Source organism: Piliocolobus tephrosceles, chromosome 6, assembly GCF_002776525.5.
Source record: "Piliocolobus tephrosceles isolate RC106 chromosome 6, ASM277652v3, whole genome shotgun sequence".
In the NCBI taxonomy this organism is placed as follows: domain Eukaryota; kingdom Metazoa; phylum Chordata; class Mammalia; order Primates; family Cercopithecidae; genus Piliocolobus; species Piliocolobus tephrosceles.
In genome coordinates, this window is record NC_045439.1 from 149,617,373 (window position 1) to 149,731,999 (window position 114,627).

Below are 114,627 nucleotides of genomic sequence, written 5' to 3' on the forward strand. Positions count from 1 at the left end.
TCATCCAATTGCCTGACTCCACACCTTGCTTTTGCCACTACCCCTGCTGCCTGTCTACAGACAAAAGCAGATGAGAAATAACACCACAAAGGCAAGTACCAGTCATCCCTTAGCACCTGCAGAAGACTGGCTCCAGGACCCCCTCTCCAACACACCTCAGATACCAAAATTCAAGGATGCTCAAGTCCCTGATATAAAATGGCATGGTATTTGCATATAACCTACATACATCCTCCAGGATACTTTAAATCATCTGTAGATTACTTATAATGCTTAATATAATTTAAATATAAATCATTATTATACTGTATTGTTTTATTTGCGTTATTTTTATTGATGTATTTTTTATTTTTATTTTTTCAAAATATTTTCCATTCCCAATTGGTTGAATCTATGAATGTGGAACTCATAGATGTGGAGGTGTGACTACAGCCTGGTGTCATTAAATAGAAACAGAAAGGAGACCCAAAGACCATCTGGTTTCCAAGTATGATCCAAAGACCACCTGCATCAGAATCACCTGTAGAGCTTGTTAAAAATGCAGATTCCTGTTGCCCACTTCTAAAGATTCTTAATTAGTTGGCAATTCTTATGCATTTCATAGTTTGTAGGTCATTAAATTTTAGTCCAAATATCAAAAAGAAGGGAGCATGCCGCTCATCCTCTGTAGGCCTCACTTAAAAACTAGTCAGGGTAGAGCCAGACTGGGCTCCAGATATTCCACTGTGCAGGCCCTCCCCACCATGCTCTGCTGCCTGTCAGGCACAGTTAAGGTGGAGAAATGAAACCAGCTTGATAAAAGTGTTTTGCTCTTCACCATCTGTCTCCCATTTTCAAACCATCTGTTCCTTCTCATGAATTATTTTGGCTATTAAGGCACTAGAGGGTGATGATTAAAGCTGAATTCTGGACCCAGAATACCAGGATTTACATTCTAACGTTGTCACTTTCTAGCCTTGAAACCCTGGGTAAGTTACGTATCTTTTCTGTGCCTGAGTTTTATAGTCGATAATAATTCTGGTGGGGCTCAGGATATACCACCCCAAAATATGATGGTAGGAGACCAGAATATGCCATTCCAAAATATGCCTCTTTGGCATATTGATGATTTTGAGCTGGCTATTTTGAGAAACTGCAGACAAAGAAGTAGCTCTGAAAAGTTACCATTTTGTAAGAGAAATTTACATTTATAAAGGAAATCTCCATTTGTAAGTGTGTCTCCCTCTGCTAAATCACTAAAGATTGTTAACCAGTGGAGAAGGCATGGACTTAAATCTGTTTAACAAACCACACCCTTTTAGGGTCCTTTCCCTGGCCAACTTGTCTTAACCAGGCTTTCCCCCACAAGAAACACACACACCCTTCTTTCAGCGAATGATTGTATTTACACCTTAAATGCTTTCTTTGAGGTCTACTCTAGAGATTTACCTATTTCTCTAGGTTTTCTCCCATGTATACATGAGGTACACATGTTCATAAACTTCTGTTTGTTTTTTTCTTGTTAATCTGTCTTTTGTTAAAGGGAGTCTTGGTTAAGAAGAGTAGGGAGAAAATTATTTTTTCTCTCCTACATATCTACTATTATTATTGTAAGAATTATACTCATTAAAGGAAGAGTGACGGTTTAACACAGCTTCTGAGAATTCAAATAATAGTGCATGTACTGGGTCTTAAACAGAGCCTGGTGTGTGATAAGTGCTCAGTAACTATCACCCTTATTATTATTGGCTTCTCTCCTATGATTTCCTTAAGATAGGAAGACAGGGCTGGGCATGGTGGCTCATGCCTGTAATCCCAGCACTTTGGGAGGCTGAGGCAAGTGGATCACCTGAGATCAGGAGTTAGAGACCAGCCTGGCCAACATGGTGAAACCCCGTCTCTACTGAAAATGCAAAAATTAGCTTGGCGTGGTGGCCACCTGTAATCCCAGCTCAGGAGGCTGAGGCAGGAGAATCACTTGAACTCAGGAGGCGGAGGTTGCAGTGAGCCGAGATCATGCCATTGCACTGCAGCCTGGGCAACAAGAGTGAAAAATCTGTCAGAAAAAAAAAAGAGAGAGAGAGAAAAGAAAAAGACAGGAAGAGAATTTAAAAATTAATTGGGCAATCTTGGGTATAATACTGAGGGGCAGTTGCCCTGTTACAATATTAAGTCAACTGGCCCATTGCTCCCTCCCTTGGCCATTATCAGTCAAGTTCACTGCCCTTGAAGTTCTGCCCAGGTGCAGGTTTGGTGAGGACTGAGCTTGGCTGGCACAAAACTGTATGAGGCAAGGGCAAGAAAGGGAACTCAACCATATCTCTGTAACTATGCAGTATGTCATTCTAAAGTATTTTTCCCTTGGTTAGCTTTCAGTACAACTAAATGTGCATTTTAATACTTCTTCCACCTATAAATATCAGAAAGGCATCTACTAAAATAGGGCATAGGCCCCTCAGGGAAGGAAAAGCTAGAACATCTTTCCTCCCATCCCCATTTGATCTTGTTCTTATATACCCCACCTCAAGCTTTCCTCCCAGACCTCCAAGTTGGTGACTTTCTTGGAGCGGAACTAAATCCTGAGATCAATTCAGCACAACTTGCTGTGGCAAAGAAGAACTAGATTTCTTAAGCACTTAGTATAAATATCATCTTTTTGAAAGAAGATGACATTAAGAAGTGAACTACCAAACCAAAGCCTGTTATTTAAATAAAGAGCAAGTGTTACTTGTCATGAAACTGAGTGTGTTGAAGTGTGCCCTAGAAATGAAAATCACTTTAGATAATCACTCTTCTTGCTTTTAAGAGAACTCATGAGACTCACCACGCACACCGAGTTGGAAAGTCATAAAAGTGACTGAAGCATGGCATGTTTCAGTGCACCTTGCAGCACAGCTATTACACTGCCCAGGGGTAACACAGTTTGGTGAGCATATGAGTTTCTGAGATGCTGCCTATTTATTAAACAAGTATTCATTCTATGATGCCCTGGGCACTAGAGGCCACAGGGGATGTATAAGATTTTGCTTTGGGCAGGGCACCATGGCTGATGCCTGTGATCCTAGCACGCTGGGAGACTGAGGAGGGAAGACTGCTTGAGCTCAGGAGTTTGAGATCAGCCTGGGCAATATAGTGAGACCCTGTCTCTACCAAAAATTTAAAACTTACACAGGTGTGGTGGTGTGCTCCTGTAGTCTCCGTTACTCTTGAGGCTGAGGTGGGAGGATCACCTGAGCCTAGAAGTCAAGCCTGCAGCGAGCCATGATTGCACTACTGAACTCCAGCCTGGGTGACAGACAGAGACCCGACCTCAAAGAAACAAAAAAACAAAAAAAAGAGAAAAAACTCTACTTTTTCTGGCCACTTGCTATCTGTTTAACTCTTGGAGTAAATACTGTAAATCTCTTTGAGGTTCAATCTTTCATCTGGAATATAGGGAGCAAAATAATTACATTAGTTAGGATGCTTTTGTGGGGACTGTAAGTTATAGAAAAAGCATGACTCAAGAGCTTTAACACAATCGTAGGACATCCCATCTTACATAACAGAAAGTGCTCAAGTACGAGCACAAGTATGTCAGGCAATTGGGGCCTGCCCCTGTTCTCCAGGCTCTGCCCCCCTCCCTCCGTGTTGGCTTCCTTTACAACTATGGCAATTCCAGGCAAATGTAGAAACACTGCAAGGTCCAGGGGAAGGAAGAAGGATGTCTTCCTGCATGCCTCATTTGTATCAATGAGGAAACCTTCCCTGCTTCCCAACTCATACCAGCCCAAGCTTCTCCTCCTACTTCATTAGCTGAAACTATGTCACATGACCACCTCTGAACCAATCACTGGTAAGAGGTTACATGATTGGCTTAGACTATTCAGTACTTTCCCCTGGGCTGAGGACAGAATCACCTTGCCTGTGGACTGGGGGATAGGGAAGAAGAGAGGCAACTAAACAAGAGCAGGACTCTGCCAACAGGGATGGAACAGTAGCTGACTAGTGTGTAGGCACCCAGTGGTGTCTCTTACACTGCCCACCAAACTCTTGTGATGAATGGATGAGACCATGAGTGAAAATGGCCTACCACAGTGTCTGACTGTGAAGATAATAACAGCAGCTGACATTTTGGAGGATGTATAATGTGCTAGGCATTTTAGGTGAGTTATCTAGTTTAATTAGTACTTTGTGGGGTAGGAACCATTATCATGCTCATCTTATAGATGAGGACAGTGAAGCACAGATGGGTTAAGCAACTTGACCAAGGCAGAGTCTACATTCAAACTCAGACCATCTGATTTCAAAGTCCGACTCTCAGGTACTCATTCTGTCACATTTACTACACTGATGTTAGTCAAATGCATCACCTCATCCCTTCCATGATCTCGAGAAGTGTATAAGTTTTAGGTTCAATGGGATTAACACACAAGGAAAACGAGAACAGTACGAGATAGCAGCTAGTGACACTCTCAATGGCGTCACAGAGGAGAGAAACGATCAATGCACTGAGCATAGGGAAAGACAACAGGGGGGACGTCAGGAAGGCCATGGACAGGGCTTGGGCTTGGGGCAGGTATGAGTTTGGGAAGGCAATGGAGGGTACCCCAGACTGGTGTGGCAGGTTGTAGTTTCCAGGAATAAAAAGCTACTTTTATATGATCTGGGCAAAGGGAAACAGTTTTGGTATCCACTCGTTGGAGAAGGGACAAAGCATTGCAGGGGTCCAGCCACATTCAGTTTTAGGAGAGAGACTGTGAAGGCTGCTTCACTCATGAAACCGTGAGTTCTCATGCTGCATTGCAGTGGACTTCATGAGTCATAAAACTTTGTGCAAGGGAAGCCCAATTCCATCAGTAAACTCTCAATGATCCTAATAGCCTTATACCTACTGCCTGTTAGTTCAATCTGTAGTGTTATGAACTCCAAAAAGAAGTTTAATCTTGTGGCTCAAGCCTGTAATCCCAGCACTTTGGGAGGCCAAGACGGGCGAATCACGAGGTCAGGAGATCGAGACCATCCTGGCTAACACGGTGAAACCCCGTCTCTACTAAAAAATACAAAAAACTAGCCGGGCGACGTGGCGGGCGCCTGTAGTCCCAGCTACTCGGGAGGCTGAGGCAGGAGAATGGCGTGAACCCGGGAGGCAGAGCTTGCAGTGAGCCGAGATCCAGCCACTGCACTCCAGCCCGGGCAACAGAGCGAGACTCCGTCTCAAACAAAAAAAAAAAAAAAAAAAAAGAAGTTTAATCTTGGTTGGCAAGGTCTAGAATCGCCGTCTCACTCCCGAATCATGACAAGATCTCCTTCTGCAGATTTGGAGTGGATGAAGTTTGGTGCCACAATTCAAACTCAAGGTACCAAGGCACGTATCCTCATTTCTCACATCTCCTCAGCTCCCTAAAGATTATATTCCCAGGCCCGTAGTATGGGTGCCCAAGTCTTCCAAATGACTCCAGAGATGTGGACCTAAACTTTACATTCTTGTGAAAAGTGTCCTGGGTTTCCCAAAGACAACATTAGACTATTGGACACTAGATGGTATTTCCTGAGGAATATGACTTGAGGAAGGAAGATGGCTTCTCTTTACATCTTACACCATTTCCTGTAGCACCAACTTTCATACCAAGAAAGGACCTCCAAGGACATGCTCTGGGCATGGTTTGGGGTCATATTTTTTTCCTACATTGATGTGTCTGAATCAAACTGATGTCCCTATCCTATTTAGAGACTTGTCTGTTGACAGGTTTTGGTTCTTGTTCAGCATCATTTACTTAAAGTTACTTTCCAGATTTCTTTGCTTTCTAACATTTAGGCATTAGGTACCTTTCTAGGTTAGTAAAAGAGAACTAAGTTGGGAAAGGATGTTCTTCGGAGTCAGAGATGGAGTCCAAATCACAGCATTGTCACTCACTGCTGGGTGCCTGTGGACCCAGGACTGAATTTCTCAGGCAAAGTTCTTGTGTGCAAGACAGCACAAGGCTCCCGTCTTAACAGGGTTTTAAAAAAATAAGTATAAGGAAGGCATCTAGATCATTGTCTGGTACATAATTTATGTTTTAAGTATTAGTTTCTCACTCCTCCACCCCCCATCTTTTTCTCTTTAGAGAAAACAGGGAAATATTCAAAACTGTAAAGGCAAAAGAACATTTTATAGTTGTCATGATGCCTGATGATGCCACTAAGCTGCTGTGTGACCTGGGGTGAGTCCTTTACCTTGTCTTGGTTCCATTTTCTCATCTACAAAAAGAAGAGCTTTCATATTCTCAAAACTACCCATATATTTTAAATTATATTTTTTAATTATATAATGTCTACATTCCCCAAGCTCTGAATCGTAAAAATTCCCCAAATTCATCTGCCATGTCCAGGCTCCTGGGTCATCTCCCACCACTGGGTGTGGTCCAGTTTCTTCCCTTTCAAGTTTACCCACTGGAGCCCTCCTGCTTTGATGTGTTGTCAAATGGCTGCTATCTAAGATTAACAGGTACTTACTGACCACTTAGGAAGGGGCAGTGGCCCAGTGATAGGGATCTCCAAAGAACCCAGTTGCCAGACCCGTCTAGACAGCCACCAGTTCAATAAAAGTGACTGATAGCAAACACAGGTGGAAAAGAAAGTAAGGTCACCTTGCTCTGTGATTTGCAAACTATGTGCCTCTGAGACCTGGATGTCCCTTAGAGCCCCTGGCAGCAGAAAGGGAGCGAAGGCAGAAGCAAATGGGCCCAGCTCCATTCCACCAGAGTGTGTTCACCTCTGATCCATTTATTTCTTGGGTTTCTGCGGAAGTTTCTGCTGGAAGAGTCTACTGAATAAAAGGGGGAAAACGTCTTGAAAGCTACCACTTTTATCTTACCCTTTCATTTTACATATAAGGAAACTGTCCTTTACACTTCAAAAGCCTCAGAATAATTCCTGTCCTCTTTAGATCTAACAATTCCACTTTCAGGTAAGTTAGTCCTAAGAAAATAATTATGGATTTGTGAATGTTTCAAGAATGTTCATCACACAATGCTTTACAAGAGAGAAGAAATAATGGAATCACCAGCAAGAAAGAGGAGTGGTTGAATAAATCTTCTATCCCCAAACGTGGAAAACTGGGAGGTCTCATATATTACAGATGAAAATTACTTATATGGAAAAAATGTTCACAATATATTGCTAAGTGGAACACAGGCACACAGACACATGCAGGTGTATTCGTTTTGCCTCTAACATCTCCATCTGTGCCACAGAAGAACCTTCTGGGAGTCTCTAAAGGGACTTCATTGTGCTGATAATGGTCCACCACTGCCCTATAGCATCACCCATTCTTTCTCTCCTGCACGACTTCTACACGGCCACAGCAGGACATCCACGCTACACTGCCACCTCTGGATGCCCCAGTGCTTCCATTCCTGGTACATCAGAATTCTGCTGGGTTCTTGACAAAAACAGATAACTCTGAGCCACATTTTTTCTTGATCTTAAAACAGCCATGCTCATACCCAGAGCTACACAGTCTTTCTTAAATGGCTCCATCCCTTTCTGGCCATCAACCCCTATCCAGCAGGTGGCAAGTCCAGTTTGTCACCAAGAATTGGAATAGACACCACAGAACCTTTCATTCTGCTTTCTGCTTCCACTTTCTCTGCCTTCTGTAACAGTAGATGGTTCATTTCCTGAGGCATGTGGCAAGTCAATATGCTGAGACACTAGGTCGCAGCAGATAAAGAGATTTAATCTTAGGGTCACCAAACAAGGATGCTGACAAAAAGAGTTGAACCCTCTGTAAAATATTTGAGGAGATTTATTCTGAGCCAAATAGGGATGATTAATGGCCAGTGATACAGCCCTCAGGAGATCCTGAGCACATGTGCCCAAGGTAGTCAGACTACAACTTGGCTTTATACATTTTAGGCAGACATAAGACATCAATCAATACATGTAAGATGTATGTGGGTTTGGCCCAGAAAGGCAGGACAACCGGAAGTGGGGGGCAGTTTCCAGGTCAGAGGTGGATTCAAAGATTTTCTAATTGGCAGTTGGTTGAAAGAGTTAAGTTATTGTCTAAATACATAGAATCAATAGAAGGGAATGTCCGGGTTAAGATAAGGGGTTGTGGAGACTACGGTTCCCATTATTCAGAGGAAGCCTCCAGGTAGCAGGCTGCAGAGATAATGTATCTTATCAGACTTAAAGTCTGCTCTATTCATCATTCCAAAAAGGAGGAGGGTAGAATGAGACATGTCTGGCTCCCCCTTCCCATCATGGCCTGAACTGGTTTTTCCGGTTAACTTCAGAACTCCCTTGGCTGAGTGGAGGGGTCCATCCAGATGGTTGGGAGGCTTTGAATTTCATTTTTGGTTTACAAGGAGATGAAAAGAAATCTCAAGTCCATCTCCCTGAGGAATACAGGGTTAGGGTTTTGGAGTGGGCCAAAGTGTGGAGATCATTGATTAGATAAAGAGTGCAGGGTGAAGTCATAGGATGGGAAGATGAAGAAGCTGTATTCTCATGCTGATCTCCTTCCTCTTTGGGGTCTTCAAACTGGTTGCTGGAATTTGGGGGTCTGAAAAACATCTTCCTTCATATCTTATAGCATATACACCTGCGTGCATGCACACACTCACAAACACATAAAAACACATGCTCTTAAACAGACCCACACATGAGAACACCACACCTAAATCGTAATGGTCCTCAGATTGCACTCAAAACGTTGTGGTCCAGTCAGTCACCCCAAGCCTCACAACCTTATGACATCTAGTTCAACTTCTCAAGTTTGGCTCAATTGATATAAAGAAGCCCAATGCCAGGTGTTTTTTGTTTTTGGTTTTAAAGTCTGACTTACAGAATATCTTTAAGGATACAGAATTTTGAATTGTTATTCTTATTTCTCTACTTCACAGGACATACATTAATTGAAGATTTCTTTAGAATGCTGCCCATCTACTGTGCTAAACTTATCTGTAATTAGTACCCAGCCTCAGCATTTTAAAAGCTATGTGAATCTTCAAAGGTAGTCTTCTTAGCAGGTTAACAATTTGCTCCTACAATCATATGCTTAGGCTTAATAAACCCTTTCTTCATACAGATATTTAAAAAACAGAAGCTTCATCTCATACCTCTGGAATTACTAATCTCTAAAAGTAGTGAGTGTGGATTAGTGACATTTTACTGTGTTACTTATCTAACTGATAGTTGATAATTTTGACTGAGCATAGAGCTCAGTCAAAATTAAGCAAAGATGGACCCTGATCCCTTTCCAGGCCCTACCCTTTTTGGAACTAGTTTAGGGGTGTCCTGGCTGAGGCAGCTTCAGAGAACAAGTAGGGGGAGAGGCAGTAGACCTCTGAGATTAGTTAGCCCCTCCAGCAATTCACTATATGTATTTGTGATCAACATTCTTATGATTTTGTTTTCTTGGCAAAGCAAGCTATGAAATTCAGAAGATAATTGACATTTACATTCATAGTAAAAATATAGGTATATTTTCCGTTTATATTTCCAAGTCCCAGATTAAAAAATGAAGGTGAGATAGTCAATGCCAACACTGAAATTCTTAGGGATCAGGCTGGCATTTGCCTCCCTAAACCACAAGACCGGGTGCAGCACAGAACAAGCGTTGACTTCCAGGATATGGAAAATGTTAGTAACCTTTTTTTTTTTTTTTTTTTTTTTTTTTTGAGACAGAGTTTCATTCTTGTTGCCCAAATGGTGTGATCTCAGCTCACTACAACCTCTGCCTCCCAGGTTCAAGCCATTCTCCTGCCTCAGTCTCCTGAGTAGATGGGATTACAGGTGCGTGCCACCACGCCCGGCTAATGTTTTGTATTTCTAGTAGAAACAGGGTTTCACCATGTTAGCCAGGCTGGTCTTGAACTCCTGACCTCAGGTAATCCACCCGCCTCGGCCTCCCAAAGTGCTGGGAATACAGGTGTGAGCCACTGCGCCCAGCCGGTAACCATTTTTTTTTTAAAGTACATGGCCTTTTCCCCTTTTTAATGAAACAAAATAACTCAGCACAGAGGGATCATGCAAACATCAAATTATAAAATGTGGATCAGTTATGGGAAGGCCGATCAGACTTTTCACATAACACCTGCTAGGAACCAGGAAACAGAAACAGGATGAGGAAGGACAAAGACAAATGCTTTACCACCTGTGATGTAATCTTTTCAAGAAAAACTAGATACTCTTTTGGTCAGAAGAAGGCCAAGCTAGAGTTTGAAGACCTGATGCAACTCTCAATTTGTTAATGACTCACCCTGTAGCACTTATCTCGTCCCTTGGGAAGGACTCTTGTGAGTAATGAAGAATGAACAGGAAGGGAAAATCCTCTGTGAATTAAGAGCAATTAGCCACCTGTCTACTAGAGTAATAGGAAAAATGTAGGAAGATTTGAGATTTCTTACCTCTTGTCCCCGAAAGCCTGGAACTGCCTTGTTCCAGACAGTCCCAGTTATAAAGGCTCATGCTAGCATGTTTCCAAGGGTCTCTCAGGCCCCTCACCTCCTGCAGGTACCCAGTTCATCTTTACATGTCCTTGGGCTCCTCTGTGGTCTCGGACAGCTGAGCCTTCCCAGCTGCCCCCAGGACGGGATTAACTTCAGTGCCAGAGTTGATAAGACCCTGCCTAGCCTTCAAATCAGCGCTGAGATCCGAGTTAAATCTCCTTAAGAAACAACTAGACCTCGACGGCTTTCAAAAGGAGTAAAAAGAAAGAAAATGAAAGAAGGAACCTGGTAAACTGGCAACCATTTCCCTGAGTTCAATTACCTGTTGGAATGATATGACTGCTTTCTGTTTGATATGTGTCTGTAACTACAGCCATACTCCTCATGAAAGACAAGGTGAGAATAAGTGCAAACAGGGCAGGAAAGGGTTACTTCTTTCTTACTCTTCTGGATGGACTGATGAGTAATGAGCACTGAGTACCTTCAGATGATGGCTGGCCTGCCAATCAAAGTGCAGTACCGCCTGGATTCCAGGCAGCACAGTTTCGCGTGCATTCTCCCTGCAAAATGAGCAACTTTGGTTCAGTGAGGGGTGAAACGCTGAATACAAGGGACTGAAAGGACTTTTGTTTTAGACAATCTTTTGAAACCTTCATTTGCTTTAGCTTTGGTCCTATTCATGTCACTCAACAATGACTTACTGTTCAGAAAGAGCTGCATCTGCCAACAGCATTGGGCCTTGAGACTCTGATTCAAAAGCCATCCCTGATTCTCAGAAACCTATTCTAGATGAAGGATATCTGCTAAACTTTACTAACATTACAGCAAATAAAATATTAAGTGGTTGCCCATCTCAAGAAACTCAACACTCACTGCCTCCAAGTCAGGAGGGCAAAAATACAGCTTTTAGCAGAGGAAAGAATCCTTCACTAAAGGAAGAAGTCAGGGGGGCTGGCGGTTGGGGGTGGGGTGGACAGAATTAAACAGTTTTTCAGGAAGCTGGACCTTTCCTGCTTTAGCAGAGCTAGAAACTAGGTAAGTCATCCCGCTTGCCTGCATTTCCTTATATTTCCTCTCTAGCCCGGTCTGTTTTATAGGCATCCTTGGATAGTTTGCCATATACCCCTCCTTTTGTATATGCCACTGTTTGTAAGGACAGGATTTGGTATGCACTCTTAGGATGGCAGAGATGCCAGGTGTCCACATTAAATGAAGATAAAATGAAAAGTGGTACTCCAATGTTCCGGAAGAGTAAAAGGAAAATTGAGACACTGGTGGAATAACAATGAATATAAGTTCATGTCACTTATGAGTCTTTCAAAGGGGCTGGGGACCAGGGAGAAAAGTGGCGTCAGTGAGCCAGATAACGTGCTAGCATATGATTTCCCCTTTGCTGAGAGCAAGGCAAGTTGAGGCATCCTTCATTTCAGTGCTCAGATCTGTAGCAGAAGCTGCAAGCAGGTTGGGTAGAGCAATGAGGTAGAAAGATACTGAGAACACTGAGTGTCTGGAGTATTCCAGGACAGGATGGTGTAGGGTGGAGCTTGAGGGACTAGGAAAAATAATCCAAAAAAGACAAAAGTCCATATTGGTCTTAATTTTCCCTAATTTAACCAGGTCTGAGCAAATGTCTGAATTTATGTCTGCATTGCAGAAAAATATTCACAGCTGTTGAAAGTAGATTTTGAGACTGGAGCACAGTTCCATTAATAGTTCACGCATAAGAATAAAAGGTATAATGACAAGCTAAGAGTCTTGTTACAAAAACAAATTAATAAATAAAACTTCTGGGTTTGTAGTTAGAAAGACCTAAGAAATAATGATTGAATCACTTGATTTTATAATTCCCCATCTCTTAAAGGGAAGGCCCAAAGCCCTCAGAAAAGGAATCATGGAGAAGAGATTGTAGCAAGAACCACGCTTCTGTCCCAAAACACTCGCATACGTAAACATGCACGCACACACAACGTATGGAACCTGGCACGTGACAACTGATATCTTAGGGGATCATGGCCTCCACCCACATATTTAATAGCACATTGGCAACATTTGTAGTTTCACTTTTCAAATAACTTGAAACTGAAAACTTAGGGTAAGGCTGGAAGTTTTAAGTCAGTGACTTCTCTTTCCCCAACCAATGGCTAAGTCACTTTAGGACAATTCTCACTTGAAGAATTGTGGGCCAAGGAGCAGCTTGTCACTAGACCAAAATTCTGACCCCTGTGACGTCCAGGTTTGTAACTTGTAGTTGACAAGATAGCTAAAAGGTTAGCACTTTCTTAGAGCATCAACAATATAGTTAGAGTTGGTTATTTACCCTCTTTACCTCACCCAGCTCCTCATAATAAGTAATAACCAGCTAGTGGAACTGTTTAGGGTACAAAATCTAGTATGTTATATTGCGGGTAGGCAGTGTAGCAAAGTGGTGATAAGCTTGAGCTCCACCATCACATTGACTTGAAACCTAGCTTCACTTCTCACTGGTGTGTTCTTGAATGAGTTACTTAACCTTTCTAAGCCTTAAATTCCTCATCTATAAAGCAGGAACAAGTAACAATGGTAATTCACCACAAAATTTGTTTGTGAGGATAAAGTGAAATGTATTCTTACATCTTTTTTTATTATTATGCTTTAAGTTCTAGGGTACATGTGCACAACACAACGTGCAGGTTTGTTACGTATGTATGCATGTGCGATGTTGGTGTGCTGCACCTATCAACTCGTCATTTACATTAGGTATATCTCCTAATGATATCCCTCCCCCCTCTCCCCACCCCACAACAGGCCCCAGTGTGTGATGTTCCCCATCCTGTGTCCAAGTGTTCCTATTGTTCAGTTCCCACCTATGAGTGAGAACATGTAGTGTTTGGTTTTCTGTCTTTGCAATAGTTTGCTCAGAATGATGGTTTCCAGCTTCATCCATGTCCCTACAAAGGACATGAGCACATCCTTTTTTATAGCTGCATAGTATTCCATGGTGTATATGTGCTGCATTCTCTTAATCCAGTCTATCATTGATGGGCATTTGGGTATTTGGGTTGGTTCCAAGTCTTTGTTATTGTGAATAGTGCCACAATAAACATACGTGTGCATGAGTCTTTATAGCAGCATGATTTATAATTCTTTGGGTATATACCCAGTAATGGGATGGCTGGGTCAAATGGTATTTCTAGTTCTAGATCCTTGAGGAATCGCCACACTGTCTTCTACAATGGTTGAACTAGCTTACAGTCTCACCAACAGTGTAAAAGTGTTCCTATTTCTCCACATCCCCTTCAGCACCTGTTGTTTCCTAAGTTTTTAATGATCGCCATTCTAACTGGTGTGAGACAGTATCTCATTGTGGTTTTGATTTGCATTTCTCTAATGACCAAGTGATGATGAGCTTTTTTTCATATGTTTGTTGACCACATCAATGTCTTCTTTTGAGAAGTGTCTGTTCATATCCTTTGCCCACTTTTTGATGGGGTTATTTGATTTTTTTCTTGTAAATTTGTTTGAGTTCTTTGTAGATTCCAGATATTAGCCCTTTGTCAGATGGGTAGATTGTAAAAATTTTCTCCCATTCTGTAGGTTGCCTGTTCACTCTGATGGTAGTTTCTTTTGCTATGCAGAAGCTCTTCAGTTTAATTAGATCCCAGGTGTCTATTTTGGCTTTTGTTGCCATTGCTTTTGGTGCTTTAGTCATGAAGTCCTTGCCCTTGCCTATGTCCTGAATGGTAATCCCTAGGTTTTCTTCTAGGGTTTTTATAGTTTGGGGTTTTAAATTTAAGTCTTTAATCCATCTTGAATTAATTTTTGTATGAGGTGTAAGGAAGGGATCCAGTTTCAGCTTTCTACATATGGCTAGCCAGTTTTCCCAGCATCATTTACTAAATAGGGAATCCTTTCCCCATTTTTGTTTTTGTAGGTTTGTCAAAGATCAGATGGTTGTAGATGTGTGGTGTTATTTCTGAGGGCTCTGTTCTGTTCCTTTGGTCTATATCTCTGTTTTGGTACCAGTACCATGCTGTTTTGGTTACTATAGCCTCGTAGTATAGTTTGAAGTCAGGTAGTGTGATGCCTCCAGCTTCGTTCTTTTGGCTTAGGATTGTCTTGGCAATGCGGGCTCTTTTTTGGTTCCATATGAACTTTCAAGTAGTTTTGCCAATTCTGTGAAGAAAGTCATTGGTAGCTTGATGGGGATGGCATTGAATCTACAAATTACCTTGGGCAGTATGGCCATTTTCACAATATTGATTCTTCCTATCCATGAACATGGAATGTTCTTCCATTTGTTTGTGTCCTCTTCTATTTCATTGAGCAGTGGTTTGTAGTTCTCCTTGAAAAGGTCCTTCACATCCTTTGTAAGTTGGAATCCTAGGTACTTTATTGTTTTTGAATCAATTGTGAATGGGAGTTCACTCATGATTTGGCTCTCTGTTTGTCTGTTATTGGTGTATAGGAATGCTTGTGATTTTTGCACATTGATTTTGTATCCTGAGACTTTGCTGAAGTTGCTTATCAGCTTAAGATTTTGGGCTGAGACGATGGGGTTTTCTAAACATACAATCATGCCATCTGCAAACAGGGATAATTTGACTTCTTATTTTTCTAATTGAATACCCTTTATTTCTTTCTCCTGCCTGATTGCCCTGGCCAGAACTTCCAACACTATGCTGAGTAGTGTCTTGTGCCAGTTTTCAAAAGGAATGCTTCCAGTTTTTGCCCATTCAGTATGATATTGACTGTGGGTTTGTCATGAATAGCTCGTATTATTTTGAGATACATCCCATCAATACCTAGTTTATTGAGAGTTTTTAGCATGAAGGGCTGTTAAATTTTGTCGAAGGACTTTTCTGCATCTAATGAGATAATCATGTGGTTTTTGTCTTTGGTTCTGTTTATATGATGGATTACATTTATTAATTTGCATATGTTGAACAAGCCTTGCATCCCATGGATGAAGCCAACTTGATCATGGTGGATAAACTTTTTGATGTGCTGCTGGATTCTGTTTGCTAGTATTTTACTGAGGATTTTCACATCGATGCTCATCAGGGATATTGGTCTGAAATCCTTTTTTGTTGTGTCTCTGCCAGGCTTTGGTATCAGGATGATACTGGCCTCATAAAATGAATTAGGGAAGATTCCCTCTTTTTCTGTTGATTGAGATAGTTTCAGAAGGAATGGTGCCAACTCCTCTTTGTACCTCTGGTAGAATTTGGTTGTGAATCTCTCTGGTCCTGGAATTTTTTTGGTTGGTAGGCTATTAATTATTGCCTCAATTTCAGATCCTGTTATTGGTCTATTCAGGGATTCAACTTCCTCCTGGGTTAGTCTTGGGAGGGTGTATGTGTCCAGGAATTTATCCATTTCTTCTAGATTTTCCAGTTTATTTGTGTAGTGGTATTTATAATATTCTCTGATGGTAGTTTGTATTTCTATGGGATTGGTGGTGATATCCCCTTTATCATTTTTTATTGTGCCTGTTTGATTCTTCTCTCTTTTCTTCTTTATTAGTCTTGCTAGTGGTCTATCAATTTTGTTGATCTTTTCAAAAAACTAGCTCCTGGGTTCATTGATTTTTTTAAGGTTTTCTTATGTCTCTATCTCCTTCAGTTCTGCTCTGATCTTAGTTATTTCTTGCCTTCTGCTAGCTTTTGAATATGTTTGCTCTTGCTTCTCTAGTTCTTGTCATTGTGATGTTAGGGTGTCAATTTTAGATCTCTCCTGCTTTATCTTGTGGGCATTTAGTGCTATAAATTTCCCTCTACACACTGCTTTAAATGTGTCCCTGAGATTCTGGTATGTTGTGTCTTTGTTCTCATTGGTTTCAAAGAACATCTTTATTTCTACCTTCATTTTGTTATGTACCCAGTAGTCATTCAAGAGCAGGTTGTTCAGTTTCCATGTAGTTGAGTGGTTCTGAGTGAGTTTCTTAATCCTGAGTTCTAGTTTGATTCCACTGTGGTCTGAGAGACAGTCTGTTGTAATTTCTGTTCTTTTACATTTGCTGAGGAGTGTTTTACTTCCAACTATGTGGTCAATTTTGGAATGGGTGTGATGTGGTGCTGAGAAGAATGTATATTCTGTTGATTTGGGGTGGAGAGTTCTGTAGATGTCTGTTGGGTCTGCTTGATGCCGAGCTGTGTTCAATTCCTGGCTATCCTTGTTAACTTTCTGTCTCGTTGATCTGTCTAATGTTGACAGTGGGGTGTTAAAATCTCCCATTATTATTGTATGAGAGTCTAAGTCTCTTTGTGGGTCTCTAAGTACTTGCTTTATGAATCTAGGTGCTCCTGTATTGGGTGCATATATATTTAGGATAGTTAGCTCTTCTTGTTGAATTGATCCCTTTACCATTATGTAATGGCCTTCGTGTCTTTTGATCTTTGTTGGTTTAAAGTCTGTTTTATCAGAGACTAGGATTGCAACCCCTGCTTTTTGTTGTTTTTCATTTGCTTGGTAGATCTTCCTCCATTCCTTTATTTTGAGCCTATGTGTGTCTCTGCACACGAGATGGGTCTCCTGAATACAGCACACTGATGGGTCTTGACTCTATCCAATTTGCCAGTCTGTGTCTTTTAATTGGAGCATTTAGCCCATTTATATTTAAAATTAATATTGTTATATGTGAATTTGATCCTGTCATCATGATGTTAGCTGGTTATTTTGCTCATTAGCTGACACATTTTCTTCCTAGCATCGATCATCTTTACAATTTGGCATGTTTTTGCAGTGGCTGGTACCGGTTGTTCCTTTCCATGTTTAGTGCTTCCTTCAGGAGCTCTTGTAAGGCAGGACTGGTAGTGACAAAATCTCTCAGCATTTGCATGTCTGTAAAGGATTTTATTTCTCCTTTGCTTATGAAGCTTAGTTTGGCTGGATATGAAATTCTGGGTTGAAAATGCTTTTCTTTAAGAATGTTGAATATTGGCCCCCACTCTCTTCTGGCTTTTAGAGTTTCCACTGAGAGATCCGCTGTTAGTCTGATGGGCTTCCCTTTGTGGGTAATCTGACCTTTCTCTCTGGCTGCCCTTAACATTTTTTCCTTCATTTCAACCTTGATGAATCTGACAATTATGTGTCTTGGAGTTGCTCTTCTTGAGTAGTGTCTTTGTGGCGTTCTCTGTATTTCCTGAATTTGAATGTTGGCCTGCCTTGCTAGGTTGGGGAAATTCTCCTGGATAATATCCTGAAGAGTGTTTTCCATCTTGCTTCCATTTTCCCTGTCACTTTCAGGTACACCAATCAGATGTAGATTTGGTCGTTTCACACAGTCTTATATTTCTTGGAGGCTTTGTTTGTTTTTTGTTTTTTGTTTTGTTTGTTTGTTTTTTTTTTACTCTTTTTTCTCTAAACTTCTCTTCTTGCTTCATTTCATTCATTTGATCTTCAATCACTGATACCCTTGCTTCCACTTGATCAAATTGGTTACTGAAGCTTGTGCATGCATCACGCAGTTCTCGTGCCATAGTTTTCAGCTCCATCAAGTCATTTAAGGTCTTCTCTATGCTGTTTATTCTAGTTAGCCATTTGTCTGATCTTTTTTCAAGGTTTTTAGCTTCTTTGCAATGAGTTCGAACATCTTCCTTTAGCTCAGAGAATTTTGTTATTACTGATCATCTGAAGCCTTCTCTCAACTCATCAAAGTCATTCTCTGTCCAGCTTTGTTCTGTTGCTGGTGAGGAGCTGCATTCCTTTGGAGGAGAAGAGGTGCTCTGATTTTAGAATTTTCAGTTTTCTGCTCTGGTTTCTCCCCATCTTTGTGGTTTTATCTACCTTTGGTCTTTGATGATGGTGACATACAGATGGGGTTCTGGTGTGGATGTCCTTTCTGTTTGTTAGTTTTCCTTCTAACAGTCAGGACTCTGAGCTGCAGGTCTGTTGGAGTTTGCTGTAGGTCCACTCCAGATCCTGTTTGTCTGGGTATCACCAGTGGAGGCTGCAGAACAGCAAATATTGCAGAATGGCAAATGTTGCTGCCTGATCCTTCCTCTGGAAGCTTTGTCTCAGAGGGGCACCTGGCTGTATGATGTGTCAGTAGGCCCCTATTGGGAGGTGTCGCCCAGTTAGGCTACTTGGGGGTCAGGGACCCACTTGTGGAGGCAGTCTGTTTGTTCTCAGATCTCAGACTCCGTGCTGGAAGAACCACTACTCTCTTCAAAGCTGTCAGACAGGGACGTTTAAGTCTGCAGAAGTTTCTGCTGCCTTTTGTTCAGCTATGCCCTGCCCCCAGAGGTGGAGTCTACAAAGGCAGGCAGGTCTCCTTGAGCTGCAGTGGGCTCCACCTAGTTTGAGCTTCCTGGTAGCTTTGTTGACCTACTCAAGCCTCGGCAATGGCGGACGCCCCTTCCCCAGCCTCACTGCCACCTTGCAGTTCAATCTCAGGCTGCTGTGCTAGCAGTGAGCAAGGCTCCATGGGCCTGGGACCCTCTGAGCCAGGCACAGGATATAATCTCCTGGTGTGCCATTTGCTAAGACCATTGGAAAAGCATGGTATTAGGGTGGGAGTGTCCCGATTTTCCAGGTACTGTCTGTCAAGGTTTCCCTTGGCTAGGAAAGGGAATTCCCCAACCCCTTGCACTTCCTGGGTGAGGCGATGCCCCACCATGCTTCAGCTCACACTCTGTGGGCTGTACCCATTGTCCGACAAGCTCCAACGAGATGAACCCAGTACCTTAGTTGGAAATGCACAAATCACCCATCTTCTGCATCACTCACGCTGGGAGCTATAGACTGGAGCCCTTCCTATTCGGCCATTTTGGAATCTCTGAAATGCATTCTTACATCTTGGCACCATACTTGACATACAGGATGTACTCAATATGTTGGTTCATATAATCATCATAAGAAATTAAATGGAAACAAAATACAGAGGAAAAAGTAAAAAACCTTCTGTTCGATCACAGAATCTAGCCCAGCATAACTTAACATGTAAGTTAGCCCTTTTTTGGTTTGCTTGTTTATGTGTTTTGCCTCCCACCAGTTGTGCCCAATAGTCCTCAATAGCCCAGGGCTTGCCGAGTCCTTTCTGGTTGAGCCTCTGGTTATAACAGCCCCAGGCTCAACTCTGATCCAGAAGCAGGTACTTGCCCACTCCCTGCTATAGGACAGGGACTTCTTAGTCACTAAGGTGACAGCTACCTGGACCATAGGTAATGCTTTTTTGGTTCCTCTAAGCTAGACCCTCTAAACTTGAATGACCGTTTGGAGCCCCCAATTTGTTTGTTTTGTTTTGTTTTTAATAGATTTTATTTTTAGAGCAATTTTATACTTACAGCAAAATTGATTTAGCAGCATCCCTGGTCTCCTAAAAGAAAAAAAATTAGCAGAAATGACAAAGATTTCCCACATACCTCCTTCCTCTACACAAGTACAGCCTCCAACATTATCTGTATTCCTCACCAAACTGGTGCATTTGTTTCAATTGATGAACCTGCGTTAGCATATTTTTATCACCCAGAGTCCACAGATTACATCAGGCTCCACTCTTGGCGTTGTATATTCTACAAGTTTGGGTGAATGTTAATGACATGTAACCATTGTTATCATATCATACAGAGTCGTTTCACAGCCCTAAACATCCTGTTAGAATCCCTAGTTTTAAAGAGGATTGTGTGTTTGCCTCTCCTCACCCAGACAGGCTTTCACTTCCCATCCCATTTCCCACCCTACTGCTCTCCAGGTGGTGATTATTCATATGCCTCCCTTACTGCAAATTCAAAAGGGACATGAAAGGAGTTCCTCCTCTAAATTCACCTTTTCTTCTTATTTTACACTAACATTTTTTCAACAGACAGAAGCCACCAGCTCTGCTGAAACCAAGAAAGAGCATTTTGTCTTTCATGAAAGAGTAAGCTTAACTCCCAGGGCCAACAAATCCAGGAGGCACAGTGCCGAGGGCTCAAATTTAAATTTTCTTTTAAAATCAAAGAAAAAGGAATATGATAATGGATATATAATAATGAATCCAGTCTGGGTTATAGTCATCCTTGTGCCAACACAATCACAAAATATATTGGGTTTTTTTTTTTTTTTTTTTTTGAGATGGGCTCTTGCTCTGTCACCCAGGCTGAAGTGCAGTGGCTTGATTTTCGCTCACTGCAGCCTTGACTTGCCAAGCTCAGATGATTCTCTCATCTTTGTCTCCTGAGTAGCTGGGACCATAGGCATGCACCAAGAATGCCCAGTTAATTTTTTTTTTTTTTAATTTCTTGTAGAGATGGAGTTTTGTCATGTTGCCCAGGCTGATCTTGAACTCCTGGGCTCAAGCAGTCCTTCCACCTCAGCCTCCCAAAGTGCTGGAATTACAGGTATGAACCACTGCCTGGCCAAAATATATTGTTAAATATATTTTTATGGAGGAAGGGGTGCATGCATGTAAAAATGTAGCTCTGCCACTCCTGCTGAGTTTGGAGAGGTCATAATAGAAGGTAGGCCTGAAGCAAACTTGCCCACCTCCCACCTCTACCTTCTACCCTCACCCCCTACTCTACCCATTTACTCCCTCTGACTGGTACAGGGCAAAAGTCACAGCAACTTTGATTTTTGAAAAGGACTTTTTTTAAACAACCACCAACATTGATTATATATAACTTATTTTACACATGCATCATAAATCTAACCCAGATTTCTTCACACCCCCAATCCAAATACAAACTATTGACGTCAAAGCAGCTAACACTACAGTAGGATTGTATCTGCCTGGGCCAAATTAAGATCCAGCATGAGGTAGCCCTCCTCGGGAGGCAAAGCCTTACTTTTAGGGCACTTGAAAATCACACATAAGTGGGCACTGATTACATTTATTACAATATATGGCGATGCTTTTCACTGATTATTTAAGATCAATAAAGCTGAATACATGGCTGACTACCTAGTCAAGAGTTAAATCTCAGCCACACTTGCAAAGCCACAATGCAGACTTCTCCAGCTACACACTTTGTTAAGAGTCAAGTATTTTCCATCTGATGCAAAATGCAGGTAAAAATATACGAAAAAAAGCAGTGTTTTACAGTAAATTTGGGCTCTCCTGAGGCTGTGTACTGAGAAATTATTTTGACCAAAAGTTTGGATCTACTGCAAATTAGACAGATGCAGACCAATCTTGATCCATACTTGCAGCAAATATAAGCTTTCAGCTTTGTTTTTCAATCAATGCATTTCTAATTTTCATCACGCTCTCCTGTGTGTGACTTGATGACTTGTGAAATACAAACTCTGTGTTCACAGAGAACATGGTTATCCTCAGGGTTGAGCTGAGACAACCTTGCTTCCCACTCCTAAAGCCAGAGAGCACAAAAGAGATGAACATAGAAGATAAATTATTTTATCCCATGTTATACTTCCATAAGACGGCTTTCTCCCCATGAGAGTTTCACTCCTTACTCTCATGACAAAGAATCAAGCTGAAAAAAATATGCTTAAGCCCTATGTGGGATGAGGAAGATTGTGCTTTGGCAGAGAGGTAGTGGGAAAACTGAAAACCAAGAAGCAAAATGCTTGTAATCTGTGTGTGAAATTGACTACTTTAGGACACCTTAAATATGGGTAAAGTATGACCCCTTTTGAGGGAGAAAAAATTTTTGCAGCCCTTAAGAATGCATCTGCAGATGATCGCAGTGTGAGAAACACCCACCCACATTGATTTGCAATGATTTTCTCCACTGCTCACATGCAAGTTTATCTATTAATACTCAGGAGTTTTCATTTCAATACTATGCTTATCACAGTAATTTTAAAAATGCATATTAAATTACACAGTTTTGTACCCAGAAAACCACATCCTTTGGCTGGTCCTGGCGATTTGAATCTTTCTATGAACTCTTTTTTTCCAGCTTTTACCCTTGTATCTTCGTAGGTGTTAAATTATTAAGTAGCGTTAATGCAGTAAGATGCTGGGTATACAATAGGAGTTTTAAAAATAGTCGTTGCATTATGAAACTGGTTTTAGCATTTAAATTATTGCTCTTCGGATTGCAATGCCAGGCTTTTGAAAGAGGCCCAGTGTTGAATTTTAATTAACTCAGCCTTCTTTTCAGCAGCCTTCATCTCAAGCACCCAAAGGCAAACTTGGGAGTGGTGTTAATTTAATCACATCCAAAGTGGAGCCAGGGATTTAAGGAACTCACAGGGGACTCTTCAAGGTGTGAACCTCTCAGACTCTGCGAAGGCGAAAAGATTAAGTCAGACTTGAAACTTCACTTATACATTGGCAGGTGGGGAGGAGAGAGAATCAGAGAATAAGTTCCTGAGTGTTGTGGTTCAGCAAAGCGTTCTACTCTTCCTTACCTCTGCATATTCCTCTTCTCTAAAACACCTCCTCCTCTTTTGCCTCTCTTGTGTTCAGCTCACTATTTATCTCACTCTACGTGTTAGCCTGGGCCTCATTTCCTCTGAGAGGTTAGCACTTTATCAGCCAAGATCTGGGGTAGGTGTCCCTTGGATGTCATGGTGTAGCACTTACTAGGTAACTGAAACATTCACTGTTGTAGGCCCACAGCCTGGCACAGAAGAAGCACTCAAAACCCTAATGTGTCTTCAGTGCCTCTGCATGCAAGCTGTAGGTCATGGCATATAATCATCAGCAAAGTTCTATTAGGTAGGTGTTGTTTGTACCCAATTTTACAAACAGGCTTAGAAAAGTTATTGACTTCTTAGAGCCACATTACTAAGAAGCACTGGGGCTGAGAGTTCAACTCAATCTAACTCAAAGGTCACACATTTAACCACCATGCCATTCTGCCACCCAAATATTTGCAAAAAACAACAACAACAACAAAAGATATTGTTTGATGAAGTTGAACAAAGTAGATTCACCAGCAACTTACCTTTGCTGGCCTCACTCTCTGGTCTTTTAAACCTATTTAGGCCAGAATCAGAAAGCAATAAGTTCTATGCCAGAATGAGTCAAAACAGCATTTATTTATTGAATAGGTACATGCAAATAATAAAAAAAAAAAGTTTCAAAAGGAGGGATAATGAAAAGTAAGAGTCCCCTTACTCAGAGCCACTGAGTTCCCTTTTCCAGAAGTAACCATCAAGATCTGTTGTTATCATGGAAGATAGACAGAGACCTGTATTTTGTAAACTGTGATCCCAACCCAGTCATGGATGGATTTAGTGGGTTCTGACCAGCGTATTTTTTAATGTCATCGAAAAACAAAAACAAATGTGAAGGACGAGAATGAAGCACATGTGGTAAGGGTAAATGTTGTTTGTGTAGCTTGTGTTTCAGTTTTACACGTAGCACAGATGTACACCTGACGGTAATGGAGTATAAAATGGCTCCTTACTGTGGAGCAATGTTTGAAGTAGTTTGAAAGCCACAGGCCTGCCAGACCCTTGTGGCTTAAAATTATGGAGGTCACCTGTACCAAGAGCCTTCCATCCTTACTGCTTATTGGCCTGAGTGACCCTTGTAAAGCAGCAGTCAGACTCCATCCCTCCTCTGCTCAAACCCTTCTAAGAACTCTCCTCTTACCAGAAGTAAAAGCCATGAGACAACATGTATTTCAATTTGTTTGTTGTGTTGCATCCTTAAAAAAAAAACACCAAGATGAAATTTGATCATATTTAGAGAGACTATGTACACCAATCTGACTGAAAATGTGGGTTTTGGGATCCAAATAAAAGACTTTGAGGGGCTCTGGAAAGGGCCTTCAAAGAGACAGGCAGCACCCTTCCCAGGAACTGAAAACAAGAATGGATTATTAGATTTAGGGTCTATATCTGTGATGATGTAGCTTCAAATACAATTTGCATGACATTTATAAAATTTCCTTTGAAGAATCATGGGAGTGCCTCAGGGAGACGGAGCACTCTCTGGAGCAGCAGACCTGTGGGACAGACAGACCCCCAGAGAGGTGCACTGTCCATTCCAGAATACACCCAGGACCAAGCACCAAGCAGGAGGCCAACCACCAGCCCCGCCCAAAAGGGCACAGAGGTACAAGGAGCCACTTCTCGTATGGGCAGTTCCTCACAGGCTTGGACCAAGGTGAGCAGCAGTGGGGATTTATCATACTTAATGTATTGCTGAATGGGACAGCCAAAAATAATGAGGCCAACTTTCCCTGTCAGAAGCAGGAGCAGCACTCCGCAGGAGAGTAGAGGATGGTACCATATCCCCTCCCTCCTTTTCCCTTTCCCTGTCTCTTCACTCTCTGGAGCTGTGTGCTCCTAATTGGTTTTGTCCTCACAGTTCCATGTGGAGGTCTCAATTAGTGCATCTCATGGTGGCCCCATGAGATTAGGAGTAGTAGCTCCTGGAAATCAGGGTGTGGAACCATGGCATATTTATTTATTTGTTGACTTGGCTACTGTCTGTCCTCTAGACATGTGAGCTCATGTGAACAAGGACCTTGCCTATCTTGTTCTCTACCAGATTCTCAAGGCATCCAGGAAATATATCTTAAATGGATGAATCCGTGCTAGGCAGTGGACTGGAGGTCATGGTAGCCAATAGGTTCTCCAAGCACAACCAGTTACGAAGCAGATGCAGATAGGTGGGTTTGCATCCCTCTGCACCTGCAGGCAGCCCTGCATATGCCTTCTAGGTTGAGCCACTGGTTCTGATTGTGTGGTGTAGCTCCCTTTGTGTGTGCTTACCTGTTGAAAACAGATGGGGAGCAGAAGGAAGCACACAAGCAAAAGTACTGGGGCTACAAAGGGCACACTGGGCATCAATTTCTATAAGTGACCAAGGTGCACTCAAAAAGATCAGGTGTTTGGGAGGGCATGGCTGGAGAAGTAAGATCTAGTCATGAAGGTACATGATGTTAAAAAGTTTGCACTTTATTCTGTAGGCAATTGGAGACTCCTAGGCAGTTTGGAAACAAAGAAATTATGTGACCATGTACATGAAAGAAGCAACATGAAAGAAGAATCAGAGAAAAGGAGGTTATGTAATTAGGGAGGCCAGTTACAAGGCTATTACACATGTCCAGGTAACAGATGATGGGGGCTTAGACCAGTATGTGGCCTTAAAGATGGAGAGGAAGCCCTGGAGAACAATGAAAGGAGGTGGTGGTTCGAAATGTGGGTCTGAATGTTAGGTGACAAGGGTGGATATTCAGACAGAAGAGTCATATAGGTCTGTTAAGGCCATGGGAGAAAATTAAAACACCTAATTTGAGTAATGGATCATTTAGAAAATCTGAAGAAAGCTAAAAACCCTTCCCCCAGAAAAAACATATACAAACATTTAGATATAGTTTCAGAAGCTTCACATATAGTATAGTCCCCCTCCCCACTTAATCTCCTCATGGACATTAATTAAGAATCCGTGATTGACAGAAGGAAGAATAACAAAGAAAGCATCCAGAGGAAAGACCTCACCCAAAGGGTGAGGAGAGGAAGACAATGCTCCCCAACCAGACACCTATCAAAAAGGTAGGAGAAATAGAAGAGAGGGTAAATGAGGGTACAAGATAAGACATTTGGGTGGCTGGCAAGATGGCCGAATAGGAACAGCTCTGGTCTGCAGCTCCCAGCGAGATCAACACAGAAGGCAGGTGATTTCTGCATTTCCAACTGAGGAACCTGGCTCATCTCATTGGGACTGGTTAGACAGTGGGTGTAGCCCATGGAGGGTGAGCCAAAGCAGGGTGGGGCATCACCTCACCAGGGAAGTGCAAGGGGTCAGGGAATACCTTCCCTAGCCAAGGAAAGCTGTGAAGGACTGTGCCATGAGAAACAGTGCACTCCGGCCCAGATACTATACTTTTCCCAAAATCTTCACAACCCACAGACCGGGAGATTCCCTTGGGTGCCTATGCCACCAGGACCCTGGGTTTCAAGCACAAAACTGGGTAGTCATTTGGGAAGACACAGAGCTAGCTGTAGGAGTTTTTTTTCATACCCCAGTGGTGCCTGGAATGCCAGTGAGACAGAACCATTCACTACCCTGGAAAGGAGGCCGAAGCCAGGGAGGCAGGTGGTCTAGCTCAGCAGATCCCACCCCGACAGAGCCCAGCAAACTAAGATCCACTGGCTTGAAATTCTTGCTGCCAGCACAGCAGTCTGAAGTTGACCTGGGATACTCAAGCTTTGTGGGAACAGGGGCGTCTGCCATTACTGAGACTTGAGTAGGCCGTTTTCCCCTCACAGTGTAAACAAAATCGCTAGGAAGTTGGAACTGGGCGGAGCCCACCACAGCTCCGCATAGCCTCTGTAGCCAGACTGCCTCTCTAGATTCCTCCTCCCTGGGCAGGGCATCTCTGAAAGAAAGACAGCAGCCCCAGTCAGGGGCTTATAGATAAAACTCCCATCTCCCTGGAACAGAGCACCTGGGGGAAGGGGCAGCTGTGGGCGCAGCTTCAGCAGACTTAAATGTTCCTGCCTGCTGGCAGATCTCCCAACACAGTGCTCAAGCTCTGCTAAGGGACAGAATGCCTCCTCAACTGGGTCCCTGACCCCCAATGCCTCCCGACTGGGAGACACCTTCCAGCAGGGGTCAACAGACACCTCATACAGGAGAGCGCTGGCTGGCATCTGGCAGGTGGCCCTCTGGGATAAAGCTTCCAGAGAAAGGAACAGGCAGCAATCTTTGCTGTTCTGCAGCCTCTGCTGGTGATACCCAGGCAAACAGGATCTGGAGTGGACCTCCAGCAAACTCCAGCAGACCTGCAGCAGAGGGGCCTGACTGTTGGAAGGAAAACTAACAAACAGAAAGGAATAGCATCAACATGAACAAAAAGGACGTCCACACCAAAACCCCATCCAGTGGTCACCAGCATCAAAGACCAAAGGCAGATAAAGCCATGAAGATGAGGAAAACCAGCTCAAAAAGGCTGAAAATTCAAAAAACCAGAATGCCTCTTCTCCTCCAAAGGATCACAACTCCTCACCAGCAAGGGAACACAACTGGATGGAGAATGAGTTTGACGAATTGGTAGAAGTAGGTTTCAGAAGGTGGGTAATAACAAACTACTCCAAGCTAAAGGAGCATGTTCTAACCCAATGCAAGGAATTTAAGAACCTTGAAAAAAGGTTAGACAAATTGCTAACTAGAATAACCAGTTTAGAGAAGAACGTAAATGACCTGATGGAGCTGAAAAACAGCATGAGAAGTTCCTGAAGCATACACAAGTATCAATAGCCAACTCAATCAAGCAGGAGAAAGGATATCAGAGATTGAAGATCAACTTAATGGAAAAAGTGTGAAGACAAGGTTAGAGAAAAACGAATGAAAAGGAATGAACAAAGCCTCCAAGAAATGTGGCACTATGTGAAAAGACCAAACCTGAATTTGATTGGTGTACCTGAAAGTGCGGGGAGAATGGAACCAAGCTGGAAAAAACTCTTCAGGATATTATCCAGGAGAACTTCCCTAACCTAGCAAGACAGGCCAACATTCAAATTCAGGAAATATAGAGAACACCCCGAAGATACTCCTCAAGAAGAGCAACCCTAAGACACATAATCGTCAGATTCACCAAGGTTGAAATGAAGGAAAAAATGTTAAGGGCAGCCAGAGAGAAAGGTCAGGTTACCCTCAAAGGGAAGCCCATCAGACTAACAGTGGATCTCTCTGCAGAAACCCTACAAGCCAGAAGAGAGTGGGGGCCAATATTCAACATTCTTAAAGGAAAGCATTTTCAATCCAGAACTTCATATCCAGCCAAACTAAGCTTCACAAGCAAAGGAGAAATAAAATCCATTACAGAGAAGCAAATGCTGAGAGATTTTGTCACCAGCAGGCCTGCCCTACAAGAGCTCCTGAAGGAAGCACTAAACATGGAAAGGAAAAACAAGTACCAGCCACTTCAAAAACATACCAAATTGTAAAGATCATTGACACTATGAAGAAACTGCATCAACTAATGGGCAAAATAACCAGCTAGTATCATAATGGCAGGATCAAATTCACATATAACAATATTAACCTTACATGTAAACGGGCTAAATGCCCCAATTAAAAGACATAGACTGGTAAATTGGATAAAGAGTCAAGACCCATTGATGTGCTATATTTAGGAGACCCAGCTAACATGCAAAGACACACATAGGCTCAAAATAAAGGGATGGAGGAATATTTACCAAGCAAATGGAAAGCAGAAAAAAGCAGGGGTTGCAATCCTAGTCTCTGATGAAACAGATTTACACCAACAAAGATCGAAAAAGACAAAGGGCATTTCATAATGGTAAAGGGATCAATGCAACAAGAAGCTCTATCCTAAACATACATGCACCCAATAGAGGAGCACCCAGATTCATAAAGCAAGTTCTTAGAGACCTACAAAGAGACTTAGACTCCCACACAGTAATAGTAGGAGACTTTAACACCCCACTGCCAATATTAGACTGATCAACGAGACAGAAAATGAACAAGGATATTGAGGACTTGAACTCAGCTCTGGACCAAGCATACCTAATAGACATCTACAGAACTCTCCACCCCAAATCAACAGAGTATACATTCTTCTCAGCACCACATCGCACTTATTCTAAAATTGAGCACATAATTGAAAGTAAAACACTCCTCATCAAATGTGAAAGAACAGAAATCATAACAAACAGTCTTTCACACCACAGTGCAATCAAATTAGAACTCAGGGTTAAGAAAGTCACTCAAAGCTGCACAACTACATGGAAACTGAACAACCTGCTCCTAAATGACTACTGGGTAAATAACAAAATGAAGGCGGAAATAAATAAGTTCTTCAAAACCAATGAGAACAAAGATATAACATACCAAAATGTCTGGGACACAGCTAAAGCAATGTTAAGAGGGAAATTTATAGCACTAAATGCTCACAGGAGAAAGCAGGAAAGATCTAAAATCGACACCCTAACATCACAATTAAAAGAACTAGAAAAGCAAGATTAAACAAATTCAAAAGCTAGGTGAAGACAAGACACAACTAAGATGAGAGCACAACTGAAGGAGACAGAGACAAGAAAAATCCTTCAAAAAAGCAGTGAATCCAGAAGCTGGTTTTTTGAAAAGATCAACAAAATAGACCACTAGCCAGACTAATAAAGAAGAAAAGAGAGAAGAATCAAATAGACACAATAAATGATAAAGGGGATATCATCACTGATACCACAGAAATACAAAGTACCATCAAAGAATACTATAAATACTTCTATGCAAATAAATAGAAGAAATGGATAAATTCTTCTAGTTTATTTGCATAGAAGTATTTATAGTATGGACACATACACCCTCCCAAGACTAAACCAGGAAGAAGTCAAATCCCTGAATAGACCAATAACAAGTTCTGAAATTGAGGCAGTAATTAATAAGCTAGCAACCAAAAAAAGAGCCCAGGATGAGATGGATTCACAGTCAAATTCTATCAGAGGTACAAAGAGGAGCTGGCACATTCCTTCTGAAACTGTTTCAAACAATAGAAAAACAGGGACTCCTCCCTACCTCATTTTATCAGGCCAGCATCATCCTGATACCAAAACTGGCAGAGACACACACACACACACACAAAGAAAATTTCAGGCCAATATCCCTGATGAACATCGATGTGAAAATCCTCAATAAAATCCTGGCAAACAGAATCCAGCAGCACATCAAAAAGTTTATCCACCACAATCAAGTTGGCTTTATCCCCGGGATGCAAGGCTGGTTCAATATATGCAAATCAATAAACGTAATCCATCACATAAACAGAACCAATGACAAAAACCACACAATTATCTCAATAGATGCAGAAAAGGCCTTCAATACAGTTCAACACCCCTTCATGCTAAAAACTCTCAATAAACTAGGTATTGATGGAATGTATCTCAAAATAATAAGAGCTATTCATGACAAACCCACAGTCAATATCATACCGAATGGGCAAAAGCTGGAAGCATTCCCTTTGAAAACCAGCACAGGACAAGGATGCCCTCTCCCACCACTCCTATTCAACGTAGTATTGGAAGCTCTGGCCAGGGCAATCACACAAGAGAAATAAATAAAGTATTCAAACAGGAAGAGGGGAAGTCGAATTGCTCTGTTTGCAGATGACATGATTGTATATTTAGAAAACCCCATCATCTCAGCCCCAAATCTCCTTAAGCTAATAAGCAACTTCAGCAAAGTCTCAGGATATAAAATCAATGTGCAAAAATCACAAGCATTCCTATACACCAATAATAGACAGAGAGCCAAATCATGAGTAAACTCCCATTCACAATTGCTACCAAGAGAATAAAATACCTAGGAATTCATCTTACAAGGGATGTGAAGGACCTCTTCAAGGAGAACTACAAACCACTGCTCAATGAAATAGAAGAGGACACAAACAAATGGAAAAACATTCCATGCTCATGGATAGGAAGAATCAATATTGTGAAAATGGCCATACAGCCCAAAGTAATTTATAGATTCATTGCTGTCCCCATCAAGCTACCACTGACTTTCTTCACAAAATTAGAAACACCTACTATAAATTTCATATGGAAGCAAAACAGAGCCTGTATAGCCAAGACAATCCTAAGCAAAACGAACAAAGCTGGAGACATCATGCTACCTGACTTCAAACTATACTACAAGGCTACAGTAACCAAAACAGCATGGTACTGGTACCAAAACAGATACATAGACCAATGGAACAGAACAGAGCTCTCAGAAATAACACTACACATCTACAACCATCTGATCTTTGACAAACCTGACAAAAACAAACAATGAGGAAAGGATTCGCTATTTAATAAATGGTGTAGGGAAAACTGGCTAGCCATGTGCAGAAAGCTGAAACTGGACCCCTTTCTTATACCTTATACAAAAATCAACTCAAGATGGATTAAAGACTTAAATGTAAGACCTAAAACCATAAAAATGCTAGAAGAAAACCTAGGCAATACCATTCAGGACATAGGCATGGGCAAGGTCTTCATGACTAGAACACCAAAAGCAATGGCAACAAAAGCCAAAATTGACAAATGGGATCCAATTAAACTAAAGAGCTTCTGCACAGCAAAAGAAAATATCATCCGAGTAAACAGACAACCTACAGAATGGGAGAAAATTTTTACAGTCTACCCATCTGACAAAGGGCTAGTATCCAGAATCTACAAAGAACTTAAACAAATTTACAAGAAAAAACAACCCCATCAAAACATGGGCAAAGGATATGAACAGACACTTCTCAAAAGACATTTATGTGGCCAAGAAACATATGAAAAAAAGCTCATCATCACTGGTCATTAGAGTAATGCAAATCAAAACTGCAGTGCGATACCATTTCACACCAGTTACAACAGCGATCATTAAAAGTCAGGAAACAACAGATGCTGGAGAGGATGTGGAGAAATGGGAATGCTTTTACAGTGTTGGTGGGAGTGTAATTAGTTCAACCATTGTGGAAGACAGTGTGGCAATTCCTCAAGGATTTAGAACCAGAAATACCATTTGGCCCAGCAATCCCATTACTGGGTATATACCCAAAGGATTATAACTCATTCTCCTATAAAGGCACATGCACATGTATGTTTACTGCAGCACTGTTCACAATAGCAAAGACTTGGAACGAATCCAAATGCCCATCAATGATAGACTGGATAAAGAAAATGTGGCGCATATATACCACAGAATACTATGAAGCCATAAAAAAGGATGAGTTCATGTCCTCTGCAGGGACATGGATGAAGCTGGAAGCCATTATTCTCAGCCAACTAACACAGGAACTGAAAACCAAACACCACATGTTCTCACTCATAAGTGGGAGTTGAACAATGAGAACAGATGGACAAAGGGAGGGGAACATCACACACTGGGGCCTGTCCGTGTTGCGGGGGCGGTTGGGGGAGGACAGCATTAGGAGAAATACCTAATGTAGATGATGGGTTGATGGGTGCAGCAAACCATCATGGCATGTGTATGCCTAGGTAACAAACCTGCACGTTCTGCACATGTATCCCAGAACTTAAAGTATAATAATTTTAAAAAGCATGAATATTATCCTCATTAGCTACAAGAATGTTATATTAAATGATGTATTTTGTGGAAAAAAAAAAAAAAAGAAGTTTGTTCTTGAGGTCAGAGGTGCCTCATATAACACCAGGGAGACTAATCACGTGGCCGATGATGAAAAGAGACACGGACAAACTTCTTATTTTTTAGATGTTTGGAAAAGACTTATTGCTCAGGTAGGAGTAGCCAGAAAACCTCAAAAAAGAGCTCAAGGGGGCCCAGAAGCAGAATCAGATGGAAATGAAGTGCAGAGTTCTCAGAAAGTTCAAGAGAAAAACACTCGCTGGGCATATGTAGGCCTCTTTCTTTAGAAAACTCAGCAAGACTCATGTATTGAATGAATTAATAACCTCGATTTCAACCATTTGTATATACATGGACTGTAGGTGTGTAGATGTAACTGCCTACGTGTGCATTTAGTATTATGCATATATGTATATTTACATATAAATATAGTGATGCATTTACATAAAGGCATCCATTTGGCATACATACCTATGCATATGCAGTATAAGGCTGGCTTATTCCCCTGCCACACACAAAGATTTTGCTGTCCAAAGACTCAGTGCAATGAATGGCACGGAAGGGGTTCTATTTTCAAGGGTGAAGCAATAGAGAAATACTGACAGCATCGGATAACCTGTGATGGGGATCCCGTGAAAGCCACCGGGGACAGTGCCATCAACCTTATCACTCCTGCCATAGACAGGGGACTTCAAAGAAACACTGAAACCCTTTCTCCAGAAATAATCAGGAAGGATCTTATTTTCTTCTTTGAGGTCAGCACATTCTGCTTTTCAAAATCAAATCCACAGCAGTTTATTAGTAATGTCCCACAGGTACTACTGCCTCAAGCTGGCAGCTGTGGAAGCTGAAGAAGCATAAAACCTGATTCTTGACCTCGGACAATTTAGTTTAGTTGTGGAGGTAAGACAGGGACACGGAATATTACGTGGCAATTGAAAGTGTAAATATTATAGATTTAAGTATTAGTGAAGAGAGTGGTAAAGGGCTCATTCTGGAGTAGAGGGGTCAGTGAAAAGTAATTGTTTACCCAGTAATGAGAAGATCTCTGTGAAAAAAGTCTAAGACTGCACACTTAGGACTGCTGGGAGATAGACAGATAGATTCATATATAAATACGAATCTTTACCATCCTCAGACAACTGCCACCTTGTTTGTTTAGGTTGTAGGGCTTGCATGAGGAAGGGTGTATGATAGATAACACTAAAAATGTTTGAGCCTTAGACCCAGTGAGTGATGAAGGGTGTCATTATTTAATATTCTCCTGACATTCACCTACCCCTTCTGCATCTGCAGATGTGACTGAGGACTTGGTTCTTTATATCACCCAGGGTTCATGAGGATTCTCTGGAGAAATTTCTTGCTGGTCTCACTATCAAGAAAGGGGGATCTTCTCTTGAGCAGTTTTGTTTTTGGTCTTGCATGTGATAGGACCTGGACTTTAGACAAGGCCTCTCTTTAAACTTGACTGCTAGAAATGCAGGAGACAAATTTTGGTCCCACTTTAGCAAGGGTATGGGACTCTATGAGATGCATTTATTTCAAATGATGTTCATTTTTGGCTCCATCTTCTGTGCCTTATTTTTCATTTCACACACTTCTTTTTGTAGGTTATGTGCTCTTGTAAGCTATCTTGAATTCTGTTTTAAGGACAAGGTAGCATATAAATATAAGGAAATATATAAATGAAATAGAGGAAGGCTTTAAGGGCCAGAACACTATGGCCGGGAAGACAACTATGACTGTGGCTAGAGTTATAGTCTGTGGCCGTGATAATGAGTATGTTATTAGGGCAGGGCAGCAGTGATCACAGGGAGTCAGACAGACCTCAGTCCAAGTCAGAGCTCTCTCTGCTGTTTATTAGTTGTATGATCTGAGGCATATTATTCTCTAAACCTTCATTTTCTCATCTTTACAACAGTGATCTCTTTGTATCAGGGAGGGTGGATTAAATGAGGTAATGTATAGAAAGCACTTAGTACAACCGCACTCAATCATTAGCTATTGAGATTATCAGCACTATCACCTGGACAAGCAGCGGGTGGGCCGCCCCTCTTGGCCAGGTCTTCTGCGCGCACTGACGTTGTATGAAAGCTGTCCCCACGTACGCCAGGCGGCCGCGTCTGGGCCCGATACAGATCACGCCTGCGGAGCGCACCTCCACATGGGCAGCCCTCGTCCAGGGCGCAGGGCACATGTCTACGGCCCAGTCCTGCAGACGGCTACCACGAGACCCCAATGCGCAGGTCAAGGCAACTTCACAACTGTCTTTCCGTTCCTTTCCCCTGCCGGACTCCGCGCTCTGATATATACAGGAGAGGCCCGCGAGGGGACAAGGCGTCCGCACTGCAATGCTCCGAGCAGCGGCCGCAGGCAGCGGGGTGGAGGCTGCGGGTCGGCTGCGGGAAAGGGGGTCCCATGGGAGCCGCTAGGCTCAGCCCGTTTCCCAACCTCAGGTGGAGGTCGCCGGGCACAGCTGCCCTGCAAGGCGCGGGTGTGGTAACTGGGAGCCTGCTCCTCTCCCTGAGACTTAACCCTTTGGCCAAGAGAGGTCGACGGCGGGCAGGGTGAGAGAACCGCGCAAGGCGCAGGGCCCGGGCACCCGCGGAGAGGGGGCAGGTTTCGGGGAAGAGCGGCGGGGCGCCGCACGTTTCCTGCAGCCGCCAGCATCAGCGTGTCAGGTGGTTGCCGGGCGGGTGTGAGCGCGCGCGCGAGGCAGAGGGGGCGCGCTCGCACAAACTTTGTGCCTGCGGTGCGCCTCGGTCGGGCTCGAGGGCGGGCGGGCGGGCGGGCGGCCGGGGCTACGAGGCACTGGGGGACAGGGCCGGCAGAAGGCGGCGGTGGCGGCGGCGGGGGCGATGCGCCGCGCCCCGCCGCGCTAGGTGAGCCGGCTTCGGGAGCGCGGGCCGCGGCCATGGGCACCCTGGGCAAGGCGAGAGAGGCTCCGCGGTGAGTAGAGGCGGCCGTGGCCCTCGGGAGCGCCTGTGTCCTTACTTGGGAAAGAGTCCCCTGCTCGCCGCCCCAACACCCCGAGGGAAGTTGAGGGCGAAGGGGGCCGGGGTCGGCCGGAGGGCCGGGACACCAGCGCGATGGGCGGATGTGTCTAGAGCGCACGGCGCGCTGCGCCCGGGGCTTCGGGGAGGGAGCTGGGGCTGAGGGGCGGTAGAGGAGCGGCCGTGAGGCCAGAGCTCTCCCAGCGAGATGTGCTAGGGCCGATGCTCTTCGCGGAGCTGGCGCCCTCCCGCCGACCTCCTCCCCCACATCTCCCCGCCCGGCATCGGGACTCCCACTCGCGGACTTTCCGCGCCGCCCGCACCTGCTGGGGCGCGGGGCTCCGGCTGCGCCACCTGGCGGCCCCACCCGGCCCTGCCCAGAACGGCCGAGGGAGCTTGCAGGGAGCCCGCAGAGGTGGCACCGCTTGGTCGCCCCTGCCCCACGGAAGTTTCCAGATCCGTGGGTCAGCGAAACATATCGCCTTCCGGATGGGAAGCTGCACTCGTCTCCCCCTCACTATGATTCTGTAGAGGGTCTTGGATAACAGAAGTTGAAGAAAGAGGGACAGTGAGTGAAAGGGCTTTTGGCCAGGCAGCTTTGAGTTTGTAGCCAAAGGACCAGAACTGGGCAACAGCATGAACAACGGCCTGGCCTCGGCGTAGGGGCTAGACAAATTGTGCACTTCACAACGCCATTCACATCGACACTGATGGGACTGTGCCTTGCACCACCATACCCAGTAGCGGCAGGAAACTTGCGATGCTGGGCTTCCCGTGCTTATAATCCCAGGAACGGAGGGTTCTTGGCCCTGTATGCACGCCCTGCCTCTCCCCATCCGGGTGTCCCCTGAGGGTCCACCACTGTACTTTGCACTAGATTCAGAAGGAGGAGTTCACTACATTAAATTGAGTATTATAAGGGGGAGAGGACGGGACTGGAAGGAATCCACACTAGAAGTCAAGAGAGTCACCTTCCACTGCAAAGAAAGTTGTGGAAGTTCCAGTTCCCTTACTCCATTTCATCCCTTACTTCATTTCATCCCTTACTTTTCTAGGCTGGATTTCATAAAAAGCTCAGCCTGAAACTGACCTCCACTGAAATACCTATGGCTGGAGAGGATTTCACCTAAACCAGTTCAGAGTTTTGACGGTCTCCTTCAGCAAACCTATGGGACTTTGGTCACTTTTAGGCTCAGAAAACACCTTCAAGTTAATTCGTTTCTCTCGGGGTTTTGTTTTTTTCATTTACAAGAAAACATTTGGCCACTGTTTTTTTAAATATGCCTTTACAGACTCAGAGGCCATTCATTCTATGGATTGTTAAAACACCCTTCGACCTGTCTATAATAAAGCATTTTATAAATCCTTGTCTACCCCCATTTCACCAGAAAAGGCAGAACGATTTGAGGATTTCTCACAAGGCAACCAGTTAAGAGACTGTACAGCAAGAAAGCCAGGTTTCCTAGCTATGATGCAAATAATTCCTGTCTTCTTAGAACTCTTAGGCTGCACTTTGACTTTTAATACTTTCTCTTCTCCCTGTTTTCTCATGCTGTAGCCCACTGAGTCTGTCTGGGCTCCATACCTGCCAGATTGCGTTTGGCACCCTCTCTTCCCTTTTACTACCCTATACTTTACCCTGATCCCTCCTGGTTCTGGTAAAAGCGTCAACCTTCAAGAATCCCCTCATGAAACAAAGTGGCTTCTCTTACTGGTGACACTAGGAAACATTACCAGAATTAGAAAACAGGGCGGGATTAGGAGCCTTGAATGGTCAATGTCACCAACCAAGAAAGAAAATGGAATTTTCCTTGGATCTGTAGCCACCTTCCCTCCACCCCTAGCAGAAAGAACTCTGTCTGTAGATAGAGCCTCTAGCTGTAGTTGCCTCTTCTCCAAGGTCTAGGGAGAAGTATTGTGAAAAGCCTGAGAGAAGGAGACTTCTACAATAAATGACTTTATTTTTTTTTAAATCTTACCCCTACTCGGCCTTTGGTGGAGGTCTTAATGGTGACAAAGGCAGCAGCCAGGACAGAAAGCTGAGTAATCCCAGCAGTGGCTATGTAGCCCAGGTGTAGAGAGTTGTTAGTGCTTCCAGGAAGGGAGAGGAGCCCACCTGGGGCGCAAGGCATGGGCCACAAGGGGCTGGCTTCTAGCCTGTCTCTGCAGTCGTGGCCAGGCACGTTGCTCTTCTGATTCTGAACCTCCACACCTATAGAAGAGGGGTTTGGAAGATGACGGTAAAGAGTCTGTGCAGCTCTAGGGACCTGAGGACAGTTCTGAGGGCCTGCAAAAGAAATATGGACTGAGATTCAGCCTTTACATTATCAGCTATGCTTTTGAAGGATTTTACTTTCTTTTTAAATTGAATTGACCTTTTCAGCCTCTCTGTGATGGTCTAGTACTAATCCTCATGTTGTGAAATGTGCAGAGTTCCAAGCACAGTAAATATTTATTAAATGAATAAAGCCAGAGAGGTGCTGGGTACAAATCTCGGGTTTATTATATATGAGTTTTATAACCTTGGCTATGTCATTTACCCTTTTTTAGATTCAGTTTCAGCATCATGAGATGGGGATAACATCCTTCTGGGCTGTAAGCCTTAAGACAGGGTCAGTCCCCAGCACAGTACCTGCCATAGCATAGGTACTCAATTCATGTCGCCATTATTATTTTGTTTTTAGAGACTGATCCAATTCTGCGGCTATCACAGGGCCTGTTTGAAAATCAATTATGGTCAGAAACCTGAGTCCTGTACCACCGACTTGATCTTTCAGGAATTACTGCCTAGGGTTAGCAGATGCCCAATAACCAGTTGTTGATTCAATTTCACTGGACCTGCACCAGGTCAGAATAGAACTGAGCGGCCACTGCAGACCAGTGCCCTGGAGCTAGTTTGAAACAACCTGAAGGGCCAGGGTGCCCCTGCACAGGTCTGGCTGTGTACTGAGTGGCCCCATAGTTCAGTTACACACCATCTCTTAGCAGGCTGATTTCCCAAAACCCACATGTGCCTAGCATTTTGTTTTGATCTGAGCACTTCCTCAGCCCCTTTGGTTGAGATTATATCATGTCAAAGCAGCTTTCCCAGATGCTCTCCCTCAGACTGCCTCTTTCTCCTCTGAGAACATCATGCTTCTTACTCTTGACACTCATAGAACACTTATTTAACATTTATATGGCTTTTCATTATCTCAGTCTGATTCCTCAGCTGTATTTTTGTATTAAGGAACTTCTAGACTACTGTTATGTAACAACAGCAACTAGTATGTAATGAGTATATAAAGTACCCTCACCTAGACGATCTCACTGTGGTCTTCTCTGGCCAATCACAATGCCTTACTCATAGAATAAGCACTTAGAGATTAATTGATGCCATTATGCATTTATCATAATATGTAGTGAGTAAAGTTGCACTTCTGAGATACGTTTTTTTCCTTTTTCTCTTTGCTGCTTTGGTAGTAAACTACAAAATAACCAAAGCCACAGTAGAGAGAGGAGAATTAACTAAATGCTTAGAAGAGTTACCAGCAACACTCATCACTAGTAAACCAAAAAAGATTACAGATATGGATCTGTGTGTGTATGTGTGTTTTTTAATGGAGAGGACAGTAAACTTCCCAAATCATTTTGCAAAATGACTTGTACCGATGAGGTCACGACCAAAGATAGAGCTGTGTGTGAGTAGATGAAAGTCCATTGGACTCTTAACGCCATTTCTAGATCCAAACTTGCCCTTTTACAGTGAGTTCTGGAACAACGCTCTCACAGCTCTGCTTTCTGTTTTAATCATTAAGGACCCAAGTAAGGATTTGAAAAAATGATGTTTAGTAACAAAAATGACTCATAATGGTTACCTGTATTATCAACCATGAAAAACAAGATCTTAAAACTAAAAGATTTGTAAGAAAAGCAGGACTCACTTAAAATCTAAACACCACCATCATCACCCCTCACTTCCTGCACTTGGGTTCTCAGTCTTTGACTTCTCCCTTAAGGTCCTTAACGATGATTCTGAGGCTGCCTGACCTTGTGTGGTATCTCAGGTATTGCTCAAGATTAATGAAGTTAGCCAGAGATGATCTCGCACTCCCGACCTCAGGTGATCCACCTGCCTCGGCCTCCCACGGTGCTGGGATTACAGACGTGAGCCACCATGCCTGGCCAAAGTTAGCCAAAGATGAGACCAATGTAAACAATTTTTACGATTCAATCAGTGGCTTAGTAGCTGAAAAAATATATATATTGCTGGGAGCTAAGGACTGTCAAGATAGTCTTGCCTCTGGAGCCCATTCCCCTTCAGGAACTGGGAGACAGGAGGACAGAGCAATCCTAATGCCAGCATGAAGAGCCCTAGTTGCAACCCTGAAATCTCACCTTTGCTGGGGAGATGTCTCTTTAACAGCCAACCAGTCGTTTGGTGCATTTGCCAAGTGGGAGGGGTATGGCTTCTGTCAGCCCAACTCCTGAGATTAATTGTCTTATCTCCATTCCCTTCCTCTCCAATCTGCCTTCAGAGCGTGGAGCTGCCAGTTTGTCCCCTCACTGCCTTCTCTTTTCCCCCAGGAAACCTTCCCATGGCTGCAGAACTGCCCCTAAAGCAAGACTAGAGGCGAAGCCAGCCAACAGCCCCTTCCCCTCCCATCCCAGCTTGGCCCAGATCACCCAGTTCCGAATGATGGTGTCTCTGGGACATTTAGCCAAAGGAGCCAGCCTGGACGATCTCATTGACAGCTGCATTCAATCTTTTGGTAAGTTGGCTACCTGCCCACAGGCATAAAAATCACTATCTTACTTTGTTCTTCCTTTAAAAGTGCTTTACAGAACAGCAATCTAGATTGTATTTTGGCTTTAAAAATAGCTTTTGAGCTTTTGAAATGTTGGAGACAGTCTGCAGAGCCTATGGCACATGACTATGTGGGTGTAATAGGTCGTGATGAGAAGTGCAATTTTAAAGTGCGAAAAGTTACTGAGGAGAGTTTGCATTTCCATTTTTCTCAGGATGGAGGTTTTTCTTGTGATGAAAAATATCATAAAAGGATATTGTGCATCTGGTACTTTGAGACTTTTCCGTCCTTGCCTTCTTGGGGCACATAAAGACTGTTACATGCAAACTTTGTTATCAAACAGAAATTGGAATCATTTGGAGGAATAAAGTCTCAGTAATTCCCCCTTGCAATCTGGAGGGCAGATGTGATGGAATAGGAAAGGACTGGGTAAAGCCAGGAGGTTTGTGACGAGAAGACATTGGTTAATAAATGTTGCAGTGCAGGGTCAAGGGACTGGGAAATAAATGTGGACACACATTTCAGATGCTGCACTCTGTCAGCACCTTTGCTCACCGTGAGAGAGACACGTTTGTGCAGCTGTCAAGTATCTGAAAAGATTTTTTTTAAAATGTTATAAGCATGATTTATTTTTGGATTTTTATTTGTGAAACAGTGATTGAAAAGTACTAAATATTTCCTCCCAAAACATGATTAAAATTGATGGATTTCAATGAAATCATTGGATTCAAAGATTTCCAGCTTTGTGTTCCCCCTGTGGGCCCCTTTTTATATCCCTCCATCTCTCGCCGTGAAGCAGAGGAGCCTGTGTGGCACAGCTCAGACATACCAACCCCCGCCAGACTGCCCCAACCCTGGGAGCCTCCTGGGAAGCTAAGGGAGGCTTAATCAGACCCTAGGCAGCTCGAGATCCATGAGATCTCAGAATGACGGACTAGTGGCTGTGTGTGTTAAGTGCTTGCTCAGACCTTATGTATAGAATCGGGGGAAACACTCGACAGGTTAAGGATATTCATTTAGTACAATTTAGTACAGCATTGAACAGTTTCAGCTATTTCAACATTGGTTTAAAGTAATGCTTCTCAAATGTTAGAGTGTCAGAATCACACATGGAGGCTGTTTTTTGTTTTTTTGGTTTTTTGGTTTTTTTTTTTAACACACGTTGCTGGGCCCCACCCCCAGAGTTTCTACTCCAGTAGGTCTGGGGTGGGGCACAAGAATTTGCATTTCTAACAAGTTCCCAGGAGATGCTGATGCATCTGGCCCAAGAACCATACTTTGCGAATCACCGCTTTAAAGTGCTGTTTGTTGTAGACTTTAACTTGGAAAAGAGGAAGGTTTTTTAGTATGACTAGTTTAGCATTACATTTTCATTAGATTTCTCTTTGTTTTATACTTCAATCTTATTTTACACTTTAATCTTTCAGTTAAGATGAATTTTTGTGAGCAGAATGAATGGCTTTCTATTTCAAAATAATCTCCTTAGAAAGTGTGCTGCAAGGAGATACACGAGAGGACGTTGGAGACTGGGGCGGCACGGTTGATGTGGGGCCATTGTTCATCACGTACTCCACTCGCACTTCCTTCCCAACTCGAAGAAACTGCAAAGTTCCTTACACCATTTCAGCAGTCAGATTTACTCGGCTTTAGCAGGCTGCTGTGACTATTTCCTGAATGAGGATTTTTCTTCTTTCTGTTTCACTATCGAAAAAAGAGGGACCAGAAATATGTTTATCATGCCATCTTCCATCCTCATGCCTGTGGTGCAACTGCTGGCTTAGTTCAAGACTGTTTTTCTAATCTTCAGATAATTCATCAACCTGAAAAATACATGACTGATTCTGAAGTCCTTACCCCCAAAATAACCAAGCCTAATTCAGTCCCCTGAACAGACCCTCCAAAGGCAGCGGCAATAGATTATGTTCTGGAATATGTTGAACTGAAAAGAGTGGCTTAAAATCCCAAAGCCGTAAAAGTCCTATTGAGTCTAGTAGTCTTTTGTCCGTTATCAAGTAGCATTGATTAAGCCCTTAGTTGCGTCTGACACTGTGCTAGGCAGTACTCAAGAAGAACTACAGGCCGGGCGCGGTGGCTCAAGCCTGTAATCCCAGCACTTTGGGAGGCTGAGACGGGCGGATCACGAGGTCAGGAGATCGAGACCATCCTGGCTAACACAGTGAAACCCCGTCTCTACTAAAAAATACAAAAAACTCAAAAAACTAGCCGGGCGAGGTGGCGGGCGCCTGCAGTCCCAGCTACTCGGGAGGCTGAGGCAGGAGAATGGTGGGAACCCGGGAGGCGGAGCTTGCAGTGAGCTGAGATCCGGCCACTGCACTCCAGCCTGGGCGACAGAGCGAGACTCCGTCTCAAAAAAAAAAAAAAAAAAAAGAAGAAGAACTACAGCGACCAAACTCCCCCTTCCACCAGAGCTTACAACACCTGAGAAACATACTGTTCAGGAAACACATATATATACACACACACATACAAAGGACAGGGCATATATATATATATATATATATACACACACACACACACATATGTATACAAAGGACAGGGTGATAAATACCAAAGACATGCAGGAAGAATAAGTTTTTGTACCATGTAGAGTTTGAGTAAGTGCACTTCATGGGTGAGGACGTAGGTCAAGGAGAACGGCCACCATTTGTTGAAGTCCCTCACGGGCCATGGGAATGCTGCAGGAAGTTAGTAAGGTAAGATCTCAAGGTTTTGTGTATTATGTACTGCAGAGTTTCTCATCACAGTACATGACAGAGGCAGAAAAGACGCTGTGTCTGGAAGGAACAGAAGCCAGCACCTTTTGTCTGTCTCTCTCCTTGCTCTTTGGTTATCAGTTGACCCGTCTATGGGGCTGGGGCATGGAAACTGCACTGCAGAGGAAATGGAGCCAGGAATCAGCAGCAGACTTTATGACAGAAAAGCCCATAGCAAAATATGTGCATGTGCTTCCGTAGGTCTCTTTAAGAGGTGATCTGACAATAGTATGGAGTGAGGCTAATGCTTCTCCTGAAGCTTATCTTACTGGTTATTGTCTCAGGTTTGTATAGAAAAGTGTTGCTTTAGGTTAAAGCAATCTAGCTAGCTTTTTGTTAATGAGTTTAGATGTCTTCTCATTTTAAACCCATGAAAAACTGTACAGAAGTGTGTGTTGGGGGGGAATTATTATCATCATTTTTTTTTTTTTTTTTTTTGAGACGGAGTCTTGCTCTGCCGCCCAGGCTAGAGTGCAGTGGCCGGATTTCAGCTCACTGCAAGCTCTGCCTCCCGGGTTCACGCCATTCTCCTGCCTCAGCCTCCCGAGTAGCTGGGACTACAGGCACCCGCCTCGTCGCCCGGCTAGTTTTTTTGCATTTTTTAGTAGAGACGGGGTTTCACCGTATTAGCCAGGATGGTCTCGATCTCCTGACCTCGTGATCCACCCGTCTCGGCCTCCCAAAGTGCTGGGATTACAGGCTTGAGCCACCGCGCCCGGCCTATCATCATTATTTTTAATGTTGCTACTCTTTTGCCTCAGACCCTAATTTCAGGCACTCCACCCAGCAACCTGAATGAAAGAGGGAAAGAAACTATTTTAAAGAGAGAGACTGAATAATTGTTAATTTAGTTTCTACTGCCTCTCAACCTCACCTTCTTGCTTTCAGGACGTTTGAATTGGCTACAGCTGTGCTGTCCAATGCACTAGCCACATGTGGCTATTTTCATATACATTTCAATTAATTAAAGTTAAATGTAAGATTTAGTTTCTAAGCCTCACCAACCATAGGTGAAGCGTGCAATAGCCACAAATGGCACCTACTGTTGAACAGAGGAGAGAGCATTCCCATTGTTGCAGAAAGTCGGTTGGATAATGCCGGAGAGGGTAGATGGTTGTCTCAAAGGAAAAAAGAATAGATTTTCTGCAAACTGTGGGATTTGCATTTTGCTAGCATTTCTAGATAAGAGTCTGAATATTGCTTAAAGCATCATGGGCATCCAGAAGTCTCACTGATGGCTATCTCTTTAGCATTATTAACCATTAATTACCACCCACACTGTTCTCAGAAGAAGGACTTATATTGCTTTTAAGGGCAGTGGCCAGTACGTGTAAATTAAGAGCACTTTCGAAGGCCTCTAGCAAGCCTCTCGGTGTCACATACAAGGTTAGAGATCTGTGACTAGAAACTTAGGCCTTGAGTCATAGTTCATTGCTTTAACCATGAAACAACCCACTCCCGCCTTCTATTCTAATCAGAGGTCATGCTTTACATTCTCAGCATGTTATTGCTAGTTAATCCCCTCTTCAGCTGAGCATAATGAGGCGAATCATCACAACCTGGTCACACTTATGTCAAATATATGTGAATCACACCGTCTGTTTCAGAGGTAGAAAAGACCTATGAGATCATCTGGGCTTTTACTTTTTTTCTCTTTGTAAGAGGGCTGCCAGCATTTGGGGCCAAATGGAGGGCTTCAAATGTCGAATTCACAAAGCTCTTTCCTTGTCTCTCTCTCAATGCAAGACAACTTCTGACAGCATCAGAAAGAAAACTGCACACCTGCCTCAGAAAGGACCACACACACACACACACACACACAACTCCACCCTAGCAAGCAGACCTCCTACTCCCAGTGAGATGTGGGAAGAAACTCCATGTTTCATCTTACCTGTTAGTGTGAAGGGAAATGCTTCCTAATATCTTCTATTTATGGACTGTCTTATTTTTTCTTAGAGTTCCATTTGTATTGATTTTCTTTTATACTGAGAACAGCTCTGAAATAGGTCAGATATTACTCTCTCCATTGAACAAACAGGAAAATACACCTTTGAGAATTGAAAGAATTTGCCTTGCACCCCCAGTCTCAAGAGAGGATGTGCTGCCTCTCTTCTCCTTCCCCTACCCCTAGCAGCCACTTGCAACCTGGGTTGGAGCAAGCCTGGATCTCTCTCCTACTACAGGCCTTCCTACACTCAGGGGAGACCTGCATGCCACATAGGACAGGCCTGCACGCAGCGCCCACCCTTCTACAGTCCTGCTGTCTCCCCAGTTAGAAATGAAACTCCATTCAATGTAAGAAACATTGATTGGACCCCATCTCTATACCAGGTGTCTGCCTGATATTCTCTAGTGAGCAAAGTGAATCAGTGAATTCCTGTGTGAATTGTACTAATGCTATCCAAAGACCTTCCAAACTAGAACTACCCCAAAACTAATAGGTGTGTTTTCTCCACCATGGAGCAGTTGGATATTAAAAGCATTTCACAGGCCTCAGCTTATTGAAAGTAAAACATTCCATCTGTTTTTAAAATTGGAGCCACAAAAGGCAAACACACACTCAGGGCCATAGCCCTCTCCGTGACAAAGGAAAGATTAGGTGTTTCTTACCACTCTGCAACTTGGTCTGTGCACCAAAGCAAGGTGCCCAGAGGGCAACAGGGGCATAAGACCAGAAGCCAAGGGCCATGACGTCATTGGGCATGTAGACCTCACAACAGGCAACACCAAGGAACAAAGTCAGTTGTAGTGTCAGGAAGGGGCAGAAGCCTTAGCCCCTGTTGATGACAGGCCCTGTGTGAAGAACACAGTTCTCCCAGAGGCCTCCTCAGTGGAACCCCCCAGTCGCTGGTAGTCGTGGCTACAGGATGTCACGTGTAAAGGATGGTCCTCGGAGGCACTTGCATCCTGAGGCTTCTAGTCATCAGAGCAGCTCCCAGGCTGCTCTTAGCCCTCTAGAATGCATTAGCATTATTATAAGACTGGACACTATTTATTGCAAGGAGGCCTTTGCTGCCTCTTTGATGAGCAGGCATCACCAGTGCGCCACGCTGGTCTGCCCTCTCATGAGCATGAGTTTCAGTGACTGCCCGGCCTGAGAAAGGAGGAGATGGGAAATCCCCTTCACTCACTCATAGCTGTGCTCTCCTGCTTGGCAGTGTTTGTTGCAGGCCACGCTGCAGAGAACAGCGGCAATGCTTATGCGTGAGTTAGACAGTGTCTCAGGAGTTCTGAGCAGTTCATTCAGTAAAGCCATCCAGAGAGGTGAGTTTTACTGCTGAGAGAGCTGGAGACAGACAGACAGTGGACAGACAGTAGTTAAACACTTATCGTGGACTCTGTAGGGTCCTGAGCCTTTACCTGACTTGACCCAATTAATCCTCCCAACCACCCTATGAGGCGGTTGTTATTTTGCTCCTTTAGCTAATAGAGAATTGAAGCTCGGGGAAGTTAAATGACCTGTGGAAAGTGGTTCAGCTCATTAGTGAGAGCTGCTGAGATGTGAACTCTGGTCAGTCTTCCGCCGAGGTTCACGTTCTTTCTGCTGTTCCAGAGATTCTCCAACTTTGGCGTGAGGAATACTCACCAGGGAGTGTGGTGAGCATTCAGATTCCTCACAGTCAGCCCCAGAGATTGCCATTCAGCCAGCAGTCACTGGTTTTGATGGAGGTGACCCATGAACGGATGTCGAGAAATACTGTCGTGTAGCACACTTGCTTCCTGAACATCCCAGATCATTTTCTCAGGTGTCGTAGGAAAACCTGAAGGGCACAAATCTCCAGGGAGGCAATAGAGCATATAGGTTTTTCAGCTATGTGAACTAGAAAAAGCACATGGTGACGCCAGCCTCTTGGAGATCCCTAAAGCAATCCAGCCAGATCTAATGAGATCCCTGCCTAAGAGCAGGTCTGAAACCCTGGGAGCCCTTCTATCAAATTTTCCTGCATTCCTGTCTCTTCTCAACTGCAGTGAGCCCCCTACAACACATCCAGCCTGTCTTTTGGCCATGTAAATAGAATGTGGATGTCGGTTACAACTACAGTTTGATTCTTGCATTCCGAGGCCACGTTCCTAGTGTAGATTTCCACCTTTATTCAACACTCCAGTTTCCGATGGTGCTGGGAGGGTCTACTCTGTAACACATGCCAGTCCCCGTGGGTCAGAGAGCTACAGTAGTGGTTTAGCTGGGGAGGAACCGGGGAGTGCTTTCCCTGAGTACTTACCCCAGAGTGCTACTTTGGCAACAGATTATCTAACGCAGTATGTTGACCTGAAGTTTATGAAGTCTGTGATGAAAACACATTGGGAAACTGTGTGAAAGCAGAAACAGTCTTTTCAGTAATTGACAGAAACAGCTGTGTTGGACCCTGAGACCCCTGGAGAAGGTCATCTACCGTTCGGGCCCCAGCCACAGCCCACCTGCTGATGTTAGAACTTGTCCACTTCTGCCCAGAACAATTACAGCTGCTGGATCTGTGTCTGGTTCTGGACTTACAGTGAGCTTCGGCTACAACCTAGTTGGGGTTGCCCTAGAGTGGCTGGCAGGAAAAGAGTGAGAATGTAAACAGGGCCGGCTTCCTGGGCACGCCACCTCTGAAGGCCCACAGGTTCCCATGCTTGATTTAATGCTGTCACAGTCTTGAAATTTTTAGTAATTTTTGAATAAGGGGCCATAATTTTTAATTGCGCTGGGTCCCACCAACTATGTAGTCAGAGGTCTGTGTAAGAGCCACAAGACCAGAGGGCAAAAATAATTTGCCATGTGTTGAAGACACATAGAATGATGTGGATTTGTGTCTTAATTTCTTTCTTCATAGAAAGATGCAATTGTGAAAAAAAAATTATTTCTATATCTCCTAGCAGTGGTGTGCTGGGCTGGCTCATACCAGCTCACAAGAGTCGATTGTTAAATTTTCAGGAATTTTGCAAGCTAGCTGTTAAACACAACCATGATTGAAAATTAAGTTATATACACTAACAGATTATATTAAAAACGAAGATAAGAAATACTCAAAACTCACCACTTCCTAATTCATGACTACGTTTTACTGTTATCTTTGCTTTTGAGGTTATGTCTGTTGTGTCTACCTGGTACAAATGCTATATAATGGTATGCTAGCATGCATCTTTTCCCAGCTCCGTGTTCAGTGAAGTCATGTTAGTAGCTTGTTAGAAGTCTATTGTGAGTATTTACACCATGGAAATCAACAAACACTACTAATCAGGGCTTCCTTTTCAATCCCTCCCCTGGAGAGCCCATTGTTAAACATTTACAAGCATGCCACTGTCTCCCAGATACAGAGGGTGCTTACATAACCAAATGTTGAGGTGGGAAGGGACCCTAAAAGCTGGGATTTCTATTTTTTATCTCTTAATTAAGAGAAAGTAATAATTCTGCCATTATTTTGCTGCTTTCATCTATGTATCGTATGAAACAACCTCTCCGTGTGTTCTTCAAAGGAAAGGAGTAATGGACCTTAGAGACAAGGAAATCATATATCAGTGCGGTTGAAAAGTTTTCTTAAATAAGTGACAGTGGAACATGAAAACAACATGAGAGATTCTCATTCTGAAGTCAAAGTTAGTTTGTGTTTTTGTTGTTTTAATTCACCTCTAAAATCTCTCTCAGATTAACCAGCCTTCTGACCTGTTTCTGACCAACCCTCAATTTTGTGAACTTTTGTTCTTCGTGTATTATATGCTATCTCTATTTTGATTTCTGATTCCATCTGCTAAATCATTTGCCTTCATTACCCACTGCATGGTAACAGGCACTATTGGTGTATATAACCAAGCTTTTGTTGAGTAGTTTTCATAAGTTTGTTTGCCTACTGTATTTCCAGTTTTATGAACGGTCTGTTCATATCCTTTGCCTACTTACCACTTGCTGCTTAATGCTTTTATTATTAGAGGTGTGCAAAAGCTTTTTATATAAAAAGCTGTTAACTCTTTGAATATCATTTACTATAGGCGTTTTTTCCTGTTCTCATTTTCATTTTTATGTTGGTTTTGATATTGTCACGTATAGAAACTTTGTATTTTTATGTATTTAAATTTGCCCATTTCTATTTATCTTTTTAAAATTCTAAATCTTAAAAAGAATCCCTCTTCCAAAGATTTGATTAATAGTCCATCATCATTTTAATCACAGTTTTGCTTAATTCAGTGTCTAATTCCATATCATACGTTGTTGTGGATGATCAATACAAGCTTGTCAATAAGTTATGGCTGGCAAAAAAGAAGCCTTCAGTTTTGTTTCTCAGATTGTCATTTCCTTAAAACCACAGTGCTTGGACTGGTGACTTTGTAACTCACAGCCTCCGTTTCCCCTCGCTGTGATGCCACTGAAATGATTTCCCAGACTTAAAGCGTCTGGGAGAAGGTGTAATAGCGGTCTCCATCATGATATTAAACTTGAAGAAAGTTCTTCAGGAATTTGCATATTTTAAGAATGTGCTTTTGGGTCTATTTGAAGAGTCAGTATTCTTAGGATGGAGTCTTAGAAACCCCACCAAATTTTTAACTCAGTCTTTAAAAATTATTAATATAGACTGAGTGTTTCTTGTTCTTACATAGACTTTGTGGTAAGATAATACATAAGATCAACCACTAGCATAGACTTTTAAAATATTAGTAATAGCTAACTTTTGAGCATTTGCTATGAATACCACAGTGTTTATGTTAATATTTTACATATGTAATCTCATTTAGTTCCCACTATTTTATAAGTTCTTGTATTTACAAAGATCTAACTCTCCCTCAGCATTTATACTTACTTTATAAATGTTAATAACTTTTAAAATTATTCATGTTCACCATAGAGAACGTAGAAAATACAGACTGACAAAAAGAAGAAAACTACAGTTACCCATTTTACCATCAAGAGCGTGATAGGCACTATCAACATTCTTGGGTGTGCCTTTCTTGATTCTCTTCTATGGATACTTAAATGTATTATAATCACATTGACTTTTTGATAATAAACCCACTATAACTTTTTGCTTTCCATAATTTATATCTTAAACAATTTTGATCTTGAAATATTATTATTATTTATAAAGAGGTATGCTAGCACACAAGGTTGCTCTTCCATTTTAAAATTGATTTTTTAAAAATAATTCTGCTTATTCCCTTCAAATATAGGACATAAAAGTGAAGGTTGCTTGGCAACTGAAATGATAGTAATGAGGAATTAAAAACATTACAAGAAAAGAAGAGGACTCAGTTCTTTTCAATGCTACATGCTAATTGCAGTAACTATGGCTGATTACAATTGTAATAAATGAAGGAAACACAAAACTTCCATTAAAAATTCATGATGTGAACTTTTTTTTATTTTGTAGTATAGTGAAAGTGAGATGGGGTTTGTTGAAGAGAAACTTTACTTTCAGAAACAAGAAAAGATCTTTTGTCTATATTAACTTTTTTCTTTTCTTTCCTTTTCTTTTTTTTTTTTTTTTTTTTTTTTCTTTTGTGACAGAGTCTCACCCAGGTTGGAGTAAGGTGGTGTGATCTTGGCTCACTGCAACCTCTGCCTCCTGGGTTCAAGCAATTCTTGTGCCTCAGCATCCTGAGTAGCTGGGTGTGCACCACCAGAGCCAGCTACTTTTTGTATTTTTAGTAGAGATGGGGTTTCACCACGTTGCCCAGGCTGGTCTTGAACTCCTGAGCTCAAGAGATCCACCTGCCTCGCCCTCTCAAAGTGCTGGGATTACAGGCATGAGCCACTGTGCCCAGCCTATTAACTTTCTAAGGGAATATTACGAAGTTAGCCACTGGGTGAGATACATAGCAGAAACACAGAGATGCCACAATTTGGTACATGTGTCATTCTTCAGCAGCACAGAAGAGATGGTGGGCAGTGGTGTGAAGGAAGCCATGTTGTCTAATTTTTTTTTTCCCCCAAAGAGTGGTCAAGGGCCCTGGAGAGATTGCTAAGGTTCTTACTAGAGCCTTCAAGCAGAAGATGCTGCCTAGGATGGAGATGTACTTAGAAGGACACCAGTGATTCACTGAAATGGGCAAAGGGAGTAGAGACTAGAGGGAGAAGAGGGAAGCAGAGGAGAAGAGGGAAGCAGGGATTGCTGGTTTTGTAACAAAAGAAAGAATGCAGTCACCAGAGAAGTAAGGCAGTTGGGGATGAAGCCATCCAAGAATTTATCAAAGGTATATCCTTGCCAGAAAGTGAGGATTTCTAGTTGGAGGAGCAAATGGAGCTATGTCTGTCTCCTCTTCACTGATCTATCTGAAGCATGGTATAGGACTTGGTTTTGTAGTCTTGTGAACAGCTTCATTTTTAGGGGGAACCCGCAATATTCAGGAAGCCAAGAAGTGTCTCTGTTAATCATCTATGAGTCTATCTTGCTGGCATATAGTTATAGATTGTGGAGCATCCTTAAATCTGATGAGCAATGAATCATTGGTTAATTTTGGATTCACTTATTAAATGCCAAATGCATAGGGGCTTTTTCACACTCCCTGCCCTTCCTCTTTCCCAGTTCACGAGCACCACAATTGGATTCCGTATTTACTTCATCCAAACCTACCTTGGTAGGTTCACCATTTACCTCCAGTCCTGGGGAGTTCAGGCCAGACTGTGAGTTACTGCTATTTCTGAGGGGCTGCCTCCCAGATGAGAGCCATAAGACCCTCGCCTCTGGCCACTGGACTCAGTCTTCGTTTATTGTCAAGGATGAGCACTTGGTCTCAGGAATGGATGCTGGGCTCCACATGACTGTTTGGCCTTGCTTGAATCGCTAAAGGAAAAGCTCCCTACATTGATTATGTCTGTGATCCCTCCACCCTCTCTGTCCCCAGTGCCTAAGAGTCTCATTACCTTGTCAGCAACTACCAGGGTCTACCTGAGATGGTCTAAGCTTCATTTAACTGAGAAAGTGCACCCTCAAAATTTCAAGGAAAAATGATGGAGGAGGACCCTCTGGATTAAAAGAGACTTAAAAGACATTTTAACCAGTCCTAGTATATGAACCTTCTTTCTAACAATCGTGTGTGTGTGTACACATACACACTCGCAGGAGTATAGATGGATCCAGATCTTCTGTATGCCGATGGTTGTTGTAGCTGACTGAGTGCATGGAGGTCCCTTACGTTGTTTTGCTCATTATGGTATATATGCTTATAATTTTCCATAATCTTTTTTTGAAACAGGGTCTTGCTGTGTCACCCAGGCTGGAGTTCAGTGGTGCCATCTTGGCTTATTTCAGTCTCTGCCCTCCCCAGCTCAAGTGATCCTTTCACCTCAGCCTTCTGAGTAACTGGGACTATAAGCATGTGCCACCATGTCTGGCTAATTTGTGTGTGTGTATGTGTGTGTGTATTTTTTTGTAGAGACAGGGTCTCACTATGTTGCTCAGGTTGGCCCCAAACTCCTGGGCTCAAGTGACCTGCTCGCCTCAGCCTTCCAAAGTATTGGGATTACAGGCATGAGCCACCGCACCCGACCTCTAATAATATATTAAAATTAAAAGTGTCCTCAAACCTAGGAAAAATAGATGATTTAGGATTACAAAAAATTCAAACGGATTTTAGGAAATTTCTCTAAATTTTCTTAGGTGGCAAAATAGAGTGACTGTGTCTGTTTTAAAGAAGGGAGAGGAAAATAAAGAATGAAAATGGTTACTTTGGTTACGCATCATGAAAATAATTCACCTATGTCATGTACTTGACACCTTATGACACTGCCCATTCACCAATCAGCGCTGAGATGCTCAATTCCTGGATATCCAAAAAGACAAAAAAAAAAAAAAAAAAAAAAAAAAAAAAAACCCTGGCAACTTGTAATTGTTAATGCTACTGTCAGAGGCAGGAGTTGGAGTTGAGTAAGTAAGAGAATGTGATACTCTCCTCCCCACCCCATCCCACCCACACACACAGTTTTGAGCAGGGAAATGCCATGACTGTGGCACAGCTAATTTCAGCAAGCGGTGAAAAGATGATGGAGGCTATGTCGCATGGCAGTCTTGGAAATCCAAAGCTGAGTCTGCCGTTTACCACATGTGGGTCTTGTTTGCTCATCTTCATTATGGAGAATAATGGTAAAAAATTGTAAAGGCGGTTTTACTTTGGGTGCAAATTTAACAAGGTCGTCTTAGTTTGAGTTTTCCCAGGAGCAGATCCTGAGACAAGGATTTTTAAGTACAAATAGTTTACTTTGGAAGGTGGTCCTAGGAAAAACTGGTAGGGGAGTAGAGAAGGCAGCTCTTGGAGGGTGCATTAACAAGTCACAACTCTGGGAGTCAGAGTAGAAGGCTCTTTTCAGACCAGACTTATTCGAGGGAAAGGAGCTGGAGTATTGACGTACCAAGTCCCATCGGTCATTGGTTGAGGGCTGCTTTTAGAGGGTGTTAAGTTTCCAGCACATTTGGCCTGCCCTGCACACAGGTAGGAGTGTGAAGGGCTTCCAGAAACCTCTCAGGCTGGTGGAAGTTGAGCTGGCATGCATTACAATGGTAAGGTCTGAGAGTATGCATGTGGGAACTTACAGGCTCTGTTACGAAGTCAAAAAGTAAATGTTAGATGGGCAAATATAGGCTACATGAAAATCCAGATAAACAGATTCAAAGCTAGTTTATAGTCATACTCAAAGTGTATACATATAGATATGAGTATTGAAGGACGTCCTTCTGTAGGTGAACCATTTATGAGTGGCTCTGGACATTTTCTTCAGATTTAAACACAAGCTGTGTTTTTGGTTAGACACACTGGGAAATAGTATAATTAAGTAAGTCAGAATTCAGGAATGTGAATAACAGCACAAAGAACTTAGGCAAACAAGACTTCAATAAAAATAAACGTAAAGTCTTGCACTTAAGTTTAAAAATAATGCTTCCTATATGTTCTGGATGGGGGGGAAACTGTATTAATTGTAGTTCTTATGACAAATATCAAGAGATTTTAGTAGATTATAAATTCAGCATGAGTCAGTAGTGTCATGTGTCTTCCCCAAAATATTAACTTTCCAAAAGTTAAAATAATTAGAGATTGCATCAATAGAAATAGCCTTTCCATTTTAAGGGAGTAATACCTCCATTCTATTCTGAGGTCCAGTCCCAATGCTGACACATAGTAACTTTATTCCCTTAACAAGTGTCTTAGGGCCGGGCGCGGTGGCTCAAGCCTGTAATCCTAGCACTTTGGGAGGCCGAGACGGGCGGATCACAAGGTCAGGAGATCGAGACCACCCTGGCTAATACGGTGAAACCCCGTCTCTACTAAAGAATACAAAAAGCCGGGCGCGGTGGCTCAAGCCTGTAATCCCAGCACTTTGGGAGGCCGAGACGGGCGGATCACGAGGTCAGGAGATTGAGACCATCCTGGCTAACACAGTGAAACCCCGTCTCTACTAAAAAATACAAAAAACTAGCCGGGCGACGAGGCGGGCGCCTGTAGTCCCAGCTACTTGGGAGGCGGAGGCAGGAGAATGGCGTAAACCTGGGAGGCGGAGCTTGCAGTGAGCTGAGATCCGGCCACCGCACTCCAGCCTGGGCGACAGAGCCAGACTCTGTCTCAAAAAATAAATAAATAAATAAATAAAATTCCCTTAACAAGTGTCTTAATGTTTCTAAGACTGTTTCTATCAACCTGAAAGTTAGTAGATACTTCCCCTGGATTGTTTTGAAGTAGGTATCTTACTAGAAAGTTAGAATTTATGGCCCCACATGGTGGCTCATGCCTGTAATCCCAGCACTTTGGGAGGCCGAGGTGGGCGGATCACGAGGTCAAGAGATGAAGACCATCCTGGCCAACATGGTGAAACCCCGTCTCTACTAAAAATACAAAACTTAGCTGGGCATGGTGGTGCATGCCTGTAGTCCCAACTGCAACAGAATACTTGGGAGGCTGAGGCAAGAGTATCGCTTGAACCCAGGAGGTGGAGGTTGCAGTGAACCAAGATTGTGCCATTGCACTCCAGCCTGGTGGCAGAGCACAACTCCGTCTCCAAAAAAAAAAAAAGAATGTAAAATGTTATTAAAATTCCATTGCGCAGTAGATACTCAAAAACAGTAGCAATCACTATTAGTATAGACCTGTTAAGTGTTAGCATATGGCTTTTTCAGGTTAATAATGCAGCTTGCCAGAGGATCCAAAATCACATCATGGAGATACAAGATGGTTGGAAGAGCTGTGTCAAAAATTACCAGAATGGTGTCATAATAGACACTAACAGCTATGAGCCTAGAAGATAGTGTTATAATTTAAAATTTTACATGAATTTGAGCTATATTAATGCAGTGTTCAATAAGGAAGACCTGAAAAGTCTCTCGTTTTTCAAAATATTAATCAGGACAATGACAGATATCCAACCAGAACTATATTTGGGAATTTATTAGAAATAATATGGAGTATTTCATATATCTAAAACACAGGAAGAGTACAGGATGCCTGCAGGCCTTAGGAGTGCTTGAAATTAGGGACTGTAATACTTTTAGGAGACTACTGCATATGTCCTGTGTATGTATGTGTCTCTTCTCTGACTTGCTTCTCTCCGCTTGTCAGCTCATCATTTTCTTTCACTGAAGATTTGTTTTCTACATGGCACTAACAGCTGTAAATCATGCATCTCTTGCCATTAGAGATTTAATATTTTTTTTTCCTCAAGTTCAGTGAAAAAAAAAAAAAAACTGCCAGGGAAGAACTTTGATTGGTTTAGATTTGGCCAGGTGGCTACTACTTGAATGAATTAACTGTGGCCACAGGGTTGGGGTCATTTAATAATCCAGCATTTCTGTCTAAAACCACATGACAGAATTTGGGGAAGGAGCATTTCCTAAAGGAAGACTATTGTGCTGGGCATACAAAGCAGTATCTGTCATGACCAAGATCTGACCAAACACTAGGGTGCAGCATGCTATTAGATTCAAGTTTAGTTTCTTTAAGATGGGAATGGAAAGGCTAGAGAGAGTGCAGAGGAGATAAATAGTTAAGAAATTATACAGAAATAACATCTGTGAGGATATAAGATGGCAGAACCTGAAAAGAAGACAAATAAGTGGGTTTTCCCCTTTGTTTTCTTAATAAACATATGTATGTCTCAATAGTAATAACCACGGAAGAGCTAGCATGAGTTATTTACCTTCAGTGGGACATATAAAGGGTAAACAAATTTAAATCTACCAAAGAACTGGGACTTCCCATAAAAAAAATTAAACATCAAAACGAGAACTTTCATTTCTGACCATAGTGGAATACTGGTTATTAGAATTATTTTCCTGCTCTAAACAGCTGTGGAACTGGACAAAATATGTGAAGCAACTATTTTTGGGTCTTGGAAAACAAGACAGACATGTGATTGTGGATAAAATAAAAAGATGTGAGATGAACTCAGAACTCCTGTTGGCTTTCTGCCTGAGAGCACTTTACAAATCATGGTACAGGAAATTGGAGCCCAGTGAGCAGCATCTTGCCTTGCAGAGTATCCTAGTTCGTTTTCTGCTGCTGCAACAGAATACCACACTGAGTAATTCATAAAGAGATTTATTTGACTCACGATTCTGGAGGCTGGGAAGTGTAAAATGAAGGGACCACATCTTGTTATATCATAATGTGGCAGAAGGCATCACATGGAGAGAGAGAGCTTGCGAGACAGAAAAAGGGGGCCAAACTCCCAAGGTAACTAACCTTCTCCCAAGATATGGAGTTAATCCATTCATGAGGGTGAACCCTCATGACCCAGTCACCTCTTAAAGGACTCACCTCCTAATACTGTTACAATGACAATATTAAATTTCAACGAATTTTGGAGGGACATTCAAACCACAGCACAGAGAGAACAGTTTGTGTTCAGAGATTCTTGGATGGCTGGCATTTGTGGAGTAGCATACAAGAGAGAAGGTATTTCCAAAGACTAAACTATGCATGGATAGAATGAGACTCTTTGACCACTAATAGTTACTGGGGGTCTTTGAGTTAAAGGAGGTCTCATAGCAAATAATGCAGTTCCAACCAGCCAAAGTGGAGTGATAAAACACTTTCGGCATTCAGGTGGGACGTGAAAAAGACTGCAGTGTAGGAGTTGGGCTACTTTAGCCCTCGAATATGAGCTAATCTTGACTCACCCTAATGAAGCCTAAATCTGAGCTTCAACAGGATTAATTTAAGGTCCCATGAATTAAATACCACTATAAGGGAACATATTAATAATTCAAATTATCAATATTGCACTCACAATGCCCAGCATGTAACAAAAATTATAAGACAGAAAAAGAAGCAGGAAAATGTGACTCATAACCAGAAGGAAAAAGATCAATAGAAATGAACTCAGAGATGACACAAATGTTGGAATTAGTAGATACAGAATTTAAAGCAGCTATTATAAATAAACATGTTGGAGGATTTAAAGTAAGATGCATAGATGTAAGTAAAGTAAGATGACCTTGGCAGAGAAATTGCATCAATAAAAGGAACCAAGTGGAATTCTAGAACTGAAAAATAAAATATACCAAAAAGAAAAATTAACTGGATGGGCTTAATACTACAATGGATGCGGAAAAAAAAATAAAAAGAAAGAAAGATCAGTAAGGTCAAAGACAGGTCAATATCTCAGAGAGAAAAGGCTGAAACAAAAAAAAAAAAGACTAGAGTTTCAGATGATGTAATCAGAGTTTATATGGAAATGAAAGGACCTGGAATAACCAAAATCTTGAAAAAGAATGAAGTGGAAAATTTACGCTGTTTTCAAGACTTAATATAAAGCTATAGAAATCAAGTCCATGTGATACACATATAAGGACAGACAGACATATCAGTGGTACAGAATAGCACGTTCTGGAAGAAATCTACATATGTGGTCAGTTGATCCTCAACAAAGGCACCAGAGCAGGTTAATGAAGAAAGGAGTGTCCTTTCAACAAATAGTGATGGAACAAATGACAGTCATGAAAAAAATGAACTGTGACCTGTGTCTCACACCATACACAAAAAATGAGACGAATCAGATGACCTAACTACAGATAATGTTAACCTGAATGTAAAGTTAAAACAATAAGGCTTCTAGAAGGAAATTTAGGACAATATTTTTGCAAACTTAGGGTATTTTTTTAGACAGGACACAAAGGACTAACCATAAATAATATATTTAACAAATTGAACTTTATAAAAATCAAAAACTTCTCATCAGATATACCATTAAAGAAATATGGTATTTTTTGGAATTAGTAGATAGAGAATTTAAAGCAGCTATTATAATAAATAAATATGTTGGAGGATTTAAAGTAAGATGAATAGATGTAAGTAAAGTAAGTAAAGTAAGATGACCTTGGCAGAGAAATTGCATCAATAAAAGGAACCAAATGGAATACTAAATACTAAATCTGGCTCACACCAGATTGATTTCTGATCATGCTTTTGAAATTAGAATTAATCAAGCCCCACCAAGGAGTCTGTAATGTAGGCAGGCATCAAATCATCTGTGTTAAGTACTTCCCTTGCATGTTGCCCTGAGAACAGGTGAAAGACTTCACTGCTGATTTCTGAAATTGGAAGGGTCTTCATGAGGTCATATAGTATAGCTTGTAGATCTACTCCAGGGCAAGGATGAACTCAATGGTCTAAAGCAGTCTAATCAAACTTGATCTGATCCCTTGGGAGCTTTTTAAGAATGCAAATTCTGTGCTCCATCCCTGGATCTCTTGATGGAGTAGGTATTAGGTAAGGCCTTGGAATCTATTTTGAGTTCTGTTGGTAGTTTTTTGTTTGTTTTTTTGTTTAGGCCAGTCAAGTGAAGCAGTGAGAGTGGAGAAGAAATAAAGAAACCTGTAACTGGTTGTGATCAATTAGTTGTAAACACCACTGCAGTCAGACCAGTTTTTGTTTTGCTTTTGTTGTTATTTTTTAGTTTAGTGTGTTGTTTGTTTGAGACAGGGCCTTGCCTCTGTGTCACCCAAGCTGGAATGCGGCAACAGTATCAGCTCATTGCAGACTTGAACTCCTGGACTCAAGTGCCCATCTTGGCCTCCCAGAGTGCTGGGATTATAGGTACTTAATGGGTGAGCTGCCACCCCAGGCCCAGCCTTAGTTTTGTTGGTAAGCTACTCAGGAAGTCTTGAAAAGTCTTACCTGCATCTCAGTCGGTCAGAATCTGACCCTTCCTTCAAGGCCCATCTCAAATGCTACCATCTTTATGAGGGTTTAGTCATTTCTTCCAGTCAAATCTGACTTTCCTCTTCCTCTGAACTGCCCCAGTGTTTACCTCCCTCTAGGCTCTGACTGTACCCTGTACTGCAGTATTGCCTGTAGCTTCTTCAGGCTGGGACAGGGTGCTTATTGTATCTGCAATCCCACAGTACCTATCACAGTGCTCTTTGAGCAAAGAACTCTGGTCTTGTGATGAGAAAAGCCAAGCCTAGAATGCCAACTCTGACACTTGATGGTATTATTATCCATGGGTTAGTGATTTATCCAGGGGTGACATTCAAAATATTTATGTATATATATGTATGTATGAATGAATGAATGACAGGGTCTTGCTCTGTCGCCCAGGCTAGAGTGCAGTGGCACAATCATGGCTCACTGCAGCCTCGATCTCCCTGGCTCAAATGATCCTCTTACCTCAGCCTCCCGGGTAGCTGGGACCATAGTCATGAGCCACCATGCTGGCTAATTTCTTTTTATTCTTAGTAGAGGTGAGGTCCTGCTATGTTGTCCAGGCTGGTCTCAAACTCCTGAGCTCAGGCCATCCTCCCGCCCCAGCCTCTCAAAGTGCTGGGATTACAGGCCACCACAGCTCACCTTCAAAATATTTAACCAGCATGGCACATGTCCCATCAGTCAGACACCAGCTGGACAGGCTGGGGAGTAGCCCTGTCTTTATGCCTTTCTCGTCAGTAAAATTGATACAGTCCCTACCCACCTCACAAGGTTGTCATGATGGTCAAATGAGATAATGCATGTGAAAGTACTCTGTAAAGTACAAAGTGTTATGCAAATGTAAGTCAGGGTTGCCTGGTGGTATTTCGAGTGCCCGTGGGTGGGGTTGGTTGCCCAGCCTTCAGCATTGTCTTATGGTCTGCTCTGCTCTGCTCAGAGCAGTCTCCCAGGAGCAAACCAAGGAGAGTTGTTGAGTAATTGAGCAGGACACTGCAAATCTGAGAAATCCTGGAATCAACCTGTTAGGTCCTAAGGAAACTCAGAGTATCAGCTCCTTCAAGGATGGCCCCTTTTTAGGCCTGAAAAATATCAATGTTTCAATATATATATTTTGGGAAAGCTAAATAAAACAAAAACCTAACAAAGCTTTTTGAATTTTAACCTAAGTTTTCCTCACTTAAGGACACCTTGTTCTGTTGCACAATGACCTTGAAATTCAGGATCCTTAAAGATATCTGGGCATCTCAGACTCATCTGATTGTCACCATATGGCAAGGAGCTGCTCCGCCTAGATCTGTAAATGGAGTTAAATGCCAGAGACATTAACATAGATTAAAGGCGGGGCCGGGCGCGGTGGCTCAAGCCTGTAATCCCAGCACTTTGGGAGGCCGAGACGGGCGGATCACGAAGTCAGGAGATCGAGACCATCCTGGCTAACACGGGGTGAAACCCCGTCTCTACTAAAAATACAAAAACTAGCTGGGCGAGGTGGCGGGCGCATGTAGTCCCAGCTACTCCGGAGGCTGAGGCAGGAGAATGGCGTAAACCCGGGAGGCAGAGCTTGCAGTGAGCTGAGATCCGGCCACTGCACTCCAGTCCGGGCAACAGAGCGAGACTCCGCCTCAAAAAAAAAAAAAAAAATAGATTAAAGGCACAGTCTAAATCTTAGTCCCTGCTTTGTCCCTATAGTTTCTTGCCTCCTCTTTTTACCCTTTTACTTCCTTAAAAACTGTCTTAATTTCCTCACCATCGCCTTCCCATATGCCCTTAGGTCTCCAGATCCTGGGGATGCAAATCCTTAGCTACTTCTCTCTTCCAAATGCATTTCACCCTTTCCTCATATTCAGTGCCCAGTTACTGTTTTGTGTTTATCGGTAGTCGCCAGTCAGTGTCAATGTTTGTTCTTATATGCTTTGATTTAAATGAAGGAAATGGCACCAATGTAGTGTGTACAGCAGAGAAGTAGAGACTGTAGGGAACAGATAGAAAATAGACACGACCTTTTAATTACTCTTGAAGGATTCCTATTTAAAAGGCAATGCAGGGATGTGCACGGTGACTCATGCCTGTAATCCCAGAACTTTGGGCGGCCGAGGTGGGAGGATCGCTTGAGCCCAGGAGTTCAAGACCGGCCTGGGCAACATAGCAGGACCTCATCTCTACAAAATGTAATAATAATAAAAAAGAATTAGCCAGGCATGGTGATGTGTGCCTGTAGTCCCAAATACTTAAGAGGCTCAAGTGAGAAGGTTACTTGAGCTCAGGAAGTCAAGTCTGCAGTGAGCCATGATTATACCACTGCACTCCAGCCTAGGCAACAGAGTGAGACCTTGTCTCCAAAAATAAAAAATAAATAAAATAAAAAGGCAATGCAGGCCTATGGTAGGTATTAATAACTTTAAAACCTTGAATCATAATGATAAATAACCAGGGTGATAATTTGTAACCCCTTCTTGCTACTTCCTAGCTGTGGGACATTAACTAGGTTTTTTTTTTTTTTTTTGAGACGGAGTCTTGCTCTGTCGCCCACGCTGGAGTGCAGTGGCACGATCTCTGCTCGCTGCAAGCTCTGCCCCCCGGGTTCACGCCATTCTCCTGCCTCAGCCTCCCGTGTAGCTGGGACTACAGGCGCCCGCCACCACGCCTGGCTAATTTTTTTTTTTTTTTGTATTTTTAGTAGAGAAAGGGTTTCACCGTGTTAGCCAGGATGGTCTCGATCTCCTGACCTCGTGATCCGCCCGTCTCGGCCTCCCAAAGTTAACTAGTTATTTTTACCTCTCTTGAGTCTGTTTCTTCATGTGTGAAACAGAAAACATCTATCATGCAGAATTGTAGTAAATATTGAGAACCATATCTGTAACGTGGCCTGGTCCACACCTGGCACATGGTAGATGGCTCAGGATATGGTGGCATTTATTGTATTCTCATTTAGCATGCAGGCCAGCTCTGGAAACCCTCAATACCCAGGTGGAGGACGTGCTTTTTATTTTGACAACCGTCAGGGTGAGAGGCAGTGGTAGCTGGTGGAAAGGGCAGGGTTTATCTCAGAAGACTGGAACTCAAGTCCCAGCACTGTCACTCATAAAATGGGTGACTTTATGCAAGTCATACCACCTTTCTCTCTGTTTCCTCACCTATAAAATAATGCAAATAATACCCATCTCTCAGAGTTGTGAGGCTCAGCTGAGGCAACGTGTGAGGAGAGAGTAATCATTCATAAAACGCTAATAACTATGGGTTATTAGTACTTCAGCACCAGGCTGAGGGTTTCAGGTGCCTACGTGACAGCTGTCAGGCAGCCTAACTATTCGGGACCCACACGTTAACCAGACATCAGTGGTGTGAACTCAGTTCAGAACCTTGTTCTCCTCAAAGGATATTAATACTCTTTTCTTATCTTGAGTGCCATCTCTGCATTCTTTCTCTGCTGGGAGGGGTGGGGATAGGACATTAGCAAGCTCTCATTCTGCAAAGAGCAAACTGAGGCTCAGAAAGAATCAGGGCCGTCCCAGAGCCAAGCAGCCTGGGGTTGAATCTCAGGTCTACTGCTTACTCGCTGTGTAAACTTGGACAAGTGATCTTACGTCCTTGCCTCCGTTTCTTCGTGTGCCAGACGGCACCTATCTCACAGGGTTAATATATGTAAAGGCTCTCTTGAAACAGTGTCTGGTGCACAGGAAGTGCTCCAAGCATGTTAGCAAAAAGTGAAGCCGGGGGGTGGCTAAACCTTGAATGTAGTTCGTTTCTTCTGGTTAGATGCTGCACTTCTTCCAACAATCCCAAGTATTTTTCCTGGTCTCCCCCATCTTCCAATAAGTAACAACACTGTGAGTTTCAGTGTTGTATTTTGGCTATTTCTGTAGGACAGTGATTCAACATATCAATTCATGACTTAGGATGTTCTGAAGCACATTCTTTTTTTTTTTTTTTTTTTTTTTTTTGTTTATGGAGACAGAATCTCGCTCTATCCCCCAGGCTAGAGTGCAGTGGTGAGATCTTGGCTCACTGCAACCTCCACCTCCCAGGTTCAAGCTATTCTTATGCCTCAGACTCCTGAGTAGCTAGGATTACAGGCACCCGCCACCACACCGAGCTAATTTTTGTATTTTTAGTAAAGACGGGGTTTTGACATGTTGGCCAGGCTGGTCTTGAACTCCTGACCTCAGGTAATTTGCCTGCCTCAGCCTCCCAGAGTGCTGGGATTACAGGCATGAGCCACTGTGCCTGACCCCTTGAAGCACATTCCTATTTAGCTCTTGACTACTGAATAGAGATCAGTTTCCTCTGGATAGTAAGAGATTCCTCACTCCCGGTGCAGTTCTCACTTTCAGAGCAACTCTCCAGGTCCTCCTGCAGACTTCTCTCTAACACCTCCGTAAACTCTAAGATTGTCTTGAGGGTTCTGGGGTTGGGGGAGTGCACTTAAAACCTAGGATTGAAAGGAAGCTTGGAAGGCCACTAATATAGTTTGGATGTTGTTCCTGCCCACATCTCATGTTGAAATGTAATATTGGAGGTGGGGCCTGGTGGGAGATGCTTGGATCATGGGGGTAGGTTTCTCATGAATGGTTTAGTACCCTCCTCTTGGTACTGTCCCCATGATAGTGAATTCTCATGAGATCGGTCCTTTAAAAGTGTGTGGCACTTCCACCCTCTCCCTCTTGCTCCTGCTTTCACCATGTGACGTGCCTGCTTTTTCACCTTCTACCATGATTGTAAGCTTCCTGAGGGCTTCCCAGAAGCAAATGCTACTGTGTTTCCTATTCAGCCTGCAGAACCTTGAACCAATTAAATTTCTTTTCTTTATAAATTATATTTTCTTTATAGCAATGCAAGAATGGACTAACACAACCACCAACGAGGACCCCATGCTTGAGGGAAACCAAGTCCAGTCTCACCAGCACAGTGATGAGCTACAGTGGACAGCCAGCCACTCTTTGAGTGGTGTTTAGAGTTAAGGGACAAAAAATCATGGTCCCGGTCTAGAATAGCCAAGGATGAACCAGAACAAAGTCGGGGGGGGGGGGGGGGGGGAACAGTGCTTAAATCTAGCAAGAGAAATAAGAATAATTCATCACTGTTACAGTGCTTCACAGTTTTCTAAGCATTTTTATGTATTTAATTAAACATCATCTAATCCTAACCACAAGCAAAGAAGGGGTGAGGAAACGTTCAGAATAATTTCTGTCTGATTTCAAAAGACTTTGTTCAGTTACTTTTACCCTACATGGTGATGTGATTTTTTTTTTTTTTTTGTACGAGACTGTTCATTGCAGAGAATTATAAGTAACTGAAGGACAGTTTCTATGGTGAAAAGCGTATTTTACAATAAGACTATGGTCAGTGGATCTCTATTTTATGTCAGCATACGCTGTTTGCCACAATTCCGTCATGCACTGGAATGAGGCTATTATCCAGGCTTGTGGGTCTGATGGGACAAAGTCACTCATTGAGAAAAATTGTCTGAGGAAGGCTGAGGTCGTGGCTAACCAGTAATTCTCAGATGGGCCTTATATTATTTTATTGTGTAAGTATTGAGGAAGTTCCCCAAGTTGCTTCTTCGTGCCTATTGGGTATGTCTGAAAATATGCAAAAAAAAAAAAAAAAAAAAGGCCAAGAATTTAACAGACAAGAATGACGTGATAGAAATATGTGCCAGTAAGCAAGGTAAGAGCCTGACCCACATTTTCTTCCCAGTTTGTGTCTTTCTTTTTCTTTGGGTCCACTGGCCCTTTTCCAGCCCTCCTCCCAGGAAGCTGCTGGCAGCTCTCTGTGTCCCTCTGGGAAGCTAAGACAGGGCTCCACTGCTCCTTCTTCCCTTACCTGGCTCATTCCTATAGCGCTGCATGGGAATGGTCAGTGTCTGTGAGCCATGCGGTTGCGTGCATGGCAGCTCATCAAAGAATCAAACTGTAGTGTAACTACCCAGCCAGATAATTCCATTGTTCCTAGAGAGTTTGATGGGGCCCAGAAGAAGTAGCCGCCGGGTATATTCAGTTGGCTCTGACGTCGACAAATGCTGTTAGAGTTTGAAGTCATGGCGTTGTCCGAGTCAGCTCACTGGGTCTGCCTGAGTCTTGCAGTACCTCCTCCCTGCCCTTGTGTTTATTTCCTAGCCCCAGTCCCCAAACCCCACTCACAGACTTGTGTCCAGTTTCCAGAACTAAAGAGGACCAACTTCCCTCCTGACTTCTCAGACTCATGATTCTTCAGACATGACAAGTCCAGATCGAGACTGCAATCCCCAAGGAAGGCCAGCTGTCTTGCTCAGCAGAGACAATACAGCTAAAAGCTCTTTCTCACTTTAGGCAATTCATGCACTTGGTTAGACATTTATAGACTTCAATTGCTCATCCAAAAAATCTGGGTCATTCTTTACATAGCGCTTCACACTTCGGAAGGAAAGCCATGCCCGGGGAGGAGCGTTTCTGTTGATGTCTGGTTTGGCTGAGGCAGTGGAGAGTGCTTCTGCTATGGGAAGAGGGAGAGATGGGCCAGCGCAGGCACTGTGGGCTCTTAGGGGACCTGGCATTTTCACCCCCTGGCCACTGGCTCCCAGACTCTCTGAGTTCCAATTGTCCTGACTAAATGGTGCCAATAATAGCTGCCTTGTGTTGATGTCATGAAAAGTGGTGGGTTTAAGGGTTAGGCACTCTAAGGACATTTTAAGAGTATGTACTGTAATTCCAGTGAGAAGGGCTGGGTGGGTCTGTGGGGGTGTAGGGCTCCCTGGGGAGGAAGAAGGAGTAGAGGTGTGGTTGAGGGGGCTAGCCATGTAACATGGATGGCCAAAATGGTAGAGCTCTTCCCAGTATATTCCTACCTACCTCCTAAGCCCCAAGGAGAAGGACATGCCAAAGAAAGAGCCTTGGGCTGGGAGTGAGAGGGCCCTTCTTGTGGAGGTGCCTCTACTCACAGTGGCTGAGGCACGTTGCCTCGGTTTTCTCATTTTTAAATTTGAGCCCATGGTCCTGCTGCTGCATTAAGCTGTTGTACAATGCAAATGTTCAACACAGGTGAAGCTGTTTGTTGAACCCAAGTGCCACAGAAATGTACCATACTAGTATCAGGTGTTCTCACCCAGAGAGAACAGTGTGGTTCTTCAGCCACTCGCTTGCTTCAGGGATGGTTTGTGTGGGTATGTGCCCATTTTGTACAGGTCTGTTCGTGTGTACCTAGATGCTGTGCAACTTGAAAGGCCTGCTCCTCCTTCCTGCTCCACTACTCTGGCCCCAGCAGGACAGTGAATTTCAATAGAATAGAGGGAGGAAGCACGGGTTCTTTTCCTTCAAGTCTTTTTCCACGTTGGCTTCTCTGCAGCAGGAGTTGAGGGGAGGCTTGGTTAGAACAAATCACCTTTGTCTGGGGGTTGGTTAACCAGATTTTTCCCTCTTTTGTGTCTGTGGCCTTGGTTGTTGCACCAGCTGTCATCACTGCCCCAGCGGTTGAGTGGGAGAGAATAGATGAGCCTGGCCAGCCCCTCTCCTGCTTTGGTAAGACTCCGCTTAAAGGCCTGTTGTAGAAGTTTGAAATTGCAGGTTAGGGTTAATTTAAAGCTTGTGTATTGTCCATGTTATGGTATCCCCCAGCCATTACAAGTAAATAATTAAAAGCTAATTGTAACCAAGATATTCAGAGCTCCATAAATTCCTGGACAGCATAATATGACAAGAAATAGACACTAGTCTAACTATATGGCAGGCTCTTCTACGTGGGCCAGGGTATGACACACCAGGTTATCCCAGAAAGAAGAAGAACAGGACAAGCTTTACAAGGAACTGAGCTTCCCTTCTCCCAAATTCTCACCTTATCTTGACATTTTTATTCTTGGTTTAGGGCACCAACCACTTCAAGAAACTGCTGTTGCAATGTGGATTTCTCTGAGAGGATTCATCCTTGAAGTCCTTGTCTCCTGCAGAGAAATTTGTTGATCTGGGCTAACTGTCCAGTCATTGGGCAAGGCCCAGAGGGCATGAGATTAGGAGTGAGATGAGGAGTGGAATGGGTTCAGGAACACGTGGAGAGCAAGGAGCCCAGACAGGAAGGAATACAGAAGGAAGCCCAGCGAGCACCAGCCCTCTTGACGAGGCTTGCAGCTGCGGTGTGTGCATGCTGGAGCTGGCCCACACCTGTCCTGAAAGCTGACTGCAAGCATCTCTTCCTAGCCACATGTTCAGTGACTTCATGTTGGTAGCTTGAAACTGGCCACAGTGGAAGTATTTACACCACGCAGATATGTGAACACTACAAACCAGGCTTCCTCCCGCTTCTCTCCCAGGAGAGCTTTTCATTAAACTCTTACAAGCATGCTGCTGGTGGCAACCATAATGGATTCTCCAACTTTCCCTTGAAGCGGGACTTAATCCTTAGCAGATCACTTGCTTTCTCCTGATTGTTCTCCTCCCCTGAGTCCTGAGGGGCTGGGGACTAACAGAGACCAAAGTGGCCTTGGTGATATGTGTGAAATGGCTCAGGTCGTAGAAGGTACACAAGTTCAAAGTTTGTATCACCACATTCTTTTATCACATGCACTTCCTGCCTAAGTTGCTGCTGTCAGTTCTAAAACACTAAACAAACAACGACCAGTAAACAAACTACTGAGCTTATTTTCAGCTTGCCAATTTTTATACACTCTCCAAACGGGATTTAATGAATGTGATAGTCTTGCTGACAAGTAGGTTTTATTTCTTTGGAATATTTATCACATATTTATTTATTTAGAATTCTGGGTATATACCTACCAGGTTCAACCTAGACCCAGCCTATCCATGTTTCTGGAGATACTGACCTCCATTATCAACCTCAGCCTTACCACAGGCTCTGCTCTAACCTTGCCCCCAGGTTTTCTGATCCTGGCTTTCCCATTGCCACCCTCTGGCCTCTGGTTGTGGCACACCTGTTATTTCGTGTTAGGCCCTCAATGCTGACAGCTTGCCTATCCTTCATATACCGATCTGTCTCTGGTACACTCAAAATCCCTTCACACATCAAGAGATTTCCTTGGAAACCAAAACAAAGGAGAAGAAGTGACTGTTCTGGAGCTGCTGTCTGGTGCTGGACATTTGTTTTCATGTTTCATGTTCATCTTGCAGCGAGGCATTTCCATCTCATCCCCCAGACAAGCCTTCACTGTGGGAAAGCTGGCCATCGCCTCTTATCAGCAGGGAGCAGGGTCTGCATTGCCACCCTTTGCCAGTTTTCTCTCCCGAGACTCTCATCATCCGGGAGCAGGTCTTCTCTCTCAGAGACAAGCAGCTTATTTCAGGCAATGACAGCAGTTTTCATATGGTTCTTCAGATCTCCTTTAGTACCTAGGACAGTGCTTTCCATAGGGTGGATTCATTATCAATGTTGGTTAGTGGTGTCAACAAGTTATTTCTAATTGAAGTAGAATGAACAGTTGTTATACAGAATAGTTAGGAAGCCGTATCCTCATTGGAGGGGTCCAAGTAGAGGCTAGACAACCACTTACCTGTGATGGTTTTAGGAGGGAATAATGCATTTGGATAGAAAGAAAAGGTAGAAGATGGCTAGTCTTTTCCACCCTGATTGTGATCTCATAAACGATGGGATGCCAGCACTGAGTCTAATGGTGGAAAATAGGCTGTTGGCCCAGAGACAAATGACTCTCCAGAATCCACTTGGTTTTTCTGTTTTCTTGAGCAAGTAGTCTGCAGGTTGGGTGAGTCTTTAATTAATAGGCTTCTTTAGCAGCGTACATTACTCCCCTAGTCAAATGGCAGAGTATGTAAGATCAACATTGTGTACCCCACTGAGGCTTCAACCCTTTAAAGTCTTTTCCTGTAAGTGTAAGGAGAAGCAGATGGTAATGAAAAAATATGCACATTTTATTATGCATTGCACATTTTACTTATTAGAATTTTTAGTATGACACCCTGCATTTTAAAAAGCCTAAAGATGAAAACAAAATGGAATTATTCATTGAAATATTTAAATCAGCTTGCAGCAATTATCTCAAAATATGAAAATATAATCTAGCAGCCTGGAAGGTAGATCTTCCTTGACCACCCACTTTGAAAATCTTGTCTTTCAAAGGGAGCCTCTTCCTCTGCATACTGTACGGAATGAGGGCAGGAAGGGACACATCCCTCATGAGATTGTATAGAGGCTGGAGCTTGTGTGTGGGAGAGCTGGTGGTGGGAATGAGGGCAGGTGACTACAATGAACCATTCTCTCGTTGAAAAGTAGAACCAGGACTGGAGAGGAGTTACCTCGGAGTTCTGGACTGGGTGTAGAGAGAGAGTGTTTCTGTCTGCTGCTTCCCTAACCACATCTTTGCCTCCCATTGCCGAGTGAGTCATCCTCTCCCGGCCTTACCATTTGCCAGCACTGACTCCCACAGACACCATGTGAGGATTAACAAGCCGCATTGTGGGAACATCACTGAAACTCTGTGGAAGAAGCGGTGCAAGGTAAAAGTGAAGTGTGAATATGATTGTGAATCTTAAGCACAGAACCCTGAGTTCTTAAAGGCAATTTTTAAGATTAGTATCAATCAACCAAAGCTCACAAGTTTTTCAGAAATCACCAGAGTACAAAAGCTATTTCACGAAATGTGCAGCAGCTGTGACCTTAGTGAGATTTCTTAGACTTGTAGCCATAAGGACTGGAAGAGTTCGTAAAGCTCAGCTCCCACTTTATTCTTGAATTCCTTATCCTGACAAATGGTGATTCAGCATGCAGCCAGGTATAGTGGAAAGAGAAGGGGCTCTGGAATCAGAAAGACCTTGGGCCAGGTCCCAGCTCCTCCACCCATTGTCTCTTTGACCTAGAACAAATTACCTAATCTCTCTATGCTTTGATTTCCTCAGCTGTGAGTTGTGAACAATGCCAACATTGCAGGGTGGCTGTTGAGAATTAGAACATGGTTAAAGTGTTTAGCACAGCTCCTGGTATTTAGTAGGGCTTCAATAAATGATAGCTGCGATGCTAATTACAATAATTTTTATTAAGTGTTGTTCTTCAGGCTCTTTTTGAATATCTCTGTGATGGCAATGCTTCCATCATTAGAGAGTACTAATGGTTAGAATTTTCTGCCACACGTTGTGCCCAATCGTATTTCCTGTAATTTCTATCCATCTACTCTGGTGCTGCCTTTTGTGGCCCCACAGAACAAGTCTAAACATACTCCCACGAAGAACACTTCAGATATTTGAAGACAATGTTAATCTGTTCCCCAAGTTTTCTTCATGGTAAACTGTTTAGTTCCTGGAATCCTTCCATAGGTGACTTAGTTTTGATCTCAACAAGGACACGTCTAAGTCCCTTTTCCTCATATATGAGCATCTATGGGAAGATGCTAGCCAGCCATAAAGGAAAGTTGAGATGGTAAGTTTTAGATGCTATCCATACTGAATAAGCTGGCTTTTGTTCCATGGTTCATGTGAACATTCTAATGCATACCCTACAAGTATATTTCACAGTTTCTTCTTTTCACTGGAGTTTCACCATAGTGTTCAGGAATATGAACACTGTTACCTGTGAGGAAGGGTACATTGTAAAGACTGTATGGTCAAATGCTGCATTGAAAAGTCACCCCTTGTAACTGTGGTAGGTTTGATTGCATTATTGCCCCCTGACTTTTTACCTTCTCTATGTTAGTGATGTGTTCCATGTGACTTTGAAGTTCCTGCCCTATGACTTTATATTCAGTAGTGTGACTTGCTTTGGCCAACAGAATGAGTCAGAATAAACAGTATGCCAGCTCCAAACCTAGGCTTCAGAGGCCTTGAGTATTTCCAGTTTTATTCTTCAGTGTTCTGCCATCATCATGAGATAACCTACCCCCACTAGCCTACTGGCCTAAGGAAGCTGGGAAGCATGTAGGCTAGGGCCCTTAGCAGCACCCAGCCTGCACTAGCTGAATCTGAACAACTCACAGAAGCTTGAGCAAAAGTCAGTGATTACTGCTTTAAGGCACTGAGTTTTGGGGTGGTTGGTTATGCAGAATTTTTGTGGCAAGAAATAATTATTATGGAAATTATGTGGGGTCAAAAAACATAAAGTAATACCCTACCTGGACAGAGTACAAGTTTAGAAGAATTAATGAAAGATTTACAAAACTATAACCAAGCTAGATGAACACTTTATAAAAATGATTTACCAAATTGTAACTTTGAATTTCTTTTGCAAACTGTGACCAAGAAGAAAATAAAGGTGTATATTTCATGAATGAAATAGGTAATGACAAAAGCAAACTCAATTTCTAAATATATGTAAAAAGTTAAGATGTTTCCTGTTTGACATAGTTCACTCATTTACTCAAGAAACGTTGAATGAGTCATGTGTCAGTACCATTCTAGGCCCTGGAAATATAGTTGTGGAAAAAATGGACAAGGCCCACGTCTCATGAAGCTTGTATTCTACTGGAGATTTAGAAAATAAAAAATTAAATAAATTAAGCACATAACTTCAGATAATGATAAGTGCTATGAGAAAACTCAGGCAGGGTAAGGAATACCTTAGGTAGTTTAGAGAAGACTTCTCTGAGGATGTGACATTAAAACTAAGACCAAAATGACATCAATCATTCAAGGGAAGAAAGACTACATTGAAGAGACTAGCAAATGCAAAGAGCCTGAGGTAGGAATAAGCTGGGAGTGTTCGAGGCATAATTAGACGTGTGGAGAGGAGTACTGTGGTATGAAGTGAAGTGGATGATATTTAAAGAGGCCAGGACACGTAGCGCTCTTTTGGCCACAGTAAGGAGTCTGTTTTATTCCAAGTGGAATGGAATCCACTGAAGTATACTAAGTACACGACTTGCTTTATGGGTTTTAGAAGCTCAGTCCTGACTGCTGTATAGGGAATAGATTGTAGGTGGACAAGAGCGGAAGCAAGGAGTTCGATGAAGTCATTGCATCATGGTGGCTACAACTAGGGTGAGGCCAAGGATGGAGAGAAATGAGCAGGTTTGAGATATATATAGGAGGTAGAATCAAGACTTCCTGATGGATTGGATGTGAAGGAACATGAGCAATGAAGGATAATGCCTAGGTTTGTAGTTGGGGTAACTGAGAGGATGGTTGGTGGTGCCATTTCTGGAGATGAGGAAGATGCGAAGAACAGTGAACTCGGAGGAGAGAGAGGTCAGGAATTTTGTTTGAATGAGTTAAGTTTGAACTTAGACATTGAATGGGATTTGCCAGGTAGGCTGCCGGACATACTAACTGGGTAGTGAAGGCTGAAGATACCAGTTGGGTAGTCATCAGCATATAGAGGGTATTTTAGCCAAGGGACTAAATGAATTCATCTAGAATAAAGAAGTGAAAGTTTTATTTTTAATTTAAGGAGTTTTAAATTTTAAAAACTGTCAATAAATAAAAGCAGCAGCAGGAGGACTCAGCCACAGAGCATGCTGACATTTAAAAGCTCAGCAGAAAAAGAGGAGACATAAGAAGAGCCTGAGAGAGAGGCTGGGAGAGTGTGATGTTATGGAAGCCAAGAGAATAAAGTGTTCCAGGAAAGAGAGTCATCAACTTGGGTTGTGTTGGGTTGAATGCTACAGAGTCATAAAGTAAGATAAGGACCAAGGAGTAACTATTGGATTTGGCAGTGTGGAGCTGATTGGTAACTTTGAAAATAAAAGATTTAGTGGAATAATGGACACAGAAGTCCAATGGAATGATTGAAAAGTGAATGGGAGAAAAGAAGCTGATAACAGTGAGGTTTTGCTAAAAATGGGAATGGAGAAATAGGTAGCTAGAGAGGATGAGAGTTTAAGGTTCTGTTTTGTTTTATTTGGTTTTGAATTGGAGATGCAGAGTCATATTTAAATGACTGTGGAAATAAACCCACAGAGAGAAAAGTTGATGCTGTGGGAGAGAAAATGGACAAATGCAGGATCAATGTCCTTGAGAAAGGGGGAGACCCAGACCACAGTGAAGTGTTGGCTTCCATGCTAACAGAGGAGGGCAGGGGGTAAGGGCAACAGACTGCCAGTGAAATGGTGAATTTGGGGATGGGAAGACGAAAGACACTGTCAGTTTACATATATGTATATATATTTTGTTGTTTAATTTTAATACATACGCTTTTTAATTATTGAGATGGCCTCATGCTCTGTCACCCAGGCTGGAGTGCAGTGGTGTTATCATAGCTCACTGCACCCTCAAACTCCTGACCTCAAGCGATCCTCCCACCTTGACCTCCCAAAGCACTGGGATTACAAGCATAAGCCACTGTGCCCAGCCACTTATATTTTCTCAAGAGATATGACTTCAGGTCATCATTTGAGGAGCCAAGACTTCTGAATCCTGAGCCCAAAAGCACTGTCCTTCATTTGCCATTTGGTACACCTGAAGCAGAATGAACATGATAACCCCTTTAACCTCATGTATTTTAACGAGTTACAAAGATGACAAAATTCATGTATATTCTTTCATTTGATACTCTTGCCCTGAATAACCGAAGTTCCCAGTCTAGAACAGAATTCAGTTTGTATAAATGAAGACACTGTAATGAAGGGACTACTTACGGAGATGAGAGTGGAATTAAGAGATGTACCCAGAAACTATCAACAGTCAGAAGTCATCATCACCCTTGGGGCCAGTAGGTCAAAGAAGATTAATAGTATTAGATCCAACGAGAGCTGGTGCCATGAAGGGAGGACCAACTAGCGTGATCATTCATTGAAGAGATATGTAGTCGCTGTCAGGGGAGTGGTGTCAATGCAGAGAGAGAATGAAAAACAAATATGCTGACTTCCCTCCACTCCCAGTTCTTGCTGGTGCTTCCCAATGGCTAACCCAACTGGAAGCTAGCTGGCAAGTGAGTGGGCTGTCATGGTGAAAGAATCGACCTGGCAATGAATAACCAGCACAGCTCCTAACACTTCATGCCATAAATGTTGAAAAGATTTTGAAAACCACGCGAAGGGGAATCTTTTTACCCAATGCCAGCGTATAAATGCATCTGATTATTTGGTGCCAGCTGGGATTTGGAAAGCCTGGCTAACCATGTTCTTTAATACAAATCATCATGAGTACTTGTAACCCACTGGCAACCTTAAAATGTAATGTTTGCCCATAGTCTTTTATTTCCATCCAGAGGCATATTAACCATAAAACTGGAGAAGCGTGTATTTCAGGGCCCCTCACTTGCATGAGCCCCTTCCCAGGCCAGGGGAGGACCCTAGAAGTGCATTCATATGGTCATTTGTTTTTGTAAAATTTGTAAAGGTAAGATATTTTAACTGCAATCTGTTAAAAACCAACTTTTCTCACTTTGACCTTAGAGAAGTCTCTCCCTGCCCCCACCCGACCAGTTATATGAACTTAGGCCCCACAGAACCTGATCTGCTTCTGCTTTCAGTGAGACTCAAGTGTGCTCATGCGGATTTTATCCCTTTCCCGATTTCACCACTGTGGAGAGGGAAAGGGGTAATTAATGAGCATCACAAGGGACATTCTGCAAGGGGAGAATGTAGTGGGAGGATGAGAAAAACAGAGGGGGGCGGGGCGGTGCTGGGGACAAGGGAAGAAAATCACTGCCTGAAGGATTGCACCTGAGTCACGGAGGGTGCGCAGGTGTCTACCAGGTGACTAATTTCCTTCCAGGGCCTAACGCAGGTGCTGCTGTTTATATTTTCAGATGCGGATGGAAACCTGTGTCGAAGGAACCACCTGTTGCAAGTCGTGCTGACCATGCATCGGATTATCATCTCCTCTGCAGAACTGCTCCGAAAAGTTGTCACCCTATATCCTTTAATGTAGAGGCTGGCAATCCCAAAATGGGATCCGCCCGAAATGTAGCTTGAAATTCGAAGCATGCTTTCGTTTTTATGGTTTAAAATAACCCTGAGTGGCAAATGGTTCATATGTTCTTTCAGGGGTATGGGTGCATGTGTTGGGGGTGTGTTCGCGTAACCTCTGTTGGGTGGGGCAATGTTATTGATGCTGATTGCTCTGGGGGGGTGGTCAAAGAAATCAGTATGCAAGCACAATCTTCAGTCTCTTAATAGTAAAAAATACTGTTTCTGTAGAGTGTCCAAAATAGACATTCGTCCTGTGCAGATTGACACAAGTGCAAGCATGACTCAAAGATACATTTCTTTCTGGCTTTCCTGTCCAATACTTCAACTTTCTCCACGTTCTGAAGAAAGATTCCCAGTGCCACAGCGTCTGGAGAATCTGCTGGTGCCTTATTGCTTCAGGCAGGAGGACTGACTGTGCCAAGAAAAACCTGCTGGATTTTAACCTTATGATGGGGTATGAATCAAGTAGGGTGGAGAAGGCTTCTGCTTTCTTCTTCTCGCTGATGACACTGTGAGCAGCAGCCCCCACAGAAGAAGAGTTGTAGGCGGAGTGAGACCGTTTAGCACCCGAGGCTCAGGTCCTTGGTACTGTGTCATGACTTGTAGCTGCTGTAACACTTTTCCACTCTCCTAACTCCCCACGTTTCATCTTACAGCACACAGAAAAGACAAAAACCATCAGGACTGAATCCCTTCTCTATGCCTATTCATGAATCTTTACCTCCCATCTCAAAGGAGGTGTTCTTCAGTGGCACACAAAGTCGGGGAGCATTGGGAGAAGTGCACATAAATAAGAGGTGCAGGTCATAAGTGGGTGCCTCTTCTGCAGAGAATTTTAAACTCTCATGAAACCAACTCAATGTCTACTTTTTATTAACTTCATGTACCAGTGATTATAAACAATATCAGTGATTAAATATTCCTCCCTAAAAACTTGTTTGTTGGCCTAGGGACTAAATTGTACCTGGGGTGGCTGGGCACAGTAAGTCACCTGTAATCGCAGCACTTTGGGAGGCCAAAGCGGGCAGATCACTTGAGGTCAGGAGTTCGAGACCAGCCTGGCCAACATGGTGAAACCCCATCTCTACTAAAAATATGAAAATTAGCCGGGTGTGGTGACACATGCCTGTAATTCCAGCTACTCATGAGGCTGAGGCAGGAGAATCACTTGAACCTGGGAAGTGGAGGTTGCAGTGAGCTGAGATTGCACCACTGCACTCCAGCCTGGGCAATGAAGTGAGGCTCTGTCTCAAAAAAAAACAAAAACAAAAAAAACCCAAAATTGTACCTTGGAGTTCCTGCCCTTAGTGCACCCCTGGGTGCCTACACAGTGGGGCAGACCCCCGTCTCCCCTTCCCATGGTCCCTCATACTTCTTATAGAATCTTACTCCACCAGCTATCGCCTCTCCTCTACTTTCAAACTCTACCTCTTCAATGGTACCTGCCCCTTAGCCTAAAACACATTCAAGTCTCCTCATCTAAGAATCAGCTCTTAACCCTACCTCCCCTTCATTTCATTGTTAGGGTTAAAAATTTGATGTGAAAGCATCTTAAAATAGTCTACACTCACTGTCTCCAATCTCTTTAGTCCTCCTCACTTCGTAACTGTGTTAAGTTGGCCCCCAGTATTTGAACTTTCCTCTGATGTCACCAGTAACCTCCTAACTGCAAAGCCCAATGGCTTTTTCTCGTCCTTGTTTCCATTGACCCCCAGAAGCACTGGGCATGACTGACAGCCCCGTTCTCCTCCCAGCTATCCCTCCAGGGCTCCTAGAACTACACCCTCCTGGCTTTCCTACCTCTTGGGTTGTGCCTTCTGCAGCTTTTCACCTACAGGCTTCTTTGAGCTCTGCTTACATATAGGTATAATGTCCTAGTTTTCCTTTACTCAGCTTCCTTTCTGTGGGTGATTTCTCACCAGAATTTCTACCACAGTTTCCACCATTCTTCTGTGCTGATGGTGACTTTCAAGTCTGCATTTCTCTAACTTAAACCTTTCCTTTTTTTTTTTTTTGGAAATTGGTGCGGGGAGAGGGGTCTCACTCTATTGCCTGGTCTGGTCTCAAACTCCTGGCATCAAGTCATCCTCCCACCTCAGCCTCCCAAAGTGCTGGGATTACAGGCATGAGCCACTGTGCCCAGCCATCTAACCTAAACCATTTTTCTTAGGTTTATACCAGTTTGTCCTGCTAACACTTAAGACTTTAATATATTCATTAGCTCACTGTCCCCACCCACAGCCACTACCTCATTAATTCTCCTTTGACACCGGTACAGCCTTGTTTTGCCTAACTAGGCCACATTCTGAGAAATACATCATTGGGCAACTTTGTCATTGTGTGAACACCATAGGGTGTACTTACACAAACCCAGTTGGCGTAGCCTGCTACACTTCTAGGCTAGATGGTACAGCCTGTTGCTCCTGGGCTACAAACCTGTACAGCAGGTTACTGTACTGCATACTATAGGTGGTTGTAGCACGATGGTAAGTATTTATGTATCTAAACATAGAAAAAGTATGGTATAAAAGATTAAAAAACGATATGTACGGGGGGCACTTACCATGAATGGAGCCTGCAGGACTGGAAGTTGCTCTGGGTAGTCAAGGGTGAGTGGTGAGTGACTGTGAAGGCCTAGGACATTACTGTACACAACTATAGATTTTATAAACACTATATACTTAGGCTATACTAAACTGATAAAAAATACTTTTCTTTCTTCAATAATAATTTAGCTTACTGTGACTTTATAAACTTAATTTTTTTTTTTTTTTTTTTTGAGATGGAGTCTCGCTCTGTCGCCCAGGCTGGAGTGCAGTGGCCGGATCTCAGCTCACTGCAAGCTCCGCCTCCCGGGTTTACGCCATTCTCCTGCCTCAGCCTCCCGAGTAGCTGGGACTACATATAAACTTAATTTTTAAAACTTTGACTCTACACACTACAGCTGTGCAAAAATATTTTCTTTATATTCTATAAGCTTTTTGTTTTAAAAATGTTTAATGTTTGTTTACTTCTTAAACTTTGTTGTCAAAATCTAAGACACAAATACAGTAGCTTAGGCCTATATTGGGTCAGGATTATGAAGACATGACGAGGCAACAGGAATTTTTCAGCTTCATTTTAATCTCATGGGACCACTGTCATATATGTGGTCCATCATGGACCAAAATGTTATGCAGCACATGAGTGTATTTTCATGGTCAGTTTCAGTTAATAGTGTTAGTATCTATTCTTGCCTAAACCAGTAACATCAGAAGCACTCTTGACTTTTCCCCTGCTTTCACCTCCCACAGTCTGTCACCTGATCCTGGGCCTTTGACTTCAGAAAGGACTTATCTGGTCTCTGCTCTCCATTCCTGTACCATGCCTTAGTTCATGTCTCCGCAGTCCCTCTCCCGGACCACTGTCCCATACCAGTCTTTGTATCTACGTGGTCCGCCTCGCCACCTCATGGTAGCTACCCTTGAAATTCTTTCCTGCAAAGCAAATTGGGCAGGCCATTGCTTCTGAGCCTCTGCAGACTACGGAGTTAATGTCAGCTCCTTAGCCTGCCAGGAAAAGGGCCTCCTCAGTCTGTCCCCAGCAAGTTTTTCCTGCTTCATTCCATAGCTCTCTGAGAAACCCTTTCCCTTCCTCATTGAACTTCTCAACATACTGGATGTAATAGGGCCTTTTATAATTCCTGTGCCTTGAAAGCCTTTCTACCCTTTTTTTTTTTTTTTTAGCAAGCTCTTTCAGTATCCTTCTGGGAAGCTTTTCCTGACTTTTCCAGCCCTTCTCCCCTTTTAAAAATACTTCCAGTGTTTTAAAGTAGTATTCGTGATTGAAAATCTATTTAATTCCTTTGATTTTCGTTTTGTATTGCTTAAGTCAAAGTTTATTTCTCCTGTCTCTGGCCTGGATGTAGTCTGTGCTGAAAAACCCACAGAGTGTGAAGTGTTCTTATTCTGTTAGCTAAATGCATCTGTCTACCTAAACTTCAGTCCGTAAGTTTTGCAATGTAATGCCTATGTACTCTGGTCTTTGTAGATGACCGTTTCAAGTAAACTGCAGAACTTTTGTGTCTAGCTGCTGTGATTTTAATCTGGTTAATAATATAAAAGATGGCAAGGGTACTGAAAAGTTGATTGAATTACAAATTAAGCAAGATATAAATATATTTTTGTATTTTAAAAGTACGTACACTGTAACTTACCTATTTGTTTGTCATCTCCCCTGCTAGACTCTGTTTTTCAAGGACAGGGAGCAAGGCTTATTTGTCTTATATCTAGAACTTAGTTTAGTGACTATTTCATGGTAGGACACTATAAATGTTGCATTACTATGGGTGCAAACATTGGGATACTTTTTATATTTACAAGAACTTTTACATGTGATAAAAATGTAACCTGGGGTAGGGGAAGGGATTCTGAGAGTATGAAATAATACTGCTGTAATGAAAGCCAGGTTAAACATTGAAGGCAAAATTATTTTCTTTCTTTACGCTTAGTTTCCCTGTTCTCTGACCTGGAAGTAATAAAATTTTTAGTTAAATGAGCTCAGATGGTCTCCTGATTTCCGTTGTTAAAAGAAGAGAGGGATAAATTTGAAAACATGCTTTGAATAGTTTAGATGCCTGAAAAATACAGTCAGAACTGTACTGGCACTTTATAGCCATAGTACTAGCTATGAAGAGAAGAAAAAGGTCTGGGGTCTGAGGATTCCAGCAAACATTGAAGTTTACCAAGATCAGCAGATGCCTGAGCCTCTTACTGTTTAGCCTACACGTGCTGGTGTTTGTTTCAGCTCCTGAATGAAGTGAGAAAGAGGGTGCCCTGCTCCCGTGGTGGGCAGCCTTTGCCATGGCATAGGGGCTCTAAGGACCTCTGAATGGCATTCTGAATGGTGCCCAGGCTCAGCACTCACATGTAGACTTACTGGATTTACAGCATTGATGCTGCGCCACAGTGTAGCCATCGTGGTCAGAATACAGTTTTGAAGGAAAGGATAAGGAGCCACTGGGAGAAGGTGAATGACACAGTAAAAGTCACCATGTCAATTTAATGTATCTACTTAGCTTTAAAACAGAAGTGTGGTTTTTGTGCCTTCCCCTTTAAAATGGAAGAATAAAAATTTCAACAAGTAGAACAAATGATAAAAATGTAGAATCTGAGAGGTATTTATCTATGTGCCTTATGCCTGAATCTCTCGGCACTGAAGTGATGCATTTTCTTAGTGATGTGGCATAAAGAAACATAAGGCCATCTCATTCTCACTTCTACCTTCCCACCCAAAGAAAGGCAGTCATAAAAACTCTACTTCATGAAGTCTGCCAGTTCCCTGCGCTTATTTTTATGTCAATTACCTTTGTTGATATGTAGGGTTTTGGTGCTGTGATCTAAAGGGCAGATTTTATGGGCAGTACATGTATTAAAATGTAATTTTTAAAACTAGAAGTCATTTTATTAAAATTACAAATTTTATAACCATAGTTATTGTTTAGAGTTTCAAGTTTAGCTTGCAAATCTTACTGTTTCCATAAGTCTAGCATGTTTCAGCAAGGATTTTTAAGGGACTTTGAAAAATGTTTCGTTAATTTCAATAATGTTAATTAAATATTTCCAATGGTTTTAAACTACAGTTCTGCATTTTATATCTTAGATAATTTTTAAGTGCTTCAGATATCTCCCTGAATTCTAAATAGTCTTTTTATAAACTCTAATAGATTAAATTTATAAACAGTAAAGCTATCATTATCTTAGATGTTCCAAAGCTATGCAGAAACTTAATAAGGTTTCAATTTAAAACCACAAGTCTAAAGAACTTAATTATATATTGCAAATTGAAGTTTCAAGGCTATCATTCTAATATGCTTTTAAACATTACAAGCATATATAATTTCAAAATGCACAGATTTCCTTTCTAACCAAAAAGATGAGTACTACGATTTTCATTCTCTTTTACTTTTATTTAACTCTAAATTTTCCAAAGGTTAAAATACGTACACCCACAGAAGGAAGACCAGTCCTGTCCCAGTTAATTAAAATTTTTGCTGGGTTGTTCACTGGATTCCTCTCATGGGCCCAGCTGGAATTCACTGAATCCTATATTGTAGTCATTATGCAGTTTTTAGAAGGAAAACAAGGCATGGCCTTTACGGGCACACAGCCCACACAGCCTGAGGCCTCAGTCTGTTGATGGGAAATGGCAGGACCTGCTCAGGCTCATCACGGTATTAGAGTTCTCATTTCTTTCACTCTTAAAATAAATGAATATTTTCTTCCATTTATCTTGAAAGATATGTGAACTTGATGAGATCTTGCTATTCTTTCATATTCTTGGAATGCTCAGAATGAAAAGGATCCTTAAGGTGATCTCCAGTTTCGTTTCAGATTCTTCACAGGGTTTGTCCGACTTGCCATTACAATCTGTGAGGTCAGTCTACTGACATCCTCTAGATGTGTATATTGTAACTTTCATATTGTTCTTCATTATCATGACTATCTGAATATGTGTTTCTTCCTCTTCAAATTCACTGCATATATGTGTATCAGTTAAAAGAAACATTTGAAAAGATAAATGGGGCTGCTGTTTTTTCTTTTTTTCCTGCTTCATTTGTCCTTCATAGGGGCTGCTTTTTGAGCACAGGCAAGGAGTCATTTGCCCCTTCTTCACTTCTTATAAGTTACCTGTCCTGGGACTTCTTTACACGATTAATTTCTCAGTTCTGCGGTACTGCTGCCTCCTTCCGTAAGCCAGGTTGACATGGGCTGGAGAGAAAATTACCATAATCGCCTTTCTAGGCGATAATATGCATACAGCTGGACACATCAAGTTGGTTTTTATCCTTTGGCCAGAAAGATAAAGCATCACATTTTCATTTTTTAGAAAAAATATTTTGGGAGGTAGTTTCAGCAGATACTTCCAAAGATGTAAAGTCGTTTGATTTCTGTGACAGAGGCCTCCATTGTCCTTAACCACAGCCCTACCTATAAGGATGCTTTGGCAAAGAATTCACCAGGACTTTGCCTGAAGATCTGCTATTTTGTAAGGTAATTTTTTTTTTTTTAAATGTATTTCAAGGTTTTGTGGAGCAAGGTGAAATGAAAGGTGGAGCAAGGGACTTTCCCTGTCTTTCCTGACTCTATAGAACACCTTTGGACAGACGGAAAAGAGTAGTCCTTCATAACTGAATTTTCTCTGATGTACCTGAGCTTAATTATTTTATACCAACCTTTTTTCAGTCTTTGGTATCAAATGACATAAAGGAGGGAACAGAGAAATAATTAAAGGTCTGTCATTTTCTTTACTTTTATTCTTAATTATACAAGTAATATAGCTTATTATAGAACATTTTTTAAAATGTAGAGAAGAATGTAACTATAATAATGATCACTCATATCCAGTTACCTATTTTGGTATATTTCCTTTGTCTTGTTTTCATGCCAATTTTTTGAGATGAAAATATATATGCGGCTTTATATCCTCTAGTTTTCACTTAACTTTATAGCATGAGAATCTTCTGTAGTCATTAAAGACTTTTTGTAAACATTCTTTTTAATAGCCATGTAATATTCGAATATGATAAAGCATAACCTATGAATAGATTGCCTCATTTGGGACATTTGGTTTATCTATAGTTCTGTCCTTTGTAATCATCTCTGACCCACATGATTGCGCCTGAATCTTTGTCATGGCTCCTTTGATTGTGATATGCCTTACCCTACCACAGCATTTGTGTGGAGGGACAGAAGGTTTTCAGTGGATAGGTTTCTTCCTTCCCTGCTCCCACCCCAGCTCCTTCAGTATACTAGTAGATGAATCAGACTTGGCCTTTTTCTGAGTTCTCTTTGTGGCAGTAGATTCCTTTGTGAACCCAACACATTGTGAGCCCTAGGTATCAGTTTTGGATTGTGTTTTTTAACCCCCTTCTTGTAGGTATTGGATAACAGAATTCTGGGTCATGTTTAAAATGGATGCCAGCTTGACAGACACTATGGAGGAGTTTCAGGAACTGGTGAAAGCTAAGGGTGAGGAGTTACACTGCCGCCTGATTGACACAACTCAAATGTGAGTGTCAGGGTCTTGACTCATCTTTCGAAACCACCTCCTTCCTGTAATATAATCCCAGTTGCTTGCTAGGCTTCTGACCCCCAGCAGTGACTGCTGCTCTCTTTCACTACTCTGAGAAGCCCCTCACGCAGGCAGGTTCAAACTGCCTCACCAAAGTGAAGGCTTGGCATTTAACAGAAAAGCAGAGAAGCTGCACAGTGATAAAGCACTAGGTGACTTATATCCAAGAGCAGAAAAAGTAAGTCCCAGTCAAAAAGAAATCAGGTAGCAAGATATTGACTAAAATTAATCCAGATCATGAGAAACTGAAAGTGCAAATGACTGAACTCACACTTAATGCCAGGAGGCACCCCTGAACTTGTAAAGAGGGACAGGACTGCTAAAAAATGCATTCAGGAGAGGGCGAGGGCTTATAACATGTATGGATGTCTATGAAAGACACTTCAGACTTCCAGAGCCGGACGGGACCCCAGGAATGTTTTAAATCATTCCTTGGAATTCTTACTTATAAGACTGACCCATTCTGGGAAAATGAGTGCCTTTCCTAATGAGGGGAGGGGAATGTATGCACTGTATGCCAAGGTTTTCACAGTGAGGCTGCTTTATTTTGAAATAGTACAAATCCCTAAGCCATAGACTTCTAGAACTGATAATATATTCTAGAGATCATTCCATCCAACATCCTGATTTTTCTGACTGGGAAATTGAGGCTCAGCAAGAACGTGACTCCTCCGGGGTCCAGCTAGTTAAGCTAGTGACAGAGGAGCAGCTAGCCTCTGAGGCCCTGTCCGTGATGCACTATAGCCACGTAGAAATGATTTCAAGATTACATTTCAGAGCCCCAAATAAGTCCGTTTATCAGTTTGGATTCTCTGTACTTCTCTGCTTAAAATTACACAACTTGAAAGATAAGAAATTATTCAATAGTTTCTTCATTTTAAAGATGAAATTAGAGCCCAGGGCAATTCTCAACCCCAGGTCTCCCTGTCCCAATATTTCCTAGCTGACTTTTCTTGACCAAAATTTTCCACAGTATATTCTGTAGGAATTATTAGTCTGTGGGCTATTACTTGGCCAGATATAATTGAGGAATAATGAGTTATGATCTTTCCTTCTGCAGTGCTTTTCAGCGTGTGTAATATGCTCACTGGCCAAAGAGGCTACAAAATTTATAGCACTTCCCAAGCTCATTGACTACAGGGCCCTTTTATCAAGAGATAAGGTTCCCAGGAATCCCAGTTTGGAAAAGACAGGCAACCCGCTGTCTTTCAAAATGGGGCCACTTCCCTTTGCTTGTTTAGTGAAGGAAACTGAATAAGAAATGCACGGGTTGATTACAAGAAAATAATGGGGGCAGGGAGCACTCTAGGGTCAGCTAGGCTTCCTTGATCATTTCAGTAGCTGAGGACATTTGAGGAGAATGACACAGCTCTGCCAAGAGTGACCACATGTTTCTACACGTGATTCCCTCCCTTTATGACATCTTCTAGCTGTGGTTCTTTGAGCCCTTCCTGGCATGAAAACTGTCTCACTACCTTGGGATTTCCAACCAGATAGAGAGTCCCTGTCTTCACATGAGATTGAAGGAACACACAAGTGGAATGGAGGGAGCACACATACCACAGGATACACAAAGGGGCCAGGACCAAAGGCAGGGAAACTGACCGATACCTGAGACTCTTTCCTTCCCACCGCCTTAAAGTAAACTCATTTATCCTGTACCCAACTGCACATTTAAAAGGCTCACTGAAAACCAGCAAGACCTCTTGGTTGCTGCCATGGAAAAAAACTGATTTGGAGAAACCCTGTGAATGCACTGTTTTGGCCGAGGAAAGGTAGCTAATGGTGTTTTGTATATTCTTGTGAAAAATGTTAACGGATTTACTTGCAAAAAGCGATTTATTCCTTTTCCCTGTCTTCTCCCTTTCACATTTACCCACAAAAGCAATGCCCGTGACTGGTCCAGGAAACTTACTCAAAGGATAAAATCAAATACCAGCAAGAAACGGAAAGTCTCCCTGCTCTTTGACCATCTGGAACCAGAAGAGCTATCCGAGCACCTCACCTACCTTGAGTTCAAGTCCTTCCGAAGGATATCAGTATGTACCCAAGGGGCAGGAGAAAAATCTTCCCTGGGATATTTCTGAAAATAAAATGAGAATTCAACAGCCCATCCACTTCATAACCTCGGAGGCCCCCTCAGTAGTGGCAGGCTTTCCTGCCAGACATCAGAGAGTCTGGAAAAATCAGTACCATCTGAATTCCTTTGGTTGTGACTCCTGTGCTTCTCCCATCTCCCTTCTTCCATGCCCCCACCCATACCATCCCACCACTCACTCAAGTTACCATACTGTGGGCACACATCACACACACACACACACACACACTCTCTCTCTCTCTCCCCCCTCCCCCTCCCCCTTTCCCTCTCTCTCTCCCCCCTCCCCTCCCTTCATACCCCTGATAATCATTAGGCTTCAATGACTCTTTTTTTAATCTTCCTCAAAAAAAGAGGGGGAGGGCAGAGGGGCAGGGAAAGGATATGTCCTCTCGGAGTTTGAATTCATTCTGGGGTAAGCTTTGAATGGCTCTGGGAAATCCCAAAATAGATTCTACTGGCCTAGCTCACAACATACCTAAATCCTTGAAGTGGTGCTGGCCCAGAAGTCACTGTGATTCTAGAAGCTAAGCTGTGCTGACCCCTAACCTTTCGACTGGGGCAACTAAGCAGAGTCAAAGGAAGAGAGATTTCAGTTGATCATCAGGAACAGAAAGAGTACACAGGTGCACGCTGTCCTCACTGCAATCCTTGAAACTCCATATGTGATCCCAAAGAGTATTAGTTCTATGTAAGAGAACTTGTCAATGTGTCAGATGCCAACAGACCCTCAATGGCCAATATGCTTTCCTGAGAAATGAAACCCTTGAATAAGGGGTTTAGCCCCTTAGCCCCTAACCCTACCAACAGATACAGTCTTCACCTTCGTGCTAAAAATAGAGACCACCTAGTTGCTGGGTCCATTTATTAAAATGACTGGTATTCTGGTGAGGGAATGGAGGCCCAGAGGGCTGACGGGAACAAGGTCGACACAGCTGATTACAGTCAGAGCTGAGGCTAGGACTACATGCCTGTCTCGGTCGGTCACCACCAATTTATTGAGCTCAGTTGTGTCTGGAAGGAGACCTGCAAACCAGGTTACAAAGGAGAGTTTACATTTTCATTCATAATGTTGACATCCCTTCTGTTTTCACACAGCTGTTTGGCCAGTCAGGAAGCTCCCAGCTTCCATTTGGAAATAACTTCTCCAAGCATTAAGTCTCCATTCTCTGCACCCCTCAGTACCCCAGACCCAAATTGAATGGCTCTGCCTGGGGAGTTCCCATTTGGCAGTGCCTCCCCTGTCAGGGGGAAGGACAGCAGTCAGAGCTGAGAGCAACTGAAAAAAGCCATTTATCACACAGGACATCTGAGCTCTGCAGGGGTCACACTGGCAGGCTGCCTGGTCAGGCCTGCAGGATGTCTGCTTGATGCCAGTGCTCTCATCAGTGGAGGCAGAAGTGAAAAATCAGTGCAGCACAAGGAATCCCAGCCAGTGTCCCTGGGGGTTCAGCAGTGTTCTATTTGCAAGTAAAAACATCAGTTTCAACCTTCGTTTCTTTTGACTGGCATGGTCCCTTCATAGAAGACTATTTCAGGGATGTTTTGTTTTTCCTGTACAGTGCTGAACAATTTTACCAAACACAAGTTTTCTCTCCAACATGAGGTTGGGGGGAAATTTATTTCTGCTGTGAACTGAAAGGCATTTGATATCTTCTGTTTATTATAAAACTTTAGGGGTAGTGAGGATGTTACTGGGACAATTCTTTTTAAAAAAACAAGTGGATTTAATGTTACATTTATAGTGGGAGGGGTATATTAAATGTATCTACTGGAATATATTAATTGAATGAATATTTTCAAAATATATGTATTCAATAAGTTGTAGCTACTTTCTTTTAGAACCAGTAAGAGGTTTGCTTTCTATATCTCTCTTAAGGAGCAATTTTGGTCCTACTCATAGGCTTTCCACCCATCAGCAGCTATAGCACAGTAAACTGGGGCTCAGTTAATTTGCAACTATTTTATTTGGGTTGTGACTTCTTCTCATCTATATATTTACTACTTAGGCAGAACTAAGGTGTACTGTAGTAACAACCCCCCAGCCACCCACCTCCTGCACAATCTCGATGACTTAACTAAGCAAAAGTTGATTTGTCACTCACACTGCATGTCTAACATGGGTCAGCAGAGGCTGATCAGAGTTCCCCAGGAACCCAGATGATGGAGGCTTCATCTTGCCAGAAATTTCCAAGATCTCTGCAGCAGTGGGAAGGCAACAAGGCAGACCATTCACAGGCTCTTACATCTTTCCCTCCAAAGTTACATCGCTTCCACTCAGCGTTCTGCTGGCTGAACTATGTCATATGGTCACGCCTTCTTTCAAAGGGAAGAGTTGGAAGTAATTGGGGAAAAGCACCAAAGACTTCCATAGGAATGTTGAAGAACAACAAAACAGACTGTGCCTCCTCTTGGTTATACAATTTGAGCAGCGGGATTCTTTGTGACAGGGACATAATAGCTACAAACATCACTTAGACTAGATCTTCAGGGACATTTCCAGTTTTACACATGCTGTTTCATTGCCAACCGTAGTCAATGCTATTGTCAAACTGGGAAACCATGGTCAGTGAACATATAGCTAACCACGTTTTATGTACTCCATTTGCCTCTGTTCAAGCTGGTGAGAAGGAAATACAAACAGGCTTGTATTAGCGTGAGGTTCATAACTACTCCACTAGCGCAGCCTTACATATATGTAGCACTTTAAAAAGTTAAAGCTTTCACACATTATCTTCTTTGATCTTCATAACAATTCTGTGTCCTAGATAGGGCAGATTTTATGATCACATTTTTAAGGTAAGAAAACAGCTAGGGAAAGAGAGATTTGTTTTTGTCTGGGGAACTACCTTTTATTCCCTTAACCTTTGCAGCAATACTGATCTTTATTCTGTACTGTATTCTTTAGAATTTAGAACAGTCGGTAACAATATCTACTGAAAGACAGTATTTGGATTAACTAATGTGTCTACACATCCACTTATTCCCAATAACTTTCGATGCAGAGAGATCACGCTGTGGGTAGAATAAGAAAGATTTTCCTCCCATCATGCTTGTTGGCAGGTGGCCAAGATGCAGTAGAAAAGGGCCAGGAGCTCCTCTGTTCCATGGCAGTTCCCAGGCATCAACTGAGCAGACCTGACTTGTCCCTTAAATATCTTCTGGAATACCACAGTACTGATAGTTTTTTTCTTTTTCTTTTTTCTTTTCCTGCAGTTCTCTGATTATCAGAATTACCTTGTAAATAGCTGTGTGAAGGAAAACCCCACCATGGAGAGATCTATTGCTCTGTGCAACGGTATCTCCCAGTGGGTACAACTGATGGTTCTCAGCCGCCCCACCCCGCAGCTCCGAGCAGAAGTCTTCATCAAGTTCATCCAGGTGGCTCAGGTGAATAACTGGTTTGAGACTTTTGGCTTGGGCTATGAGGTACACCTTCTATCCCCTTTTCCTCCAGCTTAGCGTATTAGAGCTGTTTATTTCCCTCCTGAACCGTGGTGGGGGGTGGGGAGGTTTGTGTGCCTTCAACCCGATCTAGATATGGTGATTTGTCTGTTCTTCCATACAAGGACAGTGTGGAGGGGAGGGGGCCATACAGGCCATATCAGGGGTCAGGATCCAGTTTTGGATCTGTTTAGATCTTTAACATTTTTCGAAAGATGCTTACCAGCCTACATTATTTTCCCGAGTCTGGCCCACATGGCAAAGGAAAGGGCAGTTCTAAGATTTACTGGAGCTGGACCAGCCTGAATTGTCTTAGGTCTCTGAGCCCATGCCGTGCTGAATGGCTGCATTTAATGTTTGAGGGGCATTTTATAAGAGGAAAACAGGTACTATGAACCCATATTGGAAGTTCCCCAGAGATTCTAGCTTCTCTGTCCCAGTTACTGTCCTACATAGGCACTGGCATTGCATGGGAAAATAAGGCAAAGTCCTTACCCTCAAAAATAAAAGTCTGGTAAATTTGGAATAAATAAAAGATTATACTTAATAATATCTTTCTTCAACTCTGGATGGTCTAGATCAGTGTTTCTCGAAGTCGACAGCCCTGATCTTGGATCACCTGCTCTGATATTAACTAAAGGTATATTAAAAGTACAGATCTCCAAGCCTAACCCCAGATCCAGGTAATCAGAATGTCCGGTTTGATCCAGAAACCATTGTGTTAAACCAATACTTTAGGTGATTCTAAGAAAGCACTGATCTAGAAGGTGGTCCACAGATCAGCTACAACAAAAGGAGAGAGATGTAACACCTCCCAGATTTGGAATCCACCAGTCCGAATTCAGCAGAAGGGGAGACATGGACAAGGAATTGCAATGCTTCATAACTAGTCATAACCAGTGTAAGGGAGACTCATGGCACAGAGACAAGAGGCAGCCTCTAAGCTCCCCATGTAACTGACATGTACAGTGACTCTGCTGTCATCTGTCTTCTGTGTCACAGAAGCTCCACCAACTACAGAACTTCAATACACTGATGGCTGTGATAGGTGGGCTGTGTCACAGCTCAATCTCGAGGCTCAAGGAGACAAGTTCGCATGTCCCACATGAAATCAATAAGGTCAGTGCTACTGTCTTCTCTGGGACCCTTAGCAGCCTTCTCAGGACGTGTGTCAACATTTTCTCCTTGGGGGGACAGCCCAGAGAGCATTTCCAAACCACACCATCCCTTGTCAACCAGGCTAAGCGGCAGGGAGTCAAACCTTAAGGAAATCCAAAGGATGGAGAAGTCACATTTTTTAGAGTAACTGTGATTTTTGTCTGGCCTCAGACAGTGTCACTGCAAACGTTCCTGCTGGACCAGTTGAAACAATGCGTGCCTCTTCCCATGTGCATAGGCCACTGAATATTCAATTACCATCTTTGACAGATTCCCTCGCTGCAGCTCTTTGCTCTAAAATGTGTTCTCAAAGAGAATTGTGGTTCGGTTGACCATAGATCAGTTTGCACATTGAGTGTAGTTATATAGTGATATGTTAAAAACCTAGCTATCCAGAACCCTTAGAGAATGACATTCTGGATAGTTGAATTTTACCAGATAATTGGATATGAGTTCTTCAGATACCATTTTGTAATATATAATGTTTTATTAATGAATATTTTTCTTAAATGTCCTGTGCATTTTCCTACATTATTAGATTTTACAGAATATACTTTAATCTTTTATGACATAGGGCTGTTTTGCTTGTTTCTTTTTTTTACAGAAACAGGGTCTTGCTCTGTCACCCAGGCTGGAGCATAGGCTGGCATGATCATAGCTCACTGCAATCCCAAACTCCTAGGCTCAAGCGATCCTCCCACCTCAGCCTACCAAGTAGCTAGGACTATAGGTGTGCACCATTATGCCCAGCTATTTTTTTAAATTTTTGTAGAGATAAGGTCTCCCTATGTTGCCCAGGCTCGTCTCCAACTCTTGGCCTCAAGCGATCCTCCCATCTCAGCCTCCTAAAGTATTGGGATTACAGGCATGAGCCACTGAGCCCAGCTGGAGCTGCTGTTATAAATATAAACCACTGTGATATACTGAGGATACAAATGTATGGCTTGGGTTAGATAATGTCTGCTCTTTGAGTACTTTCATCTCATGTAAGAGGACCTTACTGTACTCAAGCCCCGATCTTTCCAAACTGGCATGAAGAAGAACTCTCTTTTTAGGAGAGATACCTGAGCTCATTGCCCTATCTGTTTTTCCCAGGTGTTCAGCTTCCTTTTGGGGAGTCTTTTATGTGTTATCACAGGGCTGGGCCTCTGGGGAGGCCCCCCACTTCCCAGTGGTCTGATCAAAAGGGCATCATCTTTAGTCACCTCTTTATTCCTTAACAGTTCTGCTGAAACCAGGCGCAGCAGTTGAAAAGGTTGCCCACGTCTCAGGTGACAGAGAGAAAGAGTCACAGAGACTAAGAAGCCTTCGAGTCGGTTTAGCTTACAAGAGAGAGCTTGCTGCTCTTCTGCTTGGCGTCCCCCACAGCAGTGCTTCCTGTAGTAGCTACTTGACTCTCAGGGTGGTCTGCATAGTGAATTAGTAAGTCCAGGGTCGAAGCAAAAGTCCCCAAGTTGTTGATTTCACCTTCAGAGGGGAATAAAAATATCTCTATCATTTTTGCTGTTACACTCTTGTCGTGGGAGCCCCTTCCATGCCTAGGGCTCACCTGCACCGTTGGTAGAGGTTTATGAGGAAGCTCTCTTGCCATCTCCCAGTGATTTGAAGGGGTCTGACTCCAAGAACTCCAAGCTCTTCACTGTGGAGAAATGGTATTTTGTAGGCCACAATTTTATTAAGTTTGGGCACTGTGTCTAAAAGGGTTACAGTAGTCTCCCTTTATCTGAGGTTTTGTCTTCCGTAGTTTCAGTTACCTGAGGTCAACTGCAGTCCAAAAAAAATTTAATGGAAAATCCCAGAAATAAATAATTCATAAGTTTTATTTTATTGATTGATTGATTGATTGAGACAGTCTCATTCTGTTGCCCAGGCTGGAGTGCAGTGGTGCAGTCTCGGCTCACTGCAATCTCCACCTCCCAAGTTCAAGCAATCCTCCTGCCTCAGCCTCCCAAGTAGCTAGGACTACAGGTGTGCACCACCACGCCTTGCCAATTTTGTGTTTTTTAGTAGAGACAGAGTTTCACCATGTTAGCCAGGCTGGTCTTGAACTTCAGACCTCAGGTGATCCGTCTACCTCGGTCTACCAAAGTGCTGGGATTACGGGCATGAACCACCATGCCTGGCCAATTCATGAGTTTAAAAATGCATGCTGTGCTGAGTAGCATGATGAAATCTTAAGCCATCCCACTCCATCCTTTCTGTGACTCCTTCGTATCAGTCACTAAGTAGCCATCTCGGTCATCAGATTGACTGTCATGGTATTGCAGCGCTTGTGTTCAAGTAACTCTCACTTTATTTAATAATGGCCCCACAGTGCAAGAGTAATGATGTTGGCAATTTGGATATACCAGAGAGCAGCCCTAAAGTGTTTCCTCTAAGTTCTTTACTTAATAAGAAAAAAATCATATGCTGAGGTTGCTAAGATCTAAGAAAGAAGGAATTGCATCTATGAAATTGTGAAAAAGGAAAGAAGTTCATTCTAGTTTCTCTTTTGCACTTCAAACTGCAAAAGTTATGGCCACAGTGCATGATGGGAATGGCATTACATTTGTGGGTGGAAAACATGAACAGAAATGTGTTCCACTTGACAGCAATCGGGTTTGTTACTATGCACTGTTTCAGGCATCAATTAGGCATCTTGGACTGTATCCCCCTAAGGATAAGAGAGGACTCCTTATGTTGTATGATAACATGATTGGCAGACCGTCACTTCATGTCTTTGCTTCTGAGAAAGCTGGTTATCACTCGTGGGGAATGGATTCTGTGAACTGCTTGCTGACTTGAATGACATGTGATTGAAAAGAAAACCAGATCTGGCTGCTCCCTTTCTGTGCTGGTGAGCAGCCGTTCCCACTTCCAGGGTTGAAGCAGGGTGTAACCTCTAGTGTCCTCTCTCCTGTCCTTTGCTCGGAATTGATCTGGTCTATTCAGTTTTTTAGTTCAAGGTTTTAGTCTGTGAATGGAATGTCACTTGCTTTCTAGTCACAGGCCCATTCTGAGAATCCTGAAAGGCCCACCGAGCACCTCCTAGAGAATAACACACAATAGACTACTGAAGCTCCACTCTTAAAACACATGCTCTTCCCCGTGCCAGCGACATTTCCTGACATCACATTTCAACTGTGAATCAATGCAGTGTCTCTGGAAGCATTAAGAAGACACCAAGGAAAGGCATCACATGGCTTGGGGACAGGAGTTACAGGGATAGTGTTCACTATATATTCTTGCACCTTTTAAATTTTTGTATCAGGTCCTTATTTTTGAAAAGAAAGACATTTTAAAATAAAAATGATAAAACCCCCATTTATAATGTTTAAGTAATATAATAGATTCAGTCATATCTTGTGTTTGTAAGTATATTCTGTGATATTTGACATAGCTGAGGTTTTAACTGGGGAGTCATAATCTGTACCATTTACATGAATTACCCCCTGCTCCACAAATTCTGGATGGGATGAGATCACGGCAGGCGATGCAAATATGCAAGGTGGTCATTACAGACAATACACACTATCTAGCGGGTACCTGTGATGGACTGTTCTGCTTTGTAGGTTCTCGGTGAGATGACTGAGCTGCTGTCCTCCTCCAGAAACTATGACAATTATCGGCGAGCCTATGGAGAGTGCACTGACTTCAAGATCCCCATTCTGGGTGTGCATCTCAAGGACCTCATCTCCCTGTATGAAGCCATGCCTGACTACCTGGAGGACGGGAAAGTGAACGTCCACAAGCTACTGGCCCTGTATAATCATATCAGTGAATTGGTCCAGCTGCAAGAGGTGGCCCCACCCTTGGAGGCCAACAAGGACTTGGTACACTTGCTGACGGTGAGGTTCACACAGGAGAACAATTACTAAGCACCTTCTCCGTGCCAGGTGCCATTCTATACACCTTACCAAATATTAGCTATTAATCCTCACTCTATGAAGCAGATACTATTATTCTCTCCAACATACAGATAGGGATACTAAGGCACAAAGATATACCTTGCCAGAAGACCACACATTATTAAGTAGCAGAGGCTTGATTCAGACCCAGGTGGTGGGACTCTAGAGGCTGTGCCCTTCAGACTTCTAGGACTGTTTCACTACCCCTACGAAAGCAGTCCTAAGCTCTCTGGGAGGAGCTGATGGCAAATTAGGACACAAGTCTTCGTAAAAGATGAAGAGAATGAATGTGCTCTCATAAAAAGGGCAGGCAGTAAGTGAAAAAACAAAAAACACCCAGAGTTATTATTTGGATCCTGGCTTAGATCTTTGCTTTTGGAGATATTCCAGTGAAGGGTAGATGAACACTTGTCAGTGGTGTGGGAGACCAGGATTTGCATCTTGAGTATGGGGTGAGATCAGATGAACTCCCTTCCAGACCTGCAGTTCTGTAGGTCACCAGCTGTGTGACTATGGACATATAACCCTCCAAGATTGCTCTCCTCAGAGGGATTAGTCTCTGGGATGACTTCTAACTTCTCTTCCAGTTCTAGTTATACAGTTTTTAACCTGCTGTTTTTGGGGAGTAGAATAATGATCATAACCTCTTTCTGCCTCACAGCAGCATTGTGATAGAATCCTGGGCTTCACATCAGCTGCTGTGTGATCCTAGCCCTTTCACTTATTAGCCAGGTGACCTTGGCAAGTCTGTGCCTCAGACATCATTTGTAAAAACATGCACTGAATCTTAACATTCTTTGGATTATAAATCTTGTGATGAAAGCTGTGAAGCTTCTTCCCAGAAAAATGTACATGAGCCATATATATATTTATATATCATATATTTATATATAATATATATTTGTTATATATTTATATTATATATTTATACATTATATATTTATATATTATATATAAATATATTTACATAAAAATATATTTTTATATATTTCTATATATTATATATATATATATTTTTTTTTTTTTTTGAGACAGAGTCTCGCTCTGTTGCCCAGGCTGGAGTGCAGTGGCGCCATCTCAGCTCACCGCAAGCTCTGCCTCCCGGGTTCCCGCCATTCTCCTGCTTCAGCCTCCCGGTAGCTGGGACTACAGGCGCCTGCCACCATGCCCGGCTAATTTTTTGTATTTTTAGTAGATATGGGGTTTCACCGTGTTGGCCAGGATGGTCTCGATCTCTTGACCTCATGATCCATCCACCTCGGCCTCCCAAAGTGCTGGAATTATAGGCGTGAGTCACTGTGCCCGGCCCATAAGCCATATATTTTTAAATATGCATGTAATTTTAAGTTCTGAACTCCTTGAAGCCTATCCATAGACTCAAGGTTAAGAATAAGATTATTCCTAAGGACTTCTCTTCTAAAATTTTATAGTTCTAAGATATATGAAACTCATTAACTCTTTTTCTTTTCTTTTCTTTTCTTTTTTTTTTTTTTGGAGACAAGGTCTGGCTCTATCAACTAGACTGGAGTGCAGTGGTGCAATCTCAGCTCACTGCAACCTCTGCCTTCCAGGTCCAAGCCATCCTCCCACCTCAGCCTCCTGAGTAGCTGGGACCACAGGCACACGCCACCACGCCCGGCTAACTTTTGTATTTTTTGTAGAGACAGGGTTTTGCCATGTTGCCCAGGCTGGTCTCAAACACCTGAGCTCCAGCAGTCCACCTGCCTTGGCCTCCCAAAATGCTGGGAATACAAGCATGAGCCACCATGCACCCAGACTCATTAACTCTTAATAGCAATTAATATGTCTTACCATTTAAACTGAATTTTATTGTTGGACTCAAATTTAACAGTCTCAGACCATACACACCATCCTTTTAGATCATCTTTCTGCTTTGAGAGAGAACAAGTGATGTATTGGTCATCTGTTCAGACAAGGCCTTTGGCCTAAGCTCTATATAGAGGCTTAGATTTAAATCCTAGTTAAAAAGACAGCATCCTGAGATATGTCCAAAATTTAAAAACATTTTAATGAGAAAGAAGTAATGCTTGCCCTAGTAGGTGTTGCATAGTAGGTGTTATACCTGTTTTGTGAATTTTAGAAACAAACTGTTTAGAGCCTAAAAGAGTAAACTGGCAAGGATGATCCAAGAAAGAACCATCAGCCATGGGAGAGGCAAACAGCATCTTAGCAATGAACCCTGTTCTGCTTTGATCCGCAGCTATCCCTGGATCTCTACTACACTGAGGATGAAATCTATGAGCTTTCCTATGCCCGGGAACCAAGGAACCACAGAGCTCCAGTGAGTTTTTCATGTTAAGACTCCACATGTAACAGGTGCTTTACAAGCTTCTCCTCGAATTCATTCATCCTCAGGAACAGACTTTCGGTTCAGTTTAATAAGTATACCGTTTTTCTTAAGTGCTCAACTTTATGCTAGGAACAGAGAAAACTTTTCAGCATATGTCTGAGGAATAGTTCCTGTCCATCAAAAAGCTGTGATGTAGCTGAAGAGAGAAGCCTCATGTGTGACCAGTGAATAACCAGTGAACAGTAAATAACTAGATCATCAGAACGCCAGGTGTGGTGGGATCAGTCTGTGGTTTACAACGTAGAGAAGGAAGATACTACTGTGCACCAGAGTGACATCCCCCTCCCGTTAAGAAGCGTCCCCACATAAATTTCTTTTCTGATTCATTGATGATAATGAGAGTAATATGCATACTAATCAGAAGCTAAATTTCTGAAGATTTCCAGGTTGGTAGATAGAAAAGCCCCATTTTCCTGTAATGTTCTGGGTGAAAAGAACAGTCTGCTGAGTCTTTTGACCTCCTATGCTGAGAAGTCCTCAAAATAGTACACAGTCCTGGCACTGCCCGCAGTAGGAACTTCACAGGTTATCTGCCCTGCCCTCCCACAGGCAAGTAAAATCATTTCAGTCTCCTGGGAAATTTCCAAACCCTAAAACAAGTGGTCCTCAAGGGAAGAGAGTTACCCACACTTAAGAAATCCAGCTCATGTGTTGGGGTGGCTAAACTGCACTCCTCCACATAGAAAGATCAAGCTCTATTGTAATGAAAGATTCGACTGAAAATATTTGGTAGATTCCATTTTCAGGTTAGAGGCATTTCAATGGAAAGGGTACATTCTGTTTTTTCAAAGAGATTTTAATTTGGGCCAAGTTTCAAGTACAGTCATGCACCACATAATGACATTTTGGTCAGTGATAGACCTCATATATGACAGTGGTCCCTTAAGATTATAATGGAGCAGAAAAATTACTATTGCCTAGTGACAGAACCATTGTGACAGTGTAGCACAACACATTACTCACTGTGTCTGTGATTATACTGGTGTAAACAAACCTACTGAGCTGTAAAAAGTCTAGGTCATACACTTACGTACAGTACCTGATACTTGATAATAAATATCACTGGTTTATGCACTTACTATACAATACTTTTTATCATTATTTTAGAGTGCATTCCTTCTACTTAGAAAAGTTAAGTGTAAAACAGCCTCAGGCAGGTCCTTCAGAAGGTGATAGCTCCAAGCATGTTACTGCCCCTAAAGACCTTCCAATGGGACAAGACGTGGAGTGGAAGACAGTGATATTGATGATCTTGACTCTGTATAGACACAGGCCAGTGTGTTTAATTGTTTGTACCTTAGTTTATAACAAAAAAAAGTTTTAAAAAATTAAACATTTTTAAAACAGAAAAAAGTTTGTAGAATATGGCTACAAAGGAAATAACTTGTATAGCTATACAATGTGTGTTTTAAGCTAAGTGTCATAACAAAAGAGTAAAAGTTAAAAAAATTAAAAGCTTTTACAGTAAAATAAGGTAATTTATCATTGAAGAAAAAAATTTAAGAAACTTAGTGTAGTCTAAGCGTACAGTGTTTATAAAGTCTATAGGAGTATACAGTAATGTTAGGCCTCCACATCCACTCACCACTCACGACTTGCCAGAGTAATTTCTAGTCTTGAAAGCTCTATTCATGGTTAAGTGCCCTATACAGGTGTACCATTAAAAAAAATTTCTAGACCATATTTTTACCTTTTCTATGTTTAGATATGTTAAGATACACAAATACCATTGTTACAATTGCCTACAATACTGAGCATAATAACCTGCTGTATAGGTTTGTAGCCTAGGAGCAGTAGGCTATACCGTATAGTCCAGGTGTGTAGCAGGCGATACCATCTAGCTTTGTGTAAGTACACACTGTGGTGCTCACACAATGACAAAATCACCTAATGACACATTTCTCAGAATATATCCCAGTCATTAAGTGATGCATGACTGTATTTAGAAAAGAGCTTGTCCAGGCTTCAGATTATTTTTCTTGTGTCTTCCTGCCTTTTAGCTAGGCTTTTCCTTATTCACATTTCTACTGCAGAGTGACTGGAGAATAGAGAGGAAGCATAAATGATCCACTTTACTCTTTGTTAATAGCTCTGACAAAAGGTTTAATGAAGAGGGAATTGCAACTCAGGCAGATTGAGAATTTCAAATTATCTGTAGCTGCAGATAATGTATGTGAAGAGCACTCTGGAAACCGTAAAGCACAATACCTTGTTAGCCGAAATTATTAGTAGATTTCAGTTGCCTGTGGGTTCTCTGCTCCTTGCCACTGAACATAATTGAATATTGTCCATAAATGTAACTGTCAGGTAGTGGGAAAAGGAGCTACAGGTTATAATACTGCATTGTAGTCATGAGGATTTCTCTAAATATTTCATTTTAGCCACTAACACCTTCAAAGCCACCAGTAGTAGTGGACTGGGCTTCTGGAGTATCTCCCAAACCTGATCCAAAGACCATTAGCAAACACGTCCAGAGGATGGTGGATGTAAGTACAGCAGTGTTTCAGCACACAAAAGCAAGGCACTGCCTGGCTCAGTTTTGTATGTGGGGCAAAGGGGAGAGAAGAGCACAATGGTGGAAATATAAAGGCAAGAAACTTGAAAGGAACCACTTACTTCTCTTACTGTGGCTTTAGAACAATTCAGAAGTTACATTTTGACAACACACACTGGCCTCATATGAAGGCAGTTGTGCCTCCCCTTAAAGACCTAGCAGAAGAGCATATGTTTAAAGGTTGTCAGTTGATTTAGGAGTACAGAAGTAATGGGATACATTTGAGTATAGTAAAGGATAATACAGTAAACCTAAAACTGAAAAATTTTGTACTGCTTGATTCAATTCTCTGTGCCAATTGCTGAGGAAGGGGTATACAATCTCATACTTCTGCATTTATCCTCGTGGACAACTCCCGTGTAACAACAGAAAACTAAGAGCATAACAGTGAGAAACAAGAGGATTAAGAGTGGGGACAGTGCACTTCCAACTGGGCTGTTTGTAGAAGCTTCTCAAAGAAGATGCAACTGGAGATGAGTGATGAAAAAAAGGGTAGAGTGAAGGGAGAACATCCTCTGTGTAGTGAACTAGGAGTAGCCAGCATGACAGTATAACTGGTGTGCTAATGATTTAAAGTACATGGCCACCCTCCAGATGCTGCTACCAGCAAAGGCCTGAGATGTGACCTGCCACGTATTTGCCACAGCTAAAGGAGCAGCTTTCCCTGTTCCTCTTGTTCAGGTTATTAAAAGCTTTTATCCAACTGCCCCAGCTCTTTGTCATCTGACCTAAAGGGAGAGAAGACCGGTTTCTCTTTAGTAATCACCAAAAAAACTCCTTTTTCATAGTCTGTCTTCAAGAACTATGATCACGACCAGGATGGATACATTTCTCAGGAAGAATTTGAAAAGATTGCTGCGAGTTTTCCATTTTCCTTCTGTGTGATGGACAAAGACAGGTGAGGATTTGTACATAGGAAGATGTGGTTATGAGCCCATTGGTGAGAATAGGCTTATAGGTATGTCACTAGAAGCATTTGAAAACTCAGATGTGTTGCTGCTGCAATCACTTAAGAACAGACCATAAAATATGCATGCTTTAAAAAAATATTCTGGGCCGGGCACAGTGGCTCACACCTGTAATCCTAACACTTTGGGAGGCCGAGGTGGGCGGCTCACCTGAGCTCAGGAATTCAAGATCAGCTTGGCCAACATGGTGAAACCCTCTCTACTAAAAATGCAAAAATTAGCCGGATGTGGTGGTGGGCACCTGTAATCCCAGTTACTCGGGAGGCTGAGGCAGACAACTGCCTGAACCCGGGAGGCAGAGGTTGCAGTGAGCCGAGATCATGCCACTGCACTCCAGCCTGGGCCACAAGAGCGAAACCCCATCTCCAAAACAAATTCCAAACTGAACATTCCATAAATCTGCCACTTTAGAAATAGTCAACTATAAAGAAAGAAGTTTAAGTCTTCCTTCTTGCTTTGTCATTACAGATTTTGGAAACCAACTAATACTTATTCATACTTTGCATATTTACTTTTCTCAAGGTTAAATAAATTCTATCTTGGTTCTCTATAGGAAACCAATTGTATGGTTAGTGGGTTCCAGTCAGGTACTGTCTAAAGTCAGAAACTGTAGCATAAGACATTTCCCTCCCTATACACATGTACATTTTACATTCTTTCTTTTTCAAGTCTTATAGATAGTGGTCAAGTTAGTTAGGAAAACCTAGTTTGGCCAAAGAACACCTCTGTGGAAATGACTAATGCTGCCTCACCTACTTACCACATGTCATCTTGTATCCTTGTTAAGAGTAGGGCCCATGGAAGTAATCATGAGGTAGCACATACCATATTACCACTGAGGATAAAAAGAAAGGTGAGTTTCTAAGGCTAGAAGCCCCCCTTGCTACGTGCCTCCGTGCCCCTTATACTCACATCCTTGCCTTGGTCATTTGCTGGCAGGGAAGGCCTCATCAGCAGAGATGAGATCACAGCCTACTTCATGCGAGCCAGCTCAATCTATTCCAAGCTGGGCCTGGGCTTTCCTCACAACTTCCAAGAGACCACCTACCTGAAGCCCACTTTTTGTGACAACTGTGCTGGATTTGTAAGTTCTTCTTAGGGTGCTCCAGGGTTGAATTTGGGGAAGAGTGTGGGCTACTTTAACGAAGACAGGCACAGACCTCACAATCCTTGTAAACCCATCCCAGCCTGGAGCCCAGACAGACACCTAGAATAACCTAGAGCTCAAGCGTGTGGTTTTTACCTGCACTCATTGTCTCTCCCTTCTTCCTGATTGTTTTTTCTTTTCTACTGCATGAGGCCTTAGATAAATGGTGCCAGAAATGCTGAATTAGGGATATACTTTTAAAGTATAATATTCATGTGCTGTTTCAAGTGTTATAACAAAGACATAAGAGATACCTTCTGTCTTTCGGAGATGATATGGGCTATGCCCCTCCGCCGTTCCACTCCTGACCAATAGTTTCCCCCTAAACCCAGGTCCTGATGCAAGGCTCTATATCCTTCTCAGTTTGGAGTCCTGAGGAACCTGTTTGCTCGATGATTCATCCATTTCTGGAAAATGTCTGAGTCATAAGGCTGCTAGTGAGGGCCAGGCATGGTGGCTCATGCCTGTAATCCCAGCACTTTGGGAGGCCAAGGCGGGCGGATCACTTGAGACCCGGAGTTTGAGACCAGCCTGCCTAACATGATGAAAACCCATCTCTACTAAAATACAAAAAAACTTAGCCAGGTGTGGTGGAACATGCCTGGTGGTCCCAGCTACTTGGGAAGCTGAGACAGGAGAATTGCTTGAACTCAGGAGGTGGAGGTTGCAGTGAACGAGATCGCACCACTGCACTCCAGCCTGGGCAACCAGGCAAGACTCTTCAAAAAAAAAAAAGCTGCTTCTTGAGAAACTTTGATCAGCATAAACTCTTCTCATGTTTAATTTAAGGTCAGAAGGGACAAGACATGAGAGATAAATGAGGTTTCCTTCCCACTTGAGCTAGAGAGTAGAATGAAGGAAAATAAAGGAATGTCACCTTGTAGCCTCACACCAGATGGGTGAATGACATGTGGTACATTCTGTCTCTTGTCTCATAGCTCTGGGGAGTGATCAAACAAGGATATCGATGTAAAGGTAAGACTCAATATTGTTAACTGTTTTTCCTGGTGTATCAGTCCATTCTCACACTGCTATAGAGAACTGCCTGAGACTGGGTAATTTATAAAGGAAAGAGGTTTAATTGACTCAGTTCCACAGGGCTGGTGAGGCCTAAGGAAGCTTACAATCATGGCAGAAGGGGAAGCAAACACATCCTTCTTCACATGGTGGCAGGAAGGAGAAGTGCTGAGCAAAAGGGGGAAAAGCCCTTATGAAGCCATCAGATTAAATGAGCAGTCACTCAGTATCGTGAGAACACCATGAGGGTAACTGCCCCATGATTCAGTTACCTCCCATCGGATCCCTCCCATGACACATGGGGATTATGTGGGCACCACAAGGTGAGGTTTGGATGGGAACACAGAGCTAAACCGTATCACCTGGTCTCAAGAGTCCCACCTCTCAAACATTGTTTTACCCATAGTAGTTGTCCATTTAGTCCACAACTTCTCAGCAGAGTTCAGAGTCTCATCCCCAGAGTGGTTTCCGAGGACACCCTTGGTGAATGACCACCCCACCGAAGAGAGAAATGCCCGGTTGCACAGTTAGGCAGTTTCCCTTTATCAAATCCACTTTCTGTTGCTGTTGGCCTAGAACAGGGATGGCTGGTAGGAGGTGGTGCTCCCATATAGTCATGGAAGGGTGGGTCCCAGTGAAAAGGATAGAATCTCTTCTGGAACAGAAGATAAATGATTACTAAAGGTCCTTTATCATTCAGGACGTAACTGTCCTTCCTTGTGACTAGGAGAATTCAGGAATGAAAGAAAGGAAACCTTTTACTACAAGAAAGAAAATAAGACCTAACAGCCGAGCGTTTCCAGAGGGTCTCACTAGAGTAGGCAGAATGTGTGGGATACCAGGACACCATCTCTTCCCTCCAAGGTATCAGGATACTGCTGCTGATGCTGAGACTCACTGATAAGGGCTACATTAAGAGTGTGAGCTCTGGGCTTCACCAAGTGAGAAGAATGCTAGCTTCATTAGGAATGTTGTGTCTTAGCTCCAGAAGATAGAACAGACATGTGTGACAAGAAAGCTCTGCATGAATTTGGTTGTGAGACACACTGGGGAAGAGAGAAAAGTGACAGACTTCTTGACCCAGGATGTCTTGTCCACAGACTGCGGGATGAACTGCCACAAACAGTGCAAAGATCTGGTTGTGTTTGAGTGCAAGAAGCGAGCCAAGAACCCAGCAGCTCCCACAGAGAACAACACCTCTGTGGGGCCAGTGTCCAGCCTTTGCTCACTGGGAGCCAAAGATCTGCTCCATGGTAAGTAGGCACTGGAAACATTCATCTTGGAAAGTGAAGTAGGAAGGGAAAAGTTTTAGAGGAGGAAAGATTACCTCATGACTCTGTGTTTGAGTTTAAATTTAACCTCAACAGCTAGGCCAGGGCTGACTCCTCCCCTAGTTTTAGATTTTAGCTCCATGCCTATCTCTCAGACTTGAGGTGTGAGAACAGCAGAGTCCTAGTTAGGCATAAAATCAGCAGGTACTTACTGAGCACCTACACCAAGCACAGATACTGACTTCTGTCCAGGATAGTCCCTCAAGTTAACAGTTAGCTATCCCACCCCATCCCCAGCTCCAAACCCAAAACAGTGATAGGGACAATATGTATGTACATGCATGTGTGTGTGTGTAGATAATGTAAACTATGTACATGCACATGTGTGTGTGTAGATAATGTAAACTATGTACATGCGTGTGTGTGTGTGTATAGATAATGTAAACTATGTACATGCATATGTGTGTGTGTGTATATATAATGCAAATTAACATACAAAGTATATAAATAACATTAAAAGGCATAGTGCATTCAAAAACAAAGACACATATCTCACAGGTCAGACATGTACTAGAAACACACAGCAAGGAGTAGATGCGAAAGCTACTGGTCTGCTTGGCTGCATGTCTAGAAGCAAGTAGAGGCAACTGCGAATTTGATTGCTGCATAGTAACAGAGACCACCTATGCATGAAAGGTGTCCAGAACCAGACTTACTGCTTAAAACTGAGAAGGAAAAATCCAATGCTTAAAAAACTGTGACTATCACTTAGCAGCAGGAAGCAGACTTAGCTACAGGCAGTCTTCTACTAGCTGAGTGACTGTCTATGATATCCCCAATTTTTCTACAGGAGAGGAGCCCCAAGCCATTAATTTAAGACCAGGTCCTAGTCTGGAGGACCCTGAGGGGCCAGGTAGCAGATAATTGTTGAAATTCTAGAAACAGAAGGCTAAATATAGAAAGGAAGGGCGGGGGGCAAAACTCCCACTCAAGTGGAGCTTGCAGATTAAAATTCCAAATCATACAAGAAAAATCCTAAGACTAAGCCAAAACATTCAACATTCAAGAAATAAACTAGCAAATTCACTTATGTTAAAATGCAAACAACAGTACAATAAGGAAATGACTTTAAGTATGTTTGAGATGCCCCAGATCTAAAGTGCAAAGAAGCAGAACAGACTGTCTCTGTCTTCATGGAGTAGTCCTAGTTAGGGGGAAGATAATATATAAATATAGAGCAGTTTAGAAACAATGCAAGAGTATATGCTAAGAACCAAATAGGTTGCAGTGACAGCAAATGACAGGAGGACATAGCAGAGAGATCACTGTACTGGGGCTATTGGGACTTCATGCAGAAGGTGGAATTTCAGCTAAGTCTTGAAGGAAGGGTAGAATTAAGTTATGGGAGGAGGGCAGGGCACATTCCAGATAGGATGTACAGTAGGAGCAAAAGGCCAAGGGCAGAATAGCTCTAGTACTCTTGAGATAGCGAACAACAACAACAAAAAAGGTGTTAAGGTGGTTTAGGTAAGAGATGAAGTAGAAAAATGAGATAGTCTAGAGAGTCTTAAATGACAAGTGCCTGTCTATATGATAAAATGAGGAGCTATTTAAAAAAGAGTAACATGAAGGGCTTGTTGGGGAGGGTTGGGGCACAAGGCTTCATAGTGCTGTACTAGGCCCTGATCTCGGGGCTGGCTGGCTAGTCAGCATGTCAAAACACTGATCACCTTGACTAACTGAAGAACATATAGGTCTTCAGCAAAAATCCAATGCTTATTAGGTTACTGCCAGTTTAATATAAGAAGCCATGTAACTTCTAATTAGAACCAAAAAGGGAAATAATAAATGAGTTTATTTATATAAAGCACTTAAAATCGGGTTTAACACCTATGTACCATATGTTAATATCATTACTCTTTTGAAATAAGCTCCCTAAAGTGGTAAGGCCACTATAGTTACAACAGATGCCTAGAGAAAACTTTAAGTCCATATAGTATACATTCTGCATTTGAAGCATTTCTAATGTTCAGTAGTATATATCAATATGCATTTGTTGATCAATTAGATCAAAGCTTTAGTGCTTTACTTCCATGTAAGAAATGCACATTCCTTTTTATCACATCAGCCAAGTACAAATTTTCTGCTGTCTTCCTAAATCCTTCCCCTTACTATCTATATCTAAACACAGGCTGACTTCAAACTTTTGGGATGTTTTGTTCTCAGGGGGAAAAAATCCTCTCAGGGTCTTAGAAAGAATATGCTAATCAACTAAGGATTTGATGTTCAACTTTTAACAAAAATCACAACCACCATTGTGAAAAATAGGCCTGTACCCTATATTTCATTCATGCACTCTGTATTTTCAGAGTTACACGTAACCTTAGGGCACCACAATTCTGTCACATAAAATGCAGATTTTCAAGTGGCAAAGGTAGCAGAGAACAGCCTGAACCTGAGACCTCAAACAGGAATCCCTGAAGGGGCTGCTGTTAGAGATTTCTCCTCTCCAGGCCATCTCTCCTCTTGCTCCAAACCTGCCCCACACTGGTACGATAAGTCATTTTCAGGAAGTAGACCAACAGGTAGGATAAACATACATGTATCATGGGCAACAAAATGAAAATTACTATATTGTTATAAAGTTGCTAAAAGTCAAGGTCTATTTATAATGACAAAAATGACTATTGGATATCATCCATTCTTAGTTGTTTCCACCTCATTATTGTCTGGGATGGTATCTGCTTATCAAATCAAAATTTCCAGTGATTTCTTTTAGCCCATTACTATCTTTCTCAGTCTCATCAACTTTCACTTTCTTAAAACTTGTACCTCTCCTAATTTCTATAACACTGTGGTCTCTCAGGACTCTTCCTGCAATTTGAAGGGCTTGCTGTTGCTTTTTGTTCTTATTGCTTTCTTCCTTTTGCTCCTCAAAGTGTATAGTGCCCAAATTTCTGTCCCAAGCTCCCTGTATGTCTAGGAATTCAACCTAAGTAATGGACGGGATTATATTCATAATTTGACAATTTATGTTGGTAAAAAGAATATATAACTGTATTACAGAAAAGTTGGAAAATGGAGATAGAAAAAATCATCACCCATAACACTCCTCCAAAAAAGACAATAATTATTTTAGGGTGACCATAACAATTTAAATATTTGAGCACTTAAATAACTATGTAATTACAATTTTGAGCTTTATTGGATAAATATTAAATGTTAATTTAAATTATGTTCTCTTTGGCAAGAGTTAAACTAGGATCTTTGTAAGATGCCTAGTTTTACAACTGGTTGATTCTGGTCAAATACTAATTAGAAAACTTTTTTTGTTGTTTTTTAAAGCCATCTTGACTATACTAATCTAGTGTCTTCAAAGTCAGACTATCCAATGTTTTAATTACTGCTGAGTCTTTCCAAAAAGTACACTGAGATGATCTGCAGCTTATCTTAAAGCCTATCTATCTCTCACTCACCTCAAATACATCTGTTCTTACTCTACTTTTCCAGGAAATTACTTCTTATGGCTAACATTACTAAGCTGGGTCCTGGGTAGTGGGTCTTAGTTGAAGAAAACCAGAGAAACTTGCCTTTTTCCTTTCAGTATCAAACAAGGGCAATCCATTTTAAGGTACATTTCCACAAAGCTAAAACTTCCTCCTCATGGTTAAGCTGTGCCCATTGTACAAACGGGTCCCCAGAGAGTTCTCTGTTAGAGGGTATCTGTATCAGGACTGAGACACGAATGCTAAGGGCTCCCAAATTTCAGAGTCGAAAAAAAGTATGTGTGGAGCATTTGTGTCTATATATTGTTCTTATTCTCTTTATTTTATGAAACTATGGCACTGAGGCAGGGGCTTCAACTTACCTCCAAAAACAGAAACCCTCTAGGCAACCCGTGTGCAAACAGAAGATGCTCTTTCTCAGGGTGGATGTAGCTTGACACCAGTGGCCATGTCTTGGCCAGCAAAGCCCCTGGATTTCAGCCCTCACTTAGCCCCTAAATTGGGTGCCTGAAAATGGGTCCTCTTTGAACATATGGAACTCCTGTAACAGTAAGAAAGGTCACATTGAAACTAATGTCTCAGTCTTGAGTCTCTGCTTTCCTGAGCCAGAGTATAGCATGTCCTGTATCTTCCTACAGCACCTGAGGAAGGACCTTTTACATTCCCTAATGGGGAGGCTGTGGAACACGCTGAGGAGAGTAAGGATCGGACCATCATGCTGATGGGAGTGTCCTCACAGAAGATTTCTCTTCGGCTGAAGAGGACTGTTGCCCACAAGGCCACCCAGACTGAATCACAGCCTTGGACTGGCAGTGAGAGCCCTTCAGGTCCCTTTGTGTTATCTTCCCCAAGGAAGACAGCCCAGGATACTCTTTATGTGCTTCCCAGCCCCACCTCTCCATGTCCTAGCCCAGTCTTGGTCAGAAAGCGGGCTTTTGTCAAGTGGGAGAATAAAGACTCCCTCATAAAATCAAAGGAGGAGCTCCGTCACCTCAGACTGCCTACCTACCAAGAGCTGGAACAGGTACCTTCCTTTTCATTTTCCTTTTTTTTGGACTATCATAGAGAAGTGGGGCCAACCCAGGAAAGAGCATGTAAACTGAAGATTCAGATCCGGCCGATTACAAGCAGTCTAAAACAAAAAAGGAGGAGGGGAGAAACGGGGGAGGGAGAAACAGGGAGGGAGACAGGGAGGGAAGGAAGAAAGGATGGATTGATTCCAGCTTTCTCACAACCCACTGGGGGCCTTGGTTCACATTACACAAGCAGCACAGGCTATACAGGGCTCCCTGTCACTACACAGGTGGTGGCATTTCGGAGTGCTGGTGCCAGTGCCCAAAGCACTGTTTACTAGGCTCATGGAGAAAAACCACAGTATCTACTGGTCAGCTTTACTGTGCTGATACCACTCCTTTTCTAGATGGAACTAAAATGAACTTGCCTAAATCCTCCTTCCCTAGAGGTCTCCTTAGTATGTTCATCAGGGTTATGGTTTGGGATCATCATGGTTACCTAAGCATCTTCCTAAGAGAAGTTAGAGATCTTAGTTCTACAGCAACAACAATAAGAGAAAGGTGAGTGTATTGTAGCTCACCATAGAAAATGCCTCCCTCCTAACATAAACGAGGAGAATCTTTTCTAACACATCAGGGAATATGCTGATCTTTTACACATATTAGAATAGTGAAAGCAGCAGTAGCAAGCAAATGCACAGTTGAATATAATATAGAGCAATATAATGTATAAAATATTAACAATTATGACAACAGGAGCTGCTTTTCAATGTTAGGCTCACAATGTCCTAATTATCACGTACCTAATAGAGACAATGGAAAAGACAACGTTTACCAAGGAAAGGAGAACAAGAGTTTGGAAACATGGTACCAAGGCTTGAGAGAAGGGAACAATGACATTAAAAATAGGAAAACAGAGCCGGGCACAGTGGCTCATGCCTCCAGCACTTTGGGAGGCAGAGGTGGATGGATCACTTGAGGTCAGGAGCTCGAGACCAGCCTAGCCAACATGGTGAAACCTTGTCTCTACTAAAAATACAAAAATTAGCTGGGAATGATGGCAGGTGCCTATAATCCCAGCTACTCAGGAGGCTGAGGCAGGAGAATCACTTGAACCCAGGAAGTAGAGGTTGCAGTGAGCTGAGACCAAGCCATGGCACTCCAGCCTGGGCGACAGAGTGAGACTCCATCTTTTTAAAAAAAAAAAAAAAAAAAAAAAAAAAAAAAGGGGAAAGTAGGAGATGGGAACAGCGGAAGGAAGAAAAGCCAACAGCCAACTGTTGAGATACTCAATTCTGAAGGTTCAATCATTACTATACTTCTTTTTGTTTCGAGTATACAACCCACAGGGCTGGCTCAAGAGGTTATCTATAATTGGTAAGAACCTACTGTCCCATGGCATAGTAGTTTCTTAATTATAGGTAACTAAGCTATTTTAGAGACAGGGAAGCAAGGACACATTAATATCAACACTACTCTTCACTTTATTAGAGGAGAAGGAATGCCTTTCTGGCTTTTCCCAAAAACATCAAGGTTTGCACTGTGTTTCTGGAGACCTGTCAGTGCAAACACAAAACCAATATCCAGCTGGTAGATTCCTTATATAGTTCTATATTCTACAGAGTAAAGAACTGTCCATGAGGGCTTCAGGATTCCCTGCATTGTCCTCAATGCTCTACCTTCCCTGTCAGACCCCCAGAAACTGAATTAGAGAAACATGTGAAGAAACAAGTTAGACAACATATGTGGAACTCTTGATTTGGTGCTTGGTACAAAGAACATAATATTAAGAGAAACATATGAAAAAAGAACAACGGATTTTCTGGATGAATGGTACTCTCTTGCTCAGAGTTATTGTTAAGATGTGCTGTAAAAACCAAGTCAGAAGGTGGCAAAACGTGGGTTAGACAAACCCCTTCCTCTTTAGGGACAGAAACTGCCAAATGCAACTTTTAAAACGATGAAAGAAACCTCAAAAAATGAACTCAATAGAATAGAAAGAAATAACTTTGGTCTTGGAGGCAAAGATTGGTGTTTTCAGTCCCAAACATTGCTTACACCAGCTGTGAAACTCTACAACCTATTTGGGCCTTGTGAAATACAGGGCTGGGATTCCATGTTCTGTAAGGTTGGCCTCAAATCTTGACGTTTTACATGCCGATGAAAAGGAAAAATGTGGTTGGCAACAATGCTTTGAGAAGTGGCTTGTAGGAAGACTAGAATTCCTACTCAGCAATATCAGAGGCAGTAAACCCTCTCACCATTTTGACCACCACCTCTGTTTACTTTTTAGGCTTGTCAGATAGACCTAAGGTCCAGAATTCACTGTGTGCATTTTAGAGGAACAATTACGTGTCCCACTTTCCCATTAAGTATAATCCTTAAAATGACTAGTCTATGTGTAATTCAACAGTCCTTTCCATAATAACTAGTCAAATTAAGTCAGTATTTACAATATGTAATGTAAATTAATAAATATTAATAAATATTACATATTAAGTATAATGCACCACTGAACCAGCACGGGACAAAAGAATAAGCAAATAAAAGCTTTTATGTTTAATGTTTAGATATACCAGGGTTCAACTCTGCAGTTTTATACTATATGGCAACATTTTCCTTTATAAGATTGGAGGTGCACCACCTATTTTCAGGGTGTCTGTGAAGGTGAAGGTATTCCATTATGTCACACAGTACAGGCACATAGCAGGTGCTCAATATCATACAGCAGCTAAGACAGCTATCTACATAATTCAGACTGAGAAACAACCCAGTGTATCCCAAATTACCCAGACACTGTCTATATATAATACTCTTTTGGAGTAATCAGTATAGGATAATGTAAGAACACTGGACTCAAAATCAGAAGACTGGAAATCAACCGTTGGCTCTATAATGATACCACTACAAATTAGATCACTAAATCTCAACTTGGGGGGGAGTAAAATTCTTAAAGTCATCAAAAAGTTACATTTGTTTTAATTTGTGAGGAAAAAACTTAGATAAAATTAACTGTAACACCTCGCATGAAAGAATTCTCAGTTATGCTCTCATGGCTCAGACCTGATCAGAGACACTGTTTCTGCCAAGTTGAGATCTCCCGCAAGAAAACATCCAAAACTTTTGTCAATATCTACCTATTGCTCGGAAATGGTTTATTCTGCCTGCTAACCACTCACAAACTTTGATATGATAACAAAGACTAACCGCTGCTTACAAATGCTCGTTTGATATTTAACTTGCTATTTTCTATTCAGGGCAAAATAACTATCTCGAAAATAGTTTTTAATTCTCAGCCACAGTGAATAAGAGATGCCAATCAAAAGTAGCTCTCAATTTGTAATTCATCTGCTATTCATTGCTGCTTTATTAACATACCTCATTCTCCTTTCCCTTTAGGAAATAAATACTCTGAAAGCAGATAATGATGCCCTAAAGATTCAACTGAAATATGCACAGAAGAAAATAGAATCCCTCCAGCTTGAAAAAAGCAATCATGTCTTAGCTCAAATGGAGCAGAGTGACTGTTCTTAGCCCAGAAACTCAAGTAGCACAATCTGTAGATGAGTACAGTGGAGATCTCATTTCCTAAACTGTAACGCACAGACCTGAGGAACTTTAGATTGACCAGCTTTAAAACAGTACTTTAAAAGGAAAAGCCTGTTATTGTTTATTTACCTAAAAGATTCGTAATGTGCAGCATTGTTTTTCAGTCAGTTGACTCAAAGGGGGAAAACTAAAGAATGCAAAACGTTTGCTATTCATACCACTGATGTTCATCAAAAGTATGCGATCTAAAACACGACTGTCGCTTCCTGACAAAGGGGCATCTCAGTGGCCTGCCTGGCTGATTCGTCCTTAAAACTAAAACCTCTGGAAAATGTATTTGCTTCTTACCCTGTGTTTTCTGCAAACTGACTTACTTATTTTGTTCCAGCCAAAGCTTGCTAATAATAGAAAACTACCCATATTCCAAAAGTAGATTTCCTCTGTATCCCAGCATACTTTGTGAACCTGGCTCCTTCTTCACTACCTCAGATCTAATCAATTAGCCTATGTACCCTCCTTCCTCACTACAGTCATAACACCCGAGCATATCTACCTAGAAGCGAATTTCTACTGATGTAGCCACAACTTTTTAGAGGCCTATTAAACATGACATCATCCAATTGCAGGTCAACTCACAGTTGTAGCCTTGCAACTTAACAGTCATCATAAAATAAGTAATCAAATTAGGTACCTGGAAACGTAGTTATTACCATCTCATATTACTGTCTAATTAAAATAAACCTAACGCAAACATGTTTGTCCTTATATATTCTACAGTGGATAGAATTAGGAATTGATGGCTTTAAAAAAAGAATCTATGAAGAGTCTGTGTAACTCTTCATGTTCCATCTTTATCCCTGAAGTAAACTATTTTGAAAGTCCTCTTTTTTAACTGAATTTGTGCTTAACTGTCTTCACTATTAATACTATTTAGAAATAAGCTAATTGGATCAGTGGCTTAAATAACAGCTGTGTGTACATATGTATATAATATGTATATACAATATCAGGCATGCATGTGGCTTGGAATTTTGTTTCCTCCATAAAATGTGGAAGTGAATAAAACAAGTTTTAGTCATTTATACAAAGTCACAAATATAAAGTTCAGTTTGTCACAAGATTAAATTGCTCACAAGGTAAAATTGTATTGTTTGGCAAAATCACAAGTAACAATCCTGTGAGTTTTCTATTATGCAGGTTAATAATAAATGGGCTCATTTAGTTGCCTGGGCAACTATTCACAAATTCATTTGTCAGCCTCTTTTTAGTTCTCTTAAAAAAAAAAAGAAAATCATATGATCATTTTCCTTTTTGGGGGTACTTAGCTTCCATGCCTATAAAGTCTGCTACTAGACTGATGTGAAATTCATAAACAAGTTGTCCTATTGCCAAGAATATGTTAACAATTAAAAGTTCCAAACCTAAAGCCAGTAGCACCAAATCTTCGTAAGAATACGAAGTATATATACAGTATTGCTTACCTGGAGGATTCAGATCATTTAGGAATTCTCTTTGATGAAAGACCAGTTCCCATTTGCATTCCTCCTTGCACTGAATTTTAGTGATGTAGAACTAGCTTGTAGTTAAGTGTTTCATTATATTATAAAGAATCATTTTACACACATATTTACCCTTTTCCAAATTTAAACTCAGAAATACCCAAAGCAGGCCTGCTTAGGCCCACTACCTGGCATATAAACTTAATAGTAACACTTTGTTACTTGCTTTTTATAGGACAAATATGAGTTAGGACAAACTCTAAAATTCATATTCTTCACTGTTCTTCTTTTCCTTTTATATAGACCAAAGATGGTATACTCCAATTTTTTAAAACAGTCAAGGAATACAATTTTTTTCATTCTTCCTCCTCTCCATTCAAAATAAAGACCCCCAGTTTTTATATAAATAATCTATAGGGATTCAAAAGGTCGCAGTCCCCTTAATTAGTCAAATTAGCAATGGCTAAACAGTATCCAGTACTGCAGAATTATCACTGAAATGGATAAGAGGAAACAGTTTCATCACAGGTTTTTTACAGTCCAGCAAGGGCCAATGAGGTATAGTATACAAGTTAATAGTATTTGCGTTGAGCAACATGGGGCTAGAGGGATCACAGAAATAATATGAAAACAAAAGCAAGGTTTTGGCTTATCAAGCCGAGTGCAAATTTTTGCATCTCACATGACTTTAGTTTGGCCAGGTATTTATCTGCCAAAACAAGGACAAATCTTGTTTTATTAACAGCAGGATCACTTCTCTTTTTCTTTGCTGACTCACCTTTTACTGACCAGTTGTGAATTTCTGTCTAAAAATGTATAATACAGAACTGCAAGAAAAAAACAAATGTACAGATTGTAAAGTTTTTTGATACCTAATGTAAGTTTTCTTTGTGTAATATTTATATGATAAAAGACATTAGGATCCCTACAACATAAATGTCTTGTGTTTCTTCTACTTCGTGATCATGTAAATGCTTTACCTGAATTTTTACTATAATCCACAGCTAAGACCACTTCCCTATTCTATTAATCAAATTGAGTTTTCCTGGAAGGAAGGCAAAGCAGCTATTCAGTTTAAAATGTTCTAAATCTTTTTACAACACGAAGAAGTAACACTATAGAAATATTCAATCTCTTTCCATCTTATTCATAACTTACAGTGGTCCCCAAATATTAAGTCTATAAATACTTAACATTAAAGGAGACAGACTTGAGGTTGTCCCTTCTCTGTGGCTTTTAATTCCACAGTTTCGTCTAAGCAAAATAGCAAGTAAAGAAGAGATCCTTTGAAGCTATGGATAAAATTGGTAACGACAGCTCAATCCAGGTTACAGACCTACTCAGGGCAATTTATTTGTGGTCATGATTATTTAGAATGATCAGACATAGCCACAATTTTCCCTTAATCCCCGGCTAATTTTTGTTTAACCAAACCAATGAAGAGAGAGGACACATTTCAGTCAAATTCCTCTGGAGAATGCATTCTGGAACATTTAGATGGGTGTGTATTTATCATTTGGGCAATTCATAATACTTCATACAAAGTAATGAAGTCACACTGACCGCCTGATCCTGAAGGCGAGATTAAACTGCCTGCTCACCTCCCCCATTTTCATCCCCACGTTTCTCTCACCTGTGCTTCTTCCAAGGTATAGATAGTATCACTGCTCAGGACATTTTTCTGGTCACAAATTTTTTTTAGGTTGTCATGCCTCCTCTTGTCACAAATACAGGTAATAAGATGTTTTTTTATTCAAAATGTTTTCCTTTTTCTGTTTAATGAGGCAAGGTTTCCCTGATCTGCAGAACAAAAGTAAGTTCAAAGAAAACCCTTGTTTCCCTTTCGATGCGTGCTTATGAGTAATAGTGTGGTGATTATGTATAGACAGAATACATGCTCTTTATATGGTCCAAAGGAAAGATGACTACTTGAGGCAGAAATTTCCAGTAAGATCATGTCTATATGTGCTATTAGATACCAGGCTGGACAAAAAGAGAAGAAAAAGGGGAAAGACAATGAGGTAATTAAAAAATGAAATTGAGAACCAGGCAAACAAGAATGAAAAGGCGATATCAAAAAAAAGTGTTAGATTTTAGGAAGCAGTAGCGTGCCATTCATCATACTCCATGGTGTTTTGCACTCAATTTATAAAATATTTTCACACTATGGCCTTTCACATTAAGGCCCCAAATCTCCTTCCTGATATTCTAGATACTGCTCAGCAAACTGTTCTACAAAAGAAATTTTTACTGAACAAAGATTATCAAGAAAATC

General features: G+C 42.3%; 1 protein-coding gene across 4 annotated transcripts; it reads left to right on the forward strand.

Moving 5' to 3' along the window:
* The first annotated feature begins 35,060 nt into the window (after positions 1-35,060).
* RASGRP1 (RAS guanyl releasing protein 1) lies at positions 35,061-113,285 on the forward strand. 4 transcript variants are annotated; one of them, XM_023230235.2, is made up of 17 exons: positions 35,061-35,277; positions 39,888-40,072; positions 74,599-74,704; positions 81,730-81,792; positions 82,679-82,810; positions 84,759-84,912; positions 88,185-88,358; positions 89,415-89,531; positions 93,122-93,397; positions 95,679-95,759; positions 98,210-98,314; positions 99,171-99,280; positions 100,290-100,434; positions 101,436-101,472; positions 102,615-102,767; positions 106,930-107,315; positions 110,704-113,285. In XM_023230235.2, the coding sequence occupies exons 1-17, from the start codon at positions 35,243-35,245 to the stop codon at positions 110,836-110,838; spliced, it is 2,394 nt and encodes a 797-aa protein (XP_023086003.1). In that variant the 5' UTR covers positions 35,061-35,242; the 3' UTR covers positions 110,839-113,285. The 4 variants fall into 4 exon arrangements, with proteins under 4 accessions (XP_023086003.1, XP_026312130.1, XP_023086004.1 ...); XM_026456345.1 differs by lacking the exon at positions 110,704-113,285 and adding an exon at positions 108,488-110,301 and having other exon boundaries at positions 35,068-35,277; positions 106,930-107,277; XM_023230236.1 differs by lacking the exon at positions 89,415-89,531 and having other exon boundaries at positions 35,169-35,277.
* The last annotated feature ends 1,342 nt before the right edge of the window (positions 113,286-114,627 follow it).

Excerpts from the sequence above, each read along its gene's own strand:
- RASGRP1 (XM_023230235.2), top strand. The coding sequence starts at position 35,243 with ATGGGCACCCTGGGCAAGGCGAGAGAGGCTCCGCG. Across the intron at positions 40,073-74,598 it reads CAGCTGCATTCAATCTTTTG|ATGCGGATGGAAACCTGTGT; the intron begins GTAAGTTGGCTA and ends TTATATTTTCAG. Across the intron at positions 100,435-101,435 it reads GTGACAACTGTGCTGGATTT|CTCTGGGGAGTGATCAAACA; the intron begins GTAAGTTCTTCT and ends CTTGTCTCATAG.